The 142,829-nt window shown below is 42.1% G+C and overlaps 9 protein-coding genes and 1 pseudogene across 17 annotated transcripts in view; 3 read left to right on the top strand and 7 right to left on the bottom strand.

Moving 5' to 3' along the window:
- LOC114788558 (sorting nexin-4-like) overlaps nt 1–1,027 on the bottom strand; it is a 9,272-nt gene extending 8,245 nt beyond the window's left edge. The window contains exons 1-5 of one of the 4 annotated variants that reach the window (XM_028977232.1): nt 918–1,027; nt 635–762; nt 421–559; nt 196–345; nt 63–110 (exon numbers count right to left, since the gene is read on the bottom strand). In XM_028977232.1, coding sequence (XP_028833065.1) covers nt 63–110; nt 196–345; nt 421–559; nt 635–762; nt 918–1,016 — 564 coding nt within the window. In that variant the 5' untranslated portion in view covers nt 1,017–1,027. The other 3 variants (XM_028977233.1, XM_028977234.1, XM_028977231.1) reach the window with 3 other exon arrangements.
- Nucleotides 1,028–2,321: 1,294 nt separating this feature from the next.
- Nucleotides 2,322–4,405, top strand: ddt (D-dopachrome tautomerase). The gene is made up of 3 exons (XM_028975420.1): nt 2,322–2,571; nt 2,861–3,036; nt 3,376–4,405. Exons 1-3 carry the CDS (start codon nt 2,464–2,466, stop codon nt 3,446–3,448), a joined length of 357 nt encoding a protein of 118 aa, XP_028831253.1. The 5' UTR covers nt 2,322–2,463; the 3' UTR covers nt 3,449–4,405.
- Nucleotides 4,406–6,279: 1,874 nt separating this feature from the next.
- On the top strand, nt 6,280–17,249 carry nod1 (nucleotide-binding oligomerization domain containing 1). The gene is made up of 12 exons (XM_028975416.1): nt 6,280–6,425; nt 6,619–6,898; nt 8,777–8,951; nt 9,064–10,870; nt 11,161–11,244; nt 11,552–11,635; nt 12,990–13,073; nt 13,168–13,251; nt 14,169–14,252; nt 15,089–15,172; nt 15,278–15,361; nt 15,503–17,249. The coding sequence occupies exons 1-12, from the start codon at nt 6,358–6,360 to the stop codon at nt 15,573–15,575; spliced, it is 2,991 nt and encodes a 996-aa protein (XP_028831249.1). The 5' UTR covers nt 6,280–6,357; the 3' UTR covers nt 15,576–17,249.
- On the bottom strand, nt 16,629–32,296 carry znrf2b (zinc and ring finger 2b). Of its 4 annotated transcripts, none has more exons than XR_003749439.1 (6): nt 31,542–32,296; nt 26,085–26,180; nt 21,413–21,518; nt 21,188–21,263; nt 20,280–20,318; nt 16,629–20,161 (listed from the first exon to the last, which is right to left on the bottom strand). XR_003749439.1 is itself a non-coding variant. In XM_028975417.1 (5 exons), exons 1-4 carry the CDS (start codon nt 31,912–31,914, stop codon nt 21,206–21,208), a joined length of 633 nt encoding a protein of 210 aa, XP_028831250.1. In that variant the 5' UTR covers nt 31,915–32,296; the 3' UTR covers nt 16,629–20,318; nt 21,188–21,205. The 4 variants fall into 4 exon arrangements, 2 of the variants coding, with proteins under 2 accessions (XP_028831250.1, XP_028831251.1); XR_003749438.1 differs by having other exon boundaries at nt 20,252–20,318; XM_028975417.1 differs by having other exon boundaries at nt 16,629–20,318.
- A 2,206-nt stretch (nt 32,297–34,502) lies between these two features.
- Nucleotides 34,503–46,403, bottom strand: tmod1 (tropomodulin 1). 2 transcript variants are annotated; one of them, XM_028976668.1, is made up of 12 exons: nt 46,212–46,403; nt 45,913–46,113; nt 45,504–45,691; nt 44,726–44,882; nt 43,827–43,946; nt 41,221–41,310; nt 40,418–40,548; nt 37,604–37,711; nt 36,801–36,944; nt 36,015–36,159; nt 35,670–35,769; nt 34,503–35,261 (listed from the first exon to the last, which is right to left on the bottom strand). In XM_028976668.1, the coding sequence occupies exons 3-12, from the start codon at nt 45,621–45,623 to the stop codon at nt 35,243–35,245; spliced, it is 1,134 nt and encodes a 377-aa protein (XP_028832501.1). In that variant the 5' UTR covers nt 45,624–45,691; nt 45,913–46,113; nt 46,212–46,403; the 3' UTR covers nt 34,503–35,242. The 2 variants fall into 2 exon arrangements, with proteins under 2 accessions (XP_028832501.1, XP_028832502.1); XM_028976669.1 differs by lacking the exon at nt 35,670–35,769.
- A 378-nt stretch (nt 46,404–46,781) lies between these two features.
- Nucleotides 46,782–60,230, bottom strand: tdrd7a (tudor domain containing 7 a). Its single transcript, XM_028975824.1, has 16 exons — nt 60,024–60,230; nt 59,132–59,276; nt 58,393–58,512; nt 57,849–58,060; nt 57,490–57,765; nt 55,628–55,914; nt 53,866–54,055; nt 53,660–53,771; nt 53,375–53,574; nt 53,093–53,227; nt 52,776–52,859; nt 49,038–49,172; nt 48,839–48,949; nt 47,793–48,202; nt 47,121–47,281; nt 46,782–47,035 (listed from the first exon to the last, which is right to left on the bottom strand). The coding sequence occupies exons 1-16, from the start codon at nt 60,228–60,230 to the stop codon at nt 46,815–46,817; spliced, it is 3,006 nt and encodes a 1,001-aa protein (XP_028831657.1). The 3' UTR covers nt 46,782–46,814.
- Nucleotides 60,231–62,193: 1,963 nt separating this feature from the next.
- Nucleotides 62,194–73,755, bottom strand: stra6l (STRA6-like). Its single transcript, XM_028976943.1, has 18 exons — nt 73,631–73,755; nt 71,673–71,733; nt 71,468–71,568; nt 70,885–71,015; nt 68,893–69,013; nt 68,752–68,797; nt 67,435–67,563; nt 65,774–65,844; nt 65,558–65,669; nt 65,324–65,480; nt 64,567–64,642; nt 64,387–64,468; nt 63,974–64,022; nt 63,668–63,785; nt 63,457–63,576; nt 62,799–62,962; nt 62,571–62,717; nt 62,194–62,384 (listed from the first exon to the last, which is right to left on the bottom strand). The coding sequence occupies exons 1-18, from the start codon at nt 73,657–73,659 to the stop codon at nt 62,305–62,307; spliced, it is 1,794 nt and encodes a 597-aa protein (XP_028832776.1). The 5' UTR covers nt 73,660–73,755; the 3' UTR covers nt 62,194–62,304.
- A 4,278-nt stretch (nt 73,756–78,033) lies between these two features.
- On the bottom strand, nt 78,034–79,502 carry spink4 (serine peptidase inhibitor, Kazal type 4). Its single transcript, XM_028978205.1, has 4 exons — nt 79,418–79,502; nt 79,277–79,308; nt 78,292–78,404; nt 78,034–78,199 (listed from the first exon to the last, which is right to left on the bottom strand). Exons 1-4 carry the CDS (start codon nt 79,464–79,466, stop codon nt 78,154–78,156), a joined length of 240 nt encoding a protein of 79 aa, XP_028834038.1. The 5' UTR covers nt 79,467–79,502; the 3' UTR covers nt 78,034–78,153.
- A 3,049-nt stretch (nt 79,503–82,551) lies between these two features.
- On the bottom strand, nt 82,552–111,852 carry frem3 (Fras1 related extracellular matrix 3). Of its 2 annotated transcripts, XM_028977804.1 has the most exons (25): nt 111,096–111,852; nt 106,702–110,027; nt 106,448–106,537; nt 102,947–103,093; nt 102,494–102,724; nt 102,276–102,401; nt 101,463–101,714; nt 99,754–99,903; nt 99,329–99,538; nt 99,054–99,251; nt 97,582–97,746; nt 97,223–97,405; nt 97,016–97,146; nt 95,518–95,676; nt 94,958–95,261; nt 94,150–94,281; nt 93,697–94,028; nt 93,322–93,514; nt 92,810–92,914; nt 92,568–92,695; nt 90,873–91,007; nt 90,669–90,795; nt 89,845–90,032; nt 89,588–89,734; nt 82,552–83,641 (listed from the first exon to the last, which is right to left on the bottom strand). In XM_028977804.1, the coding sequence occupies exons 1-25, from the start codon at nt 111,695–111,697 to the stop codon at nt 83,102–83,104; spliced, it is 8,301 nt and encodes a 2,766-aa protein (XP_028833637.1). In that variant the 5' UTR covers nt 111,698–111,852; the 3' UTR covers nt 82,552–83,101. The 2 variants fall into 2 exon arrangements, with proteins under 2 accessions (XP_028833637.1, XP_028833636.1); XM_028977803.1 differs by having other exon boundaries at nt 106,702–111,852.
- Nucleotides 111,853–131,023: 19,171 nt separating this feature from the next.
- On the top strand, nt 131,024–131,142 carry LOC114789378 (uncharacterized; annotated as a pseudogene).
- Nucleotides 131,143–142,829: the final 11,687 nt, after the last annotated feature.

The raw sequence follows: 142,829 nt of genomic DNA on the forward strand, positions 1-142,829 counted from the left end.
TTCCATGACGGCTGTTAGTAGGAGGAGCAATCGGAGTTTAAACGTGTTGCTGGACTGTGTACCTTTCCTTCAAATCCAGTTTCGTGCACCAACTCTTTCCAGCCTCGATCCTGAGCCAAACGAAGCAGAGCGGGAGAGCAGTTCAGAACACGAGGACCGCACCAAACGCACAGACGCAAGCTGGTGGCTTCATACCTCAGTGAGGAAATGCAGTAACACCTTGTCATTGGCTATGACTGGGTGAGACGCCACTCTCAGCAGGAAGTTCTCCAGTCCAACCCGCCGCCGTTCCACAAAGTCAGGGTCCATGTTATCTGCAGACAGTTTGTGCCACACAAACTCAGCCTGAAAGGGCAGGGATAGGAGGAGTGAGATGACCCCTGACCCCATCAGCCCGGCCGCGGGGAATCTCACACTCACCCGCTTCTCAGGCAGCGGCGGCACCACGATGAAGGGGTAGGTGACCAGGAGGTAGTTCCTGAGCAGCTCGAACTCGCTGTACCTCCTCCACAGAGAGTCCGGGGGGCAGCTGCGGCCCCCGCTGACAGCGGCTGAGGGCCTGGACACAGGACAGACTTGTCACTCGACGCGACCCGCGAGCCAGGAGCACGGGGGTCACGCTCTGCCTCCTCACCTGCTTTCTATCAGGTACACCGTGTACGTCTCCTGCATGTTCACCGCATTCTTCCCCGTCCGCTTCTCCGCCTCGGGCACCGAGACGTCCATCCTCTTCATCAGGCAGGAGGCTTCGTCCGCCCCCTGCTGGCCCAAAACATGCAGCATGCACCAAAATATTACCACCGCACACTCTGCCCTAGCAGTAATAAGCGTCAGCTTTGCAAATTGTGTAAGATGGCATCGTTTCCTGAACACACGACAACACGGACGTGACACTCCCCACATTTCTCCCTCCGTACTGTGTTCGTCTTGTCCTCCGCCATCGCCTCCTCTGCAGCAGCAGCATCCTGGCGCTCGACGTCCGCCATCCTTCCCGCAGCGACAGGGGCGACGCGCATGCGCACTGCGTCCCCTCTCCAGCAGCGCGCACTGGAGGACCTCGTGTGCGGCTGGCGTATCTTGGTCTTTATTCAAGTTAAACCCCGCCACGCACATTTTACTGTGATATATGAATACATTACTATGATTAATAAGTATTATGGAGAGGAGACTGAGATCTATGCTTTGGAAACTAATGGAAGTTAGGTGGACAAATATGTATCTTTCATCTTGGAGCTGAATAAATTTAATTGAAATCAAACAAAGAGATCATAGACTATATAATGTTGCAGCAGTTTAAAAAAAAACATTTTAACCAATTCTAGTTGCTGAATTCTGACATATAACAACGTTTATTTTATTATTTCGTATTATTTTAACATTTAAATATACTTTTTAAAATAATAGTTTAGTGCACTTTATGATTCGATTTTTAACTTGATTAGTAATGGATAACATTAAGCAAACTAGAGTAACCTCGGGCTGACGTGAATATGACCAGCATTGTATTATTTAAATATTTTAAATATATTTTTTAAATGTAACATTTTTATCATGTAACATGTACATGTAACACAGCTAATCTTCACTCGTCTTTACTTATTTGGTTTACCCTGCAATACTAATTTAAAGACTTCCTCCCTGAATCAAAATATCGTCAAATTTCTTTAAAGATGTCACAAGCAAGAACATGTGACGAGTACGAATTTCTGACTTCCACAATCTGTGTCATTTTAGATGGAATTTTCAGATCTCTCCAGCCATATGACCCATTTGACCTTAAGGATTATATGATGGTCATGAACCCAATGTCCCTGGATTAAGCTGGTGAGAGAGTGAGTGAATAAATAATATATGAATAATGGACACACTTACCATTGACAATTTTAATATCATATCATTTGATTGTTATAATTTTTAAGAATGAACAGAGGCTTCTCTCTTAATTTTTGAAAAACTATATTCATATTATTTTACTCATATTATGTAGTATAAATGTACTGCTTCATTACATAACACACACACACACACACACACACACACACTAAAATAGGGTGAGAACATGGTGCAATCAGGTGTGCTTTCAGATCGTCAGTTAGGTTAAGAGTTTCAGAGAGATCAGAACCATGCATCAAAACGGTCTTGTTCTTTTATTTATTTTACGTTTAATTGTTGCTTCGAGTCATCAGACTTTTATTTTGAAATAGAATATGCGGACGAGGGCGGAAGTCCCTGTGCTGCTCAGTCCGTAGTTCACCTCACGCTGTTCTTATATCAATAACAACAACAACAACACAACAACACATTTATTTTACGTTTATTTAATTAATTGTTGATTCGAGTCCTCAGACTTTTATTTTGAAATAGAATATGCGGACGAGGGCGGAAGTCCCTGTGTTGCTCAGTCCGTAGTTCACCTCACGCTGATCTTATATCAACAACAATAACAGCACAAGCAGCAGCACGATGCCATTCATTGAGCTAGAAAGCAACTTCCCAGACTCGAAATTTTCCGAGGACTTTCTGAAGAAGTTGTGCGCCACAGCCGCTGCGGCGCTGGGGAAACCGCAGGAGGTGAGGAGGTGTTCCGTGAATCTCGGGTTTTATACCAAACGGTGGCAAAACAGCTGGAATCATCAACGCAATACCACGATTGCATAGAAAGGTGTAGTGCATTCGACAAAGATGGTGACAAAGATCTCCCCGTATTCCAGTTTGCGGAGGAGACAGGTTGTGTGTGTGTGTGTGTGTGTGTGTGTGTGTGTGTGTGTGTGTGTGTGTGTGTGTGTGTGTGTGTGTGTGTGTGCACAGTTGTGTTGAAATCCACGTGTACGGATGATGTGTGCTGACTTTTTATGAACAGAGGATGAATGTGGTGGTGAGACCTGGCCTGCCAATGCTCATCGCTGGATCGTGTTCACCGTGTGTGATGCTGTCTGTTTCTGCCATCGCTGTCACGGACACCGCAGAGAAAAACAAGCAGCACAGTGCCAAGCTGTTTGAGTTTCTTAAAGAAGAACTGGGTCTTGGAGAAGACCGGTTAGTATGAAAAGAGTATGAACCGAATCATCCTGAAATGTGACTGTGGTGAGCCAGTGTGAATGGATTTTTCTCGTATGCATGTTTTCCATGCATTCACCAAGCCTTCCTTTTTTGGAAACGCTTAGATTAAATAGAGCGCTCACATATAGTTAACTTAAAAAAAGAAAAGGTGGGTTCTGAGTTAAACTAATGGTATTTGCAGATCAGGTCCTAGTGAACTAAACTAATGATAGACATTTTAAAGCAGTTATGTAACTCACTCTGAATAAGCGCATCTGCCAAATGCTGGAAATGATTTATGTTTTTTCTAAGAATCTGTTTTGTTCTCTTTTAAAGGATTGTCATCCGCTTCTATCCTCTGGAACCATGGCAGGTGGGGAAAAAAGGAACAGTCATGAGTTTTTTGTGATAATCCACCGGTTAAAATGTATTCACATAGGTTAATGATTGAAGTCTTCATTAAATGTTAAACGCCAAATGCCTTTGGACTGATTCTTCTAAACCAGGTGACGGTGACCATTACATATGGTACTCTAAGATCTAATTTACTAAAGGTGTGAATGAACTTTACTGAATGGTTCATTTATAATGTTATTAGAAGTGGAGTGTCACTCCCAGTGTTGGGAAGATTTGTAAGTTCCAATTTTTACATTTAGGGCATTTACCAGATGCCCATATCCAGATCGAAAAGATCAACGATATTCAGTAGTGACAGGGACAGTCGCCCTGGAGTTACTTTTTGGATTAAGTGTCTTGCTCTGGGTTACAATGGTAGTAAGTGGGGTTTGGACCTGGGTCTTCTACCTACTAGTCTACTACCACCATATTTTAAATAGTAGGGTAACTCTTCCAATTACTATTTAAAATTAATGTAACTAATTACATTTTGGTAGCTCTTTTAATTCCTTATTCTTAACTATTAGCCATTTTGGAATTTTGTAACCTGTGTGCTTACCTTATATACAAGTACTAAACATTGACTACTGCCCAGCTCCTTTCATGAATACATGAATTAACATCATTAAACCACCAGAATTCAAGCCAAATTTTTCTGGCCTAATTTTGTTCAACAACTATGACCACAGTGTACGCAGAGGTATTGTGCTTCTGGCCTGTGCTAAAGAGCCAAGATGCTCCTTTATACCCATTTCATATTCAATTTCTGTCTTCCATTATGTTTTCCAACCGTACATGGTGTCTGTCATTTTCTCCTTGCTTCACCAAAATTTCTGCATGTACATTCCTGCACGTATATACGATTCTTTATTTCCTTTAATGTGTTCAAACTTGTAGTGGCTAAACTTTCCAATATTGTGGCCGTAGAAAAGCAGATAATAAAATGTCTGCATCTGTGCTGACTGCTGAATTTGAGTGTGTGTTAAATTTGTCGATATCCCAAACACTGCTCACTCCTTTCTGTAGGATCCTGCGTTCCCACGTATTCACTTGGTTACCTCAGACCTCTGCAAGAAAGCACTGGTGTGTATTTATTTACCGCATATTACGGAGACTTTGAAAATGAACATTGCTGGATCGATCCGCATGTGACAACTCGGAACATCATCGTTGCCCTTTGCTCCTCATTCCAGCTCCAGCACTGACATGTTGATAACAATGGGGGCAAAGTATGAGGGGCAAGAAAGGAAAACTGACACCTATTTACTCATTTAATTTCACGATTCCAGGCAGGAGCCCAAGGGTTTTGGTCACTGAGATTTAACAAAATGTCACATTCTAATCAATAAGTCATTAGTGGTCAAAAATACATAGTTATTGCAAATGTGATTACTTTAAGGAAGTTGTAGGTGTCTGGAGTTTATGGCTTAATTTCATATTTTGGATTGATAGAAAGAGCTGCAGTTGTCCAGGAAAATGGACCTTAAAGCCAAATAAGTGGGGAAAGGATGAACACCTTTGTTTTTCTGTGGGATGTAACAACTACAGCTCGTGCTATGGTTTGTGGAGGAAAAAAGCTTGCTCTGTGCTGGTGTTTTTCTAAATGAAATTCACATTTGGTATGTATTTATTTAATTGTATTAATTATGGATCTTACTTTGTATGACATTTGAAATGTGCTGCATGAAACATATTATTTGATTTGAAATAACCAAATATGACACTGCCAACAATTCACCTCTAATCCTGCTTCTCATCAAAAGGTTCTGGGGGAGGGGATGTACATTCACACCCTCAGCTGTCACACATAGACACAAAAGAACAAGTTATGGTGTCCAAAGGGACACTCTGGTGACCATTTTTATACAGTTGTTAATTTGTCCCAAATACCAAGTCAGTGTTACAGTGGCATCCTCTGTTGCTGCTGTCCCCTTTCCTTCCCCAGGTTATCAGAATCCAGGGTCACAATCCTGGAACACTGGTCTCCGCCCACCACAGGTCTCTCACACACACACACACACCATTCACACACTCACGTCTACGGTCAGTTCACCTAGTGTGCAATTTTATGGGCGGCGTGATTATGGGTGTGGATCCAGCATGCAAGCTCTGGGGTTTAAGCCCAAGACCTTGCAGGTGTGAGGCCACAACGCGATCTGCCACAAGACAGATTTTTTTTCTCACATTGCAAGGAAATTTCAAATCTGTGAGCAAAAATATTATAGACAATAAAACTCTATGGATTAAAAACTCCTTTACATTCAAGCTCAACTTGGTCTGTTTTTATTATTGTCATAACCTTCACTGGCCCTATTAATATTTCACCACAGAACTGAGTCCAGTTAATAGACTGACTTACACGCCCTGCATAGTGAATGAAAATGATGGTGGACAGCTCTACAGCACAGTAAACGAGTGGAGATTTGGTACATCGATGGGAGACTGCCAACGTAAATGCTGTACGATTTGAGCATTTTTTTAAAATCATTTAGCAACTATCTACTTTGCTATGCTTGTCACTTTGAGATGTCGCCAGGTCCTGGAAGTAGGGCGGGGCTTGCCCGGACCTCACCGGTTCACATCCGGTCCCGTGGCCGGGTTGCCAAGTCGGAGACTCTTTATGCCACTTCCCAAACTTCTCCTTTACGAAGTACTGTTCATTTGTGTACAACGAAACGACAACTTTTCAGTTTGTCGCTTATGTCTCCGGTTATAACGACATGGTTTTGTTTAATTCTGTAAATGTACAATAATTGAGCATCATATCAGTCTACAGTCTCACACGCAGAAACATTCTCCTGCAGGGGCGTGACGCAGGGACCAGTTTTACTTTCACTTCCTTATTGAGCGACAATAGAACAAAGTCCCATTTTATCGATATTAAATGTGCGTTTTAAAGCATATTGTCCCACTAAGCGCGGGATGGTGCTCTTGTTACCCGATGGTGCTCTTGTGGGAAAAGAGAGTGAAAAGCTTGGTTATAATTTAAGGTAAATCTACATACTTCAGTAATGATTGTTTTTGACCGTTTGCGATTTACAGGGACTTACAAGTGAAATGTGAACGCAGGCCTATAAACGTCCTGGTTGGATTAAAAGTTGTGGAAAACATATAACTGTGAGTGTTAACTGTTTAAGAAACTACTGTGGTATGCTGTACATGCTTCTTCTCCACTTCCGTCAGCTTGAGAAGGAGAATGGGAACGGCTCCTGAGGGTCCTGGAGGTCCTGAGGGTCCTGAAAAGCCTGGAGGTCATGAAGGTCAAGGAGGTCCTGAGGGTCCTGAAAAGCCTGGAGGTCATGGAGGTCCTGTCTCCCACCTGAAACTTCTCACGGTGCACCGTGAGCTGCTCGTGCAGCAGGTGAAGAACACCCAGTGCATCCTGGACAACCTGCTCTCGAGCGGCTTCGTCTGCACCGAAGATGTTGAAATTGTACAGCGGTGCACCACTAAAACTGAACAGGTACGCTGCTTTTATATCTCGTACGGATTTATTCACTGCCTTTGGGCCCAGGCTACTTTACAGTAATCCTGTGTGTGTCACATTTCCAAAACGACCTGCTTTCACCTAACAAACATTGCAGAAATGTAGAAATTCTGTTTTTTTTTTTTTTTTTTTTTATAAAAACCTTCTCTGCATGTTTGGTTTGTTATGGGGCATGGTCCTGAGACGATTTTGACAGAGATGTTGGCAGCTTATGGTGCCATGAGATGAAGAAGGGGAGGGAGGGAGGGAGGATCTTATTACTTAATGAGAATCAGTCTGTCAGTCAGTTTCCACCCACTTGTCCAGATGAGGGTAGCGGAGGCAGCAGGTTGAACAGGTCAGACCAGACATCCCTCACCCCAGCAACACTCCCCAGCCAGTCCTGGAGGAAGCCCGGGAAATCTCCATGCAGATGGAGAAAGAGCACCTCAGCTCCCCTGGATTCTCCAGCAACCCTGTGAAGAAACCTCACTTCGGACGATTGTATCTGGGTCCTTGGTCAGACATTAGCCACAGTTCATGACTATAGTTGAGGGCAGGGACGTAGACTGACTGGTAGATTGCATGCCTTGTTTTAACCATGTCCATAAACTGTGCAAAATGTGCCATGATTTTTCATCTGGTGGAAACACAGTTAAAATTACACATCATAAGCCATTATGAATAAATACATTAATTTAGAATAAGATTAGAAGATGATTCCAGCACAATTTTATATATTTTTTGTCTGATATCTTTAGGAAAATTACTTATTGAGGAACTCTTTACAATTAGCAGTTTTGGCAGTTTTGTGTGTGTTTTGCATTGCAACATTCAGGTATGAAGCAACACTGCTCATGCCGCCATCGTCTGAATGCTCAGTGAAGAGAGGTGACTGACTTCCATACGTGATACGTGGCACGCCTGCATGCCCTCCCCCTTCCACTCGATTAATCATTCCCTTTTTCGCCTAGAAATCAGATGCATGCTTCTTGTTGGGTGTTAGGGTTAGAATTTCTTTCTGCTTTTTCTGTTCTCGCTGTAGTTCCACAGACCTCTGCAGCAGTACCATGTTGTTGGCACAAACCACACTATATGAATATTTTTTATGAGGCATCTCACAGAATGACTTGTCATGTTTTTTTGGTATTCTTTTGTATGTGTTATTATCTATATTTACAGAATATTATATTTCATTAAAATATATTCATTATAACTTTTTAAGTGTATATTCATATTTTATAATAGTTTTAATAATAATGTTTTATATATGTTTATATAATTTTGTTAATATAGTTTTAAATATAAGTTATTCACATATAACACATTCTGTCAAATGATTAGCTTGGCTAAAATGTACCAGACAGAAAAGTGCTTAGATATGAATAAATAGTTACAGAGGAAGCAACTTAGGATAAAAGAAACACTTTTAAAAAGTTACTTATTAGGTTTTGGTGGTTTTATGTGTGTTTTGTGTGATTTGGGGCTGAAAAGGAAAGCACTGCTTTATCGGTTGCTTTTGTGACTTGTGTTTTCTTCTCTGACATTAATCATTATGAAAATATTTGTAGGAAATATAGCAAATTCCATTATCAGTAGTGTGGAAAATAAAAGCAAACACAGGGCAGCCTGCAACCCTAACGTGCATCAGCGAGCACCACAACCCTGTCACCGGTCCCTTGACATGGTCCCTTTATTGGACCAGTTATGGTAGGCCTGAGCACTGGAGACCTGGAACACAGCGAAAACCTTTGCCACTTAAATTGTCACAGATTATCAACACCAAAACGATCACTCCAGTGCCAGGTGCCATGTGTAATCTTTATTTTTATCTGCTAAATGTATTCAAATCCAACATATCTTCTCTTTGAACAGGTGCGGAAAATCCTGGAACTTGTTCAGAGCAAAGGAGAGGAAGCATCTGAGTATTTCATTCACATACTCCATGAAGCCTATGATGCATATATCAACCTGAGACCTTGGTTGAACAATATTCAATATACGCCCTCTGAATCTTTTCAACATATACCTGTAGTTAACACTGACCCCAGTAAGTGAATTTATTGCATTTCGTGAAGCTTTTCAAGAAATGTTAGTAATGTCAGTCATTTATAATCCTTTGAATGGGGATAGAAGATCCTAAAAGTCCTTTCTCTCTTCAGTCAGCAAGTATTGTGAGAAGCTGAGGAATGACCTGGGCCGGGACACTCGTTTCATCATCTCCTATTCTCAGAAGGAAGAGTCCCTACTTGAAGACATGTACACAGACACCCAGATGGAGCTTTTTGACGACCGCAATGAGAGCATGGGCCACTTGGACAGTTTGGATGAGCTCTTAGGGCAGAGGGGGGTCTTTAACCCCCAGGCAGAGACCATTTTTATTACAGGGGATGCAGGTATAGGCAAGTCTATCCTTCTCCAGAAACTGCAGAATCTCTGGTCTAAGAGGGAACTTGACACCCAGGCCAAATTCTTCTTTAAGTTCCGCTGCAGAATGTTCAGTGCGTTCAAAGAAAGTGATGAGATTTCCCTCAAGGACCTCATCTTCAAGCACAACTGCTACCCAGACCTGGATCCTGACAATGACGTTTTCAGCTATATCCTTCAGTTTCCAGAGACTGTTCTGTTTACATTTGACGGGTATGATGAGATCCAAGCCGACGTCAACCTGGAGAGTGTACCTGAGGTGGTTTCACCAGAGGAACGGACCCACCCGCTGTTAGTTCTCATTAATCTTCTTAGTGGCAAACTACTTAAAGGTTCCCTGAAGGTACTGACTGCACGCACGGGCACTGAAATTCAGAGCAGGGTCATCAGGAAGAGGGTCGTTCTTAAAGGCTTCTCCCCAGAGAAGCTGAAAAGCTACACTATGCTGCACTTTCCAGAAAGGGAACACAGGGACCTCGTCACTGTGCAGCTGGACGCCAGCCCCCACCTCTGCAGTCTCTGCTCTATCCCCCTCTTCTGCTGGATTATCTTTCAGAGCTTCAAGCACCTCAGGCGGCTATATAATGATGTGTTTGAGCTACCAGATGCTTCTGTGACCCTCACCAGTGTTTTTCTGCTCCTCTCGGAGGTCTTCCTCAGTCACTCGTCCACGCCTAGTCTGCTGAAGAAGAGCACCAGGTGCTCTGCTGACACTTTCAGGGCTGGTGCCTCTAGACTGACTGCCTTTTCCCGGCTTGCCCTGCAAGGTATTGAGAAGAGTAGATTTGTGTTTAGCATTGAGGAGGTGAGAAACTGTGGCTTGGGAGAGGATGACCTGCAGACGGGGTTCTTGAGGCCCATTAGCCACTACGATGCGTGTGGAGAACAGTCAACCTTTGAGTTCTTCCATATGACACTGCAGTCGTTTCTTGCTGCTTTTTCTCTGGTTCTGGATGCAAATATAGCCCCTGCTGGGATCTTGAAGTTCTTTACCAAATGTCAGTATAGGAGGACAACTCATTTCCCTTGTTTCTCCTGTGTTTGGCCTTCACGTCCCAGAGAAAATGATTTGTTTCAGACCAACGAGCACCTGCAGTTTGCAAACCTCTTCCTGTGTGGCCTGTTGTCAAAGTCCAACAGTCGTCTCATGGAACATATGGTTTCTTTGACCTTGATGAAAAGGAAGCAAGCCATCCTGAAGTCTTACCTCTCAACTGCTGTTAAGTCACACCTTCACGGCCTTCCTCGGCACGAAACATTCAACGAAGGCACAAAGGTCCATGTCATGCCCAGCTTCCTCTGGATGCTACGGTGCATTTTTGAGATGAACAGCGAGAATGTGGCCAAGCTGGCTGCACAGAGAATCTCAGCCGACTACATTAAACTGTCCTACTGCAACATCTACTCAGCTGACTGCAGCGCCCTCAACTTTGTGCTCCATCACCATGGCAAAGGTTTAGGAGTGGACATGGACAACAACAACATCAGTGACTATGGCGTGAAGCAGCTCAGGCCATCTTTTGGCAAAATGACTGTGGTGAGGTGAGAAAGAAATACTGTGGTTGATCATTTTCACTTTTAATTCATACACGTTTGATGAACTATGTCACTATATAAAATTTGTTACTAAAATGTGAAGACTGATATGATAATTCTTCTCACAGAATTTTTTCAAAATGATCAATATATACCATATAGGATTGTGCTAGCTTGGTTCTTGTCCCAGCTGCTGCTAGGAAACAGGCTTATTGGCTAAAAAACATTCCTGAAGACACACAAAGTAATAGCGTCTTTAAAAAAGTGATATTATATTGTTTGAAATTTTCTTGTAGACTTTGTGTGAATCAGATCACAGATAGCAGCATTGAGGTGCTTGCAGAGGAGCTAATAAAGTACAAGGTGGTCACAGTATTGGGGTGAGTATGTATGTTGGTAAATTAAATTAGTCAAGTCAAGTCAACTTTATTGTCAATTCTGCCACATGTACAGGACATGCAGAGAATTGAAATTACGTTACTCTCTGACCCATACAAGTAACATTAAATACAAAAACAGTAACAGTAACGAATACAGAGTATAAATACAATTTAAAAAGAAAGGCACAATATACAATTTTAAAAACACCATATACAAATAAGGGCACATGGTGGAGAGTGCCGAATATATTGGTTAAAAGACTCACAAACCATGACTCATTCGATCACTCTTGTGTTTGGTTAACAGGCTTTACAAGAATTACATCACAGATGCTGGAGCCAGACTTGTTGCTCAAATTATTGATGAGTGTCCTCGTCTGAGAACAGTCAAGTATGCACGTCACTGTTTTTTTTTCTTCTTTTTTTACAGTTCAAATGGAATGGAAATATTTTTGATTTTTAATCAGAAATATTTTTCTTTATTAATGAAACACAAATATTTCCAGTATTTTAATGAATATCTCAAACTAACAAATTTAAATAAAGTTGGTAAATTAAGCTCACCAACTCTGAGTTTACAGTACACTCATAAATGAACAATTTTTAAAGATTTAAACCTTTATTTTGGGTAACTAGTCATGCAATAAATAAAATGTATAAAATAAAATGGGATAAAATGTATAGCCATGCATAGTAAATGTAGTAAATAGTTAAATTTAAATATAAAGACTGTTTTAGAGGCACAACACATGCACTACTGTACAATGGATATAAAAAAGTAACATACCAGTGTCAAATGCCATTTGATCCTAGTAAATCGTTTTAAAACTGTCATTTTTTTTTGGATGATATTAAGTGTTTTTGCACCAAACGTACCCTTTGGAATTGTTGCCAAAGGATAAACTTGGTGTCATCATACCGCAGCACATTTCCCACATGAAAATAGCTGTCATTATGCTGACTTATCTCCAAGCACTTTTCTCCACAGGACCAGAGTTTAAGCGTAATGAAGGTCTGACATTAAAACAAAATTGTGCTGGATAATTCTGTTGGATGCCAAGCCATGGTATATCTTAAAATGATTGCTAATTACTATCTAAAATAATAATATGGTTATTAGTGATGGTATGTAACGTCACATTAAATTGTTAAATTATTGTAAATTAATATAAATGTAATATATGAAAATTCATCATAAAATATTATGTATATTATTATCGTTCAGTAAGATTTCGCCAGGGGGAAATTCAAACAGCTCTGAGATGAATTTATATTGCGTGAGGAGAATAGACATAGCTCTCAAATCGCTGCATCTTGATAAAAGACTAATCTTTAGACCTGAACCATGTTTTTTTTTTATTATATATATATATATATATATATATACACACACACACACACACACACACACACACACACACACACACACACGTTCAATTCAGTTTTATAAGATTTCCTTTACTATTTCCATTTAACATATCTTATGCTCTTAAAGGGAGCTATTATTTAGGTTTACCAAAATTTCCTCATGGTACAAATGTGTATGAGAACACCTCCAAATTCTACAGTTAGAGTTTTAAAAGCACAAGCATCATGGCAATGTGCCAAATAAAAATGTTCCTCATTTCTAAAATTTGCATTTGTAGGGTCTGCCATTCACTCCCATGGCAGAAGATGGGTTTCTATGCTGCTTCACTGCTTGGTCCCCAGTTAATTGTGTGATTTATTTCTCTCACTTTTCCAAGGCTTGGCTACAACAAGATCACCAGCATAGGTGCAAAGTACCTGGCCAGTGCCATCCAGAGGAGCAAATCAATATTTGATGTTGGGTAAGTTCTATGTCTCAGCCTAAAAGTGTACTGTCTTATTATAGAATTATAGTACTATATATTTTAAAGGGCTCATGTATTTCGTGTTTGTCAGTATGTGGGGAAATGCCATCGGAGATGAGGGAGCTCATGCGTTTGCTAAAGCCCTGAAGAATCACATGAGTCTGACCAATCTCAGGTGAGAAGAGAAGGTAAACCGAGGCTTTCGGCCCAATAATTAGATGTCTTTGCTATTCTGGATCAGGATTTAAGGAAAGAGTTGGGTGAGGTCTGAGAAATTATATATACAGTACAGGCCAAAAGTTTGGACACACCTTCTCATTCAATGTGTTTTCTTTATTTTCATGACCATTTACGTTGGTAGATTCTCACTGAAGGCATCAGAACTATGAATGATTACTGCTTTGCACACTCTTGGCATTCTCTTGATGAGCTTCAAAAGGTCGTCACCTGAAATGCTTTTCCAACAGTCTTGAAGGAGTTCCCAGAGGTGTTTAGCACTTGTTGGCCCCTTTGCCTTCACTCTGCGGTCCAGCTCACTCCAAACCATCTGGATTGGGTTCAGGTCCGGTGACTGTGGAGGCCAGGTCTCCACTTTTTTTTTTAAGTACATAACTCCACATGTGATCATTTATAGTTTTGATGCCTTCAGTGAGAATCTACCAACGTAAATGGTCATGAAAATAAAGAAAACACATTGAATGAGAAGGTGTGTCCACACTTGGCCTGTACTTTCAGTTTACTGATGACCAATATCAGAAGTCTTAAATGATAAGAAGAGAGTTAGAAGATGTGTGTGTGTGTGTGTGTGTGTGTGTGTGTGTGTGTATATACATATGTAAATGCACACAAAAGAGCCATTACTCTCCAATATTGTTCACAAATCTGTCTAAATCTGTGCTATTGAGCCGAGATGATCCATCCCACCTCACAGGTCTGGCATATTAAGGTACTGATTATACAACATGAATATTGCTCAGGTGTGCCTTAGACTGCCCACAATAGTGGTTAAATAGTGGTTAAAAAGTGCTTCCTCTCTAGATTTGCAAATATATATATACATTAATATAACATTGTATGTATTTTGCCTCTTAGTCTCTCAGCCAACAAAATTACATCCCTTGGTGGAAGAAGCTTGGCGGAAGCTCTGGGAGAAAACCAAAGTCTTCATATCTTTTGGTACTGTTGATCATGTCTGTTTCATAAAAATAATGTTAGTAGGGTTGTCACAGCTAATAACATATCAGTGCATTCTTTTTAGATCATATAAATCCTTCTTTGGTGGCTTTCTAGATTGAATTTGTCTATCAATACATTGCATTGCAAGTGCATTGCATCATAAGTAATACAATTAGCAAGGTATGGAAAGTTACATGAGAGTTCAAATACTGGGCTTCTCAATTCCATTCCATTCCATTTTCATTTATACAATTGTAAAAAAAATATAATAACAATAATAATTGTGGTTGTGCTAGCCCAACCACCACCCTGACTCCACCCTGTTACAGATATACAGTGGGTGCAGAAAGTATTCAGATCAGGTGCGAAACATTTGTTTCATCTTTCCCAAAAAATAGATCAAAAGGGAGCTTCGACTAAATACTGACCAAGGGGTCTGAAAACTTAGGACCATGTGATATTTCAGTTTTTCTTTGTTAATAAATCTGGAAAAATGTCAACAAGTCTGTGTTTTTCTGTCAATATGGGGTGCTGTGTGTACATTAATGAGGAAAAAAAAAAGATTTTAGCAAATGACTGCAATATAACATATACTGAAACCTTTAATGGGGTGTGAATACTTTCCGTACCCACTGTATATATTACACCTGACTGTACATACAAACGCTCTGAAGAAGGAAGTGTGCTTGTGGTCCGATGTCCTGAGGCCCTGTCGCAATCCATTTATTCATTTGAATATATACATAATTCATATGATTATTTGTTTATATGTTTGATATGCTTAGCGATGAGGTAGTTGTTGTGTGCGTGTTTCTGACAAAACCACCACCCTACAGGCTTATTCAGAACGAAATTTCCGATGATGCAGCACCCGACCTATCACAAGCGATGAAGACGAACAAAGCACTAACTCACATGATGTAAGGCTGTCCCAGGAAGCAATGTGTTGCAGTGTTATACATACACATATACGTACACGCTGGACGTGGTCTCATTAACAAACACTGACTGATGTTTCTGTGCAGGCTGATTGATAACCGGCTGACAGCAGGCGGAGCCAGAATGCTAGCGAAGGGCATGTCTCAGAACTCTACACTGAAAGAAATCAAGTGAGGAGCAGAAAAATATTTTCAACTGATGCTTTTATGAGCGCTCAACTTAACAGTGCTGTTTTACTACCATTGTTGCTACCACTGGTGTAATAGTCTCTAGGAATACTGTCGAATACCTCTATTATTTCCATTCCACAGCATAAAAGGAAATCAGATATCTGATGAAGAAGAGATGTCCTTCCTGGCTGAACCTAGACTTCGCTTCCACTGAGAAGCAAACACAGCTTCAAGTGCTCACAGTGCATGTGTCATGTAACACCGTGAAATGTGGGCATCATTTTAGTTAATTATCCATGAATACAGTGGGGCAAAAAAAGCATTTTGCAGCCACGAACTGTGCAAGTTGTCCCACTTAAAAAGATGAGAGAGGTCTGTAAATTTCATCATAGGTACACTTAAACTGTGATAGACAGCAAAACTAAATGCAGCCACGTTTCATCTGAAAACGCTCTCCCTGACATGCTGGTTTAAGCAGGGGACGTTTCGAGCGCTGCAGGATTTTAATCCATGATGACATAGTGTGTTACTAACCTTTGTTACTGTGGTCCGAGCTCTCTTAATACAGGTAACGTGTGAAGGATAGAAGAGATTCTTAAAGAAGTAACAGGCCTGTGAGAGTCAGAAAACTTGCTTGTTTGTAGGTGATAAATACTTATTGTATGCACCACATACAAATTTTATTATTATTATTATTATTTTTACATTCTGTCTCTCACAGGTGAAGTGTACATATGATGAAAATTACAGACCTCTCTCATCTTTCAAGTGGGACAACTTGCACAATCGGTGGCTGACATATTTTTGTCCCACTGTATGGGGAACTTAGATTGTAGAATTCTACACTTCATGTAATTTGCCAAGGGAACATTTTGTGATTGTAAGCATTTGACCAATGCCAGAAATGCTAGTTTGTTTATTTTTTTATCCTTTTGTTACAGTCTCAGACATATTCTGATACACTTCTAGATTTTCATATGGTCCATAATGTGAAATTTCAAAATGTGAAAGTACCGTTTGTAACATAATGTGCTAGATCTGCTTCCGCTTTCTGTCTGCTGAACATTTCAGATTTCCAATTTGAACTGGCCAAGTTGCCCATAACAGTCGTTATGTATTTGTCATGCTCTTCCTGGAACATAATTTTGGGTTCGTCCTACTAATGACAAAAAACTGTGCAATTCTGAAAAACACAATCAATTATATGAACCCAATTATGAAATGCTGTGTAAATGTAAATAAAAAACAATACAACGATTAGCAAATCTCATAAACTCATGTTTTATTCACAGTAGATTATAGAAAACATTAAATGAGAAAACCACAGTAAGAAAAGAATAATGGTCTTTCACAGTTATTGCAGTTATGTTGATCAAAGGCACATAATTACACAGAATTTTTAAAGGGGCTTCAATGATAAAAAATAGAAGATTACTGTATGAAATGTCTTTCTGCATTATTCCAAGTGTTTTATGTCTGCGTGCTATTTTATATACACTATATTGCCAAACCTTTTGGGATATCAAATGTTTCTGTTAAATGCTGAATGCTGTGACTCAAAGCAGAACCTCCTCATTATGCAGGCAGTTTTTGCCAAACTATAAATCATAATAGTTACAGTGAGTAGAACTGGTTGAGCCAAAAGGCCAAGCCCAGCTCCTGATAACTCTTCACTATGAATGGACTTATTGCATAAATGTCTGAAGAGGACGTCTGCATGCCTACATGCTTGGTTTTATACACCTGTGGAAATGATTTGGAGGGGTGTCCCTCTGCTTTTAGCAAGATAGTGTATCGGTTAGCTGGCTCTCAATCATAAAAATGTATATATCACAAGGTTTAATTAAAAACCTTGATTTTTAATTTGTTAGTTTCCAGCATAATTGAAGACTAAAATTAAATATCCTCCCACTTTTATTCACAGCCAATAATTGTTGTGTTTTGTTTCATGTGATTGGACAGTTTTTTTCTTTCTGATTAATGTCTGTCTCTTACAGCTTCTTATTAGTTGAAGTTGAAGTGGACCCACAGAGAAAGAAAATTCTGTTATTTCTTTAAAGCTACATCCTTTTACCCAACCTACACTGAAATAAAAAAAAAGAGGATAAAGAGAATTGGACCAGTCCAGCCCAAGCAGGTGATTGAGGACAGGTTTGCAGTTCTGCTCTTTTTATGAGAAACATCCAGCTGCTAGCTGGATGCAATGTGAATAGCACATTTTATTGCTTTAACGGTTTGCTTTTCCACATTGTTGGAATCGGACAAGTGAAACATGGCACTAAAGTAGCAGCAGCCCTCATGACAAAAGTTTCTCTGGTAAGCTTAGAATTTAGAACAATTAGACAAGGGCTTTAGGATTGGCATTAAATATCGGCAGCTTTTATATATCCTCACTCTGATCAGTAAGTGCATTCTTGGGCAAAATGAAATGACTTGTCAAAGCTTGGATTTAAATAATTTTTTTCTTTCTTTCTTTTTTTAAGTAATTCCAGGCACTCAGACACTGGTGGAAAATGGATTTTTGTGTGCAGTTCTTTTATATAGCACTTCTTATAAAAAGAAACGTAACACTAAGTGTTTACATTAAAAAACAACAATTGCATCCTCCATCCATCACCAGCTAATAAAAGGGAAATAATAAGGGAATAAGAACAGGAAACAATGAAACACTAGATCTCATAAACTTGCATGAGGAAGTAGTGAGGTGCTAAAACAGTGCTAAAATAAATATAATAAAATAAAACCACTTCAATAAATTAAATAAATGAACGCCCTCAATGCAGCTCATTTTTTTTTACATCATATGTGAGGTCTGATGTATGCAAAATTCATTCTAGCCAAAGACATTCTTAACTAAAGATGGAGACGTACAGTGAAGGAATTTTAGGGCCTTTCCACTGCACATCTGCTGAATATGCATGTACATTATTTCCAAATGGAGACACACGGCTGCCAAGGTGATTAAACAAGGGAGTGTGTTTGCAATGCGGCTGAATTTTTTTCAGTATTATAAAACCAGGCACACCAGATTACTACGTGGTTCACAGTGTTTCCGGGCATGGCATCTGAATCGTCCCTTAGGCGGAAACTAAAACTGAAGTATTGTAAATTTGCATTTAATTTAATTTCCATTAATTTTTCAATAATTCTGTTGGTAATTGTTTTAATTGATTGACAGCCCTAATTAAAACAAAACTTTAAAAGGTGCAACAATAAAAAGGAGGGTACTAAAGAGAGATAAGGTACTAAAATACTGAATTTAAGTCCTACAAGTAATAAATGCACAGATGTGTTGCCTTGAGAAAACAGGTGCACTCTGGCAATATTCCTAAAATTCTTCTGCACATTCACTTACCCAGTCAACAGTCGACACGAGGATTTTTGGTTTATTCCAGATTTTCAATTTGGAGAAGTGTGTATGCCTGGCATATGTAATGGCCTTATAGTAAATATTCAGCTATTTATTCATTTTTCCATCTCTGCCATATTAGATTTTTTCACAACAGATTGGTCTCTTAAATTTCTCCATGGCTGACCATAAAACGTTTTTACTTTTAGTGGGGTTTACTCAAGGGTTGACTGATATTTATAACCATCAGCAATTAAATTTAAATTGATGGTAGAATTTCAGAATATCAGACAGTTTTTCCTGAAAATTGTTCTGGAACCTCCTAAAACAATTAACAGTTAAGAAAAAACATGGTTAATCAGACAATCCTACATCCAGAAGAGAAGAAATATTAGTGGACAGGCCATGGATTATTATGAGGTCTAATATGAGTAGGCTGAGGAACATGTTGAAGCATTCAAAATGTTCTATTCTTACAGATTAATAAGGAGGAGGCTATTTTTTAGTCATATATGCAACAGCATGTCTGGCCAATCCAGAGAGTCTGCCTCTGTGAGGTAGATATCTTGTATAAAAGCAGATATATGATTTTTATTCTTGGTGTTATTGTCACTGGCAGAACAATGTTGGGTGTGTCTGTATGTGCATGTGATTGCACCTGTGTACATTTATGACAAGTATCTGAAATAAAGAGGGGGTGAAGAAGTGACGATTGTATGCAATGCTTAACACGCACATATGACACAGTGATGATGACCGTCATTGCTAGAGTAGCTGTTGTGCCAGGACAGACTGAAGTGGGGTGATTTTAGAGTTTTTTTTGTCTGTCACAATTAGGTTACCACTTTTATTGTTTTGTCTATGTTGTCTGAGTATGAGATAAAGTTTTGTGTCTATTTTAAGTTTTTTGCATTTAAACACATTCCACACTTCCAGTTGCATTTAAAATGTTCCAACCTTGTTGACTGCCAAATTGGTCAATAGGATGGAACTTTTCTGTTGAGTGTTTTAACATCATTTCTGGGTCGTGACAGGTGTGTTCAGAGATGCCAGAAAAAATCAGGTTGTCATGCTTGTGTTTTGCATGTTTAATATGTTTTTTTTCCAAGACCAGGTCTATATCATCAGTGAGCATCTTAATGGTGGTTTGGTAGATGCTGAATGTTCTACTTGTTGATGGGAAAATTCTAAGTTTGATTGGCAAACTTTCAGTTTGTCGTTGATGGACTGAAGTATACCTAAATTTCAAACATCTCCAGATCGATCATATCAATGGAAGAAAAAGTCAGAAGGAGGGAACAGTTAGAAAGTGTTGGTTCTTTCAGCTGCCGGGTGCGGTCATGATGGACGTCAGCTCCTTGTGAAGACGAAGTTGCTGTTTCTCATTCTGGAAGCCTGTCCTTGCTTGTTTCACTCCTGCACACTCGCTCATCATCAAAAGTGCACATCATCTAGTGAAACATATTAGGTATCAAAAGATCTGCCATATGGAATATGGACTTGAATGGACTTCCTGCCTCTCAGTGGATCTTCGGCCAGACCTTTCTCTGGAGGCAGTGTCTGCCTCACCTCCTTTACAGCCAGCTGGCCTCATCCATTGTGTATCCGCTTGTATAAAAAAAGATGGACACGACAGTCATAGATATGGACGTGGTTGTCATTGACCATTTGCTCAAATTTCCCTCTCCCCTTCAAAAGGTCCCCAATCATGAAAATTTCACTTTGTGAGATTATTTAACATTAATACGAATTCCCCCAGCCTGTCTATGGTCCTGCAGTGGCTAGAAATGGCGATTGGTGTAAAGAGAGCTTTGGTTATTCTGATTCACCGTTCAGAGAGCAGCAGCTCAGACTGCTGAATCTGGAATTTTTCCCCTTTTGTAGTCATAACGGGAAAGGTTACCACCGCGTTTCTCATGCTTTCTCCGCCCAGAGAATTTCCCACCCCTCCCCTAAAATATGAAATACTTTCCCTTGACCGTCATGGCTTGTAAACATGCAAAGCATTGCAGTGCTCTGTGATTGAACCAAGAAAACACATTTGTGCTCATTTTTACATCCAATCACGCGAGACTCTGAAGAACCAGTGGGTTAATACATTTTTTTCTGGAAAAACGTTGACACGACTTCCTGTCTGTGCCAAACATTGGTGTTGGTGAATGGTGTTGATGACGTAATTTCCGTGAATGCCTGCTCACTATCTATAAGCCGCTCTCCTCCTCAGCATATAAAGCTACAGATGGCGCGTCCTGGGGAAATCTTATTGTGGGACTGGATCAAAGTGGCTGTAATTCTGCACCAAAGCTGAATTTCAAAAAGACACTTCAGCTACAGTATTAGGGGCCAATAAGATCGATATAAAAGCAAAAATGTTCATAATATGAGACCTCTAACTCATGTTTCATGTTGACTCAAAACACTCGGTATCTGCTAATAACACCCACATGCCTTGAAAAACAATGTATTCACTGCATTACCTGGGTGAATTAGTCTAATCAGTCTGAAGGGTGTTCTGGACAAGACCGGTTCACCTCAAACCACTCATCGATACATCTGAGAGAGAGAAGCAAAGAGGCACAACAGCTTCATTAAGGAAGATATGACAAGAAAACCAACAAGGGGCTGAAATGTAAAATAAACCACTTGCATAGTGAAAATGGGTGGACAAAGAGAAAGACAGGACTGAGTAGGGCGATCTTTACCCTTTATGGTAGATACAGAGGCAGGGCAGACGGGCAATGGTGTCTCCCTGTACCAGCTCTTCTAGACAGATGGCACACTCGCCTGTGTCCTTACTCAGAACATCCTCTAAAAAAAGAGAAAGAGACAGGGACATTTTTGTAACTAAGATATATATGCCCATGCACTCATTAGAGCAAGTCTGTACTGGTGTGTAAGGGAGTGTCTCATGTCAACAGGGTAGTGCTTCAAAAAAGTAGCGGTGGATAAATACACAATCCATTCCAATAAATTGTTTCAGTACTGTACTCCTTTAGGTAAGGAAAAGAAATGTGTATTCAGGATTCAATTTAACATAAATATTAATGAACATATAACAGCAGTTATGCTGTGAAGAATTAAATATCTTTTGCTTCAGTAACTTGAAGTCCATTTGCAAATAATGCTTATCAGGATACTTTCAAATGTCATGTAATGTTTGTGTGTTTGTATAGAGAGGGAATGGCTGGAGCCCTACTTTTTTCACAAGAAGGGATATTAAAACTCATCACTTTCATTAGATCAAAGTTAAAAATGTGTGGCTTATTGGCTCCAGAAATAAGCCCATTTAACCAACCTCTCAGTCTTATTGGCTCACTTTTATGATACATGGGGGGGAAAATTAAATACCACTTCACAAACTAAATTTTTTTTCATTAGTTTTATTTTAATAAAAAAAATTCAGCCCACGCTTAAATCTGATTGGTCTGCTTCGCAAAATAAGCCATTTTACCGATCGTAAAAAATGCCCAGCCCTATAGTTGGAGAAGCATTGTATATTTCCCACTTGTGGGATTAATAAAAGAAGCTACAAACCAGTTAGGAATCACTTGTAGAACCTCAGAGTTCGCTGGGAGAAATGCAGTTCTCGTGGTATGATCATAGATAAACTTTGGTGACAAATTAAATGTAGGGGTCGCTATAATGGCAATCGCTTGGTGTGTCGTGTTTTGCAATTTCACTCTGCCTGAAAAGCCAGGCAGCAATTTAATGTATCCAGCTGTACAGCGGCATCTACAGGAGTGGAGGTTGTACTCGCACGCTGCCTCTCACCTCTCCTGATCTCACTAAATCAAGGTTAGTGGCAACAGACACATATACTCAGTTAGCCAATAAGCAGAGTCTTCCAGCGACATACACCACATCTGCCTCTGAACCAGGTTGCTATACAACAAATAATTTTAAATGCATAAAAGCCAAAGAAAAGCAAAGTATAAAGTAATGTGGGGGTAGCATTTCAATGATGAAGATGGCTGGATGCTATGGGAGGCATGGTGTCCTCCTGGAGTTTTTTTACACTGGAAAATTGAGATCAATATTGCGATATGCGATTGCGATATGATAAAAGGGCACTTGCTTGTAAAAAGTCTTTACTTTAAAAAACATTACTGTCGAACGACAAACCCTGGTAAGGCTAAAAAACTGTTTTCATTATATTTGGCCATTATAAAATCCCGTAGTATAGATCTTACGTTTAACCAAAACGTTGTTTGGAGGCTGACTTGAACACAGGGATGCATAGCTTTGCTAGCTTAGCTAAGGTTAAGATTTGTAAACTGAGGTGAATTTCTTTAGGAAACCAAAGTTTGAAAAAAGTTGTCTAAATAGTTAATGCCTACGTTTAGCCAAAACGTTGTTTGGAGGCTGACTTGAACACAGGAATGAATAGCTTCGCTAGCTTAGCCTATCTTAGCTAAGGTTAAGACTTATAAAACTGGATTTTATAATGGGCAAATTTATTCAAAACAATTGTCCAGCCTTACCTATGAAATGTAATCCCCCGGGATCTGGTTTGGAGCGTACAGCGGTTTGTACAGCCCCAAGCAGCACAAGAGTGAGGAATTTTTATGCACTTCTCTCCATAGACATGTATATGCTTCAATCCACAGCACAGCCTATCGCAATATGGTGCCGATGTTGACGTACGTGTACCCATATGTCTATGTGAGTCACGAATCTGAGGTCTCCATTGAACCGAATCGAAAGTCATGTGACCAAACACATCACATTTAAATCGCAGCTTTTTGTGTTCATGTAATCACACAGATATTGCGATTACGATTGCGATTAGATTAATCGTGCAGCACTACATTATAGACAAACACATTTTTTGCATGATAACTGATTTGAATATTTTAGTGTGCACACGTGTATGTACAGAAGTGTGTGTGTGTGTGTGTACATAGAGGTACCTGTGGAGTTAGGTGTGAAATGCCTAGTAGGGCAAGGATCCTGATAGTGTGTGTGGAGGAGGTTTCATGAGAGAAAGATTTGCACAGAGGTTTAGCTAATTTGACTATTTTATGGATTCCAGAAAATCTGGATGTGACTCAGAAGCTGGGAAACAAGAAGACTCAGAGCCTCTTCTACATAGACTGCTGGACAGAGGAGAGTTTGTACACAAACCCTGAACACATCTGTTATCCTGTCTGGTTCCAACAACACTCCTGAAATCCACATACACCCATTCCAATTCCTTCACCACCCATAAGTGTAACTCTTTTCTATAATAAAAAGCAAATTGATTGTTCACAATCAAATCGACCAATGCTCTTCCTCCCTTCTCAACCCCTTCATTCTACAGTGTTACATCCTCACCCATGCCTACTCCTGCAGTCCACTGATACAAACCACCTTTCAACAAACACGAGTCAGCCATGTTTGTTGAAACACCGGTGGTAGTACTAGGCTACTGTTGGTAGTAGCCTAGTAGGTAACACACTTGCCTATGAACCAGAAGACCAGGGTTCGAATCCCACTTCGAATCCCACTTAAGCAAGACACTTAACCCTAAGTTGCTCCAGGGAGACTGTCCCTGCAACTACTGATTGTAAGTCGCTCTGGATAAGGGCTTCTGATAAATGCTGTAAATGTAAATCTGGGCTGAGAGAGCATTCATAGCGGTCACACCCTCCCTACCCACATCAGATAATCTACCATCCTTCAAAGTCCCTCAAAACCCAGTCTCCTGCTTTATCCACTATTGTCTTGTCTTTACTGCATCCTTTTTTGTTTTATTCTTTTCCATTGCCATGTTAGCTGAATTTCTTAAGTATGTTGCTATGTATTTTCCAATTACAGCATTAATCAGATGGCCTTATCCAGAGCGACTTACAATCAGTAATTACAGGGACAGTCCCCCCCAGGAGACACTTTAAGTGTCTTGCTCAGGTACACAATGGTAGCAAGTGGGGTTTGAACCTGGGACTTTGTGGTCTTCTGGTTCATAGGCCAGTCCATTAGACATTTGTAGATATGAAATTGTAAACTGTCATTGAGAATTTAAGCACTATAGAAAACAAATGAAATATCTTTCCTAAACATCCATTATACTATCATATACTAAGTCGCTCGGGATAAGGGCGTCTGCCAAATGCCTTAAATGTAAATGTAAGCAATTTTTCCAGTTTTTATCAATTAGCCAGTCTCATTTGTGTATTACTGCCCTAGTGGTGGATTTAAAGTAAAGTGAAGTGAAGTTATTGTCACTTGTGATACACAGCAGCACAGTGCACACAGTGAAATTTGTCCTCTGCATTTATCCCATCACCCTGAGTGAGCAGTGGGCAGCCATGACCGGCGCCCGGGGAGCAGTGTGTGGGGACGGTGCTTTGCTCAGTGGCACCTCAGTGGTACCTTGGCGGATCAGGATTCAAACCGGCAACCCACTTCCTTAACCGCTAGGCCACCACAGCAGATGCAGAACGCATCCAAGTCCCATCTAATGGATAGCTGTCTCTTCCCACAGTACATAAGGAGACACTAGGCGGTGAACATTATTTTATGTATCTGTAAGTGTACATTGTAAATGGTAGGAGAATTATTTTATACTGACCACAATGAGTATGTTAAGACTAGGATGCTAAGCGGTTTTATATATCAAGCGTACAGTAGATTTAGGGCAAAGCAATATTCAGCTGTGCATGTGAAAATAGTAAAGCTAGAAAAACTAGGATGACCTCAGTGCAAAGGCATTTAAATGTTGAGTGCCAAGTGCCAAGTCAAAAGCCACATAGAATTTGAATCCTGATTCTGTCTTGGTTTGAACAGAGTTTACACCTTCATCTGCTGCCCAAAGACATGGACAATATTTAGAGTAATAATTGGCAAGTGCACAAAGGGGTTAACTCTCAATCTGTTGCTTTACCTCGTACTCAGAGCAGAAACTGTGATTTTGAACCAAGATAATCCCTTATGAGCTCAACACATTCCCTGGCTCTGCTGGTGATCCTGTGTTACTTATTGAATCTGACAATGGCTGAAAGCAGGACAGAGTGCTGTAAAAACAGCCATGATTAAAATGTTAACACTCTGACAGAAGGACGGAGTGACACTGGAGAGCCAGTCTGGCCATTAGAGAAAGAGTAAGGGTGGGACAAAAAGAAGAAAAGATTGAGATTTACAAAAGACAAGAAGGGAAACTATCATAAAACAAAGTTGCAGTTTTTTTTTTTACTTATATAGTGCTAACGGTTCTCTTTCTTATCATGGCATTCTCAGGTTCTCGTCCTGTAAAATGCATGAACAGGTGGAACCTTCATTAAGATTCACTGTCAACCACCACTTCATCGCACTTTACAATGCACCTTCCTAAACCTCACACACGGCATACATACATGGATTTCAACTGTGATATAAAGAAGCCGTTATGCTCACCATTGTATGTTACTCTGGGCTTCGTTAAACACATCACCAAGTGCAGGTCCATTTCGTCGGAAGCGACAAACTTGGAGCAAACCGGACACTTGAAACCTGTGAGAAAAGAGGCCATAAGTCATGAAACAAGAAGCCTTGGATGACTTAAGAGCTCACAGCTGAGAGCCCAAGAACTTCAAAGGAGGACCAAAAAACCGCGAGATCAGCAAATCCAGCCTGTCCCGGGGTCAACTCCACCAGCCTCCATTCCAGATGTGCTGAAATGCAACCAGGGAAGCTGAATCAATGCAGCCTGAAAATCTCCCTCAGTGACTGACTTCCTAACTTGGAGACATTCAGAACCTCTGGAACTCCTGACCCAGTAATGCACGGCTTCAACATGTTGACCATGACACTGACTACATCCTGGACTCCTCCAACCCTACAACTGTAGGACTTATTATTATTATTATTATATCATCCCCAATCCTGCACTGACACCATTTGCAGGCTCACTCTACCCTGGAAGAGGGTCCCCCTCTGTATCACTCCTTCCCAAGGTTTCTTCCTTTCTTTTATTCTCTCTCCTAGAGTTTTTTTGTGTGGAGTTTTTCCTTGTGTGCAGAAGGGTCAAGTGTGGGGGGTGTCAACTGTAGGGCCTGTCAAAGCCCATTGAGACATACTGTATGTGATTTTGGGCTATAAGAAATAAATGTTGTTGTTGTTGTATCGGGTTGGCTGATCAGACCCACCACAGTAATGAAGGTGCATGTAGGTAGGAGGTTCATCGGCGCCCGGCGCCATTCACGGCTGCCCACTGCTCATTAAGGGGATGGGTTAAATGCAGAGGACACATTTCACCATGCCTCTGTGTGCTGTGATGCAGTGTTTCACAATGACAAAAACAATCAGTTTCTTTCTTTCATGGACTGGTTGGTGCTGGACCAATAGCCTGTCTCACATTGTGGTTGACTATTACTACCTCGTCCGGGTTTGCTCTTTTGCAAATGGTTATTATTAAACCTCTTTAAAAATCACACACAGACATGACATCTGCATCTCACGTAACCAAGAAAGTGTGTAACCAGAGTGCAGCGATGACATGGTCTCCTTCGTCGTCCGTCCTTAATGTGTCCAAATGGCAATTTCTTTCTGCTTCAATATTCCGAATATCCAGAACAAATCAGAAAAAGACTGCCATTTGACCCACCAATTTGCAGTAACCATATGCCACTCCAAGACAGAAAAAAAAAATCCCATGTGCTCCAGCAGGATTCCTCAATCTTTTTTTTTTTTTTAATCTAGGTTTGTTTATATTCTCTATTTATAGCTGTATACATGTTTAGTGTAAATTATTATTATGACCTGTCTCATGTCTCCTGTAATGTCCAATGCTGCACTTATGGTCCTGGAGAACAAGATTTCACTGTATGCGTACTGAGTTTTCTACTTACGGATTAATTACTTACTTTGGCTTGATTGTGTTGTTTGCACATAATAATATAGACTTCAAAGATCTGCAAGTAACAGCTTGGTGCCAGATCTAACGTCATACCTCAAAAGGTCAAGCAGAGCTCATACATTGATAACAAAAAGGGGACCTACTCTTTTACAGAACAGCCAGAAACAGAATCTACTGGCTGCATGTTGCAGTTCATTTACCAGCAGACACAGGCATGTTAATACATGGACGCATGCAAATTGGGAAAGCAGACTGCATGGGAATTTGTGGCAGTTAAGTAGACCATTCAGAGTCACTGTTATTCCGGCTGTGTACATCACCACAACACTAATACTAATGTTCACAAAGTGTACAAAGTGATCGGTGAACTGCAACGTGCCACGTAACTATTTTTTGAGTGGGGATTTCAACCAGGCAAATATAAAATCTGTCCTGCCCAAATTACATCCGCACGTTAATACATGTCTACACCAACATCAGATCTTCACACACACACACCACTGCTCTACAGGTTGGCACCACATCTCCAGAGATGCAACAACCACTGGCAACTTGCTGCCACAGTGACTGCTCATGGAGAGCTCATGGAGAGCGTGAAGAGGACAGAGTGAACACTACTATGGACTTGCACATTCTGAGGTGACTAAAGAACATAGCACGGACAATAAAAATGCAGTCAGCATTGAGATATTTCATATTTGCTACAACATGTTCAGGCCTTCGGTTGATTCCTTACCCGCCAGGCCACCACCAACCCAAGTTTCCTGAATCAGATGAGTCAGTTAAGAGATTAATTTCAGTAAGGAATATTGTGTGAATCCCTAATAATATCCCATCCCTAATTTGCACCTCCAGTAGTCCCATGCTAACACCCATCTAGGGCTGAAACGATTATTCGAATAACTCGAAGGATTCGATAACAAAAAATTATTCAAGGAAAATTCTTTGCCTCAAGGCTTCATTTAATAGATGGACTTTGGTGACGAATTATCGCATCGCTCCCACCGAGCTACACGGCTCTGGTATCATTGTTCTACACTGACTGTTTTAACTGAAGCGCAGGTCAAAGATTTAAGGAGGCGCGATTTATTGGTGGAAAATGAAGATACCAGTGTGCATAAAAGGCATAAAATGTCTGAAGTGTGGGACCCTTTTACACTGCATGGACAACGTTGTGCAGTGTATACACTGTAAAATGGACCTGGCTTAAAACTGTAAAACGGACCTGGCATAATAGTACTTCATCAATACTACAGCACCTTAACCAAACAAATCCTCACGTAAACCACGCTTCTCCAAGCGGACTCAGCTTCTACAAGGTATCGTATTTTTATGATTGCTAACTAACATTAGCGCTTCTTAGAACGTACATTATTTGTAATTATTTGTGTTATGAGTCAATAGTGACGAGGCATGATAAGGCATGAGAACTCACTCATGTAATTCATCAACTTTTGGGTGAGTTTATAGCATTTGTTTCTTCCCCACAGTGCATCACAACGGCGCAGCCTTGCACATGCATTGTACACACAAGACAAACATTCCACCTACCTACCTAATCTGGATACAACTGGAAACTGAACTGTATTGTTTAAGTTGGATTACTAGTAATATTTGAATTGTTTATTTATATCTTTTTTTACTTTTTTTCCTCTTTATTCTCAGATGGGCTATAGCAGGGGGTGCACCCCTTTTTCCTTTTTTTATTAAAATAAAACTAAGGAAAAAATTTTTATACATCATGAATGTTTCACAGAAAGGTTGATTAAATGGGCTTAGTCCTGGAGCCAGTAACCCAAAGGTTTTAAGCTTTGATCTAAGAATAAAAGTATTGAGTTGGAATAAAAAAACTTTTTGTGAGGAATAACAGCCAATTGCTTGTTCATTTTAAGAGGATTTTCATGTTGCATAACACACTTTTGACAGAGTTGTTTAAAAATGCAAAAGTATGATTTATCCGATTAATCAATGAAAAATCGACAGAATACTCGATTCCAAAAATATTCAGCAGACGTCTGCAACATGCACACTTACGCCAATCATGGGGCAGTGGTAGCCTAGCGGTTAAGGAAGCGGGCCTGTTATCAGAAGGCTGTCGGTTCGAATCTCGATCTGCCTGGGTACCACTGAGCAAAGCACCGTCACCACACACTGCTCCCCGGGCGCCTGTCATGGCTGCCCACTGCTCACTCAGGGTGAAGGGTTAAATGCAGAGGACAAATTTCACTGCATGCACCGTGTGCTGTGCTGCTGTGTATCACGTGAAAATCACTTCACTTCGTATTAATAAAGTCACTACACTGTGTCCCACTGCAGATTTTCATCAATACTAAAATTCGGGTCGGGCTTGTGAGATAAATGATTGGACTACTGGTCTATAGTACCTATTCTTTTTGTATGATTTGCTGCTTGTACATTTGCTTTGGTTTGATTAAATGTAATGTTAACAATAAAATAGTCTTCAGGTGATTCGAGAGAGATGTAAAAATGCTGATGAGGTGAAATATAGTACTCGTATGGTGCGCAAAGAAAGTTTGGATTTTAAAAAGCGGTACTTGTCGGGTCTGCCTGTCCCCCTGTGCTTATAGTCCCACCCACTGTTGATGCCATGTTCCTATTTTGTTATAGCCTTCTTGAACCTTCTAATGTGCTGCAATGTTCATGGCTGAGATGACAACAAAGCTCTGCTTGACTTGTATTTCCAGACCAGGCCTGTCTTCACATGCAGCAGCATCTGGGGGAATTCCACCATGACGCCCAGCTGCCCCAGGATGCACAGGTACAGACTCACACAGTGAAAAATCCAAAAGCTCAGCAGAGATTATTTAGGCCACACCAGTTTGACCTTGGAGGAATCAGGCTGTAAATGGACATGGCTGGACAGAGACGAGTAAAGCAGGGCAGAACAATGCGGCAATGGCCTCGCTGCTTCAGTCCTGGATGGAGAGGTGGGTCGGACCAAGGTGCAGTCCAGAAGTTTCCAGAAAAGATATCATGTGGTCAACACATAAAATCTAACCACAAATGATCCAAATTAAAATACCTACAATGCCGCAATGTGAGCAGCAGTAATGAAATTAACAAAGTGAAGTGATCGTCATTGTGAAGCACAGCACACGGTGACAACGAAATGTGTCCTCTGCTTTCAAGAGTCACCCTTGGTGAGCAGCAGGCAACCGTGACAGGCGCCCGGGGGAGCAGCGTGTGGGGACGGCACTTTGCTCAGTGGCCCTCGGCAGACCGGGATTCGAACCAGCAACCTTTTCCATACTCGCCAGGCCACAGCTAGAAGACATATATAAAAAATACAGCATAATATACACATAACTGCAGCAGGCACAGGGATTTTTCACTCTCTTCATTATTTTTCCACAACATAAACCTAATCTGCTAAATTCCCAGTCAGACGTAATCTCAGCGCCTGGCACAATAGGACGATGAGAACCAGGCCAATCCAGGTTGCCAGCGAGCAGGCTTAACAGTAAATAAGAGTAAAGCCTGTTTAACTTGCCCTCATGCCTCTTTGCTGGTTCAGGAAGGACAAAACAATAGGTAATGCTTGGTAACGGGAAGCAGTGGGGACCGCAAGCCCCGGGCACGAAAACAAGCAGCAACACAGATCTGTTGGTGCTGATAAACCCGCGAATGCAGAAGCTGCCACTTCATTCCAGTTCAACTGGCCCGGCCTGGGCCACACATTGAAAGTGAAGTGATTGTCATTGTGATACACAGCAGCACAGCACGCGGTGCACACAGTGAAATTTGTCCTCTGCATTTAACCAATCACCCTGCGAGAGCAGTGAGCAGCCATGACAGACGCCCGGGGAGCAGTGTGTGGGGACGGCGATTTGCTCAGTGGCACCTTGGCGGATCGGGTTTCGAACCCGCAACCTTCTGATTATGGGGCCGCTTCCATAAACGCTAGGCCACCACATCTGCATGCATATCCAACACTTAGGCAATATGAATACATTTAACAAACAAACAAAAAAAAACTAACTCTGTTTATTTCTTACCCCCGAACAGGTGAGGTGACAAGTGGGATGGCAAAGATCCGATCAACAACCTGGGTCCTCCGTGACCCGCGCTCGACCCGTTCCGGTCCCCGGCGCCCTCCTCCGGCGAGCTGCCACCGGACCCCTGGGAGCCGAAAGCCCCGCTGCTGGGGATGTTGATGGCCGACTGCGGTCTGGCGGCCGCCGTCGCGGAGCCGCTGGCCCCGGCAGACCCCGGCCGGTGGGCCGAGGCCGAGGCGGCCCCCGCGGAGCCGTCAGGCGCGGCGCCGTAGACGTACCTGACCGCCAGGCCCGCGCTGCTGGAGGGCAGGTCCGAGCCGGAATAAGCCCTGCTTCGACCGCTGCTGCTGGGGCTGCTCTGGTTTGTCCCCATAGCCTGGCGCCCTCGGTCACCTGACGTCCAATCCCACTTTTTTCCGCGTTTAACAAGAACTTGAACAAACAGGAAGCAGAAGGAACCGGGCGCGTTTAAGCTCGTCACGGGCGTCAGCTGGGCATGTTCCTGCCGCGGCCGCGTTAGTTGCCGCGCAGCTGTTCGGGCTCCTCTCCGCGGCGCTGCTGCTGCTGCTGCTGCTGCTGTTTTCTAACTCCCGTCAGCTCCGCCATGCCCGCCTGCCCTCAGTCCGTCCGTATTCCCGTCAGCCAGCTGGCGGTGTGGAGCCGCCGCTTGGACCCGAACTGTCCCTCGAAGGCGAAGCGAAGCAGCGCCGAGCCGCCGAGGCTCCGGGCGCTACTGCCAAAGGGGGCGTGGCCGCGTCGGCGTGCGTCCGGTGACGTCAGCACGCGTGTGCCTTAAACACGCAGCTGTAAGGGAGGTTCCGCTTTTTTTTTTTTTCCACAAGCCGTTTTATTTCACATTTCTCCACACTGATGTACTGTGTGCATTAAATAATAATTTACCATTAATGGAACATTTCATAACTGGTATCACGCTTAACAAGTAATACAAACATTTTTCATGTGAAAATGACATCCTGATTTTTGACACAACAGTTTATTATTTATTGTTTTATTTTATGTCTATTTTATTTATATGTCTTAAAACTTGAAGCGAAAGGCATCCAGAAACACTGCAACACTGAGATTGTATTCTATATTTCCTGCCCACACTAGAATTCATATGAACTCATACTGTTAGAACAATTAATACGCTCAACCATGCTTAATGTCAAAAGCAGTGATCCATCTCCTATGCATCTGTATTCACAGCATGTCAGTTAATTAGTACATTTTTATTTCACCAGGGGCCTGTGAGGGTAGAAATGTAGTGTGCAGTAAGCAGGCCCAGGCTCTCAACAGTGTGTGGCTCTCAGATAATGTTGTAAGATCTGTAAGTACAATCTGCCTGAACGGCTTCTGCTCTTTTTGTGCTGCAACAACATGGGCCTGGCTGAGCTGGTTTGTAGGATGACACTACAAGTCACACAAACGGAATCATAAAGTTGCTGTTTCGAGTCCCAAACTGCCAAGGTTCTGAGCAAAAAACAGTCCCCACAGACTGCTCCCCGGGTCACTGTTCACTAAGGGTGATGGTTAAAGGCAGAGGACACATTTCATTGTGTGTGTGAAAATTACAATGACGTCACGTTTTCAAACATATTCCATGTGAACGCACTATATTTGTCATGTCATGGCGCCTTGTCACCAGAGGGCACTAACTGCATGTGTGTTTTGAACTCACCTTATCGCCATTACCTGCATGTATACTTGCCCAGTGTCTCCATCCCGTTGGCTGTCTGTCCTGTTTATACAACATAGTGAGTGTGTTTTGTTTGGTGCCTATTACATGATGTTATAAATAGGCATGGAGGCCCAACAGTCAGCTGACCCCTGCAGCAAGGACCTGCATCAGCACTGCAGACCCTCAGACTTCCTGAGCCAGGGCTACAACAGACAACCTGAGCAACAAATGTACCAACTGTATCAGTGTAATTTGGAGAATTCCTGACAATAGATTAAATCCCTGATATCCACGAAGTGACACAGCCTCAAGTCTAAATTTGTGCTTTTATCATCAGAACATTGTAATGGTATCTTGTTGGGCCAATCACAAATTACTGGAACTAAGAGGTTGGTACACATGCGCATTGTCCCATGAGTAGGGGCAGTGGTGGCCCAGCAGTTAAGGAAGGGGCCCCGTAATCAGAAGGTTGCCGGTTCGAATCCCGACCCGCCAAGGTGCCACTGAGCAAAGCACCGTCCCCACACACTGCTCCCCGGGTGCCTGTCATAGCTGCCCACTGCTCACGGCATGTTCCTGCCGCGGCCGCGTTAGTTGCCGTGCAGCTGTTCGGGCTCCTCTCCGCGGCGCTGCTGCTGCTGCTGCTGTTTTCTAACTCCTGACAGCTCCCCCAATGCCCGCCTGCCCTCAGTCCGTCCGTATTCCCGTCAGCCAGCTGGCGGTGTGGAGCTGGAGGGTGATGGGTTAAATGCAGAGGACAAATTTCACTGTGTGCTGTGTATCACAAGTGACAATCACTTCACTTACACTTAAAGTGTTATTTGCTTATGGAGTTATGGAACAACCTTAGTCAATGTTCAGGCATCAGACACAGAATCCACCAGATGCAATAGGTAATGCTTCACCTTATCAACTTAGTACTTACACAACTGATGGTCATCCTACCAGCCACAGTAGCTGTGACATTTCCGGCCTTTACCAGACGCCCTTATCCAGAGCGCCTTACAGTCAGTAGTGACAAGGACAGAGACCCTGGAGACACTCAGGGTTAAGAGTCTTGCTCAGGGACACAATGGTAGTAAGTGGGATTGGAAGTCTTTGTAGTCTTCAGGTTCAAAGGCAGGTGTGTTACCCACTTGGCTACTACCACCCAGTGACCCTGTGTCATTGTGAGGTCCTTTTAGCGACATTTCATTCTAGATGTAGACTTTACGGTTTATTAAAATTGGACTACAGTGCTATATCATTTATGTTCAGTGATAGGAAGATACTGGCACATATTTCAACACTCAATGAACTGAAACTTTATTAATCTATAAAGTCATTAAAGTGCACAAAAAAACAGAACAAAACAACGGGAAGTCTAGTTATAACAAGACAACAGGGTGGGAATCAATGGAAATTCTAAAAACCTCAATGGATAACATAATAAATAGATAAATAAATACTAGAGAGTGTGATGCAGTTACAGTGTGTGACTGTCAGGTCTATTCCTTCAGTTGCAAAATATAATGGACTGTAAAATACGAGTGACTGAAAATATCTGAATGACCAGAATTTTACAAAAGAATCAAGAGTCACACATTAGTCCAGAGTTTCCCCCACCCCAATCAAAGCAATCACAACAGCATGGGACCGTGGAAGGACCAGGTTCACCGCTCCGGTCACAATCTATCTGGACTATTCAAAAGCGAAGGCGCACTGTACATTTTGAGACCTGTCTCCTGAAACCAGTATACTACACTGGTAACACACTCCTCTCACACACCAGTTCCGGAACCAGCAGGAAAAAAAAAAAGACACCTCAAGTGTGGCGTCACCTAACTGCACTGTAAAATGACACCAGAAACCAGTGGGGGGGAGAAGAGAGAGAGAGGGAGAAAAGACGAACATCTGGATGGATGGGATCCCAGTTGGAAGCAAGGCTGGAGGTGTTTACTCCATCGTTGGTGCGGTGGGGGCTGGTCTGAAGTGCTGGTGCTACACGTTTGTCCGACATTTGGGGAAGATGGGCCCTTCTTCAAGCCTTCTCTTTCTTACTGAGAAGAAAGGGAAGAGGAAAGAAATTTCTAGCAGGTCCACATTAGCACAGCAATTCTTTTCTCTATTGCCGTATCATGCAGCATAGCCTTTGGCAGCTAATTCCCAAATTCTAGTTTCTGGCATGCAGCTGGACAGCACATACACAAGCAGAACTGCGGAGCCCCAAGCAAGAACTCAACCGGTCCACTTCTTGCTGGAATTAAGCTGCAATATAGGAAAGGCTTTCAGAAAAGCAAGGATAAAAGGGAAATAGAGCTGGACACGTTCCAGGGCAATGATGAGGAGCAAAGAGGTCCAGACCACAGAGTCAATAGAGCCGTAGAATGGAAAGAGACCGGGAAGAGAGGTAGAATGAGCACAACAGGCAGACAGAAGATGGCTAAAGTGTAAATGTCTCCCTTTACTTGCTCTTGGACTTGAATTTTTTACCAAAGGCCCTCTCCAGCTCAGGCACAGACAGGGTAAGGGTAAAGGAACCATCCGAATCTGAGCGGATCACCCGTGCTGCAACACAACAGGGGCAATAAGACAAACACACGCATTCCTGCACGTGCAAAAACACACACCACGCAGAGATTAAACCAAGCACTGAGCTCAGTTTGCATTATTCATTTGAAGGACCTCCATTTGTGATATTCAGGGGGGAAAAAAATGTAATAAAAAAAACAGTAAGTCACTGAAGAAAAAACAAGCACACACAAAATCAAGACACCATCAGGAGAAATGATGCGTGTGGTGGAGTGGCTCACCCAGGTCATTGTTGCTCATCATGGCGTTAGAACCACGGAGTCTCGGACCCTGCTGGGTGAAGTGGTAGCCAAACTTCAACAAAGTGGTGTTTTTCTCTAGCATGCTGGCTATCTCCATCTCCACCTTGTTGCCCAGCGGCTGGCTCTGCACATCAAGATTGAGTTTGCATCAATTTAAGTCTTTTTAAAGAGAAACATGTATTACGCAAAGGAACATCCTCTGCAGAATTTATTTTCAGTAGCAAAAAATGGATTTCAGATGAGAGGGTGAAACAAAAGGCTGGAAAAGTAAGAGGAACTGAAACCAAACAGTTGGAACATTCTGTGTCTACTGTAAATGGGTTAATGGACAATAAAAAAATAAAAAGATCTTCAATCATTTCTGAGAATTTGGTGAAATCTGGGTTCACAAGAGACTAGACTGGATGTCCAAGAGCGTCTGGCCCTCAGGCAGGAACACTTCCAGAAATCATCATCATCTCTGAACACAGTTGCCATATACAAATGTATCATGCAGAGAAGCAGCCATTTGAGAACATTATACAGAAATGCCAAAGTGGAAATCGGTTATGTGGTCAGTGGAATAGAAATGTTCCCAGATCTCCAGCAACTAGTTTTCTTAGAGCGGATGCTACACAGTGGTGAACAGAGTCCTATCTAGTGTGATATTGTGAATAGAATATGGGTTTAGAATTGGCTTTGTACATTTCCTATTGCCAGCCAGTCAAAGTCAACATGACCCGAGCAGCAAGTGAATTCCCTTCAGAACAGATTATGGTAAAATACCTGGTTGTCAATCTTCAGCTCTGTCAGGGTGGTGTTGGACTGCAACGACTCCACCAGGGCCATGACACCACTGCCAGTGATGAAATTAGACTCTACATTCAGGGTCTTCAGTGTGGTGTTCATCTTTAACATGTCAGCAAGCGTCTGAGGGGGGAAAAAAGGGATGTGCTCATGTCTTTAAGGTTTTGGATTGCACTGTATTATAGCAGATTTTTCAACCGTTTAAGGTTAACTATAGGGCTGTGCAAAAGGCCATTTAGCAATTATTATTCCATTCAAAAAATTTAAAAATTGTTTACCTTTGGCATAACTGAAATAAATATTATGAAGACAATTTAACAAATTTAAAAGACTATAAAACTGTTCTTCAGAACAGATAACTTCATATAACCATTTTCAGTCAGTTCTAAAATAAGCTGTCAAATCAATTCACCAAATGCATATATATTCACCAAAATATACGCATTTGGTACATTTCCATTCATTTGAACAGTCAGCCACATGTCCAAATATGAATTCAATATGACTCCCCTATAGTTTTTGTCAGACTTTCCTGTTGTGTTCTAAAGATATGCTAGCATTATGCACAAGTAGACCTTACTTACTTGACCTTAAAGAACAATGAAAAGGAAGGACAAAGGTCGTGTTAGACACAGTTTATTTGGCAAGACTTTAAATTAGCATTATTAATATATATTAATATATTACGAGCAATCAATTAAGATAATGACACACACTCATCTCTATTTTGTAGAGGGAGTAAAAATTCATGACATGCAGTTGATTTTTTGTGTCAAACTCACATAGGCCACTGGGTCATTACTTCTGGTTCCTACGATGCTGAAACGTACCACCTCAGTATTCTCCTTCAGTGCCTCTGCATACGCTTTCAACACTGGGACAGGAATATTCTAGAAAACATCAGACACATAAAACAAATAAAGAGATTTTTTCTGTACTCAGGATAACTGTGACAGGAAAAGGATCAGTTTGTTTCATGCTACATGCAAATTCACAGGAAACTGCAAAGTTCTGCTGACTGAGTGACACACAGATTTTAGAAAATTACATGAATAGAAACGACTAAAAGTGGTGTGGTTGCTGCACAGGGAGAATAAACACCTTCACATGCTGCTACACCTCTGACATGTCTGTCAGTGTGTCCCTGCGTGCTGACTGAACCCGGTTAGGTTTGGGTACAACCCATGTGTGTCTCACAGCAGCCCTAGGTCCTGGCAAGGACTGAGATTCCCCTTCGTGACACCCCACCAACCAACCAGTTCAGACGGAAGGTTGGGGGTTCAAGCCCCAAACCACCAAGGTGGTAGAGGACACATTTTTCTGTGTGCACTGGGCGCTGTGCTGTGTGAGAGGGGTTAGTGTGCCACAGAGGCAGACGTAAACATTTAAAGCAATTAAAAACATTTAACATTTGGACAACACTCTTTGCACTGTGGAAAGCATCCATTTTCTGCCGGGGCCTCACCCAAAAGAAGGGAATCAGACCACCCTTCCTCACTTGGGCAAGAGTGGGGACACGCAGCTTAGCGGTGTGCATGGATATAGCAGCATTTTTGCAGTGATCCAGAGCATCCACACCCAACTGAGCGATCTACTGTAGCCCTGAGGAGGAAGAATCCACCCTCTGTACAGTCGTGGCCAAAAGTTTTGAGAATGACACAAATACTGGTTTTTACAACGGATGCTTTACTGTTGGTACAAGACAGGACAGATGGTAGCGTCACCTTGTCTTCTGTGGACAATTTTTCCAGACGCCACAAACAATAAGAAAGTGGCTTCATCAGAGAAAATGACTAACCCAGTCCTCAGCAGAACAATGCCTGTACTTTCTGCAGAATATCAGTCTGTCCTTGGTATTTTCCATGGTGAGAAGTGGCTTCTTTGCTTCCCTTCTTGACACAAGATCATCCTTTAAAAGTTGCAGATGCCCTCACACCTGCCTGCTGCCATTCCTGAGCAAGCTCTGCACTTGTTGCACCCCGATCACATCTCTGCTGAATCCTCTTTAGGAGACGGTCCTGGCACTTGCTGGACTTTCTTGGTCACCTTGAAGCCTTTTTCACAACACCTGATCCTCTCTGCTTGAAGTTTTTGATGATCCGATAAATGGTTAATTTAGGTGGAATCTTAGTAGCAGCAGTATCCTTTTTATATAACGCAATGATGACTGCACGTGTTTCCTTGCAGGTAATCATGGTTAACAGAGGAAGAACAATGACTTCAAGCACAATGCAATGACTCCTTTTAAAGCATCCAGTCTACTATTCTAACTCAAATCCCTTTATTTTACACTATCAGCATTTTTTGGAATTAAGTTCAATTTCATGGCAAAGACTTCATCTGATCACTCTTCTAATAACATTGTGGAGTATATGAAAATTGCAAAAAAAAAAAAAAAAAAAAAAAAAAAAAAAAACAGAAGCAGAAAAAACAGTATTTGGGTCACTCTCAAAACTTTAGGCCTCAACTGTACAGGGAATTCCCACTGGGACAGTCACATGATTGCAGAGGTGATGGCATGAAAATTCCCCATACTCAGTAAAGAAGATTTCCCTTTTGAGGAAATCAGTGGCCTGGTTGTGCACCAGATTTTTAAAATGAGAACATGAGGGTCATGCAGTGCAACAGGGAAAAAGAGCGCATTACTGAATCCGTTACATAAAGGCTTGGAGTCACAAGAACACCTGCTAGCGAGCATTCTAGCTTTATTAATACTGTGAGGTGGTTTCTTTTTTTAAACATCACCTTGCCACAAAGCATTATCTAGTGCTGAGGACATTCATGTTAAGGACAGTTTAGCAGGATGCAGTCGTAACCTGGAGAGCTAAGCAAAGTCAGCTGGTCATGACAATTAACTGCAGTAACATGTATAAAGGCAAGGCTCCCACTTTTCAAAATGCAGGATAAATAGTAATGCGGGAAAAGAACTCAACAGAAATTAGCAAAAAAGGCTGCCTGACCTGCATGCACATATGCATATTTTATGCCACCACCAATCTATATAGTGAATGTGATATCTATTTATTTTTTAAGATCACTGACTTATTTATGAACAAAAGGCAAAAAAAAAAAAAAACAACACCCCTGACTCAGCCACCCTAGATGGCTTCTCAGTCCAGAACTATGAGTTTGTGTAAATGCAGTGAATTGTTTTAAAATGGTTTACGGATCGCAATATAATCAATCGCATTATAACAAAATTGAAGTGATCACACAAGATCATAGTTTTCAACTTTGACGGCATAAAGCTGGTGAGAAGCCTTTACAAGAGGAGCCAAGGGATGGCGCTAAAATGAAAGGTTGTGTTTAATGAGTACTGACAGTGGTGAGTTGTCTGACTGGATAATTAATAATTAGTAATTTCCATGCAACTATATTGTGATCAGAAAAACACTGATGTGCTTTCAAGATGCCTCTTGAGATATATGACAAACGTAAGAAAAATCTGACCATTTATGGACAACACAAATCACAGTTACTAAATACAAGTTACAATACTATATATTATTGTCTAGATATGGCACAAGCTGTAAAATGAAAAGGATAAATATATGAAGAACGGGTCATGACGGAGCAGAGCAGAGAACTAAGGGCACCTTGATGTTGTTAAGGTTGACCTCCTGCAGGTTCGGGTCATTGTTCCTGATCCTCTGAAGAGTCAGCTCTACATCTGTATCATTTGGTTGCTCATCTGGCACAGGTTTATACTGGGTACACTGGATAACACCTGCAGAGACCAACAAATTCAATATATAATCATACACACATATACTGTACAACAGTGGTCTTTGGACGTTTAGATATGTCCTAACCAGTTCTTAAGGAACAATAGACAATAGTGCTTTTATGAAGGTAAGTACTTAGTTGGCAAGTTTAGGTAGATGGTATGCTTCCCATGCATCACACTGCCTTCTCTTGCCCTTCTGGGCACTCATTTTTAAATCCACCGATCACCAAACAACTGCAATACTTTGCACATTTGAAATCCATGACTGTCTGTGGAGCAACTTTTTTTTGAGAAAGGGGAGGTAACCTCTCCCCTTGTGACGACAGGGGCTAAAAATTCCAGATCAGACTGTCTGAGCTGCTACTCTTTAAACGACAAAGCATAATAACCAAAGCACTCTTTACACCTATCGCCATTTCTTGCCACATCAGGACTCTGAAGTTTTCATGATAAAGTGTCTCAAAGGGGACTGTCCCTGTAACTACTGATTGTAAATCGCTCTGGTTTAGGGCATCTGGTAAATGCTGCACAAAAACACTTGCTCAGGGTGTTTTCCCATTATTAATAGCTGCAATCAGACAGCACTTTCCAGTGGAGATTGGAGTATCTTATCAAGATTTATTCTGGCATTTTGGGAGCAACTACGAGCGTAACTTTGAACAGAAGACTTACTGTTTATCCCATGCTTGTTGACAATTGTGCTGCTGGCCAGGGCTTCGTAGTACTGCTGGTTACTCATGAGCGTGTGCATTCCCAAAATGGCTGCAGCAGGGGTAAAAGCAAGAGAGAGAAGATAGAAACACCAAGTTAGAACAGGACGTCACCTTCACACACACACACACACACACACACACACACACCCTCTAACTCCACTTATCAGAATCCAAAAGAAGCACTCAATGTGCCTCTAAAGTGCATCCCAGCCCCACACACAACTCTATATCACCAAAGAAAATAGACATTTCAAGCCTTTCACTGGATCCTTCACATGCATTTAAAAAGCGCTTCTTTTTTATGGGAATAGTTGGTCAGCACCAGAGAAGCGCTGCATTCAGAAGAACCCAGTGCAGAGGGATCACTCCACCATCAGGCACGCATGCCAACCACAAGTCTTTTACACATCTGAAGAAACCACCAACAGAACCAGGACATCCACCAACAACTGGACTACAAAAAAAACTACAACTGTCATTGTTTTATGGGACAAGCCATTGTTAACTAGAGTGAAGAAAAAAAAACAAGATTAACTATATCTTTTATGCAAAAGTAATTGACCAAGCAAAACTTCAACCCCAGCGTCATGCAATGCATGGATATTTAACAATAGCTTTAAACTGCACTGCAGTACCTGGAGGGTTTCAAATGAACACTAGCTATTGCAATGCAAGGACTGGATCAGTAACCCAGCCCTTTCTTCTGCTGCTTACAGACCATCAAGACGTCAGAGATGGAGCAAAGGATGGAATAAAAAGATGGGAGAGAGGCACGCTGTAAAATAAAGACAGAATGCATGATAAAGAGAATGGAACAGGCTGTTAATATGGAAATTGGTGGAGAATTAATGGATTTGAAACTCTCATTAATAGTGATGTGTGTCCACTTGTAATTTCATGGCATGTAGTCACAAAGTTTGAAGTTAACATGCAGCACCAACCGGTGGAAACAGGACTTTCAGGACATGAAAATGGTGTAAGGGAGATCCCAGTCAAAAGCGTTAACATTTTATTAGTCCAGTGCACTATAATGCAGTCAGTGGTTCACATCATGGACTATTTCTGAGGTGGAATGTTTGCAGAACATACACCTTTTTAAAAAAAAAAATTATAATGTGGTGCACTAGTTTGAATTTCTTCTCGGTTTAAAACCCCCACATGGTCAATTTTTTTACAGTCCACAGTCCTCAAATTGTAACTAGGGTTGAGGCTGGGGCTTTGGCCATTCCAGAAGCTTAATGCTAGTTCTCTTTAACCATTCTAAAACCATTTTGGGAGACGGGGATGGTCCGATCACTGGAAATCAGGAGCAATCAATACGAATCAGACCCATAAAATATTAGTAATTCATTATAGCATTGCAGAAATTAGTATTATTTATTGCAATAATAAACAACCTACTTGGTTATTAGGTAATACTGAAAAACAGCTTCAGCTAAACAGTAGTTAAACGTTTTTCAATTGTGTCATTTTGTAAGTAGTCTGAATTTACAAAGATACAGAGCGATGTGAAAAACTGTTTGCAGTCTCTCTGATTTCTTACTTCCATGTTAGTCACATTTAAATGTTTCACATCAAATAAGTGGATAGTGGAACACTATCACAAGTACAATAGGTTCACACACACACGTCACACATGGCCCCGTTCTCGGCTCTAAGGCCGATGAGGGACATACATTTCGTCCCCCCAGTGACAGACACATTAAGCACATCGCATTGTGGCGAGGCATCTTCCCTGGCGCAGGGACCTGCGGCCTTCACCTGTATCAACGCACTAAACCAGAGATGCCAGTGTCATGGGCATTGTTTAGGGGTGTGTCTGTTCCTCGGTCCTCGGTCATTTAGCTAGGTTCTACTGCCTACATGGGAGCGGTCCCGTAATCAGAAGGTTGCCGGTTCGAATCCCAATCTGCAAAGGTATCACTGAGGTGCCACTGGGACCGTCCACACCTGGACGCCTGTCATGGCTGCCCACTGCTCACCCAGGGTGATGGTTAAAAGCAGAGAACACATTTCGTTGTATCACCGTGTGCTGTGCTGCAGTGTTTCACAATGATTATCACTTCACTTTCAACTTACATGTAACTGCTTCTGCTCTGGTGCATGCAGTCCTTCGTGAAGTGCGTATTATGTGTACATACCTTTGGCCATTCTGGTTACTGGCCTAGAAATCGGGCCGCTTTCTACATCCCATAGTAAGATGTTGATCAAATCATATGAAAGTGCGAAAGGTTCAAATCAGTGTGTCACTCTAAAATCACCATCTGTCTGGCGTACATTATTGCTAAACTTACAGATTCTCAGGTAAGTTTTATCCAGGTAAAATGAGCTTACTGTTAATTTTCAGGAAAGGCCACATGAAGTAGACTTCAAAGCTGAATATTTTGAAATAGGAATGTTCATAGAGCAGTAGAAGTAGGAATGTTGATAGAGCAGTGGATAGAGATGGAAATTAAAATGTTTTTTCATCATGGATCACAGCATGGCTTGATGATCCATTATAAAAAAAAATAAAAAATCATGCGAATCAGTATAAAAAGGCGACTTTAACATAAAATTTCCTACCAGCAATGTCACATAATTCTGCGTCACTTGCACTGGCCAAGGCTTCTTCCAGCTCTGGTTCTAGAGTCACATCTTCCAGAATAGGGTCAACTACTTTCTTTTTGGGCACCCAGACCTTGCCTGAAAAATGAAGAATTGAGTGCTCAGCATTGACACATTAAACTCGAACTGACTCATGCTAAATGAAAATGGCCAGTCTGGCATGCGGTTCTCTCTATGCTCAACGTGGTGCCATTTTTGGGGTGGGTGGGGTGTCTGGGTAATCTCAGGGGTCAAGCGCAGCAGAACAAATGGCCTGAAGACCTTCTAGTATTTCACATAGCCATCTCTGGCATTCAGCACACAGCATCACACTCACAAAGCTACAGATCAGAACGCAGAATACAACAGAAGATTTGACTTCAGGGGGGAAGACTAGCAAAATATGAAAAGAGGAGACAAGAGTACTAAAGAATCCAGCAACTTCTTATAATGTGGTTGATAAGGAAGGTCACAATGTGAGTTTTTTTTTTTCGTCAGATCTTTAATCTTTTGATAGCTAATGTCTATGCCAATCATCTAAATAAGGATAAATATTTATAATATGTAATGACACAGCAAACCCGATACGCACGACATGAGTAAAGCTTAAAATGTTAAACTTTTATAATAGATTGTGTTTAAATCAGTTTTTCTACTTTTGTGTTAAAAGAAACTGGATAGCTTTGAATAAATGTAGACAGATGTATTTTTCACTAAATAAATTTAACAGATTAACAGATTGTGTGTTTACTGGGAAAAAAAAAAAAACTCCCACTAGCATGAACATTTTTCTCATTCTATCAATCAACCACATTGTATTTTAATAAAAGATTTGAGCATGCACAATAACTAATTATTAAAAAGTAAAAAGAGAGTACCTCTCTTCTCGCCAGTGAAAGGAACCAGGTCCTCCCGGTCAGGGTGCTCCTTGGCCTGCTTCTCTAGGTGCGCCAGCAGGTTGTCCCTCTGGAAGGTCCCAGTTGGAGCTTTCTTGGTCTGGTCTTTTTGTCTCATGCCCGCTGGCAAGAGTGCATTCTGACAAAGGAGGAGACTGATTAAATGTCACGTACTGTGTACACTTTAGAGGATTTATGATTATGATCAACTGGTTAAGCCACACCCATTGCTAATCAATTAAGACATCCAATAAACAGTAAATTGAACTGAATATCTCTCTGGAACTCAATGTTCCAGAACTAATAGTTTCATTTTGTTTCATTTAATCAGTCTGATAACTTGATTTCTTAAAATGCCATATGAATGTAGAACATAAGACATACTAGTGGCCACATCTTATTACAGGTAATAAACCATCAGTCAGATGAACAAAAAGCAAGTGAGCAAGGTGAGCGGAAATTTCAGGTGGTCCTGACACTATATACAGAAGGAATTGTGGAACCTAATTCCTTTAGCTATCAATTCCAAATCACATCAAATGTATGTTACATTACGGGGTGGTGGCATTACTTTTAGTTTCAATATCAGTCATCAATATTGGTCAACCGCTTATATATAAAATGGACAAGAGTCCAAGAGTCATATTTCCAAACCAGAGGTTTTAAAGCTAAAGGCTAAGTACAGTTCTCTGCGAATTATAAATCATGTGCACGGTACTGAGCAACAATTTCTTCTGATAAAGGCCACAGAGTTCCTCACATCAGGGTCCAGCTCCTCCAGCTCATCCTCCAACCTGCGCAGCTCCTCTTCTGACAGTTTCTTCAGGAGCTCGTCCTCGTCCACATCACGGTACTTCTCCATCTCTTTCCTCAAGGACATGGCGGTGCCAGAGGTACGATAAACAGTCCACAAAAGGAACAGCAGAGGGCCCTGGACAACCTTCTAACCTGCAGAGAGACCCAGCAACACCAGGAATGTTACACATTTTGGGCTTTATAGTAACAACTCAGAAAAACAGACACACATGAACCCTCCACAATGAAAAAGCGAGCGTCCCCTGAGGATGGAGATGTGGTGTGGAGATCTTCCTGTTGGTGCATTACCCGGGGAAAAAACAGGTGAAGTGTCCTATATGGCCAAACAAAGACGAAATAAGCATGAAACCCACCTAATATTGAAACCAAACAGCCGTGAGCTGTCGAGGCATGAACTCCGGGCCACAGGAGCGACAGTTCTGGAGATCCCGCAGTAGCTCAAATCCACACACTTGATACTATTCTCTGCTTCCAACAGACGAAGATCCCCCAACCACTGCCGGTGCTTTCGTAACGACGCATCAATCGAACCAGATAAGATGTTGCTCAATGGTCTGAAACCCACGCATGCGCAATGTGACGCAACGGTGCAAACGATTTAAAAAGCAGTCAAAACTAACAGTAAAAGTTCTTTATCCGGATCTCGGCTCACCATCCACGCAGCATGTCGAACAGCTGCTGGTCCTCCGAGCATCGCGACGGCCCGGCGATTCCGAGAACCCTCCACCGCCACGTGAAGCAGATGTTCGGGCACGAAGTCGACGGATCGGAGCTGCGGGCCGCGGGACACGGAACGGGGAATAAGAAGGCAGGAGGCCGGCGCGCCACTCACCGCCGCGGCCGCTCGGCTCGGTCCGGGCTATTTATAGCGCGGCGGCGACGGGGAATAGTTTGACCAGATATGGTTCCTGCGGCCGCCAGACCCCCCCCCCCCCCCCCTCCCACCTACCTCCAGTCCACGATCTCCCGACGTTTCGATCCCACGCACAGAAAAATAATAACACAAAAAAAGACGAGAGCCAGTCGAATTTTAAAATATTTATTTCTGTCCAAATGGCCAACTCTCAATGTCTACAGGGTCAAGAAACAAAAATATATCAAACCAAACACACGTGCAATCAAATATTTACAATAATTGTGAAAATAAACTAATTCCCACAAAAAAACACAGCGGCCTTAACTACCAATAACCACTGAGAGTTAAACTACTACATTCGAACCAAACAACGGGAACTTCCTTTCTTCAGCGTGCAGCTTACGAAGCTTCATCCAGCTCGTGCACAAACGCTGCCATGGTTTTGTGGACCCAGAAGTCTCTGTTCTCTTGGGACGTGTCCACCAGGTACACGGTCACCTTCCTGTCCCACGGCTGCGCCGCTTCCTGCACGCTCTCCAGCCGCGCCACCAGCGGCTTCTTCTCCACGTGGTGCCTGAAGACCATGGATGCCTCCTCAGACCACCGGAGCTGCGTCACACCTACAAAGAGGCCAGAATCGAGCCTGGCTGTGGAGCGCAGGAGTGAAGAAAGGAAAGGAGGGGAACGGGGCGGGGCGGGGCTTACCTGCCAGCTGGGCGGGGATGGCCTGGAAGGGCAGCTGCCTGAACTCGCGGATGAGGGGCCGGAGCTGGCTGGCGGTCACCAGCTCATGTTTACCGTAGTCCAGCTCATACACTGACAAGAGTCCATTGGTGAGGATGCCGTTCACCCGCACACGGTACCAACTGCAGAGAGAGAGAGGAATTTCAGGAGTCAGAACTGCTGGACCACTGTTGGTTCTACACTACCAGTCAAAAGTCTGGACACCCCGACACTGTGGCGGTAACGGAGACAAATATGGAGCGGCTTTGAAGAGACATATTTAGTATTTGTCGTCTCTTTACCTTCATGGCTGTTTTGTTCGCTATTATAATCAAAAGGCGTGTCATGAGAGGCTCAATAACATTCAGGACTGTTGGAAACTGTCCCTGTTGTCCAACTGACTGTGGTGGAGAGAAGACACGAGTGTGAAATGCTGCAGTCACAGCATTCTTCCTGGTTTGGAGACACAAATCTTCAGCTTCTTGCTGTTCTTGTGTTTATTAATCATGCGTGTCATTTCATAGCCCCGTGTCATCAGTTTTATAAAAAAAAAAAAAACAGCACTGTACCAGTACCATTATTAAAATATGGATTGTCCCAGCTTGAAAAGTCGGAACTTTCAGGTGAGTATTAGAGCATCAGCGCTGCACTCACTTGCTCGCCACCTTCGCAGCATAAAGCCCATGGTGCTCTGGAGTGACGGGCTCATCCGCCTCCACACAATTGTAATAAAGAATCATCTCCCCCATCAGCACCATCAGTTTGTACAGGTCCTGCCACGGCTGCAGCACGAAGTGACCAGGGTGGCACGCTACGGACACAAAGGAGTCCATGTTCTCGCCCACGTTGGGCAGCTCCAAAACTGGGGGCAGCTGCGGTTCCTTGGTGGGCTCCGGCAGGACCGCGTCCACCGCGGCACGCCCCTGCGGGGCTGCAGGACTCTGTTCGCTCTTCCACAGACCTGAGGTCAGCAGCTGACGGTTGATGCTGCTGTTTATGTCCTGGCAGCAGTTGGACTGGAACAGGTAAATGTGTACCTGCCCGGCCTCATCCAGCTTCGCCAACTGTACAGATGAAACGGTCCGTCAGGGTTGCTTATGGAACATTAATAAAAAACGAGTACGGCACAAAATTCATATTTCAATATAAATTCAATAGCCTGTATGTATATTGCAGAAAATAATTTGATCCGTATATTTAAATGTAAGTCCATAGCAAAGGCGCCGCAGCAGAAGTTGTATAATAAAAGTTTTTACAAATACACCAACATATAGCATAACCGTAGCACACCAGATAAAAATCTCTGGCCAATTCTACTGAAAGTGGACTTCCTGTCACACCCAAAAAGCGAGTAAAATACCAGGTATTATTTTGATGCAAGTGATTTACAATTTTAGGATTTTATTTATTTGTCTGTGAGTTTACATAAAAAAAAAAAAAAAAAATCATGGAAATCCTGCTACGCGCTCTGTGCTCTTGGCCATTTTCCAATGGCTTGAGCTGCAAGTAGGCGTGGTTTCGCACAGGTGATGCGACTGTTTTCGTGAGGTGCGGATATTTCTACGGTAGGCCAGTATAAAATCAAAATCTCTCCTATTGGCCAAATTTATATTGCGTAGCATTTAAAGTACTAGAAGAAATCTCTGCAAACATCTAACGGCAAATTATTCATTTTAATATTGTAGGTCAGAGATCCAAACCCGCATGCTGCATTCTTTAATGGTGTCGACAGTATCTCGCAGCCACAGGATCGCCGCTGGGCTCCATGGTCCCACTTCTCCAGACAGCTCAGCCAGATAGCATTTAATTCCCTAACAGAAAAAAGATACAGAGTCTGCAGGGTTAAAAGTGTCTTATACATAAACCCATCTGTTAAGAGTTAAGAAACGCACATCGGACCTGAGCAGGGATGGTCATGAGGTCTCGCAGGAAAGGCGGTGGAATCTCACGAAGCTCAGTCACCTCCAAAGAAGCAGGAAGGCCAAGATCGAAAAAAAGCACGTCCAACACATGGTTACCATGGAGATTTATAATCTGGATTGAGGGGATGAAAGATTTAAGGACAATTAAGAAGTGGCCTTAATATCTGCAGGTTTAAGGAAACCAAATTTAAGACGTAAGACCTTTAAGGCCACTTTCATATTGCGATTAATCAGATCAATATCAAGAAAAATGTACATCACTGTAAATGCCCCAATACTGAAGTATTATTAATAAATAAAGCAATTCATTCTAATTTAATACATCTATCTTTTATTTATTTTTAACCAAACACCAAAACAAGCAGCGAATCATACGGAAAGGAAGGGTACTAGAGACCAAAAATTCAGTAATTGTTCATTTACCACGCAAGCTCACCCAGATTAAAACAATATAAATTGATTTCCAGCTCTACTCTGCGTTCCATGAATCCAGCCCCGAACACGACAGGAATGACGAACAGACTGAAGTGAGACCGAGCAGCCAATCTCAGTTTAGTCAGTAGGTAAACTTCAGGAGAATGATAATATAGTCACTTCAGACCAGGCACACATAATATAAACGGCATCATTTTGCATTCATGTAATTGCACGATCTGACAAAGTTTTTGCAGTGCTGCGCTGGTGATTCTGGACATGGGCATCGCGGAGTTAGCAGCGGATTACAAATTGTTTCATTTGATTTGAGAGAAAAAAATTAATTTTTTTTTACAAACATACGTGTGAAAGGTCAGGTTGGTTGCCTCAGAACATGAAGCTAGTGAGAATCATGAGACATCGCAGTCAAGCTCTCATTGTGGCAATGCCTGTTATAGTCTAAATTTTGGGGGTAATACATTTTAAAATGAATGAAAATTGAGTTTCTTCTTATACATTTAGTAATACTTATTTCCCTAAAATTCAGAGCAAATAGGAAAAGCACTCATGTAAATAAGCACTGAGGATGGCCAAAATAATTCAATATATATTAAATAAAATCTTCCAACAGGTTACCATGAATACTGCAAACATTACACAGAGTCATGATTGGCCCAGGAGCTCTGAATTAAATAAATGCTTGCCAACCTTACTTGACTGTTTTCAAGACCCCAAAAGCCTTTTTCACCGTTTATCACGATTTTCTTCTCGAACTGCTACTTTTTATTGTTTCTTATAACTACAATTTTAACTTGCTTTTTCTTGCAGGATACTGTTGTTGCGTATTATTGTAGTGTTATGAGCGCTCCTCCCAGAGACGAATTTGGGCTCCACCGGGATGAAGAGCCCTGGAGGGAGAGACTGATGATGGTGACGCGTGGCCTTGTTAGTGGAACGCGGCGGCTGCTGCTGCTGCTCCACCTTCGCACGGCGCTGAACAAGCTGGAGAAGGTGGCAGCGCTAATCACCACCACTGGGCATCACTGCTATAGAAATGGCAGAAGAGCAGCATCCCAATACCAATATGGTCCAGGAAATCTAATCCAGGAGCAATAACCATCACTGGTGAGTCCATTTTATGGGTGACTGAAAAATGTATTCAGCAAGGGATAAACCTCGAACTCTTACATACATTCAGTAATCCTGTAGCCTCATGGTGGCGCTGCTGGATAAGATTGATGAGGGGAGGTAGATTGTGACTGAGAGCCACTCACCAGAACAAGAGTTTTAGTCAGCAGGCCAAATGCCACCCTAACAGGTATACCCTGTCATATCCTGCCCCAAACTCATTCTGATTTTATTTCTGGCTGTGTGTACCCAGAGAGAAGCTGGTTGAACACAATGAGAAACCAGACGTATGGAGAGCAGAGATCATTTCATTTTCCTTGATAAGGAAAACTGGAAAGAGTGGCATACGAGGAAAAGCAGAGGAGAGAATAGAAATATATGTTGAGATGCTGATGTGAATGTGTTTAGACATCCTGGATAAGATTTGCGGTCAATGCCAAATTGTGGAAACATGACCTACAATGGGTAATTATATTAAATTAAAAAAATTATATTTCCAGATATGTTGATTAATCCAGATTGTGTGCTTAAATGAAAGGAAATATGTAAACATTGTTTTTTATGTTCAGATTTTCTGCAAGAGTTTCAACTAGTGGTTCCATCAGTAATGTGTCAACTCTCCAGCAGTGGACAAAGAATAGCTTTCTCCTGTTTGCATTGTCTGAAGTGTTGTAAATGAATGTAAAGTGTTCTCATAGTGTTGAAATGCCTTTTTATACTTTATATTTTTGCTGAATGTTCAATTGATCTTATTAAAACTGTACATTGTTCTATTTTGAATATGAATTAAATGGCTGCTGCATAAACTTGAGAACTTATATTAGGAAATTATATTGGACCCATATTACATGTTTAATTTAACTATTTATTAATATGAATACCTTTAAACACATGAAATGTTAATTTTGGTTTGAGTTTTTATTTTTTTGAATGCTCATAGATTCCCTTAAATTTTTTGTCAAATAAAACTAAAATAATCAGGACGTGTGTGTGTTGTTTATTTGAAATTCTGCAATAAATTGTTCTTCCACTGTTACATACTGACTGGTTATTGTGTTTAAATGTGGCTGTTAAAGGAGGGGAATTTATAGTTTCAGTAAAAAAAAAAAAAAAAAAAAAATAATAATAATAATAATAATAATAATAAAATAATAATTAAGCCTTAACACAAAGACATACAAAGTGCAGGATTCATGACTGCCTGAACTTTGGCCTCCACAGTCCAAACTTGACCCCACTTCTCCTAAGTAGGTCACAGTTGCTTTCCCAAATTCACATTTCGCGAGGTTGAGGGTTAGTGACACTTGCTGAATGCTTAAAAACTAATCTAGGGTTAACCCTAACCCTAACATCTAAGTTCTAATGTCTCTATGAGCTGGGTCCAGGTGGATTAATGGATTATATCATCTCGATAACCTTCACAGCAAGGGACTCCAGCAAGCATCTTACATATTAAGCGCTAGAAGGTAGCAGGTGCATTGCGTAACCCAAATGGCATCACCGAGCACTGCAGACAGTTATCATGTGTAGCAAAAGGCGGAGAACTCAGCAGCACGAGGAGTCAACAGAACCTGCCAATAACCTGCAGAAGATCTCATTTCATGACAACTCGAGCTGCACAAACCTTGTCTACGCAGTCTTCCATTCAAGGTAATGGAAATTAATCTGGTTTAGTGTACCACTACGTTTTCTCGCTCAACATAGCTTTTCAAGCACTCACGTCAACGTTCACAAGCACCCCTTCCCCAAATAACCAAGCCATCTAATAAACCACCAAAAATCACATCAGCAAGCAGAACAGTCCATGAGTAGCAATCTAGAGCCATAGGCGGTGCCGCTAATTCCAATCTCATACACAAACATAAAACATTATGATCCACCAAATTATTTAACGGTTACCAGAAAGAAAAGGTACAGGGTAGGCGGTATTTAAGGATTACTAGGCATTTTTAATGATATTTAAAGCCTTAGTTTTAGAAAATACAATATCACACTTATCGGCAGAAACCCTGTAATCTATACACATTAATAAATGACATTACAACAACTTGAAAAATTCTCCAATATAGTTCCTGTGTGTAATGAAAAAGGAAACAATATCTTCCCCCTCCGATTGTAACTAGATGCACAGGAGCAAGACTAAAATACGATATTTGGGGGTGGGGTTACTTACCTCAACTCGGGACCATTTTCCTTTGTGATGTGCCAAACATATCTTCCCACAGAAAGGCTTGGCCACCAGCAGCTCAGGGCTGAACTATTTGACAGACAGATTAAACACACAAAACTATTAAAGTGACAATTAATGAATAGGATACATCATTTGCTGAAAAAGATACAGGCTTTATTTCACATCCTTTGAAACAACTTTCGCTTTAACCCTTCTGTTTTATTACACGTTTAACTCAAAATTATGGTTTGTAATCTAATACAGCAAAGTAACAACTCAATCAAGTTCTGCATCGGTCCATGACGGTCCAGACTTCTTACCTGTGACCTCATATGGAGTTCTATTTTCTCCATTACGTCTCTGAGCTTGGCAAGGCCACGTGATGGCAGCTGGCAGAAAATGGCACCATCTGAGCAGATGTTAGTCACAGACACGTTCAGGTAAGTGCTGTTCACCTGTGCGCAAATACACACACACACCTTTTTCAAGAACTATCATATCACAAGCAGTGACGTGTACCACGACAGAAAAGGCGCAGGAAACGTCTAGAACCTTTGACTACTTCGAACTAAATTCAGGTTTAGCATCGCTGCTAGAGTTACCTGCAGTGGATTTGCCATGGACTTATCCTGCATGGCTTTGAGGCAGGCAGAGTTGATGTTGATGTCCTCTTCCTGGGATGTGTCATACAGAACCACCAGCGGCACATCTCGATCAAGGATTTCCGCCAGGAGAATGCGTCCGCAGGCCTTGCTCTCCAGCACACGGAGCACCTCCAGATCCACACAGAACGGACTCAGTCCTGGAGCATAAGGAGACTCACATTTCCATGGGTGCTAGTCCATAGCCATCAGGAGGTTAACAGGAGGTTCTCTGGTGCATGTTACCTGCCAGCTTGCAGGTAGATGCCTGGAAAGGGAGACTAAGGAACTGCTCATCCAGCTCCAGCAATGTGTCTTTGTACACAGCCTCAGAGAACCCATGATCTACATAATAAACCTAAACACATCAAGTGGAGTTTGTGAAGTTATCTAATACTGTTGAGATGTGTGGAAGTAAACCAGATGACTAGTTACAGCATCACTGGACCCACCTTGACCTTTTCCCTTAGAACCTCATCCAGTTGCACCCTCAGCACCTCATCATCCTCCACCATCACAGCATACAAGCCACCAACAGTCAGTTTGGAGGGGCGGAGACGTCCCCTATCCTTCACACTGTAGTACTTGCTCATGGAATCTTCCATGGCCTCCTGGACCTGGGAGTAACCTTCACCAACGTACCTTCAAAACACAAATTCAGTTTCCATAGAGGCTAATGGTTTACAGCAGTGTGGTTAGACTGCCGGTGATGTCTTATGTTTTACATGTCTACTCTAGCTACTGTTCATCGCTGGTGGAGTTTGTGACTGAGACGTAGACCTTTTTATTTATCCGTGGACATTCCACCCATGCTAAAGGGGGCGCTCTGTGCTCTGTACAGAGCAACTAATGATCTGCAGAATGTACACCCTAGCTGACAAATCTCTGGCAATCAATGAATCTAAAGTCAGATCTCCCTAAAGTCAATCAATATGTGGATGAGGGTCAGAAGCAGGTCAGAACCTGGCCAGAAGGAGCCATTTCTGCTCTGAGCGCGCTGACAGAGAACATGTTCAGGGACGCTGCAACTAACGGCGACAACACCAACCTGAGGAGAACACGACGTCAGTCAACAGCTACATCAGCAACTGCACGGATGATGTCACATCATCCGGCAGTGGTGGCCTAGCGGTTAAGGAAGCGGCCCTGTAATCAGAAGGTTGCCGGTTCGATTCCCGATCCGCCAAGGTGCCACTGAGCAAAAGCACCGTCCCCACACACTGCTCCCCGGGCGCTGGTCATGGCCGCCCACTGCTCACTCAGGGTGATGGGTTAAATGCAGAGGACAAATTTCACTGTGTGCATCGTGTGCTGTGCTGCTGTGTATCACATGTGACAATCACTTCACTTTACTTTACAGTCTTCACTTCCCAACCAAAAGCCCAAAACTTCACTTTTAGGAATGGTGACTAAGTACAGCGAGGACCAAGCTCTCCTGAGCCATTAGAGCAGCAAAATGTGCACGATTTGACAAACAGAATCAAACCACGGTAAACGTGAGAAACTTTGCAGAGTTAACTCTCGAAATGCTGCTGGACCTGACAACATCCCTGGAAGATGCTCAGAGAACATGCAGACCAGCTGGCAGATGTTTTCACAGATATCTTTAACAACGTCTCTCAAGTCTGTGCCGAAGAAGCCTTCAGTGTGTCATGTCTTTGTGACCGTCCCGTCGCATTCACACCAAACATGATGATTTGCTTTCGAGAAGACCCTGCTGCCTTCCACCCTGGACCCACTGCATTTCGCCCATCGTCTGAACTGCTTCATGGACTACGCAATCTCCACTGGATCTGGAACAGCATCTCCGGCACCACCACAACGAGCACTGGAGCGCCTCAGGTCAGTGTGCTCAGTCCAATACTCTTCACCCTGCTGACCCACAGCTCTACATCAAGTTCACCAATGACATGACGTTGTTGGGTCTCATCAGCAAGAATGATAAGTCAGCGTACAGAGATGAGGAGCAACGACTGACGGACTGGTGTAAGGTCAACAATTATTTCTGAACATGGACAAAACTGAGATGAGTTGCTCCAGGGGGGGGACTGTCCCTGTAACTACTAATTGTCACTCTGGATAAGGGCGTCTGATAAATGCCATAAATGTAGATGTATTTTTGATTATTACATGTCTGATTTAGCATGTTGTACACATGCATTAAGTTGATTTTGTACAATTTTAAACTGATACATTACAGATGCTGGAATTCACCTGAGAACGATGTTGTCAGTACTACTGGCTTCCACCAACAGAACAGATGGATAGTCCTCTTTGGGCATGACCAGCGGGGGCACAGGGGGGCGGCCATGTGGTTGGAGTGCAGGACGTCGCGTGGACACCACCTGCACAGGCTTGGCACGGTGACCTTCCAGAGGGGGAAGTGAGTAGAGGATTGCTTTCCTGTGGTTGTCAGGCATGGGGTAGTCCACCACACACATGTCAGCCAGCACAGAGAGGTCAGACAAGATGTTCAAGGGGAAGGTCAGTCCATAAGCCTCCTAAACAAAACACTTCAGGTCAGTCATAGTGACTATTTCTAGACTTCTACAAATAATTTATATTATATAAAATAACATAAATGGCTAGTGAAGTTCAAAACAATGCAAAATTGTAGAGGACATGACTTAAAAAAAAAAAACATGCTCCTTATTGAAGAATGTCATGGAAAAGCAACATTTATCAGAGCAGTTTGATCATGTACAAATGAAATAAAACAGAAAAAAAAAAAAGCTTACAGAGCTTGACTGCTCTGAATGTGAGGTCAATCCCTCACACAGGCCACACTCACTACATTTTTAAAAACATAGCAGCCATAACAATAAAACATTTAATGACGTGATCAGATTCTTTATTGTGGTGCTAAATTTGGGAAATCAGAACAAAGCAAAGTAAAACCCCGCAAATGTGTTTCAATCAGCTCCATAATTCTACAGATCTTTGTGGGTCAAAATGTTGGTGCTACCTATTCATATATGAATGTAACATAACAGTTTGTGACAAACGTAGAACACACAAAATTGCAATTCAGATTGTGGATTATGATTTTGTGCTGAAAGGATTGTAATAGGATTAAAATCCAGTGGTACAGATGGCCTGCAATATCAGTAAGGTCTGGCCTAATCAGTGCTTTTAAATACTAATTTCCCTAACAGCACAGACACTAAACTAACAAATAGACAAAGTCAAATAACATGACTGCAACACTGGGACTCCAACTCACACACAACTGCAGTTTTCCTTGAAACTAGCAATTATTATACAGCAATATATTATACCAAAATGTAAACTAATTAAGTCACTTTTTGGAACAAAATCACTTTATTCTTAAGGCTAAAGGTCGCTAGATGTGTACATATAGCTCTAAAACTTGTTCAGAAAAGTCATCTGAAAGTTTAGTCATGGCAATTGGACTTCCTTTCTTTAACGTAGACCTTAAAGTCCAGTTGCCTTGACTCAACTTTTAGACAAATTCACCTGGATGACTGAGAATCTTCACAGACATGTTCAGAAGTCCAACCACACACAAATAAATAAATCCATTGAACAGTATTGTCAGGTGTATTTAACCTGGGCATGTGCGAGTGTGTAGATCACTACTTTAATCCTCCCTGCATTATTCAGATAAAACAGATTAAAAAAAGAAAAAAAAAAAAAAAAAAAAAAAAAGTGGTGCCACAAGGCCATATGTGGAAAGTAACACACCCATCTGCTAATGCTGTCACCTAAAACAACGTTCTGAATTGCTTCTGCTGCTAAAACACTGAGAAGAGGTGAACATGGAGTGGAAGTGGTTGGGGTGGTGGCAGGGATTGCACATTGATAGCAGCTGCGGAGATACACAGTCACCAACGCAAGTCTCACAAATGCTAAGCCACGAAACGCACGTAGTGCTTGGCTTCACTGTGACTACAGTGGGAGACGAGGAAAGATCGGTATATTCACTGTGCCTAAAAATGTTGAGGCAAAATGTTTACTTCTACCTAAGGGGAGGCGTAACTGAAATTAATTGTGTAGAACTGCCTTAAGTGCACATATCTCTTAAAGATAATGTTATTTTTAGCATGCAGTGATACCTGAAAGAGCTTTGGCAGGGCATGGGCCCACAAGCCATTGCTGTACTTTTCCAACAGCTCACGCAGCATCTGCTTCATGTCAGTGCTCACTGCTTGACATGAATGCAAAGACCCCTGGGTAACAAGAACAGGGCTGGCTGGTGGAGTGAGCAAAGAGCATGCATCTAGGGAGGAAGAAAGTGGTTTATTTGGGGCTGGAGCAAGCGTCGGGCTTGACTTTATGGCAGGAGCTGGATAGACTAGGCGGTCCGCTATATTGCTTCCAGGCTTCTCAACCTGCAGACACAGATTAGAAAATCTGCATTTGAAATCGGACCAGATCATCTCAATGGATTAAAACATTTTACCAAAAGCCTTACCAAACATATATGCTTCCAGTTCTCCAAGTTCCTAACTGTGCTGACATGCAGGTCCTCTTTGAAAAAGTCCTTATACAGCTCAGGAAGCTTTGACAGCCACACTCCCCTGTTGTACTTGCAAAGGAGTTGAGTGAGATTATCTTGGATCTGTGACAAATGGCAGCTGTAGGCCAATGTGGGAGATAGCTGTGCAGTCTCCTCACATGGAGATACTAAATGGATGAGGAAAAGAAGTCATACATGGGTATTTATGTATTCATTAAATGAAAGAAATAAAAAAACAATAACCCTTATCATGAAACTCAATTATGAAGCGACTGGGAGGCTTTGCAAAAATTTGACCTACTGCTTTTATGACTGCCATTCTTGGACTGCACCCTTTTTTGCATTGTGGATCCTTGTGTTCTGCAGTTAATAAGCAGTATAAAAACTTAAATGAACTGTACAACTATGTTCCAAAATATAAATGTAAAATTCGCTTACATCTCCATCAGTGATCCAGGCTTGGGCATTTGCGGATTCTGTCTGTTGGGCTGGCACACACCTGAGTGGCTGTTCGCGATCATGGCCTGGTGACTGGGTCTTTTGTTCCTGGTTTGATGGCTTGTGCCATAACTGGAATGACTTGTGTACTGAGGCTGTCTCAGAGACGTCCGTGGCCTTGCTGTAGACAATAGGCAATATAGGTAAACATCCAACATTCACCAATGTGACTATTATTAAGCCTTTATTGACCAATACACTATTTGTCTATATATGCATAAATATACAGGACATGGATATGCATACACATACATACAGAAGTTACATTGGGAAACATTTTTAATAGCTTTGGTTAAGAATAATTAAGGTAGGGTGGTAGTAGCCTAGTGGGTGAAACACTCGCCTATGAACCAGGAGACCCAGGTTCAAACCCCACTTACTACCATTGTGTCCCTGAGCAAGACACTTAACCCTAAATTGCTCCAGGGGGGGGACTGTCCCTTGTACCTACTAATTGTAAGTCGCTCTGGATAAGGGCGTCTAGTAAATGCCGTAAATGTAAATTAAAACAATAGGTTTAACCACCAGTTCCTGGTCTGAATAAAATTTGTGCCCAAATTTTTCATCACTTATTTGCACGTCTGGTTAATTGTGTGGTGTACAAGGTCAGCAGTGAGGCCCACAATCAAGCAAACATGTCTTTTACTAAAATGTCATGGCTTTTACAATTTCGGATGGCTGGCAGCATGAATATTTTTGATCGAAGATCCCCAGTATTCCATGATTCTCGCCACTCTCACCGTTAAGAACGTAGGTGGAAGCGGGCTTCACCCTCATGTGGCAGTTGACCAGCTGAGAGCGGCCAGTCCTCTTGGAGTTGCGCTGCCTGGCTACCAACTGGGCGATATGTGCAGTCTCCTGGCAAACTGCAGCAAAACACACCGGCTGCTGGAGACACAAGTTAAAAAAAAAAAAAAAAAAAAAAAAAAAAAAAAAAAAAAAAAAAAAAAAAGGCAATAGATCTAGTTATTTTAAACTAGAACTAAAACACATTGCAGTAATGCATTCATAGAGGACCCACCCACTGTCTGGGAACTGAGCAATTCTGGGGGGAGAGAAAAAAAAAAAAAAAACTGATTTACCGAGCCACTGTTGCACAAATGTACCACTATAACCACGTATTTCTGGTCTGCCGCGGTTTCTTCTCTCTGAGGCACTGAACCAACTGCCCCCAGACCACCTTCCTGGCAACGAACTGCTGACTAGATAAGACTGGTGAAACTTCAGGTAAAGACACCAACCGCAGGCTCATTTCTTCCTGGAAGGGGGGGGGGTCCCTCTCTGGATCACTAAGTGGAGTTTTTGAAGTTATTGTCACTTGTGATACACAACCGCGCAGCACACGGTGCACACAGTGAAATTTGTCCTCTGCATTTAACCCATCACCCTTGGTGAGCAGTGGGCAGCCATGACAGGCACCCGGGGAGCAGTGTGTGGGGACGGTGCTTCGCTCAGTGGCGGCTCGGGATTCGAACCGGCAACCTTCTGATTATGGGCCGCTTCCTTATCCGCTAGGCCACCACTGCCCCATTTTGAGTGTGGCCTCAATACTGTGTGATTTTGGGCTATATAACAAATAAATGTTGTAATATAATATGCTGTATTAATATTTCTGGCCAGCACTGCGGTCACCTCTCCCGTCCGGCTGTGCTCCATTCGGACCACCGACGGGACGGAGCGCAGGAAGCCCTCCAAGGTCGGGTAGCCCATCTGCTTGTGGGGGATGAACTCCCCAGTCAGAGCGCGGTAGTCCGACTGCAGCCGCGCGGTCGAAACCCCGTTCTTGTTCGACTGAAGAACCGCCCGCAACATCTTTTTGGTCAGCTCCACGTCCACCATCCTTAAGAGGACAAAGCAGCCCGTCTTTCAGCGCCGTGCGAACCTCTACAACACGTCCGACGACTTTAATCTCTAATGAGCGACGTTCGCGAAAGTGAACTTACTTCAGAACCAAGCAGCAGCCGCTACGCCTCGGCCCTTCTGCGCGCTGCACGTGTGCGAACCGGTCGCGCGCGGAAAGGTCAAATGTCAAATCAGGCGATTAAGCGCGAAAAATATATTTACTAAATTTTAAATCAAAAGCCATAAGGCAAAATTAGGGACGCTTTTAAATGTATCCTAGTCTTCAATTATGCTGGGGAAAAACATTTAAACAGTTGAGTTCAATTTAGGAAGCAACACTGATTGAAGATCAATTTCCCATGTTGTTCTGAAAACGGAATAGACAACAGGTGGAAATTATAGGCAATTAGCAAGATGTCCCCAATAAAGGCGCGGTCCTGCAGGTGGTGACCACAGACTACTTCCTAGGCTTTCTGGATGATGTTCCTACCTGTGCTGACATGCAGGTCCTCTTTGGAAAAAGTCCTTATACAGCACATTTGATTTGATTTTAATTTCATTTTGAATGTGACTCCAAATCCAGACCTTCATGGGTTGATAAATTAGATTTCCATCGATTAAAATGTATTTGATTTGTCAGCATATTCAACTATATAAAGAAAAGTATATTTCATTCATTCTCTTTTACTTTCACAGCCACTGACTTTTAGTTAAATTCTATGTATTCACATAGAATAAAACTTCTATTGCAGCATTCACTCCTTTCCAAACCAAAGAAAGTGGGTGAAAACAATCATGAATTGTTCGGCTATTAGTTATATACATTAACCTATTAAGGCGGTCGAGTTTCTTTGTGTCATGTGAATAAAACAGAGCTGTAATACTTTTTAGGACCCAGCTCCGAGTCACTAGCTAACTTGGATCTCTGAGCGATTCTGATTTAGATGGTTCAACGGAGACCTCAGATTCGTGACCTATGAGTTATTTGATGGATCTGGATGATTAACCCGGGTGAGTCATGAATCACAGCACTAATAAAAAAGGAGAGGCATCCCAGCCTTTACAATGTAGCTGTTTTTTTTATCTCTCTATCTTTCTTTATTGTGCCCCTTCCGTCAAGACAGTGCGGACAAACAAGGTTTCCATCTGGGTACTTAATCACTTAATACTATAAAGAAAATACTGTATATGGTGATCACACTCCAACACGCCAAACAAGCTATCACCAGAAATAAAAGCAATGGCGACCCGGAAGAAAGACGAAGCAGAGGTTAGACTGGTAACTGAACCCTTGCTTTTTGTCTTGACTGACTCCTTGCTGCCGACCTGTTTGTGTCTCATGGATTTTTACCTCTTGCCTTGCCCTTGTCTGCTCCCGTTTGGATACCAATACACTCGACCACTCGCCTGTCCCAGGATACTTCTTCTGCTTACTCCTCGGGCCTGATGGATACACCAGTACTGACCCATTTTTTTGCCAGGACACGAGTCAGGATTCAGCTGACTTTTTTTTTTTTTAAGGCTCTTTAATGTTTTTGTAAAAATCTTGACATGAACCTTGGACAACTTTAAAAAGTCAACTTTTTTTTTCATGCATGTAGCTATAGTTTTACATTTGTAATGTATTTTTAAAAATTGTGATGTAGGGCGTTTTTTGGAAATAAAAAAAATGAAAAGCAAGACCGCAAATGTTATAAGTAGTTCTTATTTCATATACATTAACACTTAAAAATACATTTTCACTAAAACCTGTGTTGAATTATAGTGTTGGATGATAATATTTTTGTCCAGGATACGTGATAATCTGCAACAGATGGCTAGTGGTTTGTAATATGTTTTTGTAATTGTTATTATTGTAATTCTTGAAAATGGAGGAGACAAAATCAATGGCTCAGTAACATTTTGCATTTAATTAATGTGATTCAGCACAGTTCAATACATTGCACACTTCTGTTCAAGGATTTTCTCCTATTTATGACGTACATCAATGTAGAGACTATGTAGATGATGGTGCACTAACACCACTTCAGTGGATCACTCTGATTTCCTGATCCTGGTGATCACAGGCACTCTAGTTTTTCTTCCTCAGCGAAACAAGTCCAGGGTTCCTCAGCAGGGTGTAGAAAAGCAGCCACCGCCACTTCACCCTCCCTACTGTCAAGGTCTCTGTTAGTAAAGTGTTAAATATAGGGAATTTTTAAAATTAACAACGTATTCTTTACTTTCAGACATAATGATTGCGTCTGAAGGGAATTTACAATCATTCATTTAGTGGTCCAATGGTAGGTGTACTAATAGTAATAATTGATTTTTTATTATTGAAATTGTTAATGTTACCTGGCATAATGTTGTTGAACTGAGAATATGTGGCTCTTATCCTCTGTTTCTCCAGAGTTTGACTCAGCAGGAGTTGGCAAAAGCAGATCATGATGGGGTTACTGTGGTAATGGTCAGCAAATATCATACCAATCCAAGTACTGTACCCTAAAACAAACCACACATTAATCAAAGGTGTCATTTCTGGTCCTGGGAAAAGGCTGAGAATCCAATTTATTTAACCAATACCTGGATCCATTGACTCATAGCCTCTTTGCATGATAGTGCGGTCCAGGCGTGACACCAGCCATGTTCCGACAAGGCAGCTGAGGATCAGGCGCATGATACAGTTGCTCAGGCCCATAATGACGTTGTAAAAGAATAAGAAGTAGTTGAAATTGTGGAAGGCCTTTCTAATGAGGAAACAATGGGTGAAGAATCATCCGTGATTACTCAATCCGTTCACTGACCATAGACAACAACACATTTAAAGTGAAATGATTGCCATTGTGAAACACTGCACAGCACATGGTGTACCTAACAAAATGCATCCTCTGCTTTTAACCCATCACCCTTGGTGAGCAGTGGGCAGCCATGACAGGCGGCCGGGGAGCAGTGTGTGGGGACGGCGCTATGCTCATTGGCACCTCAGTGGCACCTTGGCAGATCGGGACTCGAACCGGCAACTTCCTGATTACATGTCCGCTTCCTTAACCGCTAGGCCACCACTGCCCCCATTTGACCTTTCTCTAAGTCCCTTGACAGGTGTGATTATCTATAATGTAAAACACCACCCCTTAATTGGAACATGCTACTCTAAACTTTGATCTTATCTGATGGAGGACTTGCAGGTGCCATCTGCACGTTTGGACATTTTCCATGGTTTTGAAAGCCTGACGTGGTTCACCTGTTGTTCAGAGCTAAAGGCTTTTCTCTGTCCTCAGACGAGATCTTCTCTTGAAGGAAGAACAGCTGAACTATTACAATCTGTATTATCACCAAACCAATTACCAGACCGATGGTCACGCTGGGAAAAGAAAATGATAGCAAAAAGTGAAAATTATTTCTTCCAGAAGTTTAAAAAGAAAAACATTTTGTAGTAGATATAAGGTACTTACATGATCAGACCTACACTGATCAACCATTGCACTGTATGTCCTTCCTTAATAGGTAACACCACTCCATAAACAAAGATAAGGGCAAAAACAAACTGCACAAAGTGCACAATAAAATAACCTACAAAACAGAAGAAAAGTAATTATTCAGGAATATGCTGAAGAAGGACCTTTTTCTGCTCTACACTGGTGAGCTGTAGTGAAAGGCATGATATGTATAAATACCAAAGACACCAGAAAATGCTGGAAAATGGTATTCCAATTGACAAGATGTTGAACTGGAACAATGAATAGGATTTGCTGACTTACCCCACAGTGTGAAAGCTATTTGCCAGCCTGAGTACCTTGCAACAGCAGCCTAAAAAATTACAATTTACATGTAAAATAAAAAATATCTATAATTCTTTTGTGTTCCAACAGATAGTAATGGTGTATTTTTTGGGTTTTAAGATATATTTTTTATATGAAAATGAAAATGTTGGCTTGGTAAAGTTACGAATATAAAAAAACAACCAAACATTTCATTTTCACCTATTCACCATAACAACCAATACCCATTTTATTAAAAAAGAATTATGTATAAATATATATGTGGGTGTTTTGGTGAATGGGTAATACAATGCATACACAAACCAGTAATAGGCATCCAGAAAAAATGTCTTATGGATGTTGATTGGAAATCTTTCCTTAATAATTAGCTCATTTCCAGCACTATTACTCACCACACTAACTGCAGGACTTGGTTTATGAAACCTGGTCGGTAGAAACTCTTTCTGCCCTGCCCAGAGCCTACGAAGATGCTTCCTGTGAAACAAACAGGCAGGTTTCACATGTTCTGTTTCACAGAGTATTATGATTGTTATTCTATTTAATAAGCTTTCCATGTAACAACAATACAGCACCTATAACAGGCTAACACATGGAAAGTGTATGATACAGATGTCAGCGACGCAAAGATGGTTGTGGCAAGCCAGGATTCTAGAGACAAACAGACAGTCAGCATGCTTTATATAGCATATTCCCGATAAAAACTATTTTCATTACAGACTTCATTTCTTATCCAGCTTTAAAATACCCATCATTGAAATCCCTAAGGTAACCTAAGGGCTCCTAAGGTGATCTGGACCTAACACTGACACACACGGGGCAGTGGTGGCCTAGTGTTAAAGAAGCAGCCCACTGTCATGGCTGTCCACTGCTCACTAAGGGTGATGGGTTAAATGCAGAGGACACATTTCATTGTGTGCACCGTGTGCTGTGCTGCTGTGTGTCACAATGACAATCACTTCACTTTACTTAAATGAGTTGATGTCTCAGAAGCGCTGTTGGGATAGGGAGGACCGTGTCATTCTGCATTTCTGTTCATCTGGTTTTCTGGCCATCATTTTGTGACTTTGTTGTCTTATTAAATATTCATCCTCTTTTCAGAGCAGTTCATTTGCACCTCCTACCTCATTTGTACCATTACACTAATATTTTGAAAGATTATACTGTAGAGAAAATGAGATTTTAACAGACCTGCTTCAATCTGTAGCCTGTATGCATTCCTGAACTTTACTCTTAAACTGAAGAACCAGTACTCAACATATTAACGAGAATCTATATAAATAAACAAACCTCATCTTTTCATTAAATAAATGCGACAAACCAATCTCTTACTTCTGGCAATGTAACAGAACTGGTCAAATTTCGGAAGCAGGGAGGTGAATGGGTTTTCCGTGTCATTGCATGATGCTGCAATTTCAGCCATAGACTTCTTCAGTTCATCAAGTCGGTCAAACATGTAGTCACTTACACTATAGTCAGCTAGATTTACCTGAAGGGGGAACATGACATTATGTGGTGCATTAAGAACAAGCTGTGTGATTCGAGTCAATTGAGGAAAATACAGACTGTGTATAGGCCAATGAGTGAGATGATGGCAGTGCCGATGATTCTGTTGGGAAATTTAAAGTAAGGGTCCCAGTCATAAACATTCCTCTGAAACCAGCTTTTCTCCTGGATTCTGTAAGAGAATTAAGAGAATTAAGAAATGGTATAAACCTCTTACTTTATAGGGGAGCATATGTATTTCAGAAGGTTCTGTGTTATACTGAATGAGTATCACACCGTTCCGCAGGCTTGCATAGTAAATGCTTCACGTATTTGACCTGGTGACACTGCATAAACAGTTGGTCCTCCTGTAGGAATGACAGGATTTATGAATACATGGACAATAGACACCGTACATTGCATGTATTTGTAGGTACTACACATAATTGCCCACCGCCCAGATGAGGATGCTCTAATGATTTGTATTACCTGTGTCACCCTTGTATTACCAATCACCCTTTGTGTTTTTATGTGTATGCAGTTATATGAACAAGTTTGGGAACCCCCCTCTGCCTCATTGACTCTACTTTCATTAATAAAAGTTTTTTTATTACCTAGTGTGGCAGATGAACACCAGCATCCAATCACTATGCACACATCACTTGGCAACCAAGAGCTCTGTATTCAGGGCACAGTCAGCAGCTAACATTCATACATGCATCATGGCTCTCCTCACATCCAGTCTCTGCACGTGCAGCGCACCATAGGGTATGCCAACATAGTACACCAACTCAACCCTGACTGCACAGGTAATGCAGAACCAAGATTTACGTTTCCACCCACAATAACACACACACACACACAAAAAAAAGTTCACATAACATATATACAATTTTAAACAACAATACCATCCCTTTCCCAAGCCTTGAACTTCATAGTCCAATCATGAGTAAGGGTATTTAAGGTGGCCACCTGTATAACAAGGTAATGAGAAAGAAACCCTTTCTGCACTCACATCACAAACAGAGTGATTTGGACATCCAGTTATTTGATCATAACAAAATTTGGTGGAAGAAGAACACCACATTCAAATAAAAACATCTGCTACCTTCGCTCACATTTGGTGGAGGTTCCATCATGTTGTGAGGCTGTGTGGCTTGATCTGCAGCTCTTGTTAAAAGTCAAGTGTCAGATTAATTTAACCCAATATCAACAAATCCTTGATGATAATGTTCATTAGCCAAAGGTGAAGTTGGATTTTCTAGGACAAGACAACAACCTAAAACGCAGCTCAAAATCTACAAATACATTCATGCAGAGGGAGAAGTAAAATGTTATGGAAGGGCCATCACAGTTCCCTGACCTGAATATCATCAGAAATCTACGGAATGATTTGAAAGTCATCAAATTTACCTGAACTAAAGAGATTTTGTATGGAGGAATGGTCAATACCTCCATCATGAATCCAGACACTCAACAAAGGCTAGAGGAGGCTCAACGAACAATTGATGTCAAATTTGCCAAATTAATGCACCTGTCTAATATTTTTTCAAATGTTATGATGCCTTATTGCATCCTTCTGCCACTGCTGAAATACTACTGATTCTTTAAGGTGTGATGTATCATTAAAGGAAGGCACCACTTTGAAAGTTCAGCCAATGATAAACAATCCAAAAATCTTCATTTCCCAAAAGAGTTCCTGAACTCTTTCATATGACCTTTACCTTGTTCCTGCATCTGTGCCATTCCTGCCATGTAACAGAAGCCTATTAGTTAATAGTTATTGCAGTTATATTAATAACTATTTCAGTAGGGAAATCACTTCCGCATCCAGGCAATCCTGATTATGAGCCAAGCCGGTCATTGGTGGACGGTGGGTCTGACTACCAAGAGCCTGTGAGACACAGTGAGTCCACCCAGCTCCTGGTAGTGCTACATGACTGTTGCAACATCCTCACCTCCTCAGGTATCAGTTGGAGGTAGATGCGCACTCCCTTCACCAGCATGTGCACAAAGCGGCCTGTCAGGAAGAGGAGGGACAGCACACTCGGCCACTGAAAAACAAGCTTCTGCCATCGGCCCAGTATCTGTCAAAGAGGACCATGTCATTATACCACATTACCGGTGTTTTCCACTAGATAGTGGGGCAAAAATATATTTGGCAGTTGTCCCACTTAATAAGATGAGAGGTCTGGAGCCTGGCTAGGCCACTCCAGAAATGCTTGTAATGCTTTTTACGCAGTTACTCCTTCGTTGCCCGGGCGGTGTGTTTGGGATCATTGTCATGCTGGAAGATGTAGTGATGAGCTGTCTTCAGCAGGGGACTTTTTGAGTGCTGCAGGATTTTAATCCATGACGACGTAAAATGTGTTACTGATGGTAAACTTTTGTTACTGTTCCCCCGTGAAGTTCTGGCCTGTTTCCTCACAGTTCTCAAGATCATTTGTACCCAACAAGGTGAGATCATGGGGCCCCAGGTCGAGGGATATTGTCAGTGATTCCATTTTCTAATAATTGCTTCAGTGGTTGCTCTCCTCTCTCCAAGCTGCTTGCCTGTTGTAGATTGTACACCTGCACAAGACTAGGACCAGCCAATCTTGTCCCTGGTGTCCTTAGACAGCTCTCTGGTCTTGGACGTGGTGGAAATTGGAGTCTGAATGTTTGAAGGTGTAGAGAGGTGCTTTTATAGAGATAACAATTTCAAACAGGAGCCATCAATTCAAGTAACGAGTGAAGAATAGAAGAGATTCTTAAAGAAGAAGTAACAGGTCTGTGAGGGCCAGAACTTGTCTGCACCATTTTTACATTTGGTCTCTCTCAATTGAAGTGATGAACATTACAGACCTCTCTCATCTTTTGAAGTATGACAACTTGCACAGCCAGTGGCTGCCAAGTACTTTTTTGACCCACTGTAGATAGATCCTTTATTCATCCCAGAGGGAAATGAACAGTTTCCAGCAGATTAAACAGAGTGTACATCGTACACACCATATAGACATGGAGGCATGTAAACAGGGGGAACTAGTGCAGTCTAAGACAGCCAAATAATGCTTGTGTAGTGCAAAGACATGTGCAATTAAGGTGCTGTGTGCCCCCCATCTGGTAGAAATAAAGAGTAAATGGCGTGGTTGGAGGAACGTCGAGTCTGTCAGTGGAACAGGGCATCGACAGCATCCTGTCGTTGAAGCTATACTCATATTTTACTTCATCGAAGTTCCACTAACAAGGTGATCAGTGTCTAACATTTTTACTGTAAGTAATATGGTCATACATACCGGCCCATCAGGACATGTAGCAATATTCCACAGACTCACAGTTATCCTGGAAATTGTGCAGAAGTTGTGCCAATGAGCAAAACCTGGATTTTTTAAAATCTGAAATCAAGATGCTGTTTGATTCAGAGTAAAAGAACTGACCACATGAGGGAGTAAAGGAGTCCGAGGACCCCACCGCATATCCTGTGAGGCGTGGACAGACAGGCGAAGAATGGATAATGGGCCATGCCCACCTCCAGAGCTCCTACCAGGTACACTATGGCTGACACAAACAGGAAGCATTTAGATGAAATGCACAACACCATATATGTTTTTTTACCGTGTTTGTTTTGACATTTATTAATTTTCATGTTTCTTCTTGCCTCATTATTTTTTGTCTGCATGCATCTGTCTCCCAACTATTGATAACAGTGTTGTCAACTATTTTTTTAAAGAAAAATACCCTTTTTATCTGTCCTCATGTTTGGTTTGCCCTTTATTCTGATTGAATAGGCCACACAAAGCTTGTAAAACAGGCTTTTGAAAGTGCTTCAGAGCCTCAAACAGCCTCTTCTGTTGTGACATTCGGTTGTCAAAATTAACCTTGAATTTGAATATTTTGTGAACACCTGAAGCAGTGGTATTGCTTTATTTCTCATCACTAAAAGACTGTTAGTCCAGCATGAGGCAAGGACAGCACACCTGTAGGCCTCACACCACCAAGGTCGGGGGTTGAAATCAGTTTGTGGAGTTTGCAAGCTAGCCCTGTGTTTGCATGGGTTTCCTCCTGCGTGTGAACACTAGGTGGACTGGCAACTCCATCTAGTGTTCACCATAAGTGTGAGTGTGTGAATAGTGTGTATGCTCTTGAGGTGGGCTGGTGCACTTCTACGTGTCCCTGGTACATTAATCTGAACAAGCACTGACTTTAAAACTAAGATCTGGAATAAGCCATAATAAATTGAATGTGCATATTGTTTGTGTTGTTGCTGTTTAGTGGATGATCAAGTAAGAATAATGATAGTACTGTACATGCAAATTAAATGAGGATTTGTGTGAACCAATGCTCCGTGCCATGGAGATGATGGATGGCATGATTACTAACTGTCACTGCCACCAGTTGACCAAATGCTTGTGCTGTGTGCTCAAAAAGTAGGTGTGGTTAACCCGATTTTGTTACTATTGGTTGTGTGTCACAACAGCAGAGGTCAACATTCGACAATATTCTGCTGGGTACAATGTGTTTGTGCATCCAGTTGTACGGAGCAGGCACTGACAAAATCTATCAGGCAAGTGGTACAAACTGGGTACTGACACAGCGAAAGACGCTCTTCAGGCGAGCATCCTGTAGAAAACTATTCAGAGCGCAGCGCTACGCTGGAGACGTTCGGCATGTGAAGGACTTTAGTGACTCAGTTGACTGAAATCCGCCTTGGCAACAGAAATCTATTTTTTGAACCAATTCCATATGTGGGACATTTTTCATTGTGTGTTTAGAATTAGCTAAGGGCCAATTAAAATTAATCACGGGCCGCAGTTGACACCCCTGCTTTAGACACACATGATCTTGAGTGTGTTTCAACTCTTCTCCAGAAGAGCATTTGTAAGAAGGCCTATCTCACAGTCCTTAATTCATCCCAAGAGTGTTTTATTCGGTTGAGGACAGGGCTCTGTGCAGGCCAATCAAGTTTTTACACACCAAACTCAGTTATTCATATCCCTATGGACCTTGTAGGACGTGGTGTTCTGCATGTAGTGCAGCCATCTTGCTGCCATTAAACTTTCCAGTTCTCAGTTTTGTCTGTTGATTATATAATATGGCCAATGATTATATAATTATGTTAATCAAGACCATTTGCTGACATATTGGTCCTTCCCTATGGGGGGATGATGTTAATAATAATAATAATAATAATAATCACATTACTTTTTCTTATTCAGACACACATCTGCCATGTACATGGACATACATCTGAATGTAAAACTCCTTCACTGTCCATCTCCATCTTTTTTTTTAGGTATTTTTTCTGGCTTGGATGATTTTTTGTCATAGATCAGAAACACACATCAAGTAAACAAAAAGTGAATGTGAAAGATTTCAGGTGTCATGGAAAGTGGTAGCATCAGACTCAGGCTGGCTGCTGGCTTCTTTACCTCTGGCCCAGGTTGGGACATAAAATGGCAAATAAGATTCAGAGAAGAGCAGTAGCACACTGGAAGAGATGGCACCAAACGCAAAGCCATATGACCACCGGTTACTGAGATTGCATATGAAGTCCAGAGGCCTGCCATTACACACACACACACACACACACACACACACACACACACACACACACACACACACATATAGACCCAATCAGGACCACAATCTGCAAGGATAATTGCTATAGGACATGGTGCTCTGGTCATGTTCACTATTATCACATTAACTAGTTCATTTGTTAAAATTAAATGGATGATATTCTCCATGATCATAGGATGATAATACTCTGTATACAGGGAATATCAGGGGCATAGAAATAAGGGAGGAGGTGAGCACTTTTTAAACTTTTCAGGTGGTTCACAAATCTACAGATGATATACAGGTCTATTTTTTCTCCAACTTTTTTACTTTACTTGCAATAAAAGGAAGTAATACAAGTATCAGCCAATATATTGTTGCAGATCAGTTGTGCTCAAAATCAGTAAAACAAGATATTTTATTTCAGGAAATATGTCATTTAGTTTTACTCACACAACGATGCCAAAGCGACCTCTGAGTGTCGGAAACCTCTCATCCACTGCTAGGAGTTTAACCCTCTTCTGAATGGCTGACAGAACAACCACGATGAAGAGCTAGCAGAGGGAAGAGTTCATTTCCCCATCATTTACCCGAGATAATGCTGTAACACAGTAATGATCACTGTGCTGCAAGTTATTCTGGTTTGTGTCTTACTTACTGAGGGGACCAGCGAACAGTGCAGAAACAAATCCATGGAAATGCCATTTTCACACATAGTCCTGTAGAAACACAGCTGTTCAGATCTTTGCATCCTATTTATTTTGCGTCTATATACCCCATTTTCGCCGTGCAGTGCCCGAGAGCACAAGGTGTGGCATCATTTACATCTGTGCCATTAATCAGACGCCCGTAACCAGAGTGACGTACAACCAGTAGTGACAGGGACAGCACAAGCCCTAACTAATCTGTCTATAGGTGTGATATTAACTGTAAAACAGTCACTAATTATGAGGGGCCATTTAGGAAATATTTCAGACTTTTGTTACACAAACACATGTGAAACACACACACATTCACATATGAAACTGACAAGCATGCATTTATACTACTGAAAACTCGCACACACATATGAAACACACAGATACAGGCAAAAGCACGCACACACACACATGAAATGCTCACACAGATACAGGTGAAAACCACACACACACACACACACACATATGAAATGCTCACACAGATACAGGTGAAAACCACACACACACATATGAAATGCTCACACAGATACATGTGATGGACTCTTATGTAGCAAACAAAATTTTAAGTTTCAGTATATCCGGAAGTCATTTCAGTATATCCGGAAGTCATTTCAGTATATCCGGAAGGCATTTCACTGTATCCGGAAGTCGGTTCTATGGATTCTATTTTCGTGACCTGATTTAAAAAGCGGTAATTGTATTTTGCGCGTGCGCAGTCCAAACCGGGTCGCGACGTCGCTCTCCCTTCCTTACGGAAGATTCTGTCTCCCGAGCGCCGCCGCGCTACCAGCCACAGCGCGCCTCCTATGAATATTCAAATCTTTTTCATTTTTTTCATTTAGCTCATGGAGCAGTGGTGGCCTAGCTGTTAAGGAAGTGGACAGTTAATCAGAAGGTTGCCATTTTCGAATCCCGAGCCGCCAAGGTGGCACTGAGCAAAGCACCGTCCCCACACACTGCTCCCCGGGCGCCTGTTATAGCTGCCCTCTGCTCACCAAGGGTGATGGTTAAATTTAGAGGACACATTTCACTGTGTGCACCGTGTGCTGTGCTGATGTGTATCACAATGACATTCACTTTACTTTTTATGGGCCTTTAAGTTTAAGTTTAATTTTTGTTTGTTACATAAGAGACCTTTTCACCTGTATCTGTGTGAGCATTTCATTGTGTGTGTGTGGTTTTCACATGTATCTGTGTGAGCATTTCATTTGTGTGTGTGCGAGTTTTCAGTAGTATAAATGCATGCTTGTCAGTTTCATATGTGAATGTGTGTGTGTTTCATATGTGTTTGTGTAACAGAAGTCTGAAATATTTCCTAAATGGCCCCTCATATCTAATTATAATTTATTGGTATAATCAGGTATAATTCAAAATGACAATAAAGAAGTAGAATCGTGGTTATGACATTTCTAAACGTGTATTCTTAACAGAGTATATAAGCACACAAAAAGGCAGGAAAAATTGGATAAAATTTTGCGAACCACTTTCAAACTTGGGGAAACATGGGGAAAGACCTGTTCTGGCGAAGATGGTGAAGGGTGCATTCGCACGCCTTGTACATAAAGGGGGAAGAACATAACACGCATGATACAAAAGACAAGTCATACCGCACACGATACAATCAAGGCAGTTTTATACAGGCAGGACACAATGAGGAGTCACAGGGTCCATCCATGACAGGAATGTGAATGCAGTGCATCACCCAGAACCCGCCATGCTAAATTCTGCTTATGGTAATAATTTTTTAGTGTCTGTATTTATATTTTCTGCAATAATGCAGCCATTAGTAAGTGAAACCATGCCAGCATCTAAAAAGGGAAAAAGCTAGTTTAATCTGTTACTCTTCAAATATTGTGCAGCATCAAGTGAACTAGCCCTGACGTTAGCAAGAGTTATTATTTTTTACAGTTTTACTTACATCGTATCTCCTGACAATGTTGAATCCATATGAATGGTTGATTTTACAAAAAAAAGTTTAAAATAAAGTCCTTAATCCTCATTTTGCTTGTCGACGCTTATTTATCCCTTGTTCTTTCCCTGTATTTAAAAACACACTTCTTCCCTCTTTTACCAACCTTTGACCTATTTTAGGGAGAGAGAGAGAGAGAGAGAGAGAGAGAGGGAGAAAGAGAGAGGGAGGGAGATGGAGAGAGAGAGAGGGAGGGAGGGAGAGAGCAAACAACACTGGTTTATTGACCCCCGTGTTACAGATTAATAGTAGAACCATTCCAGCAGTATTCTGATGAGCTCATTCTCAGCCTTGGCTTCTGTTGACCCTGATCCACATACAGCGTTTCCTGAGCGAAGAATTATATTACGTCAAGAATTATGACCGTTTGTCATGCGCTGATGAAACAGATTTGTCTGCAATTCTTACAGTATGGACGCCAAACTGGAAATACCACTCAGGATCAGGCTTACTTGGGATGGGACTGAAAACTCGAGCTGGCTTGATCCGACATCAGACTGGGCGAGGAATCTCACCACGTGACACCGTTACATTTCATTTGTGCCACTGATGACTAAAGCAACATCTGTCCCTCCCCATGGAGGATTTGAGAGGGGTGCTTTTCTTGTGATTATACTTATGGAACAATGAAATGTTAACCATCACCCTTGGTGAGCAGTGGGCAGCCATGAAAGGCGCCTGGGGAGCAGCGGGTGGGGACGCTGCTTTTATCAAGGGAACCTCAGTGGCACCTTGCCGATTTGAAGATTATGGGTCCACTTCCTTACCTGCCAGGCCACCACCACTGTTTCCAAATGTTTTACACCTCACATCTGTTACAATAATCATGCCAAGCAATAGTCCTTCTGGTTTAGAAGTCAAACAAATGTAATTGCAAGGGATACTGGGTACCCTAAAGAAACAGTGGTGGTGGTGTTTTTTTTTTTTGTAATGTTCCAGACAGTTAACTATTTAGTAGGTCATTGTTTCAGTACACTGACATTCGATTGACAGTAGTGGGTTCAGAACACATACCTTGACTGGTGTAAAAAGTACAAATTAACTGTCTGTATGGTATTTTTGCACCTTTTTTCCTTTGGCTTCTGGCAGTAGTGTCCTTTCTTTGATTTAAGAATGAAAAAAAATACCTAAAACTACTCTGCACTGTCCAGTGCCTCCTAACATGGACAGATGCTTCATACTGCACTTTGGACAAATCATCACCAACTTTGCACTGACACCATTTGCAGGCTCACTCTACCCTGGAAGGGGGTCCCTCTCTGTATCACTCCTTCCCAAGGTTTCTTCCTTTATTTTTTCTCTCTCCTAGAGTTTTTTGTGTGGATTTGGGGGGTGTCAACTGTAGGGCCTGTCAAAGCCCATTGAGACACACTGTATGTGATTATGGGCTATAAAAGAAATAAATGTTGTTTTGATTTTACTTGCGTGAATAGTTTGGATTTAACCGCTCTGAGACATGTTTCCCAAAGAATCTTAAGCCTGAGGAGTTGATTCATGATGATTTGTGGAGCATTTCCCAAAACCACAGCGCCTGAAGAGCTACATAAGAATGTAGTTGTAACTGTATAAAAGCGTTTTAACACCCACTACTCTGGGTGGACATCATCATCTAAAGCAGGAAAGCTAACACTTTTTGTGTTCCTGCTATAGGATATTAGGTTTAGGGAACAATTACTTTTTCTCACAGGGTCATAGGTTGGTGTGACGCTGAGGTGGTCCGGGTCCACCAGGTGTCGCCAATTCACTTGAATGCATGAGAAGACCCTTTAAATGTAAGTCTGTCCCACACTCCCCTGTCTTTCTTTACTAATGTGATGCCAGTAAATGCTGAGTGTGTTGGATGAAAATCATTATGTTGACTTCATGCCTTATGATGCTGATGATTAAGATGATTATGCTCTTATGATTTTGATTCATCTTGTATTGTTCTTATGATCAACATTTGCTTCAGTAAAATATATACTTTGTGTTATGATGTTATGTGAGGAATGTTTTGTGCCTTCACGTCTTGAGAAGAGAAGATGGCACAAAGAGATCACATTCTGTTCCATTGTCTTATCAGGAGAGATAAAAGGACACTATGTGTCAGACACCCATTTCCTGCAGCTCACTCTTATACACCCAACACACCACACCTGTTCACCTCACCTCCACACACGCAATTCAACCACACACTCTCCACTAGTCAGTGTCTGGTCACTACACCGCTCTCCACTGTCAGAACTCACAGGAGAGGAGGGGCTTCCGAATGCATCTGTGTATAATTGTCACGATCCGGTCCGAAATGGGGGTTTCATTGTCCTGTGTAATGTTCCCTAATCGTTTTCACCTGTGTTAATTGTATAAAGCTGCCCTGTTCGTTTCTGTTCGCTGTCAGGTCTTTGACGTTATGTTCCGTGTTCACCAGTGTCTACGTCTCGGATGTCTCCCCTGTCCTGTGATTCACCAGTAAACCCCTGTTCCGTGATGTCAGGTGAAAGCGTCCTTCACTCCACGTCTCCTCGTCACTCTTCGTCCTCCTCTCCGTACACCCGCCGCGTCATGCCCGCATGGACGTGACAATAATAAACTTTTCTGTACCACTTTTCTGTTCCTTTTCATCTCACTGCCCAGCTCTCCAGCCAAACTCCTCCTCATCTTCCTCGCTCTCGCCATCATCGCACTGCATGAAGTCATGTGGGCCCACACAGACCTGTCAACCATAAAGGATGGGCGTGAAAAAGAAGGGTGACAATATTGGCTTATGTCTGGATTGACTGCAGCTGGGCTGATCACCTGTACCCAATCCTGACAGCGCTTAAAAACCGCAGATGTCCGCCCCTTCGGGAGGGACGGCATTTCCGTGAACTTCACTTGGCAACCGTGTGTATGTTTGTATTTTGAGTTCTGGCAATCGCCACACGCCTACGGGTTAGTTTAAGTTCTCCCCTTTGTTTAAATCCTTTTCGGCCACCGCGCCATTGTTTATTTGTATTCATTTATTGTTTGTTATAATAAAACCCCTTCCTAGCATGTCAGACCTCTGCGCTTCCTTTCCCCGTAAGTCCGTAGGCGTGACAGCTTATTTTTTATTTGTACATTTTACAGTTGTTCATTGTTATCACTTTAACAGACTTAAATAAACAAATGAAATGGAAAAATTTGATTTTTTCATTTAGTCATGTAATAATTCTGCACACTAATAGTTGCCTAATAATTGTGCACACACATGTATTCCCCTGAGAATGTTTACACTCACATTTCCTTGGCATGAAAAAATCAGGTTTATTAACATTTTGGATTGACTGATAGCACTGCATTTGTTTGATATTAACATTATTACTCTAAATACTCAATATGTATCGAGAAACAGAAATATATATTTTTTTCTCACTGCAGAGTAAAAAAGTATACGGAAATCCAACTACTCTCAGAATTAAAAAATAAAATACATTTAATGGAGTAAGATGCCTATAGCACCCAGTTTCCTGCAATGCATACATGGGCAGTGGACTGTAATCAGAAGGTTGCCGGTTCGATTCCTGAGTATAGCACCATCCCCACACACTGCTCCCCGGGCGCCTGTCATAGCTGTCCATTGTTCACCAAGGGCGAAGGTTAAAAGCAGAGTAACCGTGTGCTGTGCTGCAGTGTTTTACAATGACAATCACTTCACTTTTCACTTTCAGTACCTAAGAAGACCCCAAATTATAAAACTGTAACAGCACCAGATTCTCCTTGGCGCAAATAGTCATCTGTTGGGGGGAGGGGGAGGGAAGAGGAAAGTGAGTTATTGAGAATGTGATATGAGGGGTCTAGGCTGGATCATTTAAAAATTGTACTTTTGTATTATTTTCTGTGATATTTTAAGATAAGCACTTTGTCAGTTGTCTATAAGCTGCTTAGTGTAGCTGTAGCTGTCCATGCCTTGAGAAGTTTATTTTATTTACTTTTGAGTACTGCGATGTTGGGGTATTTATACTTTTAAACTTTTTTTTTACCTGTTGTTGGTGAATTGTCTCTAACAATTTACTTCGGGTCGACACATTTTCCCCCCTTTTTCCCTCTTGGAAAGACATGCACCTTTACTGATAGCCTCCGCTCAGCTTGTGTTGTGAAAGGTTTTATGTTGGAACCCACCTCTTTCAAGCCACCTATGTTGTTGCTGTTTAACTTTATTTCCTTTGGTGAAATCCTGCAGGTTTCATGTTCCCAATCCTTCTGTTCTCAAACACCATTTCTTAACCACGTTGTCCAGCAAGAACGTTTATCTGATATTTATCTCAATAAAACAAAATGACACCTATAACACTTGATCATATCAATGCATATTGGTTTTATTTGCATTTCTGAATTGCACACTAACAGCCCGGATAAACCGCAATAAGCATTATTTTAGTTGCATTATGTTGTGTAACAAATTACACAAGCAGCTTTTCATATTCACGTTCAAATGAATAAATCATATCAATCACAAAGCCACCATTTCCATGTTAGCAACTCCCGTCTTTGGTGATCCAAATATCTGTTTTTGTGGCCCTAGTGGGGGAAGAGACGAAACAGAGATATACTGTATTTAGGATGCTGGAATGGCTGAACTGTATTTGTTCCCGGTTGTGTGTTGTACTCACAGTCTTTGCACACAGAGGGCACACTCATTGGGGTAAGTGACGCCGTCACTGGCACACACCGGTTGCAGATTGAGAGGGCATGCTGGGATATTGACCAAGTCTGAACAGACAGGCTGTCGCACAAGCAGTCGTGAGTCAGGGCCAGAAGGGCCAGGAGAGTAGACAAATATTTTACTCAAGTATGAGCAAGTAAAATGTAGTCATCCGAAAATTTACTAACGTAAGAGTACAAAAGTATGTAGTGAAACGACTACTGTAGCACTGAGTATCCGTTTGGCTGTAATATCTCATTTATTTTTTTTTAGAAACAATGTATTCAGACAGATAAAATTATAAATGTGCTAATTCTGGTATTTACCAATAATAATTATAAAAATAACATCAACAATAGTAATAAAATAATTTGTAGTAATCAATGGACTAAATCTGAGCATACAAACTATCTTATTAATGCTAATTATATGCGTCAGCGTTGCTATAGCAGCTAAAAGATAACGCTAATTCCTTCCTCCACAGGAAATGTACAGAAGTCTACTTCAGGTTATGGCGCCATTGAACCAAATTGTCACGGTTACAACCGTGACGGGGGGGGGGGGGGGGGTCATTGAATGTTTATCTACGTTTACCACGGTCCTAGATTGCGTGTCTCTGTTCTGAGTAACATTTACATTTTCGGCATTTATCAGAAGCCCTTATCCAGAGCGACTTACAATCACTAGTTACAGGGACAGTCCCCCCCCGGAGCAACTTATGGTTAAGTGTCTTGCTCAGGGACACAATGGTAGTAGGTGGAATTTGAACCTTGTCAAGTTGTGCATTTGCGTCCTCCCTTCTTGCCCGCACTGATCTACAGATCCTGACAAAAATGTTTACAAGAGCATCGATATGAAAGACCTCTGATCAGGGCCTGCTAGACAATTATTGTGTCTATTCTACACGATTCTTCACTGTGTTATGATGAATGGCACCTCTACAGCATCCGTACCTCCCTCTCCTGCATGGGCTTCTCCTCAGCACCTGGACCAAGAGAAGTGTTATTCACATCATTCTATCATCAAATGTCATCCCCAACACGAAATATTTTTACATGCGCTTTAAACGCGAAAATGAATAATGTTGTCTTTACCTGCGGATAGAAGAAAGAGAGTGAAAAGAACCACCACTTTGCCCAACATTTTCTCCCTGAGGTTGTTTCTGTACTGCCTGTGAAGTGCTACACCTGCCGTATAAATATTTCCTGGTCAGATAAAGCCCTCTTTTACCGCAGTGTAAATCATTAACCCTTCCACCAATAAAAACACCTGGTGCTTTCACCGACAAAGATGCTGTGTACCCTGTCAACACACAACTGACTGTGACAGATGTCCTCTTACAACACACGTCCTCTCTAGTGTAGCAATGCTGTGGCATTCATCAAGTTAATGTCAAGTGCAGGTTATCCTTCACAAGTTATTATTATTACACTTTATGACCACTGAAACACAGTTCTACATTTTAATTCATCAGTTTAATTATTTAGACAGAGACGTTTAATTATGATTATGTAATAAGTAATCATCTTTAGTCCTACCATAGTGACTCTCGGGTTGTGGCGCCATCTTATGGTTAACATACGTAATACATATGACTACAGATAAACATTTAACAGGACCAAAGGTTTAATGGCAAAGACCTTTTGACTTAAAATGTGTTTTCCTTGCATAATTTGACTGTTTTCATGCCTTCTTGAGAAAATGGGATAAAGCTTATACATTCTGGAACTTCAAAGTCTTTGCTCTTAAACCTCTGCAGGTGAATGCTTGTGTTTTGTCAGCTCCATCAGACACACTGTAATGTATACTGTTATACCGATTGTTTTGTGTAGGAAATAGATATCATTATAATGTTGTCCAATTTCTGTAGATAAAATAATTTGCATTTATAATAAACATACAATGTACTTTGAAGGTAATATAGGTGGTAGTAGCCTAGGGGCAGTGGTGGCCTAGCGGTTAAGGAAGCGGCCTCGTAATCAGAAGGTTTCCGGTTCGAATCCCGATCCGCCAAGGTGCCACTGAGGTGCCACTGAGCAAAGCACCGTCCCCACACACTGCTCCCCGGGCGCTGGTCATGGCTGCCCACTGCTCACTCAGGGTGATGGGTTAAATGCAGAGGACAAATTTCACTGTGTGCACCATGTGCTGTGTTGCTGTGTATCACATGTGACAATCACTTCACTTTTTTTTTTTTTTTTTAGTGGAAACTCGCCTATGAACCAGAAGACCACAAAGACCCAGGTTCAAACCCCACTTCTACCATTGTGTCCCTGAGAAAGACGCTGTCCCTGTAACTACTGATTCTAAGATGCTCTGGATAAGGGCATGTACTAAATGCAATAAATGTAAATGTATTTTACATGTTATGTGTACCACTGATGCTTTTTATGATTTATATTTATAAATCCTTATGAACAAATGCTTAAAAATATAAATTAATGTCACAGAGGTGACTCATTGACCGAAAACTAACAGGAAAACACTAGTGTTTTCCCTTAAAGCTATTAAAAATGCAATATTATAATTTAGTTATAATTCTTATTTAGTTTTGTTTTAGAAGGACTATCGAGTGAAAAAAGCTGCATTGCCTCTTTGTTTTAATACTAGGGCATGAAACAGGGCTGCTCAGAATATACCTAGTTTTGATGATTTTGTTTTTGGTAAAAGTGATTAAAGCAACATTTTTAATACAAAGTATGTTTAAAGTCATTATATTGTTAAGTAACTGTTTGTTTTAGATTATGAAGTCTTTTAATGCATTTTGAATGATAGTGATAAGTAACTATTTAACGGTTTTTTGTCCAAGGTATCAAGAATAGATAATATATTTGTGTGACTGTATTATGTAAAGATTTGTCAAGGAAATTGCAAAACTCTTTATTTGTTCAAACAACATTCATAACGTTCCTTTGAGCTAAATTCTAATGAAGGCATGTGATACCCTGCACCTTGACCCTTTGCATTGTTGCGTCTAACTGTCTGCTAATTTTAAACGAGATATACTGTTTATTTATAAAGTAATGGCGTAATGGAGCTGGGAGTTCAGTGCAAAATGGCAGCTGGTGGAACAGCTGCAGCCATGGCAGCACCCCAGATTTACATATTCCATATTTATGCAACTTCGGTATGAATGCCTTGCAAGTTTGTTATTTTGTAACTTTAAAAAGTAGTGGTTTTAAATTCCTGTTTAATCTCTTCACATTGTTATGTTTAATTCAATGCTTTCATGGAAAATGTGTTAATATTGGCTTTAAGACCAAGTATTTATTAGTTATTTATTAGTTTTAGTTACATTTTAGTAAGATCTACCCTTCATAGTATTAGTCGTCAAAGTACGACTGTCAGCTTTCAGTTATCAGTTTTAGTCAAAATGTGTCTTTAAACATGTCAAATTAGTCAAATGTAAAGCTAATTGGAATCATGGTGATTAAATGTAGGCTAATGCTTTTGAGGTTTTACTTTGCTAATAGTATAGTCATATTGTCAGTTTTGTATGATGATTTTTCTAAAGCAGGTAATCCTCTGGTAAGAAGGATTTTTGAGTCGCATGGGTTGTACTGTACCATTGTAGCTATCCTCTCCTGGCTTCATGTATGTGTAACCCTTACACAGCATGGAGCCTCATTGTGTTTTAAATAAGTAATTAGGTCTGTATACCTGAAATGTGATTTGAATTTGGAGGTCAAGGATCAGAGACACTGTGACACATGATCATATGGATTTTTACATATCATTGAAATATCATTGATATATAATAATGCATAAAGGGCACACCGTGGCATGGAGGCTTGCATAGTGTGGGCTTTACGAAGCTTCTCCAGTTTCTTCCCACCATCTAAAGGTGTGCAGTCTATGTAAACTGGCTGGTATAAATTAGCCATGGGTCTGTGAGAATGATTGTAATACATGTGAATTTCAATTGTCTTAAATTTTCCAAAGACATTTTCTGTGGTGTTGGGATGGTTACCTCTGATGCCCAGATCCTCTCAAACACAAGCTGGTTTTAGGCTGCAGCATTTACTAATTCTTTACAAAAATTTATTTCAGTTGAAGATGTCATGTTCTCTCATTGGAACTTATTCAGTGGATTATATTATGATAGGTTTCACATTTCATGTTTAAATGAAATTCCTTATTGAATTCCTATAAACCTGGCAGGAATAATGTCAAATAGTATGTTTAGGATGCAAGCAGAAGACAAACAGAGAGACAATAACAGAGAAAAGAAGGCACTGTACATGTATTTGGCCATTCAGGTGTAAAAGTACATCAGTGAAGAGAAAAGTATAGAGTTTGGGGTACAGTTTTTTCTATCTATATTTAGCTAGAAATACTGTTATCATTGGTAAACCTCAAATACATTTCTTCATTTTTTATTTAGTCTATTTAGTATCTGCATTTTCCTTTTGAAGTAACATCATCAAAAGATTATATGTACATAATAATAGCAGTCGTATGCATGCCAAGATGACACTAAAGTAGTTTCTTTACTGATGCAAAAAAATAAAATATAAAAAAAATTCACCCTTGAATGACAAAAATACACATAAAACAAACTGCTTTGAAAAGCACCTTATTAATATTATGGGAAAATGTGCTCTGCTTTACAATAACTGTTTAAAAAAATACCTACATTTATTGCATCTAGAATTGCAAAAAAAAGTGCAGCTCCTGTCCGGTTGAATTACCTACAATCTTGCGCGCACACAAACAAATGTACATACAAACAAATAAAATAAAACCTACTGTTTACATATGAATAGGAATAGTTACTGCTAGACCTCAGAGCTGTCCGAGTGCTGCCACAGACTTGTATTGTTGTCATATGCGGCGCTGGATGAGGTGGAATAGGGTGGGCAAGCCTTCTTCTTCTGCTTCTGTCGGACCACAAGTATCAGTAGCACCACCACACACACCAGGAGCAGCAGCCCAACAAAGCCCAGCAGCGTAACCATGCCGGTGGGTAGGACCGAGGTAATACCAGGCCCCTTCCCCAGGCTGCCCTCCACCAGGGGCGTCTCCAGGATCACTCCAGACTCCACAGCCCAGGGCTGCTTCTGGCTCACGTGGAGTCGATCAGAACGCGCCAGGGCGATGTGCTGGATGTTGGTGCCTCGACTGTTCTCCGAGCCAATAGCCTGAATGTCAGGGTCAGACACCGTACGACGCTGTTGACTTTGTTGCCAGCCTGAAGTGTCCTGGGCGAGAACAGACAGGCTGTGCTGATACTCCAGACTGCGTTTGCCCCGGTTTGCATTCTCACTGGAGCGCACAGTGTATATGGCGTGGATGAACCACTCACGGCCTGCTGCTACCTGAAATGGAAGCATGGAACACAAGTCAGACAGTCAATTGTTTAGAAGAATATGTTATAAAATGCAGCTTACACTCAACCACTTAATTTTACTCCATCTGCTCTACCCTTCTCTTGTTCCCAAGGCTGCATGAAATCCAATATATTCCTCGTAATATATTTTTTATTTAATACATATGCTTGAGAAACTAATAACATTATTGTGACCCAAAACATCCAGTGAGACATTGGCTACAGGGGTCCTGTGGTACCTGAGTGCAGGTGAGTGCAGTAAAAGTAATGTAATGTAAAAGTGAAGTGGTTGTATCAGAAGCGAGGATCCGGAACGTAAGTGCGGCTGGCCCTGAAGCAGGAGAGGCAGCTCAGGGGTGGGAAACAGCCAGCGAAGGAACAGGACTAACTGTGGAGTACTGGTAGTTGTGTAAGACAGACGTGTCTCGAGCCAGGAGCAGATGCATTGTCAGAGGAATCGACGAAATCATAAACAGAAACAGAACGGGCGGTCAGCAACATTGAGACCAAACAAGACTCCAAAGGTCAATCCAGAAAGCGTAGAAGCATAGAAGGAGGAAGAAGGCAGCCAGAAAACAGCCTCTTCTGTTTCTGGATTGGTGACCTCGTTGGGGGTCACATGACCCCTGGGGGCCTGGTGGTGCGACGGCAGCCATGGCAGGACCCCCCCCTCTAGGCCTGGCCCCAGATGTGCAAGTAGCTACAGGATGGGTGTCATTCCTGGAGGATCTCCGTTGTCCTGGCAGGGATCCCAGGAACGTGCCTCAGGACCGTACCCCTCCCAGTCAACGAGGTACTCAAACCAGGCAGGAACATGGGGCTTACTCAAAGGGAGCGGGGAAAGGACAAATGGTAAGACATGGGGATGATGTGCCATTGTACCCAGAAGGGACCAATGTATTGGGGCCCCAGCTTCTTGGCCTCCAAGGGCATGGTCCCACCCTTGGTGGAGACCTAGACTCAGTCCCCGGGATGAAAGACCAAAGGCGGACGGCGATGTCAGTCCGCCTGCCTCTTCCTCACTTCAGCAGTGTGGTTCAAGGCTCATTGGACCAGGCCCCACAGCTGCTGAAGGTACAGGTTTACAGCGTGTACTGGGCAAGCGACCGTGTTGGGTGACCAGTAGATGCTTCGAAGGGAGAGATTCCTGTGGAGGAATCAGGAGGCCCTTGTCCCACATCTCCCATAGCTTCAATCTACATGGGTGTGGCTTGGCTGGACATGGGCAAGCTACGGGTGTGGACGGGGCCTGGGGTTGTCTGTGTGCATTGAGGGTGTTTGGCCTTCTTTCCCCATCCTTGAATGGTAAAGGTGGGGAAACCCAAGAATGAAATCATGGGGGTTTGTGTTGAGAAAAAAACCCACTGGCTCTTCATGGTTGGTTTCGCTGCGTAGCAATAGTTGTCCTGTGTGGATGTCCAGTGGGCGTCCATCTGATCGATGTCAGTTAAGTTCATGGCCACCCTGGAGTCCAACAGTGGATGCCCTGTGATGTCATCCAGTAGTGAAAGTGAAGTGCTTGTCATTGTGAAACACAGCACAGCATACTGTGCACACAACGAAATGTGTCCTCTGCTTTTAACCCAGCACCCTTGGTAAGCAGTGGGCAGAAATGAAAGGCGCAAGAGGAGCAGTGTGTGGAGATGATACTTTGCTCAGTGGTACCGCAGTTGCATCTTAGCACTTCCTTACCCACTAGTTTCACCCTTCTTTACTGTGGTGTGAGTGCAGTGTGGGCGAGCCTGAGCTGCATGGGTTTGTCTACCATGGTCAGTGGAGTAATGTGTGGGAGCTTGTGGCTGCGAGAGTGAGGAGGATCATCGCAGCATTGTCGTACAACAATGAAGAGGCCAATCCTGAGAGGTGGAGCTGGCATAAGGGTGGTGGTGATCCAGATGTAGTAGTGCCTGGTGCTGTTGCTGCAAGGCCTCTTGTTGTAGTTGTTGCATGGCTTGATGTTGTTGATGTTATTGCTGTAGCAAGGCCAACAGCTGGCTGAGTGACATACTGTACAGCTGCGCCGGACGGTGGAGAACTCATCCTATCAGAAGCAAGGACCTGGGACACAAGTGTGGCTGGGACTGAGGCGGCAGAGGCAGCTTGGAAGTGGGAGGCAGCCACGGAGGGAACAGGACTAACCATGGAGTACTAGAAGGAGAAGGTAGCAGGACCTGTTGTGTAAGACAGGCTTGGCTCAAGTCGAGGAAGTGACAAAATCGTAAACAGGAACAGAATGGCGTCTGGCAACATCAAGAGCAAACATGAGTCCAGAAAGCGTGGTCAGGGGAAGAAGGCAGTCGTTGTGATACACAATCAGTCCAGAAAAAATACATTTACATTTACATTAACAGCATTTACTAGATGCCCTTATCCAGAGCAACTTACAATAAGTAGTTACAGGGACAGTCTCCCTGGAGCAACTTAGGGTTAAGTGTCTTGCTCAGGGACACAATGGTAGTAATTGGGATATGAACCTGGGTCTTCTGGTTCACAGGCAAGTGTGTTACCCACTAGGCTACTACCGCTAGCTTACAACAACGTGACACAAGCGCGACAATGAGTTCACAGGGTCCTTTCTGTAGGATCCTTTCTCCTTTTTGATCTTTGCCCAATTTTGCTTCTTCTTTTTCCGGATTGGTGACCTTGTTGGGGGGTCACACCCCCTGGAGGCTAAGGTGGTGCGATGGCAGCCATGACACATTGCCATTGTGATACACCACAAGACACAGAGTAACATACCGAAACGTGTCCTCTGCTTTTAACCCATCACCATTAGTGAGTAGTGAGCAGCTATGAAAAGCAGCCAGGGTGCAGTGTGTGAAGACGGTACCTTGATTAAAAGGACCTTGAGGTGGTAGTAGCCTAGTGGGTAACACACTCGCCTATGAACCAGAAGACCCAGGTTCAAATCCCACTTACTACCATTGTGTCCCTGAGCAAGACACTTAACCCTAAGTTGCTCCAGGGGGGACTGTCCCTGTAAGTACTGATTGTAAGTCGCTCTGGATAAGGGCGTCTGATGAAAATGCTGTAAATGTAAATGTAAAAACCTTAGTCGCACCCTGGCTGTGCCCCACTGATTAGCTGATCCAAGATCATGCTTCGGATATAACATGATTTAAGCGAAGTACAGAAATGCCCCCCAGTTGTTTTGATGCATTTTTCGAGCATCATAATCTGATCCTTGTAAAAATAGCTTAAACAGTTTCCTCTTTCCAACTGTTTGTCTGGTTTATATATCCCACCTCTACAGATTCCAGTGTAATCATCCATTTCAATTCAATTCAAATTTTATTTGTCACATACACAGTCATACACAGTATGATATACAATTAAATGCTTTAGCGACTGCTATAGACCACAGTATTGCAAATATTGTAATTATACAGAGAACCAATATGCAAACATTGCAAACATAACCAAAATCAACACTTTTATGTTTTTAACATAAAATATGTGTAACAGGTAGGGTGAAGGTGTGCAAACGGGTAAAGTAAAAAGTAAAAAAAATTGTGCAAGAGCAAAAAATTTGTGCAAGGATTCTGGGGGGACTGGGTCTAGAAGTGATTGAAAGTGAAAGTGCTGGAGTGTATTAGTGTTCATTCCTATGAAGTGTTGTTGTTGTTGAGAGCTTTTATAGCATGCGGGAAGAAGCTCCTCCTCATTCTCTCTGTGTTGGACTTCAGGGAGCAGAAGCACTTCCCTGATTGCAGCAGAGATTCCATTGTTGGGGTGGCTGAGGTCCTTCACTATCTTCCTGGCCCTGGTCCAGCACAGCTTGCTATAGATTGTTTGAAGGTCAGGGAACTTGGTACAGATGATGCCTTCAACTGATCGAACCACCCTCTGTAGGGCTTGCCTGTCCTGCATGGTGCTGTTCCCGAACCAGGTTGAGATGTTTCCCGTCAGGATGCTCTCTATGGTGCAGGAGTAGAAGTTCCTGGGCACCTTGGAGGGCAGTCTGAAGTCTCTCAGGCGTCTGAGGTGGTAGAGACGCTGCCGGGCCTTTTTCACCACGGTGTTGATGTGACAGGACCATGACAGGTGCTGCGTGATGTGAACACTGAGGAAGCACTCCACTCTCTCCACTGGGCTCCTGTTGATGACAGGGTTCTGCTTAGTACTAAAGTCCACTATCAACTCCTTTGTCTTGCTGACGTTCAGGTGTAGATAGTTCCTCTGGCACCAATTCTCCAGATATCCAACCTCCTGCAGGTAGGCCGTCTCGTTGTTGTCGGAGATCAGGCCCCCACAACAGTGTCATCAGCAAACTTAATGGTGGTGGTGGAGTTTGTAGTGGCTGCACAGTCGTAGGTGTACAGAGAATACAGCAGGAGGCACAAAACACAGCCCTGGGGGGCTCCAGTGCTGAGAGTGATGGTGGCTGAGACATGTCCGCACATCCATACTGCTTATGGTCTCCCGGTTAGGAAGTTGGAGATCCACTGACAGAGAGATGATCTGAGTCCCAGGTGCCCCAGCTTGGTGGTGAGTGTGGAAGGGATTATCGTGTTAAATGCTGAACTGTAGTCAATAAAAAGCATTTTAACATAATTTCCCTTCCGAGTGTCCAGGTGGGTGAGTGCTGTGTGGAGGAAACTGTAGTGGGTCGATTGTGGACGGTAGTGAAGAAATGATGAAGTCTCTGACCAGCCGTTCAAAGCACTTCATCACTACGGAGGTGAGGGCTACAGGGTGGTAGTCATTGAGGGAGGCAGGATGGGGTTTCTTTGGGACCGGAACAATGATGGACTCCTTGAAGCATGTGGGGATCACCAACTGAGATAGAGAGAGGTTGAATATCTCTGTGAACACAGGTGCTAGCTGGTCTGCGCCGGCTCTGAGGATTCTCCCTGAGATGCCATCTGGTCCTGCTGCTTTCCGGATTTCACTCTCTCCTCACGTCATGCTCGGTGATGATGAATGCGTTTTTGGTGCTGTCAGTGTCTTGGTCTTAGCATCGCTAATGGCTTTAGCTGCAGCCTCGAAGCGAGCATAGAATGTGTTCAGCTCGTCAGAGACACGTCTGCGTTCGTCATACCGGATGTTGGTCCTTTGTAATCCGTGATTGTTCTTAGTCCCTGCCACAGGCTCGTAGAGTCACTCTGTTTGAGTTGTGACTCTAGTTTCTTCCCGTAGCGTTGCTTCGCCTCCTTCACCGCTTTCCTGACATATACGGTTATACGGTTCCATGTCCCCGGAAGCCCCGTGTTATAGGTAGCGGTGCAAGATCTCAGAGCGTCACGGATGGTTTTATCCACCCCCGGCTTCTGATTGGGAAACGTTTTGACGATCGTTTTCTGCACGGTGTCGTCCGTTAGTTTCCCAATGAAACTCACAACCGCTTCCGCAAACTCACTAACTACTCCGGAACTACTTTGAAACATGCCCCAGTCTGCATCATCCAATGCCTCCTGAAGAGCGGCCACCGATTGGTCCGTCTAGCGTGCCACCTCCCTCTGATCCGGAACCTCATGTTTGAACCTTTGTTTGTATTTAGGCATGAGGAAGATGGCGGCGTGGATGGATTGGGTGGTAGTAGCCTAGTGGGTAACACACTCGCCTATGAACCAGAAGACCCAGGTTCAAATCCCGCTTACTACCATTGTGTCCCTGAGCAAGACACTTAACCATAAACTGCTCCAGGGGGGGGACTGTCCCTGTAACAACTGATTGTAAGTCGCTCTGGATAAGGCCATCTGATAAATGGTGTAAATATAAAATGTAAATTTCTCAAAATTCCCAAATCAGCCACAGCATTAGGTTTAACAAGTGTGGCTGGGACTGAGGTTTCACACGTTCCCTCCTCCCCCACCCCCTTCTTCCCGCTCTCCGTGCTGAAATAAGCACACACACTGATGCCCTGAAGTGTTGTACCAGCTACAAAGAGTGTAACCAGAAACTAGGTGCTACTAGATACTGAAATAGAAGGTACCTGAAAAAGAGGAGCAGACGAGAGGGTGAAGCCATCAGACCCAGGCTGTCTGACCAAAGGTAAAGCTCCAGGTGTATCCAGGGCCAGCGTGGCATCAAACCGGACATCTCCAAACGAGGTGGCCTGGGTTTCAGGCTGGGCCTTGTCCTTTTAGGGAACACATGCATGTTTGTGTTTCGTCGTGTTCATGTGCCTGTTACAAAGGTCTCACATTTATAGCATGGACTAAAGAAACCAAAAAATGTGAAATTACGTACAAGAATCTTGAAGCGGTAGAGCAGCGAGGGCGCATCAGCCAGGCACCCAAATTCCTTATTTGGGGGGTTGTATTTGGGAATATAGCCATCCGTGCCAGTGCACAGGAACACCTTCTCAATGCTGCAGGAAAAGGAGTCACCCAGGTTCTGAACGGGATCCACCATTACACGGCCGTAGATGGGGGACCCTGGAGAAGGATAAAGATTCTCTGATTTCTAGCCTCAAAATACATGGTAATACACATAACTGTTCAAACATTTTTATACTTTTATTTATATACCTATATTAGTGATGTTTCAGTTCCATTCTTCAACATGATTAATGTTATTTATTATCCCATGACACCCCATTGAACTTTGATATATTATGTAACATTAACTGAAGTTCCCCTTGCCTGTCTATGGTCGTGCTGTGGCTAGAAATGGCGATAGGTGTAAAGAGTTCTTTGGATATTCTGCTTCACAGCTCAGAGAGTGGCAGCAGCACCCACAAAACAGCAATTTATCCTGCTGAGTTGGTCACCTGTCGTCAATCTACATCATGTATAAGAGCTGTGTTTTTTCCTGCAGTTTGTGTTCAATGGATTTATATTAACTTCTAAGTCACATTTTAACCTTGTGGTATGTGGTAGTTGCCTAGGGTCTTAGATACTTGCCTATGAAGCTGAAATGAACAAAGTCACAGGTTCAAACTTGGGGGCAGTGGACATCCACATCCAAAATAGGTTTTCGCATAGTAGCTGGGCCTATCTCTGCACATAGTGCCAGGTCCACAACAGAGCCCTATGTGTTTACGTGTGTGTACGAATGTGCATGTGTGTTACCTTCAGTGAAGGCAGCATCTGTTCCCTCTCCAAAGCCCATGAACCCATCAGAGAGCCAAAGGTCTTTTTTAGACAGCAGGTACATCTGTGTGTTGAGGCTGAACTCTGCTGAAACTGGGTCACTCACCTATAAAACAGAGCATTTAGATGAACCCAGTCCACAAACTGCAGGTGAAGATCACTTGAGTGTTGAGTAAGACTGACCTGCTGGAATCGGATATCCATGTCAAAGGTAAGAGGTTCTCTGGGATGACACACTGGTGGGATGCTGAACTCCCCAGCAGGGGATGAGGTGCAGGGAATGAGCTTCACGGAGTATGTACCAGAGTAATCCCTAATCTAGAACACAGACAGCAGGATACTCATGTATTCAAAGTATTCAGAATCATAATTTGCATTTGCATGACAAAAGGTTAGTGCATTATACTAATTTGAATCAAACACAACAAAACACAAGACAACAACAGCAACATTTATTTCATATATAGCCCAAAATCACATACAGTATGTCTCAATGGGCTTTGACAAGCCCTACAGTTGACCCCCTGACTTGACCTATCTGCACACAAGGAAAAAAAAAACTCTAGGAGAGAGAAAAAAGGAAGGAAGAAACTTTGAGAAGGAGTGATACAGAGAGTGATACAGATACTGATACAGTGCAGGGTTGGTGATGATTTGTCCAAGAAGAGAAAAAGTCTTACAGATGTAGAGGTGGAATAGTCCAAAGTGCAGTATACAGCATTTGTCCATGTTTGGAGGTACTGGACAGTGCAGAGTAGGTTTTAGTCCAGTGTCAAAAATGGACATGAAACACTAATTAGGGAAGGCTAATCGAAATGGTCCTGCAGCAATACTAAGTAGCGAAAAGTTTCTCTCTCTCTCTCTGTCTCGCTGTCTCCCTCTGGTCTCGGCTGCCCTGGCTCAATGATCCCTCTGGCCTAATACCCAGTCAAGTCCAAACCAAAACACAAAGTTGTGACACCCAAACAGTAACAAGCAGCAAAAATGTTACTAAAACCATGAACTTGTGCCTCATGCCCTCCAACAAGAATGACAGAATGACTGAATGACACAAAAGGCACAGCCTACTAGTGTTATGATGAGCCGCGGGGAGGGAGAGACTGTCTCTGTCTCCCCCTTCCATCTATTCTTCACTTTCTCTCTAGCACTGTCCTGTTCTCCATGTCTCAACTGCACCAGAGCTCCAGGTTATGGAATGCGAGTGAGGGAAAAACAACATCAGTATCGCTGGATATGTATTTGTGGAGCCATAGGCAAAAATCCAGAGGGGGAACAGAGGGGACAAGAAAACCCAAAAACCCATAAAACACAAAATGCTTTTTATTTGAACAATATATTAATGTTTGTTGAATGCATAATACAAGTTGTGCTACTTCAAAAAAACATCTGTCTGTTTCTGAACTCCTGTGTACTCCTTTCATTCCCCTACCATAAAGATCATTCTTCACTGATGCCTGCCTGAATTCATTCCCATCCAATCCATAATAAACATTCTTCTGTTGAGCCTACTAGGTGGCGCCATATCCTTGTGTTAGTCTATTATTTAAGTCTCCTCTTTCCTGCCTCCACTTTGTGCATTTCTTGATATGGAATCTTTGTAGCGGTTTTAATTTCAATTTCAGACACGCCTGAAGATCCACCTTCATTTTTTTTATTGTGTTGTGTTTCTTTGTAAAACTTAACCATGTTGTGCAATTGTGCATCACTTCAGTCAGGACAATTTGCATGCAGAAAATGTTACGTAATGCTGTACTAATGCTGTACTGAATGTGTTTAAAGAAGGAGAATATCATCCTTTCCAGGTTAATGAATTACTAATTTAATATAAATAACGTGGCAGCAAAAATGTAAGAATGTGGAAAAATGATCAGAACTCACTGCAAAGTCAGATACAAAACTCCACTGCTGCATGGGCTGGTTGTATGTGGGCTCTGTCCGCACCAAGGACAGCATGAAGGTCAGCTCAGGGTGGTCCACCGACATTACCATGGATGTTAGAGATGTCCCTAAATGTAATTATGAAATAGCAAAAATGGCAAACAGCAAAGTATTATTTTCATCGTGTGTGTTTCCAGCTGCCACCTCAACAGACAAGATAAATAGAGCTAGGGATTCCTCACCTGGATGTGACAAGACAAACTGTCCCCTGAAACGAGCTTCAGTTTTAAAGTACACCACCAAACGTCCCTCCTCATTAATACGCATGCTGGTTGGGTACATGGCTCCTGTGATATGAACGAAAGATTGAATGAATGACTGGGCTCTGTCACGTACTGCATACATTTTTGCTGTTAAATGTATTCATTTAATAAGAAGAGCGTGTATGGGTTGAAGCAGTGCTGTTTAAAGAGGAGGTGGGAATGTGAGAACTCTCAGAGCCTCTGATGCAGCGATTATGTCTTTGCCTCAAATTGTGATTGTCTAAATGCAAAATGATACATATCGACATATGTCATTTAAAATATGATTTAATATAAGCCCTCCTTCTTAAATCTCCCTCAATATTGCTTCAAGACACGCCCAATTTTAGTTTCATTTTATTCATGTGAACAAATTTACATGCCAAGATTTGCCAAAATCTGTGAAAACGAAGTCCAAAAGTGTGATAATTAATCATGTCACCAAACCTTACCCTGCAGTTCAGCCTCGGGTGGGCTGCCAATGCCCTCCTGCCACAGAATGGCCGTGTCATACACAAAGGTGAGCCGCAGCTCCGATTGTAAATCAAAGTGCTGCCAGCCACCCACGGCCACCGGAGAGTGGAAAACGTACGAGATGAAGAGCGGAACACGCAGAGTCACGTAGGACTGCACAAGATTTAGAACCTGCCATGGGAAGAGAACGCAGGGGTGAAATAACAGACTTATTTCAGGGTTCTTATTTTATTAACTCTCTTTTGTGTGCCATGTGCAAGGGATTTCTGGAGGAATTTTAAAGAGTCACACACATTTTCTTGAATTTTTGTCTGTGAAAAATGTGCTGTCATGCAAACATTTGGCCACGTCACCTGTCCATCAGTGCCAACTGAGCCCCCACAGGTGTTGAGGAGCTCAGACATGTCATAGTAGCTGTTGAACTCCCACAGGCAGGCCTCCAGGTTGAGGTTTCGGTAGAAGCGCAGCGAGTTGGTGCTTCGCATCGCCACGCTGTACTGGTAGGGTGACGTCTCACCAATAATCTCTGGGTTCTTAGTGGCATCAGTGATGAAGCCATGACCTGTTTGGATCTCGTTGAAATCTAGCAGGTTGGAGCAACGATGGTTGCCCACACGTGTGCCATCAGGACTTAGTGTCAACTCGAAGTTGGAGAGAGGACGTGTAGATATGATGGGTAACATACCTAATTACAAAATACAACAACATTGAAGAGAGATTTTTATGGAATTTAATGATTCAGTGTGCTTTTTCATGAGAATGTCACTGAATGAAAGGCTCGGACAGAGTCAGAGCCTCTAGCTCACCATCCATATGTGGCATGATAACAGTGAGCTTTATTAGGTTGGGGAAGTCAGGATCGTCGGGACCTGTGTAGCGGATCTTTGCAGAGAAGGGTTCTGCACCAACTGTACCAGGGATACGGGGCTGACACATACCTGTAGAGAGATCCATAAGCAATAGAGAATAAGCAGTATAATGTGAGCGAATCTGTACATGATTGTGTAAATGCATCATCTTTTATACTTCTTTTCTTAATGACATGATGCAAAAAATGTTTCTATAAGTTCATGGATGACTTCGCTTCCATGTCAAATTCACTCACCCCCTAACTTGTTGACTTTTCTATTCCTATTCATATTCTTTCTGTTGGCTCACTTGAGTAAAAGCTTTTTGAGGCAAAAACTAGCAATGCAAAGTCACCTTACTAAAAAATGTCACATTTTATTTGTAATGTCTAGGTGCCGCTGGGCTTATCCATCTAGCGCCTGGTTGCCTGATTATTGGGTCCTGATGACTTTTTAGGCCGGATTGATCAGGACCCTTTATAAGTGAGTATGCATGAGAGTTTTTCACAAGAGTTGTTCCTGCATTAATGTGTGTCCATTACTGTATTGTCTGACGGCCAGTCACATGTTGCCAAGTTTTTGAGTTTGTTAATTTTGCCATCGTGCCGTTTTTATTTCTGTTTAATCAAAATATCAACCTTCAGCTCATCCTCAATCCTTTACCCACGCATCATGACAATATTATTTAATTTTATAATATCATACACTATATTACCAGAAATATTGTGACAGACATCAGCAGCAATTTTTTTTTTCTGTCTCTTACCCTGTTGTCGGCTAATGGTGACTATAGGGGAGCTGAGCTCCAGCCCTGCGTCCCCATTGGCGTTGAAGGCCCGTGCAGCGCACTGCACTCGCGAGCCTGCTTGGAAGTAAATTGAATCCAGTGTGATGGACTTGCTGTTGGTGAAGAAGGTGTTTGTGTCCAGCTCACGCATGGGGCTGGTTACCCCATCTTTGCCACTAGGTGCACTGACAAGCCAGCGGTACTGCGTCAGAGTATTGTTGATGTGCTCGACTGAACAGATGGAGCCCGTCTTGTCAAAGTCGGAGTATTTTGGGTTGCAGGCCTGTTGAAGTTACAACACAAATTGTATTAACTTTGATTACTAATTATTTTTTAAAGTTTGGTTGGTTTCTATTGCTTTTACTGCCTGCACTACAGTCATTTAGCAAGTCTAAATAAATGAACAGATGACACCTTGTCAGCCATGTAAGCGTCATCTTTCAGTTGACACCAATTAAGCACAGAGAATCTGAACTGCTGACACAATTAAGGCATGTGGTTGCCGTCAGTTTAAAAATAATTTGGGCTATATAACTCACCGTCACACAGACCACTGGATATCCATGGGGAGGCTGGGGGTGATCTTTAGCTTGAGCCGTGTCATCATATATCAGCAGAGAGACGACCTGTGGGACGGCTGGGAAGGTGACATCAGCCACAGTGTCCATTTCCTCAATGTACACAATGGCTTTGCTCATCTGAGGGAGGAAACACACTGCATGAACACACCAATGTTCTCAGAATCAAGTGTAATACTGTATTAAAGCTAAAGTTTTTGGTTTTAAGAATTTTGTGTGTGTATGCTGTGTGTGTGTGTGTGTGTGTGTGTGTTTTAGGTCAGTGTGGCCATGGAGATATTCCCATCCTAGCTGGGAGACACTTCCCCATTTCAGGCAACACTGATGAGGCTCAGTGACACAGACAGCTGCTGTTTCAACTATTTTTTCACATGCTCCGTGCATGCCTGCACACACCATAACGTTGGGGTGAGTGTCTGTTGATGTCAGGGCTTAACCTATATCCATGTGGAATGTCGCTGTTTAAATGAGTTTGTGCGAGGGTTGTGCTAAATTCTGCAAAATGTTGCTATTTTCTGACCACTGAGCACACACATACCGTTCACTCACTCATACCTTCTGACAATTTGGTCGCCAATTCACCTATTGTGTTTGCCTTTGGTTGATGGCAGAAAACCAGAGAACCCAGAAGATCAACTGGGGTAAGCATGCAAACTCCATAGCCAGTATTTGAACACAAAACATTGGATGTGTGAGGCCACAAAGCCATCGTGCAACCTTTACTGATATACATTTGGATTTATCGTGCTTTACCAGCAACAGGTGAAGTATGAAAACAATAACACATGTAATGTGCATGAATAAAAATGAATTGCACACTAACAATTGCTAAGAACATAAGTGCACAGCAAAATTTTATTAGTGGAGGAACAATTAGTTCGAGAACATTGCCGAAAGAACTTCTCATCCTGAAATTCTTTACATCCTGAATTTCATGGAATTTGTTCTGTTCTGATCCTGACATTCTGTTTCCTGACATCCAAAATTGGCTACGCACAGGAGAAGTGTTTGTGCCTCCTTCTCACCCTCAAAAGTGAAAAGTGAAGTGATTGTCATTGTGAAAAGTGTCCTCTGCTTTTAACCATCAAACTTGGTGAGCAGTGAGCAGCCATGACAGGCGCCCGGGGGAGCAGTGTGTGGGGACGGTGCTTTGCTCAGTGGCACCTTGGCAGATCGGGCTTCAAACCGGCAACCTTCCGATTACGGGTTTGTTTCCTTACCTGCTAGGCCACTACTGCCCCATTAGGCAACCACTGTTCCATTTGGCAACTGCTGCACCATTCAATTCCAATTTAATTTCTTTCATCAAAATCTTGTTTGGATAAAAGTTATGAATAACACAATAGGGAACAGCAGTGGCAGGCATGTGCATACGTCGAGGTGTACGCAAATAGTATGCAACGTCATTCCCAGCTAATGAATTTTGTGGTCTGTGAACGAAGTGGAGTGTTGAACCGACCTGTGTCTCTGCTACCATGTACTCATCAGGTTTGAGGTGGACAGTGAAAGCCTCCCTGATCTCCCTCTTCCCATCATACAGGATCTGAACCTCCACAAAATGCTCCTGCTCCCCTTCTTTAAACTCCATCTCTGTATAGGTGACACAAACACCATGAGCATATGAATGATTACTATTACTAGAGTGTTTTTTTGTTGCAAAACCAACCTTGTGATACTGGGTTGTAGTCCTCTCCTGAAGTCGCAGAGCCGTCTTTTGTGTGGACTCTCACGAGAGACACTTTTGATGTGTCTCCAAGTCGCAGAACAGGTATCAACAGAACAACCACCTGACCGGGAACCTGTGGCTCCTTCACACTGTACTTATTCTCAGAGAACTGGATGATGGGCTCTGTGAAACACAAAAAATTCAAACCATACTTAAGCAGGATTTATATTCTGTAATAATTAGTGCTGGGCAAGTTAATTATAGCAGACATTTATTTATTTTATATCTATTTTTTAAATATAAATTAAATGAATTAATTAATAAGGTGTGGCTCTGACTAAGACTGTAGGTTTGCTTACTGTCTTTGTGGTCGGTGATGGTGATGATGGTCTCCTTTTGCTCTCCCAGGGTGGCTCCATATGGAGACTTGCTTGTGGGTGTTCCTAGGACTAGACGGAACTCCTCATCTTCTTCATGAATGGAGTCTTCCATGAGTTTCACAATGCATGGCTTGTCACTCTCACCTACAGGTTACACATATTTATAGTGAGATCGAAAAATTAAGAATGAATGTAGTGGGGCTCTTCGTTAATACAGGGGGCTAGTTATCTGGCCTGGGTGTACATGGCTACTCCCAGCCAACACACTTCCAGATCATTTACTCATTAGGTTTCAGACCAAACAAGACATCCAGTGAAGGCGGGGTCCACCACAAAATGTAGGCGTGGTTAATGCCATCACTTTGCTACACCTCACCATTCCACCAGATATTGTAACTTTACCAAATTATTTCAGTTAACAAACTATAGTTTTTACAGTTCTGCAGTTTTCACAAGCTATTTCCCTTTCAGATATATTGGCAACAACACTTCACACTTCAAAGTTCACCGGCAGGCCTACATCACCCGAAAGAAGACCGCCGTCCTTGCGATGTTGTGGAAGGATAATACAATTGAATTTAATTGCTATAATCAACCTCTCCTCAATCTTGGTTACAGAGCCTGCTTCATCAATTGCAGACCAATGCATCACAGGTCACAGAGGTCAAAGTTCAACCAAATTCAACTTTGACCGTAGTTTGCACAGAAACTCACAGAGCGCCACTTTTCATTTTGCTGTGTGCCATGTAAAATCATGGCATAAAAAATTATGGCTTTGAGACCACAGTGCAGTGCTTGCCGCATTCAGTCTGAAACCGGCTTTAAAGTATCCTGCAATAAAACTTTCTGGAGACCACAAGAGGTGTAACATAATGTTTTTGTCCACAATATGGCAGCTTTACTGTTGATTGCTAATATTACTCTGGTTATTAATATCTGCAGCATCAAGTTTAAGCTAAATTTAAATTTATTTCTACCTGAAAAACTGATTTATCAAAAACCACTCTCACGATTTCTGAATGTCAATGCATGAAGTGATTAATTACAAGCTGGTTTGTGTAAATTCCCTGCCATCATTGCAATTCTATAAAGTCGTGAGTGAAAATGTGGGAATCAGAGATTCAATGTGCTGATTCAGCCACACTTGAGATGAATATGAGGCATGCAGTGATGGGAAAAGACACTTTATAGACACTTACAAAAGAGCCGACATTAGCCGACAACAGGGTAAGAAACAGAAAAAAAAAACTCAAAACAATTTGCTGCTGATGTCTGTCCCAATATTTCTGGTAATATAGTGTAAGTTAAAAAAAAGAACAATTTAAAATAGCCTATGCTGACTGGGTAGAAAAATATGGCCAATTTTTATTTTGTATTTGAACAGGATTATGGTGATTTATTGGTAAGATCAGCATATTGAGGTTTTGGGACAGTGTCCAGTGAACTCTGACCTGGCAGGAAAGTGATGATCGAGGCAGCAGCATTGGGCCTCTCCTCATAGTCCATCATGACTTGGGCGGAGCCCTGGCGGGTGTAGCACCGCACGGTAGAGCTCAGGCTGATGTCCCCGCTGCGATACAACATGGCCCGGATTTCTCCATCTGCCTCGTCCACAATGTACGTCCCCTCCTTGAACTGCACCTTTGGCACTGTGGACACAGTGATCAGTGTGAGATGTGTGTGTGCATCTGTGTGTGAGTGTGCACTTTATTGGCATTCAGCTCACAATCAGTGACGGTGTCGTTAATGGTGATGGTGGTCCTGCTTGGTTCCCCCAACACAGCGTTCATTGGCATACGCAGGACCAGGTCAAACGTCTCAGGCCCTTCCAGCTGTGGCTGTCCCAGATCATCCAGTATGGTCACCCTGAAAGTCTGCATTGTCACACCCGGAGCGAAATCCAGATTACGGCTGATCCCCACGTAGTCAACTCCCGCTGTGCATGATGAAATGACAGAGCGTGTGTGAATGACAGAGTCTAGCGCTTCCTAAAATTCCTCAATGGGCTGAAAATGTGGGTGAGGATTGCATCAGAGGTCCCCAAACAGCCATGGTCACAGCTCAACCAGCACTGCCATCTAACCAAATGGAATATAATTTCATATATAAATCATGCACAAGTGTGATGTAGCACTTGCAGTGAGTTCTCACCTTCAGCTGAAACAGGCTCGCTCTTGCGAGAGCGAACCATCACTGTGGCGGTTTTGGACAGATCCGTGCCGGTTCTCCACACCCTGATTTCAACATAGCCACTGCTCTCATCCACAGTGTACCCTGTCTCTCCAAAAAACAGCGATGGCTCTGATGGGAGAGGGAGTCAGCAGGCATGATATGCGAGAAAAAAATATCAAGTCAGTATAAGCTTTATTCAGTTTGTCACATTCATTTTTCAGATGGTTTAAAAGAATTGTGTTTAGCGTATTGATGGTTTCTCAGCTGTGAGTCAGATCTACAGCCAACAAAGAGACAGTGTTCGTGGTATGAAAACCAAAATGGAACAGCGTGTCCCTTATGCTCGCAAAACCCCAAATCTCTTTCAGTACTTCTCACACACAAACATAAAACACACCAGTTATACCTCCATAAAAACCTATGTTATGAATATGTGTACCAATTCTTCCTATTCTCAGATATGGGTGTGACTGGGTGTCATATCTGTTACTGTGGAACACACAATCATTTGAATTTATGTTTCAAAGCATCGTGCTTTTTAAAAGGAGGCGAGGATTAGTAAAATATTGTTTAGCTTTGGACTATGAGAAGAAATGTAATGTCTTAAATTTGATTGATATTAGGGGAGCATCTGTCAAACATGGATAGTGAATAGATTTTTAATTCCCTGCAGCAAACATTAACTTTTTCATTTCAAAATCATCTGGAAGTCATAACAAAATCATAAAAATTTTACTACCAGCAAAAATAACTCATAAAAAGTGACAGTTCTGTACATGAAATTTCAAGTCACTGGCTAATTTGATGAGCCTCGTGGAAAGGTTTACAGATAAGGTCTACACTTCTATCTGTTCTCTACCGTCAGTTGTATCAGTCGCCATTTGTGGTCACCTGACTAATGTTGATAACTCACTGCATGAAATAGGTCTGAGAACCACACTCCTGAAGAGCCTCTGTGTTCTATGGGGAGAACCAAGCTAGTTTACATGCTAGTGTCTAGATGAGCTGGAATCACGTAGATGACACCAAAACCTGTGAGTGACCACAAATAATAGTGGATATGCCATGCAAAATCACAAGCAAGTGTTTAACAGTTATATGGCAATTGGCTTCAGCCCAGTCCCTGTGGGGTGATGGGCTTCTTTTCACTGGGTTAACAGTAGAAGAAGGGAAGTCCCGATCCGCCAAGGTGCCACTGAGCAAAGCACCGTCCCCACACACTGCTCCCCGGGACACTGTCATGGCTGCCCACTTCTCACCAAGGGTGATGGGTTAAATGCAGAGGATTTCACTGTGTGCACCATGTCCTGTGCTGCTGTGTATCACATGTGACAATCATTTCACTTTAATAAAAAAATTCACTTTAATCAGATGGTAGGTGGTAGACAAAGTCACAGGTTCAAACCCCACTTACTACCATTGAGTCCCTGAGACATTTAAACCTGAGTGTCTCCAGGGGGGCTGTTCCTGTAACTACTACATGTAAGTCACTCTGAATATATATCATTTAAAGTCAGTTCCTGGGACAGTGTGTTGAGTTAGGTTCACAGTGTACATCCATGTGTACACTGACACAGTCATCAGATATTTAAACATATTTTAACACCAATTTTATTTCCTGGAGTCAGATTCAGTTTTAATGTAATGCAAAAAGCGAAATTACTGTACAGTTGGTCAGTGTCACTCACCATCATCACTGTCAGCCAGAATGACCACTCGGGCGCTGGGAAAATTGGTGCCCACCTGGCCACCCATGGGCATGCTGAGGGAGACATTGAAACTCTCCTCTTCCTCATAGAGGGAGTCGTCGATGATGATGATGCGACAGGCCTTCTCCCGCTCATCCTTGTCGAAGCGCAGCACACTGTTGTGGTCCTCTGGCCTCGTGATGTAATCAGAGTAAGACAGCACTGAAGTGGGGGTAGTGCCGATGGCACTGCCTGAGTAAAAAAGCAGGCACGAGAACAATGCATTTAACTCAGCACTTTTATTTGATATTAAAGCTCAGAATGTGAGCCATATGAACAATTTCAAAAGGCACAGTTTTGGGACCAGACGCTCATCACATGAAGGTGACCAACCCGGATCCAGTTCAAATCCTGTCATGGAGGGTGTGCCAATTCGTTTTTAAATCCAGTGATTCCCAGGACTGAGGTTACATCGGTCAGAGGTGAAGTTCCAATCTTCTTTTTATCCCCACAATTCTGATCTCCTTGTAATTTAGTGCTGTTAGTGTTGAGTTCTGTAGTGAATAACTCCTTGTAAACTGATGCTATTATGATTGGTTTTACTACACTTTCCAGACAAATAAGCCATTAACTAAGCGGAGATTGGGTACGTGCACTGCTTTGGGCAAAGATCATTTGAATTCCTTATAATAAATAATAAGGTAATTTTACTTCTCTTCTCCTGGTCCATGTAATGTTTACTGGCACCTTTACACAACAGTGCATTTGCAATTGATGCCCTGATGTTGAATAAAAAGTCAATAGTATTCTGACCTTGCTGAGTGTAGCAGATGACCATCAACTCCTGACTGACATCTCCAGACCTGTGAACTGGCACCAGAAGCTCACCAATGTCTTCCTCTATATGGTACTCTGCCTGTGGGATGAAAACTGTGGACTCTGCAAGACAGGCAATAATGAGTTGTATATGATACAAATATGCATTTTTAATATAATATATTCATTTATCACGTTTTTTTTTATTTTCTTACCATCACCAGGATCCACAATTTCTACAATCGCTGTGTCTGGGAATTCAAGCACAGCCATCACTGGTTCTGACAGCTGGATCTCAAAGGTTTCTGACGTCTCAAATTCCTGGTCTGTGAAGATTTTGACACGCCATGTGGCCCGGGTCTGACCAGGGTTAAACTGGACCTGTTTCTGGGATTTGCCCTTGAAATCCTTGTCCTTCTCTGCTGTGCCATCTTTAGTGGCAATGCCTGGAGGTCAGGTCAGACAATGAAATTGCATTATGTTAACACACAGAGAATTGAAATGAAAATTAGTAGTCAAAGAACGTTATATTTTTCAGAATATCATTCGACATGGTTGTCACAGAAAGAAGGATTTTTTTTTTCACATTCATTGGAACATATCCTTAACATGTCCTTAACATTTATATTAAGGACAGAAGGGAATTAAATTAGTGTGGTGATACTTACTGACAAATGAGGTCTCTCCTAAGTAACCTCTTCGCTTAAGAGTCACTTCAAGGAACTTGGCATCCTCATCCACTAAGTAAAACTCCTTGTCTAGCGAGATCCAAGCCCAGTTTAACCTGAACGGCTGTGGCTTCAGCTTGTTGGCCCCTAGACAAACAGAAAAAGTCATTACTTGGGCAAACTGGCAAATCCTGTCCCTGCATTACACTCTGTGAGAATGTGACCCAATCAGTAGCCATACTGATTCCAGCCACGCTTCCCAAATCTTCATAATCTCAGTAGCATGTGTGTGTGTGTTTCATTTCATCCTTTTCTTTTGTCTTTTCTTTTCTTTACCTGCACTCCTGGGTCTATTGAGAGAGTAGATGGAGGGAGTGATGGAATATAAAGTAAGAAAAAGGGACCTAATAGTTTAAAGAAGGCACACTGTGAGAACAGAATTATTTTCTCAAATTCGAACAAATTATTTTGCTAACTAGATGTCAGATATTACATCTGATTATTGGTGTAACGGTTCCCATAAAGGGGAAAAGACGAGGGGAGAAACGAGGGTGTTGTGACTGATGGGACAGAGTCGGCTTTGTCCAGTTGGTGGATTGCAGACAAGGCACAGATAAAACTGTATATGGCAAGGATACATTTATACTAATATTCACTAATGATTATGACTGATTTCTGGGGGTGCAGAAGACACAATTCACACACCAGGATCAGACACGAATAGTTGTATTCTGTATCCACTACCCCAACAGTCAAGGGTTCCCATAAATCTATCCATTGAAACTGACGGAGAAGAAAGGCACCGCACAGTCCTGCCCAGAGATCAGGGGTGGCAACTGATGACCATAAATCTTTCTGGGACTGTTGACATGGACGACGGTCCAAAAACACTGATATACACTGAGCTGTCACATGAAGTAGACTGTGTGAACAAACTGTAAAGAACCCTTTCTTTTCCAAGACAAATACAAGACCAATACAAGCACAATGGTTCCTAATGAAAACTCATTTTCAGCCATGGACACCTCGTCCACCTCGAACCACTGTGGACGCTTCAGGGCCACTGGCCTGTCAGTAAAATACAAGAACTCTGACAGGTCCCCAGAAATCATTACACTTAAAATGGTGCAAATATCAACAGGCAGCTGTTCCCTCAATTCATCTAGTCTGGATTCCCTCCTGAGTGTTATATTAGCTGCAGAGATGACGGAGAGTTTGCATGATGGGATCACGCCCAAAGCAACTTGAGAATTCTCTCTCCCTTACGGTCTCAACCTCTGCAATGCTGTAGGTGTGGCACCTTCTCATACCCTTTCACCATGGATAACTCACCCTGGCACCTACAACAGCAGAGCAATGCAGCTGAGCTGCTGCAAGGTAGACAGCGGCAGCATCAGACCATCAGACCTGACTTGTGCAAAATCAGAATCAGAATATCAGAAATTGCACAGTTGCAAGGAATAGCCCCCTTCAAAGTGTCCTGCACTCCCATCCACCCATTTGTGCCTGTGTCCATTGGAAAAATCTAAGCGTTTTTGTTTGGCAGGACCCTTTGGATTAACAGAAAATCAGAACAATGGGGAAGGAAGACAAAAAAAAGCTTAAATTCTGTTAAGAAAATGGTCAAAAACCCAGCCAGAGGTGCAACTTATTAAGTGGCATTCAGTTTGAAGGGGCATTCAGTTTGAGCCTGTATATATACTTTAACCAACATGTGATAGATTGTAAAGATTCCACCACAGAAAATGCATATCGGACCTATAATCGGAAGGTTGCCAATTCGAATCCCAAGACACCAAGGCGCCACTTAGGTGCCACTGAGCACTGTCCCCACACACTGCTCCCTGGGTGACTTTCATGGCTGCCCACTGCTCACCAAGGGTGATGGGCTGAATGCAGAGGACACATTTCATAATAACACACATGCTTCACAATGACAACCACTCTCACTTTTTTCACCCACCCTGCCTCCAATGTCCTGGAATGGACATGGGAATGGACATTGGTTGTGACCCAGTTATGGGTAAGTAACTGAGTGATTTTACAGAACACAACTAAAAAATAAATATATGAAATGTTTCTGGATCATGTCACATATTTGTGGTTTGTCATGTGTCAGTTATAAATAACAAAGGCAAACAAAATCCAAAATTAAAAAATAAATAAATAAATAAAATGTTTAATGCTTTAAAACATTTTTAAAGTTTAATAGTTAAAGGGAGTGTACACTTTCTTATCCTAACTGTTTTATTCTTTAGGCATAACATAACTGTTTGTTTAACCTTAATACTGTGATGATGCATTATGTGTAACAAAAGTTTTATTTTTAGAATTACAAAGGGTAATTCTGCTGCACGACTTCCTCTAAACTGTCGCTGGTGAAGTGGTTGGAATCTTGCTGAGTGTGCATTACATAGTGTCGTAAAATTGCAGTGTTTGTTGTGAATACGACTCTGTGCATAGTGGGCCGTGAGTTTTGTTGTTCATTAATTATATTAAAACTGGATGTGAAAGCAACCATGACACAAAACTGCCCTTTTTCTCTTTATTATACTTCCGACTGGATTACAAATATTTTTAATGTTTTTCATATTTTAAAACATTAAATGCAGGAGTATGTTTGTCCTGTGTTGTTATGTTGCTTGATTGTGTTCACTTGTGCATGATTGTATAAAGCTGCCCTGTTTGTGTCTGTTTGCCGTCGGGTCATTACTTTCCCCTGTCTGGTTCACTGTGTATTTAACCCCTGTTTTGTGTGGTCGTGAGTATGCGTCCTTCTTCCTCGCCATGTCCAGCCATCGTGACAAATCTATATTCATTGAATGGACTAAAACTACTCAAATTAAAATGGCTTTTAAGAATACAGTGATGTATAGTCCATGACTGCCGACATACTTTAAGCACATTAGAGGGTAATATGTATAAGCTATTTATAAATATTGGTCATATGTATACCTTCTCAAATGTTTGAAAGTTACAGTATTTTATTATGGAAATGGAGACAACTGAAGCAGTCATGTGTCGTCTAAAGGAAAATTTGCTGGTATATAAATATACGCAGGCTCTGCAATCCAAAGCCAAGGGTACAAATTCTTCCCTGTGAAAGCACATAGACGATCTGCTACCAAACACCGGACACACTGGTGATGAGTTTCCAAATACAGCATTTCCAAAAACAGCTCTCCATATCCGGATCACACAGCAGAAAAATGTTTAAAGGGTTAATCTCAAAGGCAAAAGATAGAACCTGTCTATCACTGTGAAACTGTAATTCACCATAATGTATAACTCATAATTTATAACACTAATAAATAGTGAGTAAATAATTGCATACATAACCCTATTCTTTCCCCCTTCTGACTCTTGTCCTCCCACCATCTGTTCATATGACTGTCAGTAATGACAGTTCAAAGCCTTTGACAGAGTAACCCATCAATTTCATGATTTGCAGACTTCAAATGCAAACAACATGTCAGGATACACACAATATAAAGCACTCACCCTTGTCTTCCACAGTAAAGTAGAAGATATCGCTAGTGGCATTGCTCCTGTCCCGCAGCACATAGCAAATTTTCATATCATCGATATCAGCTGAGGTGAGAAAGGGAAACAATGTCATTGAACAATCCTATCTAAAACTATTTATTATATCAAACACAGCTAATGAAGCCATTTTTGGCATTAATCTCTCATGTAAAAGTTATTGCTAACCCTCAAATACAGTTACAGCTGAGGCATTTTTGAGCGATTCTTACCTTGTGTAAAAGTCTTTATGCTGTCATTGCCCAGTGCAGTGTTGATAATGAATCCGTGCAGAGGGGCTTCAGACACGGTGTACCTGAGCACTTTCTTGGGGCTGTCGCTGTCTTCAGCCCGCAGGGCTTTGTTGGTGATAAGGAAGCCAAGGTGCCCAGTGTGCAGGGTTTTCAGGGTAGGGGCTGCCTTATTTACTACAATCTGTGGGACGCCGTTATCAATGGTGTTAATTTGAATGGTCATTGTTTGGGGCTTGAGTGTCTCATAGGCAGTGTCTGGGAAGACATAGAACTGTGTGTGTGTTCCATCTGTCACAGTGAAAGAAAAGCTGTCCTCTGAAGTGTCGGTGCCATCATGGTGGTATGTGATGAGATTTTCATTCAGGTCCTGTTTGGTGAAGCTGGTGATTGGCTGGCTCCTATTAAAGAGGAGCTGACCATGCACAGGCACTTGTGTTATTACAAAGCGAAGTAGATGGTCAGCCGTGTCCCGGTCTTCCACTGTCAGCTCAAAAGGTGTAATCAACTTAATTTCACCTTCTCCCACCACCAGCTTGTGAATGGTCAGGATGGGCTTTTTGTTGTCCACATCAGTTATAGAGACACGGAAAGTTCGGAACACTGGATTGTAGCCATCGGTCACTTCAAATTCAAAACTGTCCATTTTCACTTCGTCGTCGGACGTGTGAATGTAGTAGATCTTGTTACCTGCCAGCTGTAGCTGAGTGAAGGTGGAAATTGGGACTCCTGGTAGATCAGAGCATTCGAGGTGACCCTTGCTTGGTGCACGAGTGATGCTGAAGGTCAAGAACTCGTCTGGGCTATTCATATCAGTGGTGCTGAGCAAGTCCGTGGTGAGGGTGACTTTCCCCCCTTCTCTGAGGGTCACACCTTTGTTGATGACATCAGGAAAGACGATGTCAGTGCTGCCGATATTGATGTAAAAGTAACGGTCAATGAGAGGGTTCAAACCATCTGTGACATCAAACTTGAGGAGGTCGCGGACACCTTCTTGGCCTTTGTGTACATACTGGATCAGATTTTGGTCAATATCTTCTTGTGTGAAGTTCATTCCAATGGTTATGTTGCCAGTCACATCCCCATGCTTAGTAAGACGCTGGATGTATCCTTGGACTGGTCCATAGCGAATTATGTAAGTGAGTTCCTTATCTTCAGAATCTAGGTCTTCAGCTTTGAGGACTCTGTTGTTGATAACTTTAGCCTCTCCAATTTCAACTTCCAGACCATCATTTATTGTCATTCGGGGTGTCTCATCATCAACAGGAATGATAGTTATTGGTATTTTCTTTTCAACACTGTACTTTCCATCTGACAGTCTTATCTCAAAGCTATCCTCTTTAGATTCAGAGTCATCATGTTCATAGGCAATGTTTGAAGCTTCCTTAATTTGATCTGGAGAAAATTTTAGAACAGGGATGGTTCCAGAGCTTAGCTGTTGGACAATGCTGCCATGTTTGGGGCTTTTGATGATCTCAAACTCAAGATTATCATCTGGGATGTCCAGATCGGCTGCATTTAAGATAGGGGTGTCAATGACAAGACTCATGCCTTCCATTACAACAAAGTCATGGGTGAAGATCTGTGGCTTTTCATCATTTGCTGGAATAATGATGATGGGGAAAGAATGCCGATCTGAAAAATTAATGCCGTCAGAACAGCGGAATGTGAATCTGTCTTCTTTAGGCTCCACACCTTTGTGTATACTTTGTACATAGTAGATGTGACCAAGGCTGACATCCTTAATGCTAAATGCTGTGACAGACAAACCTGCTCTGGACTTTTCTGAACCAGGGGCTGGGGAGATGTTTTCTATGTATCCTGATTTACAGTGGACAGTGATTGTGCAAAGGATTTCATCATTGTCAGTGTCAAGGTCCTCAGCCTGAATATGTTCAAGAGTGATGATGTTCTTCTCTCCTTCCACAACGACAAACTGCTCTCCAACACTCACAACAGGTGGGATACTGTCCATAGGAAGAATAGTGACAAGCACTCTCACCCCTTGCACCTTATTGCCACCAACTACCCACTCATCAGACATGTCAGAAATGGTGAGGTTGAAGGAGTCGTATTCTTTGACTGGTCCAATTTCGCCACTAGTGTGCGCATAGATAACAACTCCATTTATTATGTCTTCCTGAGTGAAACGTTCAGCTGGCGCTCCATTCACAATTATTTCACCCAACTTGGGAGGCTCTTCTACAATGAACGTCAGCATGAGGTCATCAGTGTCCTCATCATGACCCTGGATTATGTTGTTTGTGATCTCTGTTGCTCCATTTTCTAATACATCAAGGGAAGCCCCCAACAACCCTTTAGGAAGCATGAAAGTGGGTCTTTCATCATCTACAGGATTAACACTGATTTTGATGATGATGGGCACTTCATGGAAGCCATCGCTGACTTCTAACTTGATTACATCACTCAAGGATTCCTCACCACTGTGCAGGTAGGTCAAATGACTACTCTCTATGTCATTCAGTGAAAATGATCCCCCATTTATCATCTCAGCACCTAAATACTGCAATTGCCCATATTTGGGAGTCTGGGTTAGAGTAAAAACGATATTCTCATCTTCTGTATCCTGGTCAGAGGCATCAAGTTCTTTCTTGCTAATGATGAAGATACTTCTTTCTAACACTGTAAAACCAGTGTTGGTAATATTTGGGGGCTTGTTGTCCACAGGTTGTAAGAAGATTGTAAACTGGCCATCAACTGAATTAGTGGCAGTGTCCTCCACTTTGAAGTTGAACTGAAGAACTTTTGGTGTAATTCCAAGCTCCAGGTCTGGGGGTTTATAGGCCACTTTGTGATGGTTGATCTGGGCTTGTGTGAATTCAGTGATGATTGCATCAGGACTGTCAGTAAGCACAATGTTACCCAAAGCCACTGCATTGTCTTCAGTAGTGTCTGTTGGAGGCTTGGTAATTATGTATTTCAAATCTCTATCATCACTGTCAAGGTCAGTGTAGTGAAGAAACTTCTTTTTAAATGTTGTTAGCTCATATTCTTTCACAGTCATTTGTAGAGATGTTCCTGGATAAAGCTCGGGGGGGAGGTCATCTACTGGATAAATTTTTGCTGTGAAAACATGTTCTCCAGACTGGTTTGGGGGGTCATTGTCATCCTGGACACGGAAAAGAAGATGATCTGTCACTGTGGTGGTGCTGTGTGGTCCATTGTGGCGGTAGAACAACTTACCCTCCAAAATATCCTGCTGGAACCACTCTGTCACAACACGTTCAAACATCTCATTGGTTGCAGTAAATTTCCAGGCAGAAGGGTCAGTAGGGTGCTCTACTTGCCTAAGAACAATTTCACCTATTTTTGAATAAGGTGGCTCTAACATAAACTTAATCGTTTTATCCTCAGAATCTATATCAGTGGCACTCAGAATGAATGGAGAGATTTGGATTATTTCTTTCTTAGAAAGCACAATGCCAGTGTTGGCATTGATGATGGGAGGCTCATCATCGATGGGAACAATAGTAATGGGGAACAGAAACTCAACTTCATTACTTCCGTCAGTCATTTTGAAAATGATATTATCACTGTATGTGTCACTGCCATCATGCTGATAAACAACAATGCCAGCATCCAGATCAGCTGCAGTGAAGAACTTCTGAAGAGACCCCAACACAGCCAATTCCCCATGTTTCAGGCCATCAGCTACAAATATCTTCACATTTTCAAGGTTATCCTCATCACTGATTCTTAAATTTTGCTCACTAGACAAAGGTCTTGACTGACCTTCAAAAAGTAGTTGACCAGTATTCTTCGTTGCCACGGGAGCCAACGTGTTCATGGGCTTCACAACCACCATGAAAGCAAAAGTATCGGACGCAGACCCCTCTGTGTCTATTACTTCAAACTCAATTTGAATGATTCTCTCTGTGTCTGAATCGTCTGACGGAGGTTTGTAAGCAATTTTCAGGTCTTTAATATCTCGCTGACAGAAGGATGTAATAGGCAAATTTTGGTCATCTGTGCTGATAATATAACCCAGTTGGGGGCCCATGGGAGAAGTGATATTAAAGATCAAGTCATCTGGATCTGATTCAACGTCCTCTGCTGCCAGCATGTCACTAGTTATGGCGGTCATCACAAACTGATCAATCTCCATCATCATCATAGCAACAAAACTAGGTTTGGGTGGATTATTTTCTGAACCCTCTTTGATTCGAACCATGATCTGGAAATGTTCCTGTTGAACTATGTTGCCCTCTTTATCTTGCACCTCAACAAGCATGGGAATATAGTCTCTGTTAGGTGAGTTTGTGCTGGCTGTGTGTTGATAGCGAATGCCCTTCTTCAGGAATTCATTACAATCAACCATCTGGTTGCCAAGACTGTTATCTAAAAGTTTGCCATACCTGGGAAGCCCACCAATGCCAATGAGTGTTGTAACCTTGCATGTTGTGACCTCATCCTCATAGGTGAATTCCAAGCCCTTTTTGTCTATGGGGTTGCTCTGGCCATTCAGCTTGTCCACGACAAGGGGGATGTTTCGAGTCACAATCTCCAGCTGCTGAAAGACCAGCTCCACCTCCAGCATGAATGGCACCACCACAGTGTTAGTCTGAGAGTCATACCTTAACTGAAGTCTCACCCGGTCCTTACTGGGACTCCTTGACCCAAAGTGTGTGTACTTCACCTCCTCGGCACCAAAGGAGCACGGAAATGTTTTAGGGGTGAGCATTCCAGGTTTCTGGGCCAGAGGGCCATTGTCCAGAACTGTGATGTGGCAATGATCTCCAGGTTGCACCTCAGTCACCAGGTCATTTATAGGGTCCAGGTACACTGAGCGCCCAAAGGGAACTCTAATCCCATTGTTAGCCACCAAGATAGATTCGGCATCCAGTCCAGATAAATGTCGATAGATGTAAGGCTCTGCATGAACTATTAATGTGCTGACTGATAGCAGCACAAAGAGAGATTTCAGAATAAGTCCGATCCTTTGCAGACAACCAGCCATATCCAGCTAGTTGCCCTGCACAAAACGTGCTGTTATCAGTGTTCACAGAGCCTCTTCCAAATAGTCCACTACTTCAGTTGTCTTGGACTTTTCCCAGGTATATCCAGCCACACACTCGCTCTAGCACACGCTGGGCAAACGTTCCTAATTCACTGAGAGTCTGCAGGTAATATTTAGCAGGGCAGACACTGACAGCTTGTGGCTCCACCCACGGACAGCCCTCTCTCACAGCTAATTTAAGAAAGTAAAGCAGGCAGCTCCCCCAATCATCCTACAACACTGCGCTCGACCCCCAACCCTTTCAGAAAGGCCAGATAATACAAAAATTACAAGTATAGGAACTTTTTAGCTATGCAGTCATAATTCTACATCAACCCAATAACATAATGGCAATGCCCTCCTTTTTATTAATTTTAAATTAATATATTTCTGTTTCACTGCCAGAAATCATTCTTTTGAATCAAGAAACCAATAGAGATGGGAGACATCATCAATAGGGTTCTAATAGAAACAGATCAGTCTTGTATTCCTTTATGTTTCATACGGTGCTGGACCCTGCTCCCACGCTTGCTTCATTGAAAATAAATGATTCCTTTAGGGCTAAACGTCCCTTCAGCTGTTCACCAGCCTGTAAACCAGCTGTTCTCACAGGTGGAGTAGTGGACACAGACATTCTCAGGGCAGAAGAGCAATAAAGACTTCTAGCACAGAGGTTTTTGTTAAAAGCCATATATAATTAACATGACCAGGATAAGGTTCTCTTGCAATGAGAACACGTGTTTAAAGTTAGGGTTAGGGGTTTTTATGTTCCCAGCTGTTTAAAAAGGTAATGATATATACATTTTATTGTATTATTCACTCATGGATTTCAAATGTCTCATTGGCTTTTTTTATGTCCAGAGTGTAATGTCTCTGTATGTTCTGGGACCAGTCTGCTTCATTGCTTGCTATTTTTTACTTAAATAAACAGGCTCCAAAAATGTGCATTTTTGTATTCACAGTGACCTAACAAAGGGCTAAGAGATTGACAACCTTTCATATAAGTTATTTCTAGAAAGTCCAATTATAACCTTTGAGGCTGCTGAAATTGGGTAGCAGCTTTTAAATAACTATCCTGGAAATCCCCCCAGCATACACGCGTGAAAGACTTTATGAATTTATGATGTGACATGATATGCATACATTACAGGGCAATAAATGGAGCTGCAAATGATTGCATTTAATTTGGGTATTCCTAGCTGGCACATAGTGAAACCTTAAAAACCATTTGCTGTAGTCACTGGACCAGAATGTGTACAGTAGACCTCCTCTGTATTGGACATGGTCACATCATGATATAAATACCCACTTTCCATTTATGGAGCTGGTTTTAAATGGATGACTCAGCAGGTCCGCAGTGCCCCTCTCGTAAATGCAAATTAATAAGCAAGACTCAGCTGATTAAGATTCCATCAGTGAGTTTAAACAAACAACCTATTATCTTATAGACTTATCCCTGATAATAATTATAATAAGTATTGTCTTTTTTTCTAACTTTGGTCTTGTGGAGGGTCTACATTACATTGTTCACTGATTAAAATTAAATATATGATTTTACATAATGACACTATAAACAGAGTAAGCTTGTGAGCACACAGGATAACAATATGGCTGGGAAATAAAACGATAAAAAAAATCAAATGCTACACATTCCATAACTAGTATATAAGGATGCCGCTGTTAATTTACTGACCTGCCCTCACAACTCCGCTAGCATGCCAAAGATGCAATGCAGTGTATTTATTTCATTTAATTTAATTTCACTGCCACCAAATACCATCACAAAAAGGCAGTGTGTAGGAAAATGATTTAGTTAGCTGTAGTCCTTATATAGTCTTAAATTCTGCAGTAACTTCAAATTCACCTACATGCGCAAGCACTGTTTCCAACTCCATCGCTGCAAGCAAGAGTGTTTCATGAAGCAGTCACTGAAAACTGCATTAACTGCAGATATCCATATCTTTAAGGTCCCCTATCATGAAAATTTCATTTTGTAAGATTATTTAATATTCCCCTAGCCTGTCTATGGCCCTGCAGAGGCTAGAAATGGTGATAGGTGTAAAGACTGCTTTGGTCATTCTGAATTTGTCCCCTTATATCATTATAAGGGGAAAGATTACCTTGCCTTTCTCATGCTTTGCCCGCCCAGAGAATTTCGCACCCTTTCCCTAAAAAATTGTCACCACCCACACCCACCCATTTCATTGCAGTTACTGGTTGACTGGATGAAAAATGAGCACAAATTTATTTTTTAAGTCCGGTAAAGCTACAGACACCGAAATGGCACATCCTGGGGAAATCTCATTGTGGGACTGGATCAAAGTGGCTGTAATTCTGCACCAAGTCTGAATTTCGGAAAGAGACAAATACAATATTAGGGGTCAAACTAAAATGTTTTTTCATGTTAGGGGACCTTTAAGAAATAGGCCTAAATCCAAAGTCAACATTGTACCAATGCCTTTTTAATTAATTTAAGACAAGGAGAAGATCTGGTGTACCACGATAAGCAGAAAGCACATAGTTATTTATTTGAAAAATAGTCTTTGTGCTGGTGAAGAGCAGAAAGAGGTTGTCCTCTTTCAGAACAAACAATAAAACACTCAATATGACATGACTAAAAGGGCATCATACATAGGATCATACAAGGGAGCATCTAAACTCCTCCTCCTTCACTAGCTTTGCTCCCTGTAACCTGACCATCCTGCTGTCCTTCCTCTCATTCACACACATGTGTACTGTTTTAGACCCACTGACCTTCATTCCCTTCATCTCTTGTGCATACAGCGCATTCCGGAAAGTATTTACAGCACATCACATCAGCCATCTTACAGCCTTATTCCAAAATGGATCAATTTTCTCTCAGAACTCTACACACAACACCCCATAATGGCAAATTGAAAAATGTTTACTTGAGGTTTTGGCAAATTTTTTAAAACTAATAAAACTGCTCAGGTCCCAATGAGCACAGTGGCCTCCATCATCCATAAGTGGAAGATGTTCAAAACCACAAGGACTCCTCCTAGAGCTGGTCAGCCACCTAAACTGAGTGCTAGGTGGATAAGGACCTTAGTCAAGGAGGTAACCAAGAACCTGATGGTGACTCTGTCAGAGCTCCAGAGTTCCTCTGTGAACAGAGGAGAACCTTTTAGAACGACAACCATCTCTGCAGCAATCCACCAATCAGGTCTGTATGGTAGAGTAGCAAGACAAAAGACTCTCAGAAACAGAAGTTCTGATGAGGCAAAGATTGAACTATTTGGTGTTACTGCCAGGCGTGACGTTTCGACCAGCCAGACCCCAGTCTTGAATCCAATTGATCGTCTCTGGAAAGCTCTGAAAATGTCTGTGCACTGACACTTCCCATCCCACCTGATGAAGCTTGAGAGGTGAAGACAAGGAATGGGCAAAACTGGCCAAGGATAGGTGGGTCAAGCTTGTGGCATCATATTCAAAAAGTCTTGAGGCTGTAATTACTGCCAAAGGTGCATCAACAAAGTATTGAGCAAAGGCTGGGAATACATTTACAGCATTTATCAGATGCCCTTATCCAGAGCGACTTACAATCAGTAGTTACAGGGGACAGTCCCCCTGGAGCAACTTAGGGTTAAGTGTCTTGCTCAGGGACACAATGGTAGTAAGCGGGATTTGAACCTGTGTCTTCTGGTTCATAGGCGAGTGTGTTACCCATTTTTCACGTTGTCATTATGTGGTGGTTGTGTGTAGGTTTTTGAGGAAAAATTTGTATTTAATACATTAAAACTGAAACATAACTAAATGTGGACTACTTTCCGGATGCACTGTACCTCTCCCCTACAGAATATGAAATTATCTGCAAACATGAGAGTCTCACATAATATTGGCTAAACCTGTCTTTCTAGAACTGAATCGTCTTGTCATGGTGATTATATAGAGAACATTTTTAAGTCTTTTGCTTGTTTCTTCTGTCATGTTGCAAAGGAGCAGAATGTGGCTCATGGTCTGTCGTGGAAATAGATTCACCCGCTGACGTACTTCACTTCAGAAGTCAATTGAGGTAGAACATTGCAGAGATCAGAGTTCCAGGCAGGTGTCTTTGTGCTGGAGTATGTGAGGATCAAGCTCGAGAATTCTGGAAGGCCAAGGATGACTCATGAGTTCGTTCCATGCCAGGATGCTGTCAGGATTAGATTTACTACATGAGAGTTGATGCACACAGATATAGAAAAAGAAAGGGTTGTGTTAGCATCAAGTTAATAACAGCCTGTAGAGAGATGGTTGGTGAGGGTCTTGTGTTTCTGGTAGCACTTCTAGTGCAGCATTGATAATTGTAAATGGAGTGTTTCACTATAGCTAAGGGAGTTTGACCATATGTGAGATTTTAGCTTAGATTTAAATATTAAAATATGAACCCATGTCTGATGCTCGAATATTCAGTGAAAGGTTTTTCTGTAATTTTGGGGCTCTATAAGCAAGAGGATGATGGGTTAAAAGCAGAGGACACGTTTTGTTGTGTGCACCATGTGCTATGCTGTGTATCACAATGACAATCACTTCACTTTCACAAGCCGGAAGAAACAGCCAGCATCACATTGTCTGTTTCCAACTGCTCCTATATAGCTGTGGTTCAGGATTCCCTGTCCCCTGCTGGTCACCTAAGGAAAAACCAGACAGAACAGACAGGGCACAAGTGCCCGACAGGGTCGTAACACGTGTGAGTTTTGAACTAGCTGGAGTGGAGTGGAGTGGATCAACAGCAGAACAACCAGAAAGCAAAATGAATGTAGTTGAATGCATGAATTACTAATGGGGACAAATTTCCTATCAATGTTTCTTAGGTGGAAGGTGAGAAGTTTCTTCAGACCAATGCCTGCTCATGCTTTACTTTTGTGTCTTTACATGTGTGTGCATAAATAGCTCTGTGCATCCATCTCTCTGCAGTGAGCCTTCTTTCTGAGATTCGCAAGGTTTAACAATGTACAAAACATTTTGTCATTTTACTAAATTCAGATTCATTGAATTGCTACTTTGCCTCGCATCTCTTTGTCTCATTTTGGCCATGCCTCAGAGATAACTTCCTCAGAAGGAGTGTTACTTGCTATTCCATCACAGCAACAAAACCATGCATCCCTGTAAACAAAACCCTCTGTATTAATAGCCTGACCACAAATAGTCAGCCTCCCTGGCACAGAGGTGCAGTAGAAAGGAAGACTGGTATTCCTGCCCTTCCTGGCGTCTGCTGGCCTGAAGCCACATGACCGTGGGGCTCCTCTGAAGACAAAACCGCAGTGCCATTTGGGACAGTCTGCACTCATGACACTGTGGGGGACACAACCAAGTTTAGTTTGGACATATGAAGTTCACATTTTAAGAAACTAGATGCAAACGTAATTGCACCATATATAATTCACATGAGTTTGGTTGAAAAAGCAATCTTCCCTCAATCATTTATTTACAGAAAAAAAAAAACTATTTTAAATGTAAATGTATAAATTACATGCTCTGTGCATGTGTACATTCTGCCAGACCAAATATCATGCAAAATGTGCCAATGCACACAAAAATCGCCAAAATGATCAAATAACACTGGGTTACAAAAAAATCAAAAAAAATTTGAGAGTTGTCTAATATATTTTTGGCCCACAGAACACGAATATGGCATCAGTTTTTGTAGATCAGGTCAGGTTTTTCAGCTAAGTTGATTTTATAATAGTGCGATTTTCTGTCTCGAAAAATTTAAATTTACCACAAAATTTACTTTATATATGCAAATTGTATGTTCAATCATAACTGTTCAAAACTTGGGGCTTTCATTTCCTTTTCCTTGAAGTTCTGGAATGTCTAGTGGCAGGGATGTCTCTAGTCAGATTCCAACAGTAGTCCACCATCATTACTGCATCCCACCGACCTTGGTACCTGTTCTCCATCACCTTCATCTCCTGATGGAAACGCTCGGCCTGTTCATCACTCATAGATCCAAGATTTTCCGGAAACCGATCCATATGTGAGTATAAGTAATGCATTTTGATGCTCATGTTGCATCCGAGGTTCCTGAAAGCAGTCAACATATTTGTGACAAGTTCCGTGTAGTTAGGGGCCTTATTGTTGCCCAGAAAGTTTTTCACAACCATAACAAAAGCCTTCCACGCTTCCAGCTCCACTTCGTTCATTGACTTTTCGAACTGAGAATCTGTGATGAGCTGACGGATTTCAGGATTGTCAAAGATGCCAGCCTTTAACTTCTCAATGGTCAATCCTGGAAAATAACTTCTGTCACAAGTAAATGAAGCAGCCACCAGCTTTGTCCAATGTTTTGGTGAACTGCTTAATCAAACCAAGTTTGATGTGCTGTGGGTGATGGGTTAAATGCAGAAGACAAATTTCACTGTGTGCACTGTGTGCTGTGCTGCTGTGTATCAGAAGTGATAATCACTTTACTCCCAGAGTTTAAAACAAGTCATGTGGATAGCTGAGACACATCACTGTCCATAATCTCCGTCAGGTTTTGATAGAATATCTTTCACCACTTTCATGCTCTGTACACAGTTATATGAATATATTTTCCTGAGAACGTGTTTGTGGTAATTTTATTAATATTAATATTAATATTAGTTGAACCTGTATTTTTACTGTATGGGTGAATGCAGGGATGGGGAGGGGACAGTTCTGGGATAAAAAATCATGTCTGTGCAGCACTAGTACATACCATAGCTCCGGGGTGTGTGCGTTTCAGATGTGTCACCATGTTGCTGTTGTGAAATGCTCCCATACTCTAATTTCCTCACTTTCTCACACTCTGTTCTGCTATATTTCCGACTTTCTTCAACATCAGTTTAGAATGAAGTTATTGCAGACAATGGAATGCAGTTCTGTTCATATTGAAGCATTTTGACTTTGTTGAGCAGAAAAATAGCAAATACTTATTTCAATGAATCTCAATACAGATTAATGGAAAAGATTCGAGCTGGCAACCTTCTGATTACACGGCCAATTCCTTAACCCTTAGGCCACCACTGCCCCGACATAAAGGTAACACCCCCCAAAATATCTGTAATGCATGTCTGTGTGTGTGTGTGTGTGTGAGAGAGAGCGAGAGAGAGAGGGCAACCATTTATGGATTTGAGACATTTATGTGGTTCATTTTTCAAACAGGATGTTTCACATGTACACCACTTCCCCCCCACACACATACACACACAGAGAAACCTGACCTCATCCCCAACTAAGCTGGCGCCAAATACCCACCTCCGGAGCTCAGGTTAAAGCCTGCAGGGCAAGGAGGAGGGAGAAATCGGAACTCAGGGTCATGTGATGCTGAGCCTATGTCTGTGCAGTGTAGAAGAAATAAGAAATTTGGAGGGAAGCCATCTAAATACCTGGTGTCAGATAAAAAATAAAAAAAAAAGCAGAGGAACTCCTTAAAGAATCTTTTTGTTTTACTTCATTTTTTCGAATAACGAACAGGGATGCACGGCTGCTTGAGCAAACCCATTGATCGGAACCTCTCATCTGCTCCTGTATGGGAAGCAATGAGATGATGATGAAGCCTGATGAAGAAATGAGGCCACGGAACTGTGAACTCTGCTGAGGACAGGGTCCTGGGGTGGTTCTGGAAAGTGGGTGAGTGAGAGTGTACTATGTGGCTGTGAAGGCTTTTTTAACAACTTTTTAACAACCACTGGAAGGGCATTTACAGAAATCAGCTAAATAAAAAAAATGGTAGGGAAGACAGGAAGGGCCAAGCCTTTAATGTCTCTTTAGGATTCTGAGCATTTCATGCCATTTGAAAAGGTAAAGTGGTAGTAGCCCAGTGGGAAGCACACTAGCCTATGAGCCAGAAGTCCCAGGTTCAAACCCCACTTACTACCATCATGTCCCTGAGCTAGACACTTAACCCTGAGTGTCTCCAGGGGGGCACTGTCCCTGTAACTACTGACTGTAAGTCGCTCTGGATAAGGGTGTCTGGTAAATGTCGTAAATGCAAATGTAAATGTTATGAAGTTCCTTTTCGTCTCACCAGAGTATCTCCAGTGCCTCAGTGGGGATTTTGGTGACGATGGCTGTGGTCTGCTGCTCTGGCTTTTTGTGGTATTTAGGAGCAGCCTCACAAGGTTGCCAAAAACACACCTTATCGCAGGTAATTTGGCACAAGGCAGGAACCCACCTTGGGCGGTGTACCTGCCCAGCGCAGGGCTAATCGCTCGATTACTTTTCCAAGTAGACATGGATGAGATTAGGTAAAAAACTTATTTATGGCACTGGTTGAAGAAGAAAACAGCACAAGCACAACAGCCCCTTTCTTGGTTGCAATTTGCCTGGAAGCTTGTCATTTACCCAATAATTAGCCCAACAAGACAGACACAGCTGCACATTTGAGCTGTTTTCCCTTTGTCACCTCTCACTTTTCTCCCTCCTGAGAAAAAGCCATCTCCTCCCCCACGGTCATTACAAGAAGTAACTAGCGGGTGGACTGGAAGAGAGACACCTGGCACTGATGGGAAACCTGCGGGTATAGAGAGGACGTCACAGCCACGCCCTCTGGATTGAGAAAAACATGTGAGGGTTTATTGTTCACCCTGCCTGCAACAGGACTGTCAGCACTGTGCTCATTTCAAGTTAAAGAGTGTAAGGGACTGCCAGTCGGATCGCTTGTCACTTGACTGTGAAAGATTTCTCCAGGAAGACTCCAGAAACAGCAATTTAACCGTTTGTTAAATTGTCTTATGCATCCAATCCATAATCAGATATGTACTTCTGGTGGAAATTTTGCCAAATTGTTGCACAGAAGTTCCCAGATCTTATATTGTATATCCCAGAAATATATTGTTTAGACTGACTCTGCTGCCATTTGTGTTATGTAAAGTTTATGAGTGACACCAAAGGTTATCATATTTGCACCTCAAATTGTAATTTAGTGTTAGTTCAGGCCACCTATTGGTGACCTTGGAGGTAAGAACCGAGGGCACCATACTTTTTTTCCAACACATCTTCCTGTCAGGACATTGTTCTGCAGCACAGCACCTGGTTTACAACACAGAAACAGCTGAAGAAACAAGAGTTGTGGTTTTTACGACATTGGGACAGGTGCTGTGTGTGTTTCATAGCACTGTCCGGTGCTGCCTTACAAGAGCAAAGAACCTTGCTGCTTCCATGGACTTGCCATGAAGCTGACGTAAAAGAAACTAGAAGCAAGCTCTTATACTCTAAACTGACAGAGTAAGTGTCAGGTGTAAAAAAGTGAGATGAACCTTCATTGCATAATAAAAGGTTTGGTTGTAAAAAGGTTTGAACCCTCCCCACACAACGTGCAGAATGCACCAAACACTTCAAAGCTTCACCGGCACTCCACTACGTGCGAGGTGAAGGGGCAGTTTCTATCTCTCTATGCCCTACTTCTTATACCTACCGTTCCATTTGGCACATTCCCACATAGTGTTACCATGGACCAGGGGAAAACACCCATAAATGTATGTCGTCAATAAATTCTGATCTTACAAAATTTAAATGTAATATTTTTTTACATCTTTTAATGATGGCTGGGTGTAGCCTAGTAGATAACACACTTGCCTATGATTTAGATGACCACAAAGTCACAGGTTCAAACCCTGAGTGTCACTGAGAAAGACACTTAACCCCGAGTTTCTCCAGGGGGACTTACCCTGGAACTACTGACTGTGAGGTGCCCTGTAAATGTAAATGTAGTTGCAACAAAAAATGATATTGGATTGTTTAAACATGTACTATTTGCAATACTTTCTTATGGTGACTTCTCCGTGATTACTACTGATATCAACAGTAAAGTAAGAGTGGACTCATATCTTACTGGTTTGTTTATTAATGTGTCATAGAAATATCACAAACAATGGTTTTGTGCAATCACAGTTTATTAAAGGAGAGAAAAAAAAGGAAAAAAGTCATATACAAGTCCTCCATCAAGATCCTGAACAGGCAAATACCTCCCAAAATGAGCAGGGTCATGCCACAAAATACTATTGTTGTGTTCAAACTCACCACATTTGGCATTGCTCATAAATGTTTATGTGAAAACTTTTCATTATTATGTAGTTCCATTTCCAAAATAATTGCAACGTATTGCAATGATTAATGATTTCAATCCCCACTTCCAAAACACGAGCAGTAAGGGCTAAGGGAGGGGAACTTGGATTGCACCAGGTTTCCTTTGATGAAAGGTAAGAGTTGAGCAACTCTTACAAGTCTAACCAACCACCCAGTGAGACCAACACAGACATCTACACACAATATTCTAAAATCTAAAACCTGCATGAATGCCACATGCCTCAGTGGTCATGTGTTTCCACATACATCTTGATGTGAAACATTTTGAACTGGCAAGCCTTAAACTACACTGAGGTGTATGTTAATGTACTTTGTTGTGTTCCTTTAGACCTCAGTATTATTCAAAGCCCTCTTGAACCATTTTTGTTTGCTTGCTTTGTTCCTGTTTTGCATCTTGGTACCATGTCTTCCCCAGGAAAGCAGTGCAAATTCGCCCCAGCCATTCAAATGATATAAAAGAAACATGAATCATCAGAGCAGGCCACCATTTCCCATCCAGTATTAACCTATTCAGCCCTTTGAGCTGCAGTGGCTTTTCAATAACTCTGCTTCTAGCCCATAAACGTCAAGGACCAAGTGTTCCCTTGCTGCCTAATATATCTGAGCCACTGGTCAAATTGACAACTCTAAATTATTCATAGGTGTGAGAGTACGGAGTGTGAATGCAGTATGTATCCTGTGGCCACCCACCCTGGGTGAGTCCCGCCCTGTGCCCAATGTGCCTGGATTGGCTCTGGCAGCTGCAACCCTCATTATGAATAAACGGTAATGGAGTGAGTGAGTGAGGCTGAAGATTATACATATTATTTTATTATGTTAAATCCTTTTGGCTTCGACTATAATTGTGGAGGACAGATAACATTTGAGAGAGTTTATTTGACATGCACAAGCGCTGGTTTTTAGTACTTCAGTTGTGTCTGAGTACATTCTTGAATACTCAACATTCCAATTTCAACCCATTTTTTTGTTAAAATAACTAGAAATCCACACTATGTTTTCATGCATGTTAGTGGTAAGGTTTCTGAAAAGTTACGGGACCAAATAAAATGATTTCCCTTTCAAACATTGGCTCAGTATGCCGCCTGGTGTGTCCATGAAAGCATCAGAGACACCATGTCTGTTGCAGTCAGATCAGTGACAGCTGTGACACAGGACACCCGCCTCCCCTATGTCTGTCACTGCAGACCACTGCCATGACATTCTTACACTCTTCCCAGTGAAAGCCAGCAGATGCAAAGATTCACTGCAAAGATTTTTAAGTCCTCTATGCTAAGTACATGATGTGACAAGCGAGATGCGGTCAGTAGGCCCATCGGCCTTTCTTGGTGGATCTTGAACTAATAATTTGTTGGCAAAATTCAAACTGCTCCAAACATTAACTGCATGCTTTCTCAGATCCAACTAAAGTGTTCCCTGAATGGGCGTTGAGTTCAAACTTATGAAAATCTAAAAATTTTTTTGGTAAACCACATTTTGGCATGTTAGAATGTTGTATAGCTGTAGCATGTCACCCTTCATTCTCTTTTACACAAGGCTAAAACAATTCAGTTCAGCTATGCATGGATAACTTATAAGAACTTCTCCACAGAATTACAGAGGAGGGTGTTAAGCCCATGGAAAACTGACGCAATGAGTTCTGGGCATGATCCTCTGCCCAGTCTTGTTGGGTGCGGTGGCAATACACCCATTAAAACCTGCTGAACTTCTGCACTGTCCTCTCTGCTGGCCTGTGGGTGGCATCCAGAGGTCAAACTAACCATGACCCCAAGTCTCTTAAAAAATGCTCTCCTCACTCAGGAGGTGAATTGAGGGTCATGATCAGATAGGACCCTGAAGATGTTTTGGAACATGGCCTTGACAAGATGGAGGGAAGAAGGGAGTAAACGAAATGGAATGAAGCCTAAACCCTGTGAGAAACGATCCACAGCCACCAGAACCATGGTGTAGCATTTCGAGACCACCAGATCCGTGATGAAGTCCTAAGCTATGTAGGACCATGGACTCTCCTGGCCGTCACTTCTCACCGTTCTGCTCGGTATCTGGAGTAATGTGGGCCCATTCTACCACCCTCTCTCAAAAGTGCTCTGGCACGTACACGTGTAATCTTCCTCATCCCGATCCCACGTGACCGGAGCAACAATCATGGAGGGGGCAGAATGGGCAGGGGGGCCAGAATCATTTACAGCCTCGACTGCCAGATAATGACGAGAGAGCGCGTCTCCCTTTCAGCTTCCTGGGACTTTAAATTTGAATTGGGAGAAGAACAAGGTCCACCGTGCCTCATGTGTATTAAACTGTTTGGCCTGTCGGATGTTCTGATGGTCGGCAAGGTACATCAAAGGGATGTACCCTTCCCTCCAGCAGGTGGTGCCAGTCCCCCAATGCAACCCCAGCAAGTCCTGGTTTCCCAATTTCTGAGAAAATTAAAATGTCATGTAAACAAATAAACATAAAGTGGTGCAGCAGGTCACGGAGCACGTCATTTACAAGCCATGACGTTCTTGGCTGGACTCTTGGAAAGACCAAAAGGCATGACTAAATATTCATAATGACCTGAGGGGGTAATGAAACCGGCCTTCCAATTGGCCCCCGTCCCATATGCACACCAGGTGTACGTGTTTCTCCAGCATTGTGAAAATGGTGCGCTCTGAGAGCAGTTCAAAGGCTGTATTTAACAACGGGAGGATGTGCATGAGGGGGTACCTGTTCTCCTTAGTTACTGCATTCAGCTGTCAACCCATGGGCTCAGTCCGCCGTCCTTCTTGTCCACAAAGATAAACGGTGCTGCAGCGGGGGAGGTGGATGGCCGTGTTATGGTGCCCCATACAGAGAGACGGAGAAAAACTCCAACCAAAGGCACAAGGACATAGATTTGTCGCCAAGTAAGTCTTCACGTCACATAGTCCCTATTAAGAATGACAACAATGCTCTTGATGACATGGCACATGCAAAAGAGCCTGACCCTTCCAGAGACACAGATTACATTTCTGCATTGACACTCTAGAACATTTCTGCACTAACCTGGACCAAGATTGCCAGAGCAGTTATCCTTCCAACATGTCTGGACGTACTAGGGATTAAGATGTTGGGGTGAGGGGAAAACCTGACATGAAAAAAATGGAGAAATTAAAGCTACGACCAAAGCAAGCATACCTGGAACATATGTGTTCAGGTTTGCATATTAAACAATTTTGACCCTGTGAAAATGTGTTGTTTGAGAGGTGCGGTTGTCAGTGTGCCCAGTTTCTGAATAGGGGTGCATGTGGTGTAATGTGTGTCAACTTGTGTGTAAAGATCATCCCCAGAGTCCAGCGTCAGCATGTTGGTGTGGCCTTGGGCTTCCTGTGAATTCCTGCAGTGTGGCCACAGGGAAGTCCCGGTGCGGTCTGCACCAACCTGTCCAGTCTGAGTTTATTCAACTCTGGGGTCTTGGTGTGTGTAATTGGTGTTGTGTTGTATTTTTCAAATGTGGTGCGAGTGTGGCGTGTCCCCAGGTGAGTGATCCTTTCCTTTTCCTGTTTCCACTTCCCCTTCCCCAAAGTAGAGCCCTGTATGTTGGTTTGTCCTGTAAATTCAATAAACCTTCTTGTTCAAGCTTCTGCACCTGGGTTCTCCCCTTCTTTTAAAAGAATGGTTAATAATGTATTTCACAACCACATAAAAAAAATTAATTTACTTTAGAGTTTCCTTGTTAGGATTGTTCCAAATAATTATTTTTTTGTACCATTTTTTGTCTCTGGTAAGATTCACTAGTTTTCAATTAAAAATTCTTGAACAAAAATCGTTAAAACTTGTTACCTGCAGGCATGGTTTCATGGTTTGAAGGGGTATTTGTGTCCCTGATGCTACCACCAGGTGGAGCAGCTGGGGAGCCCCAGTATGCAGGACTAGTGACTTAAATCGATTGATGGTGTGAAGCACTTGCTCTGTCCTGAGCTGGCTGGGAAGGTGCTTTTCCTGATTACTATGCTTGGCTGAGGGCTTTCCAGTGGAACTGGTGTTCCAGGGGTTGCAGTACACTGGTTGACATCATTTGACAAGAAAGCAACCAAAAAAATATTTTTAAAACATCTGTTTCTGCTCATATTGTTTAAAAGCTAATTAATACTTAAAACTTAATGAAAACTCTTTGGTTTCTGGCAAAGAGAACAAATGAACTGGATACTTTGAGAAAACATGATTCATCATCATCCTTTTGACCAGCCAGGATGTGGATCCCATGTCTGCTTATTACTCTGCTTATCATGGGTCATGTACTTATCCATGACCCACACTTTTGCTCCCAACAGGTGCTGGCAGTCAGGTTGGCCTAAAGAATTTTTTTTCAATTGTCTGGTCTCCAGATCCTAGTGGCTACACTCACCTATTAAGCAGAAGACCCCAAAGTCCCAGGTTAGAACCCCACTTACTACCATTGTGTAACTTCCATTGTCCCTGTAACTTCTGATTGTAAGGTGGTCTGGATAAGAGCATCTGATAAATGCCATAAATGTAAAATCCTTACACTATGTGCAGTTAAGTGGTAATTAAAAATCAGTAGAAGACTAAATTAGGACATGGGTACTGGGGTTAGGGATCAGTTTTAGTTGTTCTAGGATCAAGAGTAGCAGACTATGCCTTCAGACCATATGCAAATTTATGACACCAAGTAAACTCAGTTGTTTACTTGGTTAAGTCAGGTATGATGATCAGATGTGAACTACAAATTACTGATGTAAGTTGTGCCTGCTAAATGCTGTAAATCAATCAGTTTTTGTATCCAATTCTACTACACGTGTCTCATAATAATCTGATGTGACTCTCCCCTGGGTCACTGTGTGTGGTCTACAAAAGGCTGTTTGTCACTTTGTCTTTGACTGTTTAAGCTGGCTTCTAAATAAACAGATTCTAGATATATTTTTTTAGTCTCATCTTTTTTTTCATGTCTGAGTGCAAACATTCTTCTATCCTACAAAACGTGACACTTTTCTCTGTCCCTATCTGATGATCAAGTGAAGTTCATACAAACATCACCTTCTGATAAGATCTCAAAGTTACACACCCACTCAGTATCCTTATCTGCTGAAGGGTATTGAGCGCTCACATACTCATGTGTATGGACAATCCAATGAGTACAGATCCATTCCTGTGAAAATAGGATATGAAGCACTCTATGCATGCTAGAAATGAAAAAAAAGTAATTAAAAAAGTGATGGCCTAGCAGATAAGGAAGCGGACCCGTAGTCAGAAGGTTACCGAGCCGAATCCCGAGCCGGCACTGCGGTGCCACTGTCCCCACACACTGCTCCCCGGGCGCCTGTCATGGCTGCCCACTGCTCACTCAGGGTAATGGTTAAAAGCAGAGGACACACCTCGTAGTGTCCATGTGTGCTGTGCAGCAGTGTTTCACAATGACAATCTCTTCAATTTCACTAATATACCAAGCTCTGGCCTTGTTGTGTTTAGTTTGCATTCTCTCCCTGTATGTGACCACGCTGCACCCCAAAATGTCTCGGGATAAGCTCCGGAAATGTAGGAATATGCGTTTATGGAAAGTGAGTGAGCGATAGAGCGAGGTTTCAATACATGCAAAAGTCACACTGATCACATTCCCAGTGAACACAATGCAGGCACACAGCGAGGAACAATCAAGTCTTTTAGTCAGTTTATCAAAATAATAAAAGGATAGGAAAAAGCATTGGCAAGAAGATATTTAGATTGAGCACAAAATATATTGTGCACATGGTTACCATGGGAACAAATATTCCACACATATTCCACCCTATTTACATACAATAGGTATTTGTGCTCACATGTATCATCTGTCTTTTTACAGTTATTTTGTGTTTTGACTTGATGTCATAAAAGCGTATTAAATAGAAAGCAATAATGTTTTTAGGACTTATGTCTATGTACACACAAGGGGGAGCTATAGATCAGAGAAAAACATGGGCCTGATTAAATATAACTCATTACAGAAACATTCACTCAGTCACTCAACAGTTACACATAGCAGGTATGTAAATGAAATGTAAATGTTTAACAAAAACAGTTACCACTCACATAGAAACGCATCTATGTTACTTGATCTTTACTTTACTTTACTTTACTTTATTTGGCAGACGCTTTTATCCAAAGCGACTTACAATGGGAAGACACCAGCAATTCTCGTTCGATGAGGTGGGTGAGTTCTGAAGAACGTGGAGAAAAGGCGACAGAATCTCACGTATAGCTTTTTCATTTCGTCATGCCTGAAGTGATCGGTTACTGGGATGGTGTTAAGTACCACCCACTCACTGGCATTTACCAACACTGCTCTCTCATATATATATATATAGACACACACCTTTAATCTGTAACATTTCCCATCACTCACTCTCTTTCCGTCACTTCTGCGACTGTAGCTAGCCTGTTCTGGAGCGGATGATCTAATCACTCCTGGTCCAAAGTGTTGGGGGGTGGTTGCTGGGCAGGGGTGGAGCAGAGGGAGACCACCCACCCGGCAGATTCAGGAGGCCCAGAGGCAGAGCTCCATTCTGTGACCCTCTATGGCCCCTTTGCCTACACACTCTAGCCTCAAGACACACACACACACACACACTCCTTCACTCCACAATAGCAGTGAATGTTGTCAAGGGCTGGAACGCTGTTTAGAGAGCCTCAGGACTTGCCTGAATGTAACATGTGTGGCACATCCAGCAGAGTGTTATTCTGCTGCGCAGTGATTCTCTCACGCTTGCCCTGTCTGTCTCAGTCATACTAGACATAGGAGCGTAAGAAGGTTACAGTAGACGGGAGGCCACTTGGCCCACTGAGCTTGATTGGAGGGAGTTCAACTAATAATTTGAAGTTGGCAAAATTTGATTGTTTTCAAATTTGAAGGAATCCAATGTTTTGGCTCGCACTTCCCCCTTGTGCAATACTGTTCCATACTGTAACTACTTTCTGTGGAAAAAAGTTCTTTTTCAGATCCAAAGTGTTCACCCACTGAGTTTGACCTTCTTGACCTGTTAGAACCTTGTAAAGTCTCCTTTGCTCAAGTCTCAACATATGCGTGCTATTATGCACTCTTCACAAGCCTATTACACATGAAAACAAATTTGAATGAGATCTGTATATTACACGATTACTCAAAGGGGGCTAGGTGTATTCAAATATTGTATATATAGACAGCAGAGCTTTTTAATTGGTCTGTTGTTGCAACGAAATAGAAGCCTTCAAGTAAAACATGAAAACCTTTTACATTCCAAAAACAGTTCATGTACTGTGCAGCATAATACAGAGGCATCCTAGCAATATAACTGAAGTCACCACGCTGCATCATCCCCAGCAGCCCCCCACCTGCTACCAGGCCTTTAGTTCACGATGTGGCTGCAGGATCTCAAGAACATATCACTTCTCTCCTGTCTTATTTCAAAAGACACCTCGAGGCCAGAAACATTTCCAATGACTGAGCAGACCACCTAGATATTATCTGAGGAGCCAGGTCTTTGAGTCAGCAGTCATTTGCTTGTGACTTTTTGGCCTCTCCACTTTCTACAGACCCCCACGACCATCCCTCCAGGCATCAGGTGTACTCCCTCTGCAAGCCTTCTCGGAAGATCTGTCCACACAGGACATGGGAAATAGCATTAGCAGTAGATGCCCTGCAGGTTGCTTAGCATCTCGGGTCTCTGGACAGTTAATTAACCCCCTGCTGAGTGGCAACAGCCCACCCGCTGTCACACACGAAAGGGATAACAAACACAAACGGCGGGCACTTACCAGGAATTATTCATGGCCTCTGCATAACTGCACCAGTGGGCCCAGTAATCCCTGTGCTGTGAATTTACAAGACTTTCAAGGCCCAGAGGTCAAGCACCAGTGACCGTCCTTTTTCCTCCTTCTACTCTACCATCTCCGGTTAATACAGCGTGTTCCCCGTCCTCACGCCACCATACTACCACGTAGCGGAAAACAAGCACCGATACTTCACTTGTTCATGACGCCTTTCAAGAGGATGATTGTGAATTTGAATTGTTACACCCTTAACTGGCTGAAATGTGAACAGAACTTATTCAGCATCTTGTTCCTGACAGTGGAAAGAGCCGACCCACTCAGCAAAACACGAAAGGAGAGGGATGCGGAGCTGTGCAACGGCGTGATTGTTAGTGATGTGAGGTTCTGAGTTCGATTCCTGGCTCCAGCTTTGAGTTTTATTTTCCTCTGGGTTCTCCGGTCTCTTCCCAACATCTAAAGGCATGTGAGTAAAGCCCACTCTTGCGCCCATTGTCCTAGGATGGGTTCTGGAAGTCGTGGCCATGCTTAGGACTAAGTGGTTATGGAAAATGAGTTCAAAAAATGTATGACAAAGAGATACAACTAATGAAGCAAAAGAGACAAATAAAAAAAAATATAGTCACAATAATATTAATTAAACATGTATGCAAGTGCACTTTGTGAGAACATTCATGCAACCTCACTAAGGCAAGTCTTCCAGAGTTTCAGACCTTTTTAGAGATTACAAGTGGTGGGGCAGTGGTGGCCCAGCAGGTACGGAAAGGGCCCCGTAATCAGAAGGTTGCCGGTTCAAATCCCGAACCCCCAAGGTGCCACCGAGGTGCCAATGAGCGAAGCACCATTTCCAACATCCCCACCGCGGGCACCGTGCCTGTCATGGCTGGCCACTGCTCACCAAGAGTGATGGTTAAATGTAGAGGACACACTTCTATATGTGCACGCTGTGCTACAGTGTTTCACAAACACTTCACTTTCACCATGACCATTTTTTGTAGACTAGAGATTACCAAGCACAACATCTGGTTTAGCTTCTTCATCAAGAATAAAGGATAACTAACAAATGAACACAAAGTGAAAATACCATGATCTGAATCTCTGATCTCTGAAGTCATATTTGATGTAGTTAGAATGATAATTAGTTACTCTACAGTTTCCAAGTTTGCCCTCAGTCAGATTTTACAGATCTATCCCACTTTCACCAGCAACAAGACATAACTACTTTTGGTTTATTGGTCTAATTTGAAGTATATAGTATAGGCACAAGGCAAAATGATGTTTACGAATTTGATAATGAGAGTCATCTATAGCATCACCATATGTACCTGTGCTCCATGAGAGGTGGATGTGGACGGTATTGGGTGCATCTGATGAGAAGCCTTTTCTCCATCATAATTTGACAGTAAAGCGGGAGTTTTCACACTTTATAATGTTTTCAAAGCCCTTTTGTTTAAAGTCCAAGATTTTCAAGCAGAGTTTGTGTACGGACAAACCAGCTGAAGAATGCCCAATCTTGTCTGATCTCAGAAGCTAAGAAGGTTTGGGCCTGGTTAGTACTTGGATGGGAGACTACCTGGGAATACCAGGTGCTGTAAGCTTTAACTATTGAAAAACTTTAAAATGAAAGTATTTACATCGCTTTGTTAGCTTCTTTTGCCTTTTCTCCATCATAATTTGACAGTAAAGCGGGAGTTTTCACACTTTATAATGTTTTCAAAGCCCTTTTGGTTTAAAGTTCAAGATTTTCAAGCAGAGTTTGTGTACGGACAAGCTGAAGAATGCCCAATCTTGTCTGATCTCAGAAGCTAAGAAGGCTTGGGCCTGGTTATTAATTGGATGGGAGACTATGTGGGAATGCCAGGTGCTGTAAGCTTAAACTATTGTAAAACTTTTAAAATGAAAGTATTTACATCACTTTGTAAACTTTTTTTTAAAGTAAGTTAAGGGGTATTTTCTCTCTTTGATATGTTTTCTCGGCCTTTAGGTGCTACGCACTCTGATGTCAATTTAATATCTGATACGTCATATTAAGCGGATTTTTTGAACAGGGAGTCGGCAATAGGGCCTGCTCCATCCGCTCCATTCATCGGCCCAGTATTGCATTGCCTCTAGAAGGTGTGCACTTTATTTGTTGTGTTGCAAATAAAAGCTTACCACTCCAACTTTTTGCCTTTTCTCCATCATAATTTGACAGTAAAGCAGGAGTTTACACTCTTTGATATGTTTTCAAGCCCCTTTGGTTTAAAGTTCAAGATTTTCAAGCAGAGTTTGTGTACGGACAAACCAGCTGAAGAATGCCCAATCTTGTCTCCTACATTGACTCATTAGAGTGGAAACGTTTACTTGTGCTTACCCTGCTTGTTTTCTAGAGTCCACCTGTGCAAAGGAGTAAAGGCATCGGCTCACAGGAGGTCCACAGATGTTGCTGGAGTTTCGAGAAACTGAGGTAGGTCTTGGATTCAAATGATAGCTTAGTGCATATGGCACTAATACAACAAGCTGACATCATATCCACTCCAAAATATGTGCAACCAGAGAAGTGGAGACAGCTAAAAAATGTTCAAAAAATTTAATTCCCTATCCTTTCCTGAATCAATGGCTAAAGGATTTGTGAAGTTGATCTGACATATTAGGCTTCTCAAGATTTTTCTTTCATTTTCTCTTGCCTATGGGTGCTTTTGCCCAATTTTGCCTCTGTGACAAAAAGATTCAGCCATTTAAAAATTCTGTGTCTGTGGCATTTTGGCACCGTTGTGCCTTCTTCATGCCATCCACTAGTAAAACTGCTTCAAAACACAAGCACTTCATGTAGCAGTCATAAAGTTCAACTTGTAAAGTAAAACAGTCCTTATTCTCACATTCTAATGTTGATTGCAGTGCAATTCTATACTTGCACTCATGAATGCATAAGCATCACTGCACCACAATTCCCATGCAGCGCTTTCATCTCTGCCATAAGTGCTGTAGCTAATCACGTTAGACCAGTGCATGCTACGGTGGAAGGAAATTCCAGGCATAATGGTAATGTATCTGTATCCGCTGTAATGTGAGGCATTCCGCTGCTTAATTAGGGCTAAATAACTGACCCAAGGAGTGTCTGCATGAGCCTCAACCAGTGTGGTCCATGTGATTTTTTTTTTTAATCTGCTAATTTGCTAGGCAGATGATACAAAACATAAGGAACCTCTCCACCACGTCTCGTTGTATTTTTTTACTTGAGCCCACTCTTTTTGACCTCTCCCTACTGTTTCACTCCATGTCTCTCTTTCTCTCTGGGACATGATCCCTCCTCATTAAACCTGCCCTATTAAATATTTTCCACATCCAATTATCTGCTGCTATTGACCTTGGGTTTGTCCCAGCATGCCATTCTAAAGCACTCTTACTCAAGTGCCTTGTATTCTCACATGCTGCCCCCACCCCCACTTTCACTGGGCACTAATGTCTCGGAACCAATATACCATTGGTCACCATTGTGTGAGCATACACAGTTATTAAGCCTGTTTTTTTATTTTTCTGTGCTTCTGTAAACTGTGTGGAGCATAGCCCAATGGCAGATGAGGATATTTTTCTGCTATTACTAATGCAATCCTTGATTATAAATACACTCAAATCATCCACACACAAACGCATCTTTTATATAATATTTATTATAAATAATATTAGCAACCTTTCACACAGTTCACAGATATGTAAGAGAGAAAAACAAGAATGATCATTACCTAACAAAAAGCAAGGAATTAAAAAAATATGAAACATGCAGAGCCTATTACAGCTGTTTTATTTCTATTTTATCACACTTGATTTTTTTTAAATCTATGATAATAGCAAAGGTATGTCTTTGTAAAACGTAACGTTTATTGCAACTGAACAGTGACAATTATGGTCAAAATGTGTTTTTGATTTCTTTTGCACTTTTTTATGATGACATGGGACATAGTGTCTAGTGAAACTTAATGAGCAAACAGGGTCCAAAATTCCTTTGCTCTTACTGGCTCTGATCAGAACAATGGAATAAAACCAGCCTTGCAGCATTTGTCCATTTTTCAGTCCTTTGAAGACACAATGTTACCCAAGTTACCCAAAATAGGTATTAAATATGCTGACTTTCTTCAGATTGCCAGGTTCTGCTAAATTATAAAACGTTACCTATCTATCCATCTGTTTCGTACCTTTTTCACACAATTATTACATAAGGACAGTTCATAATAATATAAAAAATTATTTTGGAGCCCTGGTATAGTAAAAGAAAGAATTTGGGCAACACATGGAGTGCATGTGTTCTTTACAGAGTGTGTGTGTGAGATGTACATATTCACTTTTAAAATAGATGGCTGAAAGACCAAAACTTTCACCCTGATTGTAGAGTCTGGAGAAATTCTTCCTCCCAGTGAAAATGCCGTGCAGGAGGAGAATGGGATATCCACAAGCTATTCCTCCATGCTATTTGAGTCTTGGGTTTTGGGGCAATTTAATAAATGTGTAATTTCAAGTAAATGTATCATTTCATGAGTTAATGATGTACCCCAGAGTTGTTTTTTGGACCCAAATGGAGCAGTCTCTGGGACCCACCATATGTGGGAGATTGGTGGAACCTCAAGAAGAGATGGGATGTCTGTTGTTGTGCCACCCCAATAACAAGACTAAACCTAGCTTAAGCCAATCTTGGCTACACCCTGCAATGATACTTTTATTATTGCTGCAATTGTTGTTTTCCTTGGTTGCTTTTCCACAGTCATAGTGACCTATTTGAGGCAAAATTTACACTGTAAATTTACACTGTATTAATATTACACTCTTGAAGTCCCAAAAGTTCCCTACAGTTACCTAACTCAAACCCCACAGGCAGTGGTGGCCTAGATGTTAATGAAGCGGCCCCGTAATCAGAAGGTTGCCGGTTCGAATCCCGATCCGCCAAGGTGCCGCTGAGGTGCCACTGAGCAAAGCACCGTCCCCTCACACTGCTCCCCGGGCGCCTGTCATGGCTGCCCACTGCTCACTCACAAATTTCACTGTGTGCTGTGCTGCTGTCTATCACATGTGACAATCACTTCACTTTATTATTATCACAGTGCTGTTAAATTGTAATGCATTGACACATTATTGACGCTCTTTGTTACAAGAAACATGTTAATGCAATGCATATGTTAACTATTAATTTATTTTATCTGTTCCTTAAGGATTTTGTGATGTTGTGTTTGCACCCATTAACACAAATTAAATTGAATTGGGCGTTCTTTCAGTCCTATTCCTATTAAGAACATTAAACATTTATTATGTGTACATTTTTATGTCTTTATAATACATAATATTTATAGATTTTCTTGCCAATTGGGCACAATCCACCAGACCTGAGTATACAAATCACAGTGGGCCATAATCTGAACAGCAATGAAAGCACACACACACACACACACACACACACACACACACATACACAGATTGGGCAGCAACATCCCAATTTACTTTATTCTCTGTGATTTTATGACTTTTTTTTTAGCTAATTCTAGCAATATAAGGCATTTGTCCAATGCCCGATGATAGATGAAAACACTATTTCCCATGATTTATAATGCAATAGATTTTAAGATCCAGAATAAAACCCATAAACTGTGCATGATGTCTGTGTACTCCATCCCTTCTTTATTTACAGATGAGCATACTAAATTGACTCTAGGTTTGGTCATATGACGCAAGCAAGTGACTGACTTTGCTGTGCCACACACAGAGTTTAGGAAACAGAGCAGGCCAGCAGTGCACTTTCAACCGTTTACACACAGACACAAGCCACTGCTCTGGAAGAGGCCTAATGGCTCTGCCCTACCATGCCAGTGAATATTAAATCTCTCTCTGGCATCGGCCCTAAAGGCAGTGACTGAGCCATTGTGGCCAGCAGGTGCAGTAGATGAGGAGGTGTGGAGGAGGGAGCAAGAAAATGCAACAGATGATGAGGCAGAAGGTAGCATGACCCACAGAACGATTTACGATCTGGTGTTTAGGAAGTGTATTAAATTCATGGGGCGATTGCTAAAGCTGCTGCAAGAATTCTGATGTGGTGAGAATTACATGTGCCTCAAACAATATTGCTTTATGAAATTCCTTATGACGTGGGGAGCTACGGTATACAACAGGGCCACAATGGTGGCTGTATGGTCATGGGGTTGATGTGTGTCATGGGTAACATTCTGAACATTTGATTATGGATTAACGAGTTGCAAACGTATGACATGATCAACAGAGACATGATGGAACTTTTCAGCAAGAGAGGTGGTCAGATTCCTCCAAGGCCATAAAAGTCTTGTTTAAGAAGGACAACAGAAGCTGAGAAGGCCCAAAACCCTGTTCCACCAACAGGTGTATATTCCCAGCAATTCCCCACGTCTAACACAGTCTGGTGGTAGAAATGGTCACGGTCAATGGTCAATGGTCATCAGCAGATCGCAGCCTTACAGCCACGGGTCTACAGGGCATTAATTTGCAGGGCATGTATTCTTGTGTCACTGTGTGTGTGTGTGTGTGTGTGTGTGGTCATGCATCTTTTGTCTTCATGCTTTGCTTAGCATCCCTGGTGGTCTTCAGAGGAGTCGGTGGAAACCTGAGCCATGCTGCTCAGGGCCTTACCTGTGAAAGCTTGGCACACTGGGGAAACCTAACCCTACTCACCCTCTGCCTATGGCTGCCCTTTGCTCTCTCAGCCAGCTCCTATTTTACACACTCACACCCAAGTGAGTGCCATTACAACCTTTATTCCACAGAGACACCAGAATATTGAAACCAAACACCGCAGAAGCATTATAATGTGGACTGTTCATAAAGAAGTGATTATAAGAATGAGAAGTTATGTAAAGGCATGTCGGATGTATGGAGGGTATTTCGGAACGAAGAAAACTAAACATGAAAGCAGACAGATCATGAATTCTATTCTTTTTTAGACTAATTTTGAAGAAAGAAAAAAACAACAACAACATAAAAACATATAAACATTTGATATTTGTGTTTAAGGTGTATTTTAGACAACTGTCACATTCTTCAGTGCTGGATTCAAGTAGTGCCCAAGAAGGCAGGGAACACAGTTATGTGCCGCAGATTCAGCATTTTCTGTAGATAAGATTTGAATGATATTTTATATTATAATATCTTTCATTTATACACGTTGTGTGTACATTACTGTATCTTATATTGCTCAGTATATTCTTCATTGTGTATTTTTACTTACTATTGTTGTTTTATACTGTTGTGCTTGAGACGTGATTCTGATTGTGAAAGAGGATCATAAAATTTTGCCTGAAGGGCTAAAAATGATCAAATCTCTTATCTGGAAGTGATTTTTGAAGGAAATTTTATTCATTATTCAGAGAAATAACTGTGCCGTTTGTCTCTGCTGTGCTGTTGATCTAATGATATGCTGGACGATATTTGAACACCATCTCTACATCATGGCTAATGCCAGTGTGAAGTCCCGTTTAGGATATAAGTGGGCTACACCTACTCATTTGAAAATGACAGGGAGTCTAATTTGGGATTTGCCTGTGGTGGGGATGCGTTATCCTTTGCTAACCTCTCTGCTATGATGTGCATGGTCAAATCCTAAATTGGTCAATTTGCTAATCGGAAGGGAACAATCTGACAGGACAGCACAATTTTTCATAAGAAGTGAGGAGAGTTGGAGGAACAGATGCTGACCAATAAAGGTGCATAAGAAAAAAAGAGGAAGAATTGAGTCCAGGCGAGTGCTGTTAAAAAAGCCTTTCCCTTCATCTTCAGAGGAGGTCTGAGCTTCCAAGAAGATCAGAGAGGGTCTTGTCACTGGTTCTCAGCGCAAAAAAAAAGGGAATGCCACTCCTCTTTTCCTCCCTCTCTGTGACTGGTCCTGGGTAATTAGTATGAAATGGTCTGCCACCATCACGGCTGAAACCGCAAGGCCCCAGTGGGCACCGGGACCCAAACAAGCCCTCCCTTAACAGAGCGGGTGCGAGGCAGAATGCACTGGGATGTGTCACACTTGGAAGTCTCTGTGCATTACCGGTCTCTTCCAGAACAAACAGCCGGAGAGGTGGACATGGGACGGACACAGACATTGAGCTGCCTCACATTTGCCATGTTGCTTTGTGTTTGCGTTGTTACCGTATTTTCCAGACTTAGGTGCAGAGTGTTGGGAAGGGGTGCCAGTGAAACACTTCATGAAGATTTGATGGAGTTCTATATTAATTTGTGGACCTTAATCACTCTCACTATTGTCTAGACATAATTTTATTCTGAAAATGAACATTAGTACTCTGGTGGTGTAGCTGAAAAAACATGAATAGAATAGTGAACAATGAAACATTAGATGCAATCTTCAATGATGAAACTCGGCAGTACACTGCTCAATGACAAGAAGAAAAAAAGACAGAAAATAATTCTTTTTAATATGAAAAAACCTACCAACGCAAGTATTTTCTGTTTTTTCTTTCCCGTTCTGCGATGAATGAATGTTGTGGGAGAGGTTACTGTACTGTACCGACTCTCTCTCTCTCTCTCTCTCTCTCTCTCTCTCGCTCACATACACACACACACACACACACACACAGCGGTGGAGCATCCATAGCAGACATTTTTGTGGTGAAATCATTAAACCCACGTGCGAGCGCTCTCTGTGGGCACTGGGGTCCTGCTCCTCTGCCTGTTGCTGAATAAATCATACATTTTGCAGGAGGACCACACAAGAAGCGGGGGCTCCACTGCGCTACACAGATACATGGGACCTCCAAAGACTGTGTAACACACACACAAACACACACTCACACTCACATAAAGAGAGAAAGGACGGCAGCGTTTTGGATATGGAGAAGAGAAGTCAGCCCTTGCTAATAAGGTCACCCTTTTATGCGCAAGAAGCAGTCACATTTTCCCAGTAAAGCTCTATTAAACGGGACCTTCTTTTCGGCACAATCTGTTCCGGGTGGCGTGGGGGGTGGAGGGGACCATGCAGTGAGTTATGACTGCCCACCATGTGTTGGTGTTTGTTGAAACAAGTTTGTGTACAAGTTTGTCTATAAGAACCACAGTGCCGACGAGCCCCAGCGAACCGCACAGTGCGCAAAACCAATGAAACATGTCAGAAACAGCAACCGTGCGCATCACAGGCATGAGGTTTAAACGGGAACGAAAAGCCAACGGTTTGTTGAATGTAGTCGGCGAACTAGGTCTGGGCAAAAAAAAAAAAAAAAGATTAATCTAGCAAATTTCTTCTGATGCATTGATTTGAATTGGTCCGATAACAATTTGTACGTTCTACTTTACATATCTGAATGAAAAACATACATTTCTTAACATTCTTTATTGCTTTTAAACTCAAAATTACAAAAGGACATTCAAGTAAGAGTGAAATAAATGTAAAATAATGTCAGAGGTAAAATAAATAAAAAAAATTAAAATCTCACCCAAAAGCATTCGAAAGAATACAATAACCAATGGCGGACTCTGATATTCACACACCGACCCCACATAGAGTGCCGAACCTAACCACCTGACCGAAGAATGGGGTCAGCATGCATGTCACAGTGAAAGACAGAAGGATTGACAGGGGCAAAAAAGACAGAAGGAAAAGGAAGATTCCAGAGTGGAGAGATGTAATTCTATCTCCTCCTGTGGAGTAGGACTGAAGCAGCTCTTGACCCAGGGGCAAACATGTCAGGCTGACCCTTCACTTCATGGCCACATTGTAGGTATGTGGTGTGCCCCTCTCCCTGCCTGGAGGTGACAAATCGAGTGTTGGTGTGACTGAGGGTCGGGGGGGAGCTGCAGAAAGATGCCTAATGATCTGTAGATGCTATCAGTGGGGAAAAGACAGCCCCCCAAAGCGATTGCCCTTCAGGTAGACTGGAGTTCTGTCACTCCCAAAACCCTCAGATCATAATTGCTGCATTAAACCTGTTCTATTGATTTATTATTACTATTAAACCCACTGCTTTTGGACCTCTTCCAGATGTTTTCATGCATCTGATGATGCAGATGCAGCCTACACAAAGTAAAAGATAATGTTTTAGGGAGTTAAAAGAGGGCGGGTTTCATTTCCATCACACCACTGTGGCCGAGTTTATTGCTGCTCAGCAGGTGTGCAGGTGGCCAGCATCCCGGCATTGTTCATGTCTGGTTGGAGCTGCTCTCTCCTTCACTCTGTGTGTGTGTGTGAAAGGTGGGATGCTGAATTGCTGTAGAACAGATCTCTCTTTATGCTCGTGTTTATTATGGAGTTGCTCAAGACCACAGCTTGTGCACTACAACGGAGCAGACATATGTCATCGTCATACCGGTGGTTCCCTGAACTTCCAAACAAGAGATAGGGTGAAGTTAACCTACCGTGTAAACTTTGGACGTCACAATTCGGCAGAACTGTAATTATTTACAACCTCCAGGGCCAAGAGAATTCTTTTATTTCCTTAATGGCAATATAAATTAGTGTAGTCGGACTCAGCAGCAATGGTTATAGGTTAGTTAATAAGACATAGACGCATAAAGAACAAGTATGAATGGCCATCTGTGTAGCCAGGTGTTTATTTGGAAAGCATGGTGCCTACTGCACATCTCCTGCGTGCGTTCATGCCAGTAACACCTTTTGGTGTGGCCGAACGCTCTAATTGAAAATTCTGTCAAACAACATCCTCGGAGTGCAGCATGGCACGGGATGTTGTGTATGCAGGGGGCGCTTTAAAAAAGGGAGGGGTTTTCTGGATTATTTTTTCTTGGGTGGGTGGGTGGGGGGTGTCTAAATTTGTGAGTATCCCTACAATACCCCACCTGTGACTGCGCTGCACCTCAGCAGACCACCCACTAAGGGGAGTGAGGGGGCATTTGGAGGCCTATAACCTCTCTGGGTGGGCAACAAGGCCTTGAACTGAAGTAGAGTCTCAGACAACAGAAAACCTCTCATAGCAGGAAAGAATGCAGCTAACACACACACAAATCACACTGGGAGAAAAGCAGTGTCTGTGTGGTTGTCTTTCAACAATATTTACAGCATTTCGAATTTAATGGAGCAAACACCAGTGTTCATATTTGAGGAGCGTGGCACACTGATTTGATGCGAGTTGATTCTCAATAATCCAGGGATTTAATGTGAGTGAATGAAAGTGATTGCAGTTATTGTGAGCACAGTTGTGCACGACGAAATGTGTCCTCTGCATTAAACCCGTTGTGAGAAGCGGGCAGCCGTGAATGGTGTCTGGGGGGGGCAGTGTGTGGGGACCTTCCGGTCACGAGTCCGCTTTCCTGTGGCAGGAGTGGTGAGAGAATGAAAGGCAGCATTGGGATAAACTGGCCTCAGAATTGCCCAATGCAAGCACAAGTCCTCGATCAGCCGGTGCCCAGGAAGGAGCAACCAGTGGAGGAGGCACCACTGACATCATGGATAACAATTATCAGTACATTTCAGCAGCTTTAAAGGCTCACTTGTTAATTTAAAAAAGCTCAGTAGTGATAGCTATTCAAACCATCACAGATCTGGACGCACGCAGCCACAGGACATGAACACTCGCGTGTTTACGTAATCCGGTTCAGGTTCACAGCTTCACAGCACTGTTTGTGTCTGCCGTCCAGGGGTCAGTTCCCGGAGCCGCAGGCCCCTGATCAGGCGCTGACCCTGCCAGATGCCTGTCACTTGAGCAGTGATAAAGGAGACAGTGGACATGGAGGCGTGCACCCTTGTGTGCCTGATGAATGACCAGAGGACCACTGATCCTGTGAAAGCCATTCCTGGTGGTCTGCTGTGGAAATATTATTTCATGAACTAGAAGTTGCAATCAGGGTTGAGCAAGCTGGAAAAGTAATAAAGTTACTTTTTATTGAAAAATATATTAATACTTTAATTAAAAATGACAAATGTGAAAATGGGTTCTTTAACTATAAAAGGGTCATATAGAGGTTCAACTCTTTTTTTAAGAGTCAGTGTCTGTCAGTACAGTTGTTTAGTGCCAATAGGAAAAGTCTGTCAGTTTGGCTGTACCCTGGGAAAAGTTGTAAGTGTAAGTGCAATTTTTCAACAAAAATTTAATGGCTGCTTCATTGTTTTTACAGGAAACAAATATTTACTATGAACATTTTCATTTAGTACATGAATGCCCCTGTTTTAACAAAATAACTCATAGAAGTTATTATTGGCGTTGGATTGGCTACAATCACATATTTATCCACTCAACTCAGTCACAAGTGCATACATACATTCAATTTCAAACTCAAACCAATCTGCATGCACTTCTAGGTTTTCGGTTTATTTGCTCACATATTTAAATCTTGTTATATTTATACAGTGTAAGTGTCACTGTCGGGTGCCACAAAACTGGTGCAGCTGGCACCACGTGACCTAATGATTGAGTCCATATCACTCCCAGTTATCACTGATTAGCCACTTTATAGAAGTGCTTGCAGGACACACTAGTCTTACCTTAAGACTACACACTAGGTCTTACCTCAAAATGCACCTCCTCCATCCTTCCATCACGTGTCATGACAGTGCAATTTGTGTGCTGCTGATCCATTAAGCATAACTGAGGTCAGATGGGATGGATCAGGGCTCCAGGACTCAGGTGTATGGGCATCTGACGGCCCAAGGGGCAACCTCAGGGCTTTTCTTTTTAGGGCATTTGATCTCTGCCGTATGCCGTACATAAAAAAAAATTCACCTTAATCACCTTTGCTTGGCCCTATACAAATTCAGTTCAGGAACCAGGAATCATCCTTGCAGTTCTGAATTGAAATCCTCCAATACCAGCAATGTCATTTTAGAGGTATCATTATGAAGCAAGTACAGACTATTGAAGATGATGTCCATCTACCATCTATTAGTCCTGTTTTTAATTAGGTTGAGATCTCTGTTGTGTATCTAGAATCACCAGCACCTAGGATCGGTAGCAGATTTAAACAGTTTGCAATATATGATAGTTTATGTAATTAGTACCTTTCATAACCATGTTTGCAGCAGTTCCATGTATGCCTACTGCTCTGAGTCTAAGCAGGACCTGTTTGTGTTGGACCACAGCAAAGCAAAACATGTTTGAATCAATTTCATTTATCGCCTCCTGAAAAAAGATATAAAAAGCCATGTTCAGGAATTCAGTCATTTTTATCCATGCCTCTATCATTGCCTCGATTGATTTTCCAGATTTACAAGATAAGATAATCAGTCTCCATTATATTACTTTTCTTCCAGACTGGGGTACCATACCTGCAAATTTTTTTAAAACTCCAAACAAGTGTTTTGGAGATTATATCCCTCATCTCAATAACAACTGCAGGTAAGATGCCATCA

Source organism: Denticeps clupeoides, chromosome 4 (genome assembly GCF_900700375.1).
Source record: "Denticeps clupeoides chromosome 4, fDenClu1.1, whole genome shotgun sequence".
Taxonomy (NCBI): Eukaryota; Metazoa; Chordata; class Actinopteri; order Clupeiformes; family Denticipitidae; genus Denticeps; species Denticeps clupeoides.

Excerpts from the sequence above, each read along its gene's own strand:
- ddt (XM_028975420.1), top strand. The coding sequence starts at position 2,464 with ATGCCATTCATTGAGCTAGAAAGCAACTTCCCAGACTCGAAATTTTCC. Across the intron at positions 2,572-2,860 it reads CGCTGGGGAAACCGCAGGAG|AGGATGAATGTGGTGGTGAG; the intron begins GTGAGGAGGTGT and ends TTTTATGAACAG. Across the intron at positions 3,037-3,375 it reads CTGGGTCTTGGAGAAGACCG|GATTGTCATCCGCTTCTATC; the intron begins GTTAGTATGAAA and ends TCTCTTTTAAAG.
- nod1 (XM_028975416.1), top strand. The coding sequence starts at position 6,358 with ATGGTGCTCTTGTTACCCGATGGTGCTCTTGTGGGAAAAGAGAGTGAA. Across the intron at positions 13,074-13,167 it reads AAATCAATATTTGATGTTGG|TATGTGGGGAAATGCCATCG; the intron begins GTAAGTTCTATG and ends CGTGTTTGTCAG. Across the intron at positions 14,253-15,088 it reads CAAAGTCTTCATATCTTTTG|GCTTATTCAGAACGAAATTT; the intron begins GTACTGTTGATC and ends ACCACCCTACAG.
- znrf2b (XM_028975417.1), bottom strand. The coding sequence starts at position 31,914 with ATGGGGACAAACCAGAGCAGCCCCAGCAGCAGCGGTCGAAGCAGGGCT. Across the intron at positions 26,181-31,541 it reads GTCACCTCACCTGTTCGGGG|GTTTCAAGTGTCCGGTTTGC; the intron begins GTAAGAAATAAA and ends CTTTTCTCACAG. Across the intron at positions 21,519-26,084 it reads GCCCAGAGTAACATACAATG|AGGATGTTCTGAGTAAGGAC; the intron begins GTGAGCATAACG and ends CTCTTTTTTTAG.
- tmod1 (XM_028976668.1), bottom strand. The coding sequence starts at position 45,623 with ATGTCCTTGAGGAAAGAGATGGAGAAGTACCGTGATGTGGACGAGGAC. Across the intron at positions 40,549-41,220 it reads CAACAAGCATGGGATAAACA|GTGTTATCCAGTGTACCCAG; the intron begins GTAAGTCTTCTG and ends TGGTCTCTGCAG. Across the intron at positions 37,712-40,417 it reads TCAACCTTAACAACATCAAG|AATATTCCTGTCCCAGTGTT; the intron begins GTGCCCTTAGTT and ends GATGTTTTCTAG.
- tdrd7a (XM_028975824.1), bottom strand. The coding sequence starts at position 60,230 with ATGGTGGACGTGGAGCTGACCAAAAAGATGTTGCGGGCGGTTCTTCAG. Across the intron at positions 55,915-57,489 it reads CCCTGCCAAAGCTCTTTCAG|GAGGCTTATGGACTGACCTT; the intron begins GTATCACTGCAT and ends TGTTTTGTTTAG. Across the intron at positions 52,860-53,092 it reads AACTCCATATGAGGTCACAG|TTCAGCCCTGAGCTGCTGGT; the intron begins GTAAGAAGTCTG and ends TCTGTCAAATAG.
- stra6l (XM_028976943.1), bottom strand. The coding sequence starts at position 73,659 with ATGGATTCAACATTGTCAGGAGATACGAT. Across the intron at positions 69,014-70,884 it reads TGTCCCAACCTGGGCCAGAG|CCATAGTGTACCTGGTAGGA; the intron begins GTAAAGAAGCCA and ends TGTTTGTGTCAG. Across the intron at positions 68,798-68,892 it reads CTCCTTTACTCCCTCATGTG|GATAACTGTGAGTCTGTGGA; the intron begins GTCAGTTCTTTT and ends CACAATTTCCAG.
- spink4 (XM_028978205.1), bottom strand. The coding sequence starts at position 79,466 with ATGTTGGGCAAAGTGGTGGTTCTTTTCACTCTCTTTCTTCTATCCGCA. Across the intron at positions 79,309-79,417 it reads TCTCTTTCTTCTATCCGCAG|GTGCTGAGGAGAAGCCCATG; the intron begins GTAAAGACAACA and ends CTCTTGGTCCAG. Across the intron at positions 78,200-78,291 it reads GCCCTCTGTGTGCAAAGACT|GGCCACAAAAACAGATATTT; the intron begins GTGAGTACAACA and ends TTCCCCCACTAG.
- frem3 (XM_028977803.1), bottom strand. The coding sequence starts at position 111,697 with ATGGCTGGTTGTCTGCAAAGGATCGGACTTATTCTGAAATCTCTCTTT. Across the intron at positions 97,147-97,222 it reads CTACAACCCAGTATCACAAG|AGATGGAGTTTAAAGAAGGG; the intron begins GTTGGTTTTGCA and ends TCACCTATACAG. Across the intron at positions 95,677-97,015 it reads ACATGGTAGCAGAGACACAG|ATGAGCAAAGCCATTGTGTA; the intron begins GTCGGTTCAACA and ends TTCCTCCCTCAG.